The sequence below is a fragment of the Sceloporus occidentalis genome, unplaced genomic scaffold, assembly GCF_023333645.1.
Source record: "Sceloporus occidentalis isolate IW3139 unplaced genomic scaffold, rSceOcc1.0.p SCAF_14, whole genome shotgun sequence".
NCBI lineage: Eukaryota > Metazoa > Chordata > Lepidosauria > Squamata > Phrynosomatidae > Sceloporus > Sceloporus occidentalis.
The window spans coordinates 14,321,010-14,464,055 of record NW_028316994.1 but is presented as its reverse complement, the minus strand read 5'-3'; the positions used below and the strand labels follow the sequence as shown (position 1 = coordinate 14,464,055).

The 143,046-nt window shown below is 40.8% G+C and overlaps 9 protein-coding genes and 1 pseudogene across 9 annotated transcripts in view; all 10 read left to right on the top strand.

Annotated features, from left to right (window-relative positions):
* Window positions 1-13,073, top strand: part of LOC149304169 (vomeronasal type-2 receptor 26-like) — a 13,886-nt gene extending 813 nt beyond the window's left edge. Inside the window, exons 2-5 of the mRNA XM_089479705.1 lie at window positions 980-1,843; window positions 2,277-2,504; window positions 9,455-9,581; window positions 11,898-13,073. Of these exons, the coding sequence (XP_089335831.1) occupies window positions 980-1,843; window positions 2,277-2,504; window positions 9,455-9,581; window positions 11,898-12,811 (2,133 nt within the window). The 3' untranslated portion in view covers window positions 12,812-13,073. The remainder of the gene's footprint in view (window positions 1-979; window positions 1,844-2,276; window positions 2,505-9,454; window positions 9,582-11,897) is intronic.
* A 2,572-nt stretch (window positions 13,074-15,645) lies between these two features.
* Window positions 15,646-23,917, top strand: LOC149304168 (vomeronasal type-2 receptor 26-like). Its single transcript, XM_089479703.1, has 5 exons — window positions 15,646-15,723; window positions 17,370-18,239; window positions 18,828-19,055; window positions 20,427-20,553; window positions 23,004-23,917. The coding sequence occupies exons 1-5, from the start codon at window positions 15,646-15,648 to the stop codon at window positions 23,915-23,917; spliced, it is 2,217 nt and encodes a 738-aa protein (XP_089335829.1).
* Window positions 23,918-31,125: 7,208 nt separating this feature from the next.
* Window positions 31,126-41,318, top strand: LOC149304167 (vomeronasal type-2 receptor 26-like). The gene is made up of 5 exons (XM_089479702.1): window positions 31,126-31,269; window positions 33,941-33,964; window positions 36,179-36,406; window positions 38,555-38,681; window positions 40,405-41,318. Exons 1-5 carry the CDS (start codon window positions 31,126-31,128, stop codon window positions 41,316-41,318), a joined length of 1,437 nt encoding a protein of 478 aa, XP_089335828.1.
* A 12,052-nt stretch (window positions 41,319-53,370) lies between these two features.
* Window positions 53,371-64,196, top strand: LOC149304166 (vomeronasal type-2 receptor 26-like). The gene is made up of 5 exons (XM_089479701.1): window positions 53,371-53,514; window positions 57,122-57,985; window positions 59,086-59,313; window positions 61,039-61,165; window positions 63,283-64,196. The coding sequence occupies exons 1-5, from the start codon at window positions 53,371-53,373 to the stop codon at window positions 64,194-64,196; spliced, it is 2,277 nt and encodes a 758-aa protein (XP_089335827.1).
* A 5,459-nt stretch (window positions 64,197-69,655) lies between these two features.
* On the top strand, window positions 69,656-74,587 carry LOC149304165 (vomeronasal type-2 receptor 26-like). Its single transcript, XM_089479700.1, has 5 exons — window positions 69,656-69,799; window positions 70,294-71,157; window positions 71,556-71,783; window positions 72,850-72,973; window positions 73,683-74,587. Exons 1-5 carry the CDS (start codon window positions 69,656-69,658, stop codon window positions 74,585-74,587), a joined length of 2,265 nt encoding a protein of 754 aa, XP_089335826.1.
* A 4,106-nt stretch (window positions 74,588-78,693) lies between these two features.
* On the top strand, window positions 78,694-89,722 carry LOC149304164 (vomeronasal type-2 receptor 26-like). The gene is made up of 7 exons (XM_089479699.1): window positions 78,694-78,711; window positions 79,741-79,916; window positions 81,791-82,082; window positions 83,810-84,679; window positions 85,604-85,831; window positions 86,085-86,211; window positions 88,809-89,722. Exons 1-7 carry the CDS (start codon window positions 78,694-78,696, stop codon window positions 89,720-89,722), a joined length of 2,625 nt encoding a protein of 874 aa, XP_089335825.1.
* A 3,091-nt stretch (window positions 89,723-92,813) lies between these two features.
* LOC149304163 (vomeronasal type-2 receptor 26-like) lies at window positions 92,814-98,951 on the top strand. The gene is made up of 5 exons (XM_089479698.1): window positions 92,814-93,002; window positions 94,282-95,151; window positions 95,402-95,629; window positions 96,602-96,725; window positions 98,041-98,951. Exons 1-5 carry the CDS (start codon window positions 92,814-92,816, stop codon window positions 98,949-98,951), a joined length of 2,322 nt encoding a protein of 773 aa, XP_089335824.1.
* An 18,136-nt stretch (window positions 98,952-117,087) lies between these two features.
* LOC149304162 (vomeronasal type-2 receptor 26-like) lies at window positions 117,088-119,868 on the top strand. The gene is made up of 3 exons (XM_089479697.1): window positions 117,088-117,342; window positions 118,407-118,533; window positions 118,964-119,868. The coding sequence occupies exons 1-3, from the start codon at window positions 117,088-117,090 to the stop codon at window positions 119,866-119,868; spliced, it is 1,287 nt and encodes a 428-aa protein (XP_089335823.1).
* A 7,394-nt stretch (window positions 119,869-127,262) lies between these two features.
* Window positions 127,263-134,427, top strand: LOC149304161 (vomeronasal type-2 receptor 26-like; annotated as a pseudogene).
* A 3,593-nt stretch (window positions 134,428-138,020) lies between these two features.
* The window catches only part of LOC149304160 (vomeronasal type-2 receptor 26-like), a 7,918-nt gene continuing 2,892 nt past the window's right edge, over window positions 138,021-143,046 (top strand). Inside the window, exons 1-5 of the mRNA XM_089479696.1 lie at window positions 138,021-138,229; window positions 138,949-139,240; window positions 139,644-140,513; window positions 140,824-141,051; window positions 141,547-141,670. Coding sequence (XP_089335822.1) covers window positions 138,021-138,229; window positions 138,949-139,240; window positions 139,644-140,513; window positions 140,824-141,051; window positions 141,547-141,670 — 1,723 coding nt within the window. The remainder of the gene's footprint in view (window positions 138,230-138,948; window positions 139,241-139,643; window positions 140,514-140,823; window positions 141,052-141,546; window positions 141,671-143,046) is intronic.

The following is a 143,046-nucleotide window of genomic DNA, read 5'->3' as shown; positions in this document are numbered from 1 at the left end:
CAAAATCATTACCTTCACCTTCAGTCTTCCCAGGTGTGTTATAAGGATACTTTATATGGAACACAAAATGAGAGATGTGTTGTTAGCTCTAAACAGATCACTGACTTTCTCCTTAGCTCAGTTATGGTTCCTTTGAGCCTGCATTTGAAAGGTAAAGCTCAGTTCCCTTCTGTCTACTGAATTATCAAAAATGAAAGTACTCAATACATTGCGATTGTCACACTGTTGAAGCATTTTGGATGGACTTGGATTGGCCTCATCATTTCAGAGGATGACAATGGAGATATTCTATTGAGGACACTTGTTCCTTGGCTACTCCCGAGCAACATTTGTTTTGCCTTTAAAGAAATTATTCCAGTCGTGATAGACAATGAGATAACATCCTTTAATGTCTTAACCTTCTCTTTTCCAGGCTAAACATATCCAGCTCAGTCACCCCAGAAAACATTCCTTTCCACTCTGAAATTGAGAACATCTACTTCTCTGTGGCAATCTGAACCATTTTCAATTGACTTTATAAATGGGGAGGGGTAGTTTGGGATGAGGAAAACTATGGTAGAAAAGTTTTCTTTTTCTTTAAAACCTTTCTCTTCCAGATTGCCTCCCAGAGGGTTGAAGGCAACTGAAGCATGGATAAAATTGCTGGTTTGAGTATTAAGGCCAGGAGAAATCTCTGAGAGAATTAAATGGCATTGAAACTGAAGGTGTTCACACCATGCTCTCTCTGCTTCAAATTTCTGGACCAACAATGTTTTGGAAAACTCACTTGTGGCCTTTTACATGCAGCATATAGATAGTCCCCTGGTATTTCTATCTGTCCCACAACATAGTGTGTGATGTCTGTTACCAACATTTCATTTAGTTCAAAACCATTACCTCCACAATATAGTTTGTCACACATATTTAGAAGAATAATATATACTGAGGAACAATGAGAGATTTCTGTTACCTCTCAAAAGAAAATTGTCTTTCTTTTCAGCTCAGTTTTGGCTCCTTTGACCCTGCATTGAAAGATAAAGCTCAGTTCCCTTCTGTCTACCGAATGATCCCAAATGAAAGGGCTCAGTATGTTGGGATTGTCAAGCTGCTGAAGCATTTTGGATGGACCTGGATTGGCCTCATTGTTTCAGATGATGACAGTGGGGAAGTTTTATTGAGGACACTCATTCCTCAGCTACTCCAGAACAGCATTTGTCTTGCCTTTGAAGAAATCATTCCAATAGTGAAAGAGAATTGGATAGCAGCAGTGATAGAAGGAGGGGACGTTCATGATAAAATGGCAAGCATCCATTTTATTCTTTCATTGACTGATACCAATGTGATTCTTGTTCATGGGGATTCACAGTCGATGTTAGTCTTGCAACTGATTCTGATTTTCAATGAGGTTAAGAGAAATGAGCCAATAGAGAGGGTTTGGATCATCACAGCTCAGTGGGATTTTACCTCCATATTCTACAAGGATTCTTTCACCCCCAAAACTTTCAATGGCACTCTGTCCTTTGCACTACCAGCAAAAACAGTAGAAGGCTATGAACAATATCTTAGCAAAATAAATCCAACTGAAAATTATGTTGCAGCTATCCTTTGGACTACTGCCTTTCGCTGCTCTTTTCCCCAATATGATTTATATGTAACCAATGCAACCTACTGTACTGGGGAGGAAAAATTGAGCAGCCTTCCTGAATCTGTCTTTGAAATGAGGATGTCTGGTCAGAGTTACAGTATCTACAATGCTGTTTATGGCATCGCACATGCTCTTCATGCCATGTTTTCTTTAAGATCGAAACATAAAGGATGGGGAGATGGACGCACATGGAACCTTCAGAACATCCAACCCTGGCAGGTAGGAAGAGTCTCTGGCCCTTCTCTAATGCACTTCTGTCCATACTGTAATGATTCCCATTGATGTGAGTGATCGTGAATAGGAAAAAGACCTCCTTTAAACCACTCTGGTGCCTGAATACACTAACAGAATCTTCACTTGTGATTTATTAAGAGGTCTGGTATTTCCAAAGCACTATGTCCTTTAGCTGAGAATACCAATAGCCTGCAGGCCCCTTTCTCTGTGCCTTTTTCACTTTCCTGGTATAGGTGCAAGATGCTAGGTGTTTTCTTGCATACAATGAAAGTCCATCACATGTGACTAAGAAGGAGAGAATTGTACATGATATTACCAAGTACATAAGACATGAAGTCCACAAATTGCACAGTAATCAAAGTGATCCCTTTCTCTACCCCTGCCTTGATTTTTTGTTAACTTTCCAATTCCCTTTCAGCTTCATTCCTTCCTGAAACACATCCGTTTCAACAATAGTGCTGGAGAGGAAATATTTTTTGATGACAATGGGGAGTTGGGAACTGGATTTGATATCTTCAACACAGTCACCTTCCTGAATCAGTCCCTGCACAGCTCTCATGTTGGACGGAGTGATCCTTGGTCTCCTGAAGGGAAAGACTTCCTTATCCATGAAAATTCTATTTTGTGGAATCACAAGTTTATTCAGGTACGATTAGCTGTGATTTCCCTTTTCTTGCCAGGAATGTGTAAATGCAAAGGATTCCTGTTGAACACATCCTTGAGAATCCGTAATTGGGACCCGGTTTAAACTGTACTTTAATGTTTAAATTATGCTAAAAATGATTTGAAATGAAATTCTAACCGACCTCTAGGTCTTTGTAAAAAAAGAAAAAACAAAGAAAAAAGCTCATCCTCCTGACTGCAAGTGTATGTACTGGAATCTCAAGCTTGTAAATGATTTGTTGTTGTTGTTTTGCTGTTATGTCAGCTTTATCTTATAATAGGACACCTCATAAAATTCTGATTGCTAATTGTCATCAACTGCTCACATCTTGTAAATTTAGGACTCTGGATTCCTTCACCGAATCACTATGATTATACTATGGTCTTGTTTTTCCCCTACTACTGTGCCCTTTACTGACCCCCCTTCCCCGAGTCAATCCATTTTATGAAAACTTTCAAATAGAAGAGTGGTGTAATTTTGGCTTCTCATGAGAGCTGAGGATTAATTTTACTGCCTTTTTGCTCAACCAAAAAAAAAGTAAGAAAAAAAAGTGGAAGTATTAAATACTATGATAATATTAGGTTTGATTGATAGAAGAAGTTCATGAAGGTTTTTGATTTTGCTATCTGGAGAAGTAAGAAATTATAAATCAAGATTTAGAAGGACCATAGAGACAGTTGGAATTTTGTAAATTATTGTTATTTATATAAATTATCTCTACCTAACTTTTCTTTTTCTTTTTCTTTCTTCTTTCATAGTGTTTGCGTTTTAATTTTTTTCCTTTTCCCCTTTTCCTTTTATAAAATCATAGAATGGTAGAGTTGGAAGAGACCGCAAGGGCCATCCAGTCCAACCCCAATCTGCCATGCAGGAAATCTCAATCAAAGCAGCCCCGACAGATGGCCATCCAGCCTCTGTTTAAAGACCTCGAAGGAAGGAGACTCCCTATGGATATTTTTTAAGGGGTTTAGAAATCGTACATATATGTTTTTGTTTACTGTTTTTTGTTAGCATTGACTTATGGCAATTCTATTAAAAGGAGAACTCTGAGAGCCCTGGCCATCAGTTGTATCAACGACTCAAATTTTGCCATGTCAGGGCTCTGGTTTCCTTGATTGTTTTTGTCAGCTGCCTTTGATTCGCTTCCTACTCATGGCGACCCTGTAGATGAGATGTCTCCAAGAACCCCTATCTTCCACTGCCTTGCCCAGGTCCTGCAAGCCCTTGCCCATAACCCCCTCATCGAGACTATCCATCTGTTCTGTGGTCTTCAATTTTTTCTTCTACGCTCTACCTTTCCTAATATTATTCTTTTTTCCAGTGATCTGTGCCTTCTCATGATGTGCCCAAAGTACGATAGTCTCAACTTAATGATCTTAGGCCCAGATCAGACTGCTACTTTGCAGTGGACTGAGTCAAAATTAGGGTTTGGGAGAACAGAGCAACCACATGCTGCCGATCCCTAGTGTGCAGCGGTGGCACCATTATGGCAGGCTCCGGTCCACACGGGGGGCGCCATGATGTCGCAAGCATGGCACCATGTCTGCACGTCGCAGCACTGTGCTTGCATCATCGGCGCACCACAGTGTGCACTCATGGTATCTGCTGCGGAAGGGCATTGCTCAGCAGCAAAAATGGACACCTCCAGCCCCGCCCTTTAGGGGTGGTCTGTCGAGCTCCTTAGCTTCCAAGGAGAGCTGGTCTGATCTATTCATAGAATCATAGAATAGAAACATAGAATCATAGAGTTGGAAGAGACTACAAGGGCCATCCAGTCCAACCCTCTGCCATGCAGGAAATCTCAATCAAAGCATACCCGACAGATGGCCATCCAGCCTCTGCTTAAAAACCTCCAAAAAAGGAGACTCCTCTACACTCCGAGGGAGTTTGTTCCACTGTCGAACAGCCCTTACTGTCAGGAAGTTCCTCCTAAGGCTGAAGTGGAATCTCTTTTCCTGTAGCTTGCATCCATTGCTCTGGGTCCTAATCTCTGGAACAGCAGAAAACAAGCTCGCCCTTTCCCTGTCACCTGTTAGCATTTTGCCATCTTCTCCACGCAGTGGTCCTACCATTACCTTCGTCTTCCTTTTGCTGCAAACATATCCAGAAAGCCCTTTTTGTTGTTCTTAACCTCTCTAGCAAGCTTGAGTTCATTCTGTGCTTTAGCTTTTCTGACTTTACCTCTACACAGGCTAGCTATTTGTTTGAATTCCTCTTTGGTGATTTCCCTATTTTTTCCATTTCTTATACATGTTCCATTTAAAATTTAGCTCAGTTGAAAGTTCCTTAGTCATCCATCCTGGGTTCTTGAGACACCTCCCATTTTTCATTCTCACTGGAACTGCTTTAAATTGTGCCTTCAGTATCTCCCTTTTGAGAAACTCCCATCTGTCCTGAACTCCTTTATCTTTTAGTATTTCTGACCATGGGATCGCCCTCAATACTTCTCTAAGTTTACTGAAATCCACTCTCCTAAAGTCTAGAATGCGTATATGACTATGCCTGGCTTCTCCTTTCCACTGTATAACAAACTCCAGGAGAACATGGTCACTTCCACCTAATGATCCCACCACTTGCACCCCATTAACCAAGTCATCCTTGTTGGTTAGGATCAGATCTAAAATAGCTGACCCCCTTGTTGCTTCTTCCACCTTTTGGACCATGACATAGTTTTCCAGGCAAGTGAGGAATGTTCAAGACCTTGAGGATTTTGCTGAGTTTGACTTCCAGCAAATATCAGGATAGTTGAAGTTGCCCATCACTGCTACATCTCTCTTTTCTGACTGTGTGGTCATCTGTTCTAGAAAGATATAATCCAATTCCTCAGTCTGACTTGGGGGTCTGTAGTAGACTCCCACCATAACATCCTTGTTGTTTCCCTCCCCTTTAATTTTTATCCAGCTGCTCTCCACCTGGCTGACAGTATTGATGTCCTGGATCTCTTCACCGGAGTAAATATTTCTGACATATAGTGCTATTCCTTCTCCTTTCCTGTTTGGCCTGTTTCTCTTAAAAAGGTTATACCCCTCTGTTTCCGCATTCCAGTTATGAGACTCATCCCACCAGGTTTCAGTGATGCCTATTATATCATATTTGCTTTGTTGTACTAGGAGTTCGAGTTCATCTTGCTTATTACCCATGCTCTGTGCATTAGTGTAGAGACATTAAAGGCCATGTGTTCCATTTCTTGCTGCCTGTGCAAACATTTTTGCCTCCCACTGTTGGGTCCTTGCACTGTTTGTCCTGTTCCCTCTATGACAGTTTGACTATTTTCTCCAGCCCTTTTGCATACCAGAATACTGCCTCCCTCCCCTATATAACTCAGTTTAAAGCCCTCCTAATCAAATTTTTAAGACTATTGGCAAAGACATTTTTGCCAACTGGTGTGAGATGCAACCCATCCCTTGCCAGAAGTCCCTCCTCATGGAACAGCCCATGGTACAAGAATCCAAACTGTTCTTGGCAACACCATCTACAGAGCCAGTTGTTCACATCCGCTATTTTCCTCTCCCTTCCTGGACCATGCCCTTCAACTGGGAGAAGAGATGAGATGACAACCTGGGCATCCATCTCTTTCAGCTTCCTACCCAGAGCCTATTCTATTCTAGGACCCATTTGTTTGTCTTCTTGGAAGTTCACAGTATCCTAAGTACTCTTCTCCAGTAACACATTTCAAATGAGTTGATTTTTGTTCTGTCTGCTTCTTTCACTGTCCAGCTTTTACATCCGTACATGGTACTTGGGAATACAATGGCCTGAATAATTCTGACTTTAGTGCTCAGTTGTATGTCTTTGCTCTTCAGTATCTTTTCCAGTTCTTTCATAGCTGCCGTTCCCATTCATAGTCTTCTTATTTCCTGACTGCAGTCTCTATTCTTGTCAATGTTTGATCTTAGATATGGGAATCTTTAACTATTTCAATTTCCTCATTTTCTAGATTGAATTTGTGTATTTCTTCTGTGGTTACTATTTTTGTTTTCTTTATGTTCAGCATCAGACCTGCCTTTGCACTTTCATGTTTGACCTGTCTTATTAACTGTTCCAATTCCTGAATATCTTCTGCTAATAATATTGTGTCGTCCATATATCTTAGGTTGTTAATGTTGCTTCTTTCTATTTTAATCCCTCCTTTTTCTGATTTTAATTTGCTTTTTTATGATGTTTTCAGCATATACATCAAACAAATAGCATGATAGGATGCAGCCTTGCCTGAGCCCTTTTCTGATTGGAAGTACTCTGTTTCCATGAATTCTGTTCTGACAATGGCCTCTTGTCCTCAGTACATATTTCTCATCAGGATTATCAGATGTAGTGGCACCCCCATGTCTTTGAGTGCATTCCAGAGCTTTTTGTGATCTATACAAGCAGATGCTTTCCTTTAGTCTATGAAATACATGCTTTTTTGAAATTCTTTGGTGTGCTCCATTAGTCATTGTATGTTTGTGATGTGGTCCCTAGTACCCCTTCCTTTTCTGAATCCTGCTTACACCTCTGGATTTTCTCTCTCCACGTATGGTTGGTGTCTATGCTGCAGAATTTTGATCATTATTTTGCTTGCATGTGAGATTAGTGCTATTGTTCTATAGTTGCTGCAGTCTTTTCTGTCTCCTTTCTTGTGGATTTGTATGTATATTGAGCATTTCCAGCCTGTTGCCCACCTCTTTGTTTTCCATATTTGTTGGTATATATCAGTTAGCACTAGAGTTGCATCTATCTGTAGGCAGCATAACCTTATTCCTTTACTATTGTTAATGAGTCAGGTCATCTTATGAAAAGTTCAAAGTAAAGAAGCATCAGTTTAATTATTTTGGCTTGTAGTAGTTAATGTGCCCTAGGCATCCTTTATAGGTCTTTTTGGTGGTCCATAATACCTGCAGACCTTTCCTTTAGGAGCACATCTCACATTAGAAAAATGCCTTTACTATTATCCCTGAGATATCTTCCACTACCTCACCCTTTCGACTGTTGTTGCCCAGTAGCTGTTTGTCCCAATAATAATAATAATAATAATAATAATAATAATAATAATAATCTGTTTATTTATAGCCCACTTTTCCTTTGCAGATCAAAGCGGGTTACACAGAAGTACAACAAATGTACAATTTTGCAAACAGTATCCATAAAAAACCCGAACAATACAATAATACAGATTAAAAACAAGATAAAAAGCTTACAGATTAAAATCACAACAATAGCTAGCATAAAGTGCAGGTGCAACGATGCAACGGGGAGAGAGCAGGTATTACATTGTCTGGGGGAAAGCCTGTTGGAAGAGGAAGGTTTTTAACCTCTTCCTAAATAAGTCAAGGGAGGTAACCGAGCGGAGCTCACTGGAAAGAAAGTTCCAGAGCTGCAGGGCTGAGCTGGAAAATGCCCTTTGTGCAGTCGCAGAATATTTCGTATCTGGAACCCTCAACAGTTGCTTTCCGGCCGACCTGAGAATGCGGGGCGGATTATATGGGGAGAGGCGGTCCTCCAAGTACCCTGGGCCCAAGCCATTTAGGGCTTTATAGGTGATAACCAACACCTTGTATTGTGCCCGGAAGCAAATGGGCAGCCAATGTAGATCTTATAGAACAGGTGTTATATGGCTGGTCCTGGGGCATCCAGTGACCAGTCTAGCTGCCATGTTCTGCACTAATTGAAGCTTCCGGGTTTGGTACAAGGGTTGCCCCATGTAGAACGCATAACAGAAATCCAACCGAGAGGTTACCAGAGCATGTTCCACCGTTTCAAGGTCCCCCCGGCCCAGGTAGGGTCGCAGCTGGCGTATCAGCCGAAGCTGATAACAGGTGCTCCTGACCGTCGCATCCACCTGAGATGTAAGGTGGAGCGACGAGTCCAGGAGCACCCCCAGACTGCGAACGGAGTCCTTCAGGGGGAGCATGACCCCATTCAGGATAGGTGGACAAATTTCCATCCCCGGGCCCAGGGAACCTATCACGAGTACTTCCGTTTTCTCTGGATTCAAACTGAGTCTGTTTTCCCTCATCCAGCCCATTACCGACTCCAGACAGGCATCTAGAGGAGAGATGCCATCCCTGGTCACTGCATCAGTTGGAGACACAGAGAAACATATTTGGGTGTCATCAGCATACTGATAACACCTCGCCCCATGTCTCCGGATGATCTCTCCCAGCGGTTTCATGTAAATGTTAAATAGCATGGGGGACAGAATGGCTCCTTGAGGGATGCCAGATGTAAGTGCCCTCTTATCGGAGCACACGTCCCCAAGCTGCACCATCTGGAATCTACCCCAGAGGTAGGAATGGAACCACTGGAGCGCAGTGCCCCCGATACCCAACTCCCTCAGGCGTTCCAGAAGGATACCATGGTCAATGGTATCGAAAGCCGCTGAGATATCTAAGATCACTAACAGGGACATGTTACCCTTGTCCATGCCCAGACAGAGATCATCAACCAAGGCGACCATGGCAGTCTCAACTCCATAGCCCGCCCAGAAGCCGGTTTGAAATGGGTCTAGAAAATCAGTATCATCCAAGACCGATTGAAGCTGAATGGCAACTGCCCTCTCGATCATCTTCCCCAAAAAGGGCAGCAGCGAAACAGGCCGATAATTGCTTCAAATCAGGGGGTCTAGGGAGGGCTTTTTAAACAGCGGTTTTACAATGGCCATTTATTCTGCCATCCCAGGAAAACCCTGTCTGCCTGGGAAATGCCATCAGTAGCAGTGCTAATATCAGCATCACCTCTTCCCTCATGAGAGCAAGCAGACCTAGCACCACAGAGATGCAGTCAAAGTGCAGGAAAATCCTCATCAAACATTTTCTCACCAGAGGTTCACAGCAGCAATTCAACAGTGAATAAGGATTAAGGGAAAATTATTGAGGGGGATAAGTAATTTTATCAAAACAGGGATAACATTAAAATAGGTGGTCTCCCCCAACACATTTTCCTGTGTTTCTTGATAGAAGCCTCCCAAATCCAGATGTGTTGAGGTTTGCCATCCTGGACAGAGCAAGACCATTCATGAGGGCAAAGAGATTTGCTGTTATGACTGTCTGCAGTGTCCTGAAGGAATGATTTCAAATAAGACAGGTAAGTTGAGAGAGTACCCTGATGGGGAAAGACATTTGAAATGTTTGTGAAAGACATAATTTATTTTGCACTTCTGTTGTTGTGTGCCTTCACGTCTTTCTGACTTATGGCAACCCTAAGGCAATCCTCTTGGCATGGTTTGTTCATGAGGAGGCTTGGCATTAACTTCTCCTGAAACTGAGAACCACAGTTTCTTGAGGCTGAGAGCCTCACTTTCTCAACCTCAGAGGAAGGCAATGGCAAACCTCCCCTTCAGAAATCTTGCCAAGAAAACTCAATGGTAGGGTCACCTTAAAGTTGCCAAAAGTCTGAAATGACTTGAAGGCACAACAAAAACAACAACAAGAAGGCTGAGATCATGTGACTTGTCTTAGGTTACCCTTTGGGTTTCACAACTGAGCAGGTAACTGAACCCTGGTCTCTAGAGTCAAAGATGTTTATCACACTATACTCTTATAGTGCTACAATTCCACTTTGACTGCTCTAGCTGCCTCCTGTTGCATTCTGGTATTGGCAGTTTTAAGGAGGGGTATTTAGAATTCTCAGGAAGAGAACTTGCCTCAAGCAGTGTAAAATGTCTAAAGTGCATGCAATGGGTTATAGACGAAATGCTGACTCAGAAGAAGCTGATGCAACTTGAGCATGGAGATGAGCCATAGCAGTTCCAGACTGCATTGTCACTGTGGCTTCATGATAGGAAGCTGATGTAACTCGAGCAGGAGGTTGGATCAGAATCCAACTGCGTTTGTGTATACAAGGATGAATGAATGAATGAATGAATGAATGAATGATAATAATAATAATAATAATAATAATAATAATAATAATAATGATTTATTTATAGCCCGCCCAGTCACAAGGAATCCAGGTGGGTTACAACAGTAAAAATAAAGATAATAAAATAAAATACAATAAATAAATAAAATACAATAAAATTAAAGTGAGAACATTCACAGTTAGGCCTGATGGAAGTTGGGCCTCTCTTTTTCATTCCCTCCCAGGTCTGATGATGATGTCATGGAGGGAGGGCTCTTCTTCTTGAGGCAAGGATTTTATTTTTATTAATTTTAATTTAATTCTTCTCATTAAATTTAAGAGAAGAATTGGTGGACAGAGTGACATAAGTCACAGTAAATGGGGAGTAGAACTAGGTAGGGAAGGCCTGCCGGAAGAGATCCGTCTTAAGAGCCTTCTTAAAGGCTGTAAGAGTAGAAATGTCACGGATCTCCTTCGGCAGGTCATTCCATAGCTTCAGAGCTGCAATGGAAAAGGTCCTCTGGGTGACTGAAGTTAGCCTAGATTTTATTGGCTGAAGTAGATTCTTCCCTGAGAACCTTAGAGTGCGGGACGGACAGTATGGAAGTAGGCGATCTCTTAAGTATTCTGGACCCAAGCCATGTAGGGCTTTGAAGGTAATCACCAACACCTTGTACCTTGCCCGGAAACTAATTGGCAGCCAGTGAAGATATTTCAAAACCGGTGTTATGTGATCAGTACGACGAGTACCTGAAATTAACCCGGCTGCCATATTTTGTACAAGTTGAAGTTTCTGAACTTGGCACAAGGGTAGCCCCATGTACAGCGCTTTACAGAAGTCCAATCGAGAGGTGACCAGCGCATGTACAACTGTTTCAAGGTCTCCCTGCTCCAGGAAGGGGCGCAGCTGGCGTATCAGCCGAAGCTGATAACAAGTGCTCCTGACTGTCGCATCTACCTGAGCTGTCAGGTGAAACGACGAGTCAAGGAGCACCCCTAAGCTGCGGACAGAGTCTTTCAGGGGAAGTGTGACCCCATCCAGAACTGGCTGACATAATTCCATACCTGGGCTTGGGTTTCCTGTAATGAGTACCTCCGTCTTACCTGGATTCAGCTTGAGTCGGTTTTCCCTCATCCAGTCCATTACCGCCCTAAGACAGGCATTCAGAGGAGAGATGCCATCCAGTACACAGTGTGGTGGTGTGGATGTCAGTTGATGGTGGAGCATTATGCAGATTTGTGTAAATATTGCTGTATTGTGATTGTAAATATTTGATGCAACTAAGATTAAAAGCCTTTTTGGAAGACCCTCAGCAGTTGTCAAGTCCTTCCAGACTCAGCAGTGGTATTTGTCTTCCTGGCTGGCAGTGTTTTGCTTGTGGACATAGGTATACCCCAGTGCTAACAATAAATACTCTAAATAAATAATTAGTAAATGAAATAATACTGAATTATATTCAAAATAATAGTGCAGAATATTGGCCACTCTTGGTTATACTAGGAAATGTAGGATTCTCTTTGGTATTAAAAAAATAATAATACTATCTTTGCTTTTTCCAGATGCAGAAATGTGCAGCAAGTGCCCAGATGATCAGCATCCAAACAAGAATCAAGATCAATGCATCCCTAAATATGTAAACTACATGTCCTTTGAAGAGCCTTTGGGAATTGTTTTGGTTTCTTTGGTTCTTTTCTTTGCTCTGATGACCCTTGTGATAATATGGAGCTTCTTTCAGCACAAGAATACTCCCATCATTAAAGCCAATAACTGGGCCATTACTTGTATCCTCCTCTTCTCTTTGCTCCTTTGCTTTCTTTGCTCTTTGCTCTTCATTGGCAAGCCTGGGGTTATCATTTGCATTCTACGACAAACACTATTTGCCATTGTTTTTTCTATTGCTGTTTCTTCAGTTTTGGCCAAAACCCTGACAGTAGTTCTAGCCTTCATGGCCACCAGGCCAGGAAACAGGATGAGGAAATGGTTAAGAAAGCATTTGGCATTCTCAGTCATTATTCATGCATCTCTCATTCAAACTCTTATTTGTGCCTTTTGGCTGGCTATCTCTCCCCCATTCCCAGAATGGGACAAGCACTCTCAGATGGGAGAGATCCTAATGCAATGCAATGAAGGCTCAGATGTGATGTTCTTCATTGCTCTCAGCTACATGGGACTTCTGGCCATCATCAGCTTTAGTGTTGCTTTTTTGGCCAGGAAGTTGCCTGATACTTTTAATGAAGCCAAACTCATCACCTTCAGCATGCTGGTCTTTTGCAGCGTTTGGGTGTCCTTTGTCCCCACTTACCTGAGCACCAAAGGGAAATACATGGTGGCTGTGGAGATCTTCTCCATCTTGGCCTCTAGTTCTGGATTGCTGGCTTTCATTTTTATCCCTAAGGTCTACATTATTTTAATAAGGCCTGAACTGAATACCAAGGACCAATTGGTGAGGAAAAAGAATCCTAGTACTACTTGATTTCTGCCTTCTTTCTCTCCTTTTCTCTAATGGGTCTCTTTCCGTTATATACCTATGTTCATGGATGGCAACTATGCATTTACCAGCGTGTGTGGCTCCCAAATAATATGAGATGCTTTTACTGAATTTTCAGAATTGTCCAAGATTTCTCCAAGCCACATTAAAGGGATCCTCACAGTTTCTTAAGAAGTGCAAAAAGAAAAAAAAAATCTCTGAAGAAGACCATGGAAATGGTTACTAAATTGCTTTAGTATGGATTTTGTAATAGGTGTTATTTAGTGTTTGTTGTACCAAATATCTTTTACCTGTGATTTGTCATAATTTCTTTTAAGTCACCTTGGACCTTGTACCATGATAAAGATGAGGTATAATTAAAATAAAACAAATAATAAAGAAATGCACATTTTTGGTTATTCTGGATCATGCAAATGACACTTTCAACTTTATACATAACAAAGGATTCCTTCAATTTGCCTTGTGTTCTAATTTTCCTTCCATTATATTTTAAAAGCTTTATTTGGAATAGAGAATATTGATATAAAAGCTTGTAGGTAATGGCCTGAAGTAACACAAAAAGAAGAACAACAACTAGATCTCTTCCAGAATCATTGTGCTAATGGCCTACTGAACTGAGGTCATTAACAGGGAGGTTTAAATTAGAGGTGTGTTTTAAAAGTAAAGGAAAGCAAACAGAATAAATAGAACAAATAATTTTTAAAAGGCCAGTGCTCCTTAAATAGTTTACCAGGTTAAAGATGATTAAAGCACCTCTGGTCAATTTCTTGAGAGCTTTAAGGAATAAGAACTTGAGATTGGAAAGATCTATTACTTGATAGTTAAACAATATAGAATACACATACATACACGCACCACGATTTAATTGCAGGGACTGAACTTCTGTTTTAGTTGGCATCTCAGAGGGAAATTTACTTAAATCCATGTTATCTAGTATATTGTAACTGAGCATGTAATTCCTTGCTGGTCATTTTCAGTTGAGAATTCTGGCAAGGCAATTATCTTCCCTGTAATGATCATAATCATTGATTCAAGCAATTGTAGCTCGTGGCTAACAGAAAGTAAGCAATACAAATGAGTCAACCGGCCAAATGTACTGAATCACACTGCTGCATGTATAAAGTCTCATTTCAAAACAATTGGTTAGACACAGTGACAGGAGTTTATTGAATCTGAGGGCAGTGTAAAATTTATTTCAACCATACAGCTTTTCAGGCTAATTGAAAGCTTAGACTGGTAACTGTGGGTCTTGGTAGTACCACCACTATTCTATACATCTGATTGTCCAAATGATTGCATGCAGGTGTGGCTGGGGCCACGATTTACCTTTAGTTGGGTGGATGCCTCTGCTGCTGATCATTTTGTTGCTCCAATTCCCATATCACGCAGGCAGGAAGATGAAATCTGTGTGTGACTGGAAGACAAAGGTGGAAAGTATCTCAGCTGTAACTCATGAGGATGTTGTCATTGGTGAATTTGTCTCTTTTTTTGCTCCTGATCATAAAGAGATTTCTTTTAACATACTCCCTGTTAAGGGAGGAAGAGCCTTGTAAGTAATATTGAAGGGTCTTTGGTCTAAAATTGATATTGAAAGATCATTGGTCTAAAAGATATCTGTGACTGAATGTACTCATGCAAATCTAGAAAAATGGCTTCATTCATTTAGGTCTCTGGTAACTATGCTTCTGATGAACATTTACTTTTCCAAATCTTGTTGATTTGTAATTTCTATCCTGCCCAGCATGTAAAAAGACCAGGGATGATGGACGTTGTGATTCCTCATCATATAGAGAGCAATACATTCAACAACAGGTGGAGGTTGATGGCATCATGGTAGTTTAAAACACTGGATTTCATCTTTCAGTCTGGCAATATGGTGCCAAACGATACTGTTCAAGAGACAAAATTCCTGAACCTTTATATCTTGTTTACAGCTAAGGCTTGGTGTGTTTTGCCTGTAATGTGATAGCTAAATATAAATATAAATAAATAAAAATAAAAATGATTAGTATTAGTATTAGTATTACACTGCAGATTTGCTTATAAATTTCTGCACACTCAAAGACATGTGTTCAAGGCAGATTGCATAGATTCTAAACAAGGAAGGATTGATTGTTGCCAGAATTCTCATACATTTCTGAGGAAATTGTCGAAGTCAACAACAACAACAAAAAATGGTGGGGTAATATAAAATGTCACATTAATAGGGAAGCATATTTCTTTTAAAGGAAGAATTATATTGCTGGGTTCATAGTGATAGGAAAAAAAAAAGAGTGCATGTTTCTTAATCAAATGTGTTCAGTTTGGAATTAATATATTGTCCAAACTGCAAGGAGAGAAAGAAGGAAGGAAGAAAAGAGAGAAAAAAGAGAGAAAAGTCACCAGACATGACAGAAGTGTTTAGAGTTATCAACCAGAAGGAAAAAATGTAATATAGAATAAAGTATATTAAAGAGGAAATGCAACCAATTTAAGGAAGTCTCTATTAAATATGACTGTGTTTGAATACAAGTCAAACTCAGATTTTATGTACTTCTTTCCAAAAGATGTAAAGGTGCATTGAGGTATGTGGCAATATTCAGATTGTGTGAACATCTCATTGCAGCACTTTGCCAAAATTTTGCCACCAGTATTTTGTCTTTCAATTTGCCATGAAGGAGATCAACCAAAATGCCCACCTCTTACCTAATCGCACATTAGGCCAACACTGGATACACAAAGCTCTCAATGAAATGGGAACATGTTTTGGGACCATAAGTCTCCTTTTCACAGGAGATGGGAATCCCCTTAACTATATCTGCAAAAGAAAGTACAAGCTAATGGCGGTCATTGGTGGTCTCTCCTCTCACAATTCCAAGCACATGCCTCATATCTTGAACATCTATAAGATGGCCCAGGTATGTTTCTTCAGCTGTATAAATAAAGCAGTGATTTGGAGGGTTAAAGATAGTATCTCATTTTAGGTCACAATCTGCCCAGTTCCTCCAAACTGATGAGAGTGAAAAGTTCCACTCAGTGCTCTGAGCAAACAAACTTTTCGTTTTTGAGTCTGAAAATGTGTGCAAAAATATGTACATGTTCCTGGCAAAACACATTTGAACCATGTCATTTATTTTACAGATGGGGAAGGGCAGTTTGAGATGAGAAAAACTGGTAGAAAATGTTTTTTCCCCTTTTTCTCCCTAACATCCACCATCCAAATTGCCTTTCAGAGAGTTGGCTGGAATTCCTAGACCAACAATGTTTTGGAAAATTCAACTGTGCCTTTTTGCATATATCATATAGTTAGCTCTTTGCTATCCCTGTCTGTCCCAGAATTTACTGCAAGGTGGCTGTTTCCTTCAACAATGTATCTTCCAGATTAAAATTATTACCTTCAATCTTCCCAGACATGTCAGAATAATAATTTATGTTGAAGAATTAGAGTTGTTTTGTTAGCTCTAAAAGACAATTGATTTTCTCCTTAGCTCACTTATGGCTCCTTTGACCCTCCATTGGAAGGCAAAGCTCATTCCCTTCTGTCTGCCAACTGATCCCAAATGAAAGTGCTCAATACATTGTGGTTGTCACACTGTTGAAGCAATTTGGATGGACATGGATGGGCCTCATTATTTCAGATGATGACAATGGAGATATTTTATTGAGGACACTTGTTCCTCTACTCCTGAGCAGCACTTGTTTTGCCTTTAAAAAAATTATTCCAATAGTGAAAGAAAATGGGATAACATCAAGAGAGAAGACACAGGGAAATCATAGAATCATGGCATCATAGTACCATTAAGCCATGCAGGAACTCACAATCAATGCACCCTTGACAGATAGCCATCCAGTCTCTGTTTGAAAACCTTTTTTAAAAAGGACCTAAACCACATTCCAAGGGAGTATGTTCAACTGTTGAACAGCTCTTACTATCAAAAGCTCCCCCTAATGTTTAGCTGGAATCTTTTCTAGTGTAGTTTGAATGGATTGCTCTGTGTCCTAGCCTCTGGAGCAGCAGAAACCAAGCTTTTTCCAGCCTTAATATAGCATCCTTTAAAATATTTAAACAGGGCTAACATAACATCTCTTCTCCAGGCTAAACATACCCAGCTCAGACATCCCAGAAAACACTCCTTTCCACTCTGAATTTGAGAACATGTTCTTCTATGGGGCAATCTGAACCATCTTCAATTGACTTTACAAATGGAGAGGGGCAGTTTGGGATGAGGTAAACGATGCTTTTTCTTTGTAACCTTTTCTTCCAGTTTGCCTCTCAGAAGGTTGAAGGGAACTGAAGTGTGGATAAAATTAAAATTACTGCTTTGTTAATTATGGCCAGGAGAAATCTCCGAGAGAGTTAAATAGGAGTGAAAAAGAAGGTGTTCACACCACTTTCTCTCTGCTTCAGATTTCTGGACCAACAATGTTTTGGAAAACTCACCTGTGGCTTTTTGTTTACATCATATAGTAAACTCTGGTATTTCTATCTGTCCCACAACATAGTGTGAGATGTCTGTTACCCTTACCAAAATTTCTCTCAAAAGAAAATTGTCTTTTTCTTCAGCTCAGTTTTGGCTCCTTTGACCCTGCATTGAAAGATAAAGCTCAGTTCCCTTCTGTCTACCGAATGATCCCAAATGAAAGGGTTCAGTATGTTGGGATTGTCAAGCTGCTGAAGCATTTTGGATGGACCTGGATTGGCCTCATTGTTTCAGATGATGACAGTGGGGAAGCATTATTGAGGACACTTGTTCCTTGGCTGCTCCAGAACAGCATTTGTTTTGCCTTTAAGGAAATTATCCCAATAGTGAAAGAGAACTGGATAACATCAGAAGGAGAAACAGGGGAGGTTCATGATAAAATGGCAAGAATCCATTTTATTCTTTCATTGACTGATACCAATGTGATTCTTGTTCATGGGGATGCACAATCTATGGAAGTTTTGCGACTGATTCTGATTGTCAATGAGGTTGACAGAAAGAAGCCAATAGAGAAGGTTTGGCTAATCACCGCTCAATGGGACTTTACTTCCATATTCTTCAGTGATAGTTTCACTCCCAAATCCTTCAATGGCACTCTGTCCTTTGCATTGCCCACAAAAGAGGTAGAAGGCTATGAAAAATCCCTTAGCAAAATAAATCCAAGGGAAAATCGTCATTATGTTGCAGCTGTCCTTTGGACCAGTGCCTTTCGATGCTCTTTTCCCCAATATGATTTATATGTATTAAATGCAACCAACTGTACTGGGGAGGAGAAATTGAGCAGCCTCCCTAAATCTGTCTTTGAAATGAGGATGTCTGGTCAGAGTTACAGTATCTACAATGCTGTTTATGCCATCGCCCATGCTCTTCATGCCATGCTTTCTTCAAGATCGAAACATAAAGGATGGGGAGATGGAGCCACCTGGAACCTTTGGAACATCCAACCCTGGCAGGTAGAAAGAGTCTCTTGCCCTTCTCTAACACCCTTCTGTTCACTGTAATGATTCCCACTCATGTGAGCCATCACGAATAGGAAAAAGACCCCCTTTAACCCACTCTGGTGCCTGAATACTCTAACAGAATCTTCACTTGTGAATTATTAAGAGCTCTGGTACTTTCAGTGCACTATGTCCTCTATGAAGCATCTCTTGCCCTTCTCTAAGGCCCTTCTGCTCATACTGTAACGAACCCCACTGATATGTGTGGTCACAAATAGGAAAAAGACCCCTCTGGTGCCTCAATATCCTAACAGAATCTTCACTTAACAGCTCTTTACTTACAATGGACTATGTACTCTTGCTAAGAATGCCAATGCAGGCACCTTTCTCTGTGCCTTTTTCACTTTCTGGGTATAGGTGCAAAATGCTAGGTGTTTTCTTGTATACAATGAAAGTCCATCACATGTGACTAAGAAGGAGGGAATTATGCATGATATTACCAAGTACATAAGACATGAAGACCACAAATTTCACAGAAATCAAAACAATCTCTTTCTCTACCACTGCCTTGATTTTTTAAAAATCTTTCCAACTCCCTTTCAGCTTCATTCCTTCCTGAAACATGTTCGTTTCAACAATAGTGCTGGAGAGGAAATATTTTTTGATGAGAATGGGGAGTTGGGAACTGGATATGATATCCTCAACACAGTCACCTTCCCCAATCGGTCCCTGCACAGCTCTCATGTTGGACGGAGTGACCTCCGGGCTCCTGAAGGGAAAGACTTCCTTATCCATGAAAATTCTATTTTGTGGAATCACAAGTTTATTCAGGTACGATTAGCTGTGATTTCTCTTTTCTTGCAAGGAATGTGTAAGTGCAAAAGATTCCTGTTGAATGGATCCATGAGAATCCTTATTTGAGACCATGTTTACATTGTTCTTTACTGGTAAAATTATGCTAAAAATGATTTGAAATGAAATTCTAACCTATTCCTAGGTGTTGTAAAAGAAGCACATCCTGCTGAATGAAGCCCATGTAGTGGAAGACCAAGCTGAGAAATCATTTGTTGTTGTAGTTTTGCTGTTAAGTCAACTTTGTCTCATCCCTACACTGTTAATAGTAGACCTTTAAAAATCCTGACAATCATTTGTCATCAGCTGTTCATTTTGGCTTCTCATGGTAGTTGAGGATTAATTTGACTGCATTTTTGCTGAACAAAAAATGGTGGGATGGGGTGGGGATATGATAACAGTACGTTTAATAATTTATAGAAGAAGTGTATGAAGGTTTTTACTTTTGTTTTTGCTGGTTGGAAAAGTAAGAAATTATAGGTCAACATTTAGAAGCACCATAGAGAAAGTTGGAACTCTGGAACTTTTTGTCATTGTAACTTTTCTTTTTTAACTCATGGTGTTTTCCTTTCTAATTTCTCTTCTTTTTCATTTTTCCCTTTTTCCTTTTCCATTGATTCTTTTGATTGGTTTTAGAAATGATACATATATGTTTTTGTTTGCTGTTAAGTCAGTTTTGACTTATAGTGACCCCATCAATAGGAGAACTCAGAGAACCCTGGCCATCAACTGAGTCAACTGCTCAAATCTTGCCTGTGCAGGGCTCTGGCTTCTTTGATTGAATCAATCCAACAACAGTATAGCCTTACTCATTCACTACTGTTAATCAATTAGATTGTCTTATGAAAAATTCAAAGTAAAGAAGCCCCAGTTTAACTATTTTGGCTTGTAGATGTAGTTCAGTGTTAATTTACCCTAGACATCCTTTATTTGTCTTTTTGGTGGCCCATAATCCCTGCTAAACTATCCCCTAGGACAACATCTCACAGTAGCAAAATGCCACTACCATTGTAACTGAGAAGTCCTCCGCTACCTCACCCTTTCTACTGTTGTTGCCCAGTAGCTGTTTGGCTCATTTATTTTACCATCTCAGTAAGAACCTTGTCTGCCCTGGGAAATGCCATCAGTAGCAATGCTACCATCAACATCACTTCTTCCCTCATGCGAGCAAGCAGTCCCACCAACACAGAGATGCAGCCAAAGTGCAGGAAAATCCTTATCAAACAATTTATTCTGCAATGAATAAGGCTTAAGGGGAAATTCTTGAGGGGGATAAGCAATTTTACCAAAACAGGGATAACATTAAAATAGGTGATCTCACTCAACACATTTTCCTATGTTTTTTGATAGAAGCCTCCAAAATCCAGATGCGTTGAGGTTTGCCATCCTGGACAGAGCAAGATCATGCATGAGGGCAAAGAGATTTGCTGTTATGACTGTCCACAGTGTCCTGAAGGAACGATTTCAAATCAGACAGGTAAGTTGAGAGTTTCCTGATGGAGAAAGATGTTTGTGAAAGACATAATTTTGTTTTGAACTTCTGTTGTTGTGTGCCTTCAAATCTTCCTGACTTCTGGCAACCATAAGGCAATCCTCTTGGCAAGGTTTGTTCATGAGGAGGCTTGGCATTACCTTCCCCTGAGACTGAGAACTTCAGTCTCCTGAGGCTGGGAGCCTCACTTTCTCAACTTCAGAAGAAGGCAATGTCAAACCTCCCCTTCAGAAATCTTGCCAAAAAAACCCCAAAGTTAGGATCACCTTAAGGTTGCCATAAGTTTGAAATGACTTGAAGGCACACAACAACACCAAGAACAACAGCAAGAACAAGAATACTGAGAGCATGTGACTTGTTTAAGGTCACTCAGTGGGGTTCATAGCTGAGCAGGGAATCGAACCCTGGTCTCCAGAGTCATAGTCCAACACTCAAACTATGATGCCACACCGGCTCTCGGAAATATTAATATATTTTTAAAATTTATTTATTTTCTTCAAAGTTTTATACATAACATAGCCGGTATCATATCCCTTCCACAAAACTTATACATTCACATTACATACAATTCCACCTTTTCCCTCCCACCTCCCCTTTAGACGACACACACACACACAAAAAAAACATACATACATACATGTCCCTCTGACAATTTGTAAAATACATTTAACATATAGTTCACTTCCAACTGCTTGCAGTTTTATACATAGTTTATATTTCACTCCCTCCCCTTATTTTGTTTTATCTTTTCTTTCCTTATCATGTCTTCTTCACCCTTCTGGGGAAGAACTCTAGATATAGTTCTTTTACTTTCTTCTAATAACTAAGTCTCAAATAGTCCAGTACTACCCCTTTTTCTCCTTTATAGCCTACCAATTATCTTCGTCAGAAAATTTTCTCGCTTCACTTATCGGCATTCATTTATTATACCCAAATTACTGTTATTTCCACCATATGCTTACCCCAAAATTATATTTACACAAAAATTACATTTTTCCATTTATTTTTTAAAATTAATATTAATATTGAAGTATTAATCTTAGGGGCTGGACATTCTCCTTCCGGAGGGAGCCCACAGCAACCAAACCATGGGGGCTTGCTCCTCTCCGAAAAGAACCCATTAAAAGTGGGTTTCTTCAGTCCACAGGGAGGATGTCATCAGTTTGCCATTGGCGCACTGTAACATGCTCACGATGCAAGCGTCGTACCCAGAGGTGTGGATGCGGCGCTGCGCATGCATCATGCATGCACATCATGTATGGTCGGTGACACATAAAGATGGTGCCATCCATAAATATTAGGGTTGCAGAGCATGCGGCTGCCACATGCTCTGCAATTCTAATTTTGGTGCTGACATGGTGCTTTTGGCCCGTTTGTACTGGGCCTTTGTTATATCTACTAATACAACATATGGAGCTGAAGATAATACAGACAAACACCCAAACACATATAGGAATGATATGGCCATAGTTATTAGGTTTGAAGAGAGAAGGAGATGAGAAAGTATAGCACCATGGAACATGATGGGACTTGCTTTTGAACACAAACTATTTGAAGTGGGTCATGTGTGACATAATCTGCTTATATATGTTTAGTATATGTTCATATATTTTTTGCTCTCTCCCATATATCTAATAAGAAGAAGGCCCTCTCTCCATCTTAACTGCTACCATCCTGGCCTTGGAGGGAGAGAGGAACTCCATTATCTGGTGGACTTGATCCCTTTCCCCGCTGCCATTCCTTTCACCTTCTGTGTCATGTCTTTTTAGACTGTCAACCTGAGGGCATGGAACTGTGAAATTAGCAATCTGTAACACTCCCTGAGAGGATTTGTGCCTGAAGGGCAGATTACAAATGACTGTATATTTTTGCCCCAGGTAGTGTAAAATGTCTCAGGCACTAAAGAGGATATGCTGACTTGGAGGAAGCTGATGCAACTTGAGCATGGAGATGTGTCCTAGAAGTTGCAAACTGCATTGTCCCCATGGCTTCATGACATGAAGCTTATGAAACTCGAGCAGGAGGTTGGATTAGAAACCCAGCTGTATTTGTGTATATAAGGATGAATGCTTCAATTCACAGTGTGGATGTTGGCTGATGGCACAGCATTATGCTGATTTATGTAAATATTGCTGTATTGTGATTGTAAATATTTGCTGCAACTAAGATTAAAAGCCTCTTTGGAAGACCCTCAGCAGTTGTCAAGTTCTTCCAGACTCAGCAGTGGTGTTTGTCTTCCTGGCTGGCAGTGTTCTGCTTGTGGACACAGGTGTACCCCAGGGCTAACAATAAATATTATAAATAAATGATTAGTAAATAATATAATACTGTATCATATTCAAAATAATAGTGCAGAATATTGGCCACTCTTGGTTAATAGGAAATGTAGGGTTCTTTTTTGTACTAAATTTTTTTAATATGTTTGTTTCTTCCAGATGCAGAAATATGCAACACCTGTCCAAATGATCAGCATCCAAACAGGAATCGAGATCAATGCATCCCCAAATATGTAAACTACATGTCCTTTGAAGAACCTCTGGGGATTGTTTTGGTTTCTTTGGTTCTTTTCTTTGCCCTGATGACCCTTGTGATAATATGGAGCTTCTTTCAGCACAAGAATACTCCCATCATTAAAGCCAATAACTGGACCATTACTTATATCCTCCTCTTCTCTTTGTTCCTTTGCTTTCTCTGCTCTTTGCTTTTCATTGGAAAACCTGGGACTGTTTCTTGCATTCTACGACAAACACTGTTTGCCATAGTTTTTTCTATTTCTGTTTCTTCAGTTTTGGCCAAAACCTTGACAGTAGTTCTAGCCTTTATGGCCACCAAACCAGGAAACAGGATGAGGAAATGGGTAGGAAAGCATTTGGCATTGCAAGTAATCATTTTTGCATCCCTTCTTCAAGCTGCAATTTGTGTTGTGTGGCTGGCCCTCTCTCCGCCTTTCCCCGAATGGGACATGCACTCCCAGATGGGAGAGATCCTAGTGCAATGCAACGAAGGCTCAGATATGATGTTCTACATTGTCCTCGGCTACATGGGGCTTTTGGCCTTCATCAGCTTCACCATTGCTTTCTTTGCCAGGAAGTTGCCTGATACGTTTAATGAAGCCAAACTCATCACCTTCAGCATGTTGGTCTTCTGCAGTGTTTGGGTGTCCTTTGTCCCCACTTACCTGAGCACCAAAGGGAAATACATGGTAGCTGTGGAGATCTTCTCCATTTTGGCCTCTAGTTCTGGATTGCTGGCTTTCATTTTTATCCCTAAGGTCTACATTATTTTAATAAGGCCTGAACTGAACACCAGGGACCAGCTGGTGAGGAAAAAGAATCCTGGTACTTATTGATTTCTGCCTTCTTTCTCTCCTTTTCTCTAATGTGTCTCTTTCAGATATGTACCTATGTTCATGGATGGCAACAATGCATTTAGCAGTGGTGTGTGTGTGTGTGTGTGTGTGTGTGTGTGTCTCTGTGTGTATGTATCTCAGAAATAATATGAGATGCTGTAATGACTGGGCCCTCCAGTCATTTGGGGACTTCTCCTGAACCACAAAGGGTTAATCTGGGGGGAGGTACATGCTAATGAGCTGTGACATCATAGCTGATGTAAGGTATAGCTGACCAATCAGAGAGTAGGACCGCGAGATTCAAGAACATTCCATATAAAACCTTTAAAAGGTCCTTGGGGGCCATGTGGTTCTTTGTCTCTTCCTCCCTCCTCTTGGGAGAAACCAGATGTCTTTTTTGTTCTCTGGGCAGCTGGGGAACCGTCTCAGGAATGGAGGTGGAGTTGGCAAGAAGCCAGCTCCCTGCATCCAAGAACTCAACACGGACTGCAAATCCCATCACTGTGTGAGTAGCTAGGGAATGTGTTAGTGTGCTTAGGTTTTGTTATGTTTATCTAATAGCTTGCCTGAAATGAACATCTTTGTAACTATGCTTTCTATACCTGCAAGGCAAGGGGGCTTTGCATGAATGATACCTTCCTATCCTATGCTATTTCTTTAAAATAAACATCTTTCTTTAAAAAGTGTCTGCTCTCTCTCTCTCTCTGCTCCTGGACACGTGTCTTAGCTCGGGTGCTGATTGCTGATTGCTTAAACTAGATCTCTCCCTAGCAAGTCCCAGTGTGCGCTTAGGGAAAACGTAGTTCATTGAGATTCACTGGGTGGTGGCAGCGAGACTACAGGATCTCAAGGGGTCTCATTCAGCTCAGTGGGGAGTGGGAATGGAGACCTAGGAGATCCTAGAGGGGAAAGTGTGAAAGGGACTCCCTGGGAGTAAGAGCCACGTACAAGGCTCATTGCCCCCAGGGATCACCACAGATGAATTGATTTTTTGTATTTTTTCATAATTGTCCAAGATTTCTCCAAGCCATATTAAAGGGATCTTCCCAGTTTCTTAAAAAATGCAAAAAAAGGGTGGGGAAGTAACTCTCAAGAAGAGCACAGAAATGGTTGCATGCTCAAACAGAGCAGCAGGATTAATTTAACTTGGTTTAGTGTGGTTTTTGTAATCTATTATTTAGTGCTTTTTTTTTTTTAAAAAGAAAAAAATCCCTGTTGTATCAAATGTCTTTTACCCATGATTTGTCATAATTTGTTTTACGTTAACTTGGATCCTGTACCATGAGAAAGATAGGGCATAAATTAAGAAAAACCACAAATAATAAAGAAATGCATTTATTTGGTTATTCTGGATTATGAAAAAGATACTTTCACCTTTTGATATAAGAAAAGATTCCTTCAATTGACCTTATGTTTTACTCTTCCTGCACTTACATTTTAAAATCTTTATTCAAAATGTTACCATAAATGTTTTCAGGCAATAGCTTTTAGTTCATATATAGAATCATAGAAACAGGAAAGATGTGCAGGGCATGCTGGTGAATCAGGGATCCTTATTTAGAGAAAGAAATGCACTTTGAATTCTCATGTTCATTGGGATAGCTGGGAGAGTGGATCCCCTTTGAAACTAACTGATTTCTTGAATTTCTTGATTTCTTGAATTCAGTTAGTTTCAAATGTTTTAGAAGATCTCTTTGAAAATTTTTGGGGCATGTCTTTGGGGATTTCTTCTATTCCATCAAAAGAATAGGTTCCCTTTCTAAAGAAAGCTGGTAGGCAACATAAGTAGATAATAATATGTTAGATTGATCAGAGTCAATGTGGTGCAATGGTTTGAGAACTGGACTACAACTCTGGAGACCATATTTCATTTCCTGACTTGGCCATAGAAACCCACTAAGTGAACTTAGGTGAGTCACACACTCTCAGCCCACAGAACCCCTGTGATAGGCTCACTTTACGGTTACCATAAATTGAAATCTCCCCGAATCAACACAAAAAGAAGAACAATTAGATTTCTTCCAGAATCATTGGAGAAAAATAAGACATGGCTGCAAATGGAATGCAATTGTTAAAATTCCCCATTGCTTCCTTTGAGGAGAAACTTGGTGAAGTATTACACTCTCTATATGCCAATCATAAAACTGCTGTTCCTGGAGGCTTTCAGGAAAAGAGTTCTGATTGTTCTTGTTATTTGGGGTTTTTTTTAATGGGAAGAGAGGCATGACTCCCTCTCTCCAATATCTAGGTGACTACAGGTTTCAGGGGTTAAATTGTCTGTACTGCAGCCACTCACTAACCATAAGATTGTGAGTTCAATACCGGTCAGGAACTCTGGGTTATCTCTGGCTTGCATCCTTCGCTAAAATTAGTACCCAGCTCACACTTTGTAAACCATGTTGTACATCAGAAAGTGGTACAGAAATGTACTTGCTATTCTTTCCCTTTTGCTTTCACATGGCATTCATCCATTTATCCATTCATTCCAAAAGTCACCCTCAGCACCTAGCATGCACATATTCTCATATAACTGGTCAACAGTCTCTAGGTCTGGTCCAGAGTTGTGCACACATCAAACTTTGAAATCAGAGGGAATTTGGTTAATATTGACTATTGGCCCATTGATTTCAGTCAGTCTGCTCTAAATAGGAGCAAGTATGGATCCATTTCACTGGCTGGAACTACCAACCACATTTCCTGAACCACTGCTACATCTATAAAGACTAATTTTAAAAAGACATAGAATTGCAAGACATAGCCATGATAATCCAGAAAATCAATATGCAAAGGGATCTTGTAACACCTCTGAGACTAACAAATGTTAGATACAGTTCTTACAGGTTTGTTCATGCCAGGCAGGTCTCCATTAAAAATGATGCTGGAGAGGAATGACTTTAGTATATACAGTCAGCCCTTCTTATACATGTATTTTTTTATACACAGAATCAAGCATCCACGGTTTGAAAATGTTCTAAAAAAGTATACATTTCCAATATCAAATCTTGATTTTCCATTTTTTATAAGGGACACCATTTTGCTATGTCATTATATTTAATGGGACTTGAGCATCCACGGATTTTGTTATCCACGGGGGATCCTGGAACCAAACCTCAGCGTATAACAAGGGTCCACTGTAACACATGTAGGTTCATTGTGAGTGAACTTCCCTCACCATTTTGGGACTGATATTTGCTAGAGAATAACCTGCTGCACACTCTTCTAGTGCATTTAGTGAAGCCAGACAGGTTTTTATCAAAGTCATTTTTTGTGAGTCCGGCACTGAATCTGTGAACTGGAAATTTTGGCTCACATTTGTAGTTTTCCAACAACTACAGATTAGTAGTACTTCTGCTATTACATGTATGTATCCAAATTATTTCATGAAGGTGCCAATGCAGCCACTATTAGTGCTACTACTCCTTTGCTCCTCCATGCCCTTACTAAGACCTGCACGAATTCAAGCTATGATGACAATGGAAGAGAAAAGGTGAAAAGGCCATGTATGGCCAAGAGGGGAACAGTGTGTGTAAAGAATTTGTCTCTCTTGCTGATACTGTAATAGAAGAAATACTCTTCGACAGCACTCCAGAAGAAAATTGTAAGATTAATAAATTGCCCTTTGATTGCAGAAGAGAATATCGTTTTAATAGATAACTGGGGATTTCTTTGCTCATTGATGACTTTATTTTTGAGACATGGCTGAAGCTAAGCCTTTGAAGTTCCAGATGAGGTGTACTGAAACTCTGATTATCCAAATGATACCAGGTATAGTTTAAGATTATCTGAGGAGCAGCATGTTTAACAACTGTTGGGTTTAAATACATCATGCTGGCTTACATGTTGAATTCCACTTTTTTTGTCTGAAGAAATACCCAACATAACCCCAAGCAATGTAGTCCATGAGTCAATCTTTTATGGGCTTTCCATCTTTTCTGAAAATCAGGCTTAGTGTGTTAAGTGCCTATGTACAGAGATGAAATATGTCTCTAGTTTTTTGTGGGTTTTTCGGGCTATGTGGCCATGTTTTAGAAGAGTTTCTTCCTGACATTTTGCCAGCATCTCTTCTAGAACATGGCCACATAGCCCGAAAAAGCTACAAAAAACTATGGATGCCGGCCATGAAAGCCTTCGACTTCACATTGGAAATATGTCTCAATCATCGTGCATGGAGGAAAATACTGCCAGAGGCTGGCTGCCTCACTTTTGATGATTTCATGGAAATGAGGTCTACCAGTGGCAGCTGCAATTATAACTTTAGTCTTTACCTTTCCTTTTCCTTTTCTCTTCTCTCTTCCTCCTCTTGTGAGTGTGAGGCAGGAGAGGAGCAGCCTGGGAGCAATTGTAAGTGGTGATAGGGATGCTGCCACAGCCCACTTTGGCTTATGGCTAGGACCAGCTATGCAACTGCTGCTGAGTGAAGTGAGATTGGATAGTGCACTCCCTGCTTGCTTCTCCCCCCACATTTCCTTTTCATTCTCTCTTTTTGGAGGTTAACAACTGAAGAGCATAAATGATGGGCAGGGGTCGCTAATGTTGGGGGAACCCAGATGGCAAAAAAGCATCTGGGCTTAACTGAGAATGGATACAAAATGCTGTTCTCTTAGAGGAAACACAACCTCTTTTCATTTGCCATTGGAGTTCAGACCAGCTTCACTTTTATCATTTGAATGGGATAATCTATTTTACACTCTCCACTAGTAACTGCACACACATTGTAGGTTTAGACTGATGCTGAAGACAAGAACCATGGTGTACAATGTTGCACAACTGGCACACTGAGGAAGTACTACTGTGAAATCTGTGACACTGGAATGGCTATAGACAGCTCTCCCACTCTGTGCCAATATACTTTTGTAGCCATTGTGCATTGTACATTGTGGTTTTGTAAACACTAGCATTTGTCTGCATGTGTTGCCATATGTGCTTATTCTCCATGGGTGCTGCATACTGCTGTGATGATTTATGCCCATATGCAGATCTTTATACCGTGCTAATGGCCTATTGAATTGAGGTCCTTAACAGCGAGGTTTAAATTAGGGAAGTGTGTTCTAAAAATAAAGGAAAGCAAATAGAATAAAGATAGCATAATGGTATGGTATAACTTTAATGATATAGCATAATTGCAAATAATTTTTAAAAAGCCAGTGCTCCTTAAGAGGTTTACCAAGTTAAAGATAATTAAAGTATCTTTGGTCATTTTCTTGAGATTTTAGGGAATAAGAATTTGAGATCTGAAAGGTCTAGTTCAACTATTACTTAGTGGTTACACAATGTAGAATACCTCCCCCTCATATATATAGATTTAATTGCAGGGGCTGAATCTCTCTTTTAGTTGGAATCTCAGGGGCAAATTTACTTAAATCCATGATAGCCAGTATATTAGGGTTGTAATTAAGCATGTAATTCCTTGCTGGTCATTTTGAGGTGAGAATACTGACAAGGCACTTATCTTCCCTATAATGATCATAATTATTGACTTCAAGCAATTGTAGCTCGCGGTGAACAGAAAGTAAGGAACACAGATGAGTCAACCGGCCAAATGTACTGAATCACAGTGCTGCATGTATAAAATCTCATTTCAAAACAATTGGTTAGACACAGTGAATGGGATTTATTGAATCAGAGGGCAATGTTAAATTTATTTCAACTATACAGCTTTTTTGCAGTATTTGAAAATTTAATTTGTTGACTGAGGTTCCTGGGAGTACCCCTGGTATTCTATGCACCTGTTGAAATGCTTTTATGCAGGGGTGGCTGGGGCCAAGATTTACTATTGTTTAGCTGGATGTCACTACTGCTGATCCTTCTGTTGCTACAACTCCCTCAAAATGCAGCCAGAAAGTTGAATTCTGGGTGTGATTGGAAGACAAAGGTGGAAAATATGTCAACTGTAATTCAAGAGCCTGTCGTCATTGGTGAATTTGTCTCTTTTTATGTTCCTAATCATAAAGAGTTTTCCTTTAACACACTCCCTGCTAAGGGGGGAGACGCCTTGTAAGTAACTCTTTCATAATACTCGAGGGTCATTGGTCTAAAAGTTATCTCTGACTGAATGTATTCATACAAATCTAGAAAAGTGGCTTCATTCATTTAGCTCTCTGAGGAACATTTCCTTTTCCAAATCTTGTTAGTCTCTGCTTTCAATCCTGCTCAGTAAAGTCAGCATGCACAAAGACCAGAGATGATGGAAATCGTGCTTCATTGTCATATAGGGAGAAATAGGTTCAGCAACAGGTGGAGGTTGATGGTGTCGTGGTAGATTAATGTGGTAATCTGGTAATGTGGCAACATAATTCCTTATAAAATTCTGCACACTCAAAGACATGTGCGCAAGGTAGATTTCATAGTTTCTAAACAAGGGAGGATTAATTGTTGCCAGAGTTCTCATACAAGTCTGAGGAAATTATTCAAGGGGAAAAAAGAAGGAAAAATAAGGAGGAATATAAAATGTCACATTAAAAAGGAAGCAACTTTCTTTCAAAGGAATTATTATTATTATTATTATTATTATTATTATTATTATTATGATCCTTTATTTATAAAGCACTGTAAATATACACAGCGCTGTATAAACAATCTTTTTAATTAGACGGTTACATGGCTCAATACATAATGGTCACAAAAAGAGGGGGAAAAAACAGGGACAGAGTGCATGTTTATGAAATATGTGTTCAGTATGGAATTAATATATTGTCCAGATTCCAAGGAGAGAAAGAAGGAAAGAAAGAATGAATGAAAGAAGAGAGAGGGAGAGAGAGAGAGATCACAGAAGTGTTTAGAGATATCAATCAGGAGGAAAAAAGTAATATAGAATAAAGTATATTAAATGAGAAATGCAACCAATTTAAGGAAGACTTCAAAATATTTACTTAAGCCCATTCACTGAATGAAATTTGTATGAGTCTTGACTTGCTAAGGACAAATGTTTCAGTCTGTCTCCACTAAATATGGCTGTGTTTAAATCCAAGTCAAACTCAGATTTGTGTACTTCTTTCCAAGAGACATAAAGATCCCTTAAAGAATGTGGCAGCACTCAGATCGTGTGAAAATCTCATTGCAGCACTTTGCCTAAATTTTGCCATCAGTATTTTGCCTTTCAATTTGCCATAAAAGAGATCAACCAAAATGCCCACCTCTTACCAAATGGCACATTGGGCCAACACTGGAGACACAAAGCTCTCAATGAAATGGGAGCATGTTTCGGGACCATGAATCTCCTTTTCACAGGAGATGGGAATCCCCCTAACTATATCTGCAAAAGAAAGTGGAAGCTAATGGCTATCATTGGTGGGCTCTCCTCTCACAATTCCAAGCAGATGCCTCACATCTTGAACATCTATAAGATGGCCCAGGTATGTTGCTTTAGCTATATAAGTAAAGCAATTTTGTTGAGGGTTAAAGACGATGACTCATTTTAGGTCACAACCTGCCTATTTCCTCCAAACTGGTGAAAGTGAAAAGTTCCCCTCAGTGGCCTCAACAAGCTTTCCTTTCAATTATTTGGTTGAAAATATGTTCATAAATATGTATATGTTCCTGGCATGCAAACACATTTGAACTATTTTTTACTGTATTTACTTTACAAATGGGAAAGGGCAGTTTGAGATGAGAAATACTGTTCCCTTTTTGTCTATAACACCTGCCATCCAAATTGCGTCTCAGGGCGTTGGTGGGAATTGAAGTGTGGACAAAATTGCTTGTGAATTAAGGCCAGAAGACAACTCTGAGAGAGTTAAATGACATTGTAACTGAAGGTGTCCACATCATGTCCAATCTGCTTCAAAGTTCTGTACAGACCGTGTTTTGGAAAATTCACCTGTATCCTCTTGCATATGTTACAGCGGGACCTCCCCTTACATGGGGGATCTGTTCCGGATCCCCCTGCATATGAGGAAATCTGTGTATGCTCGCATCCCATTGAAAACAATAGAGTGCATGCTCGCAGCTTGGGGTGCACCATTAGTTTTATTGCAGCATGGTTTCCGTTTAAGCTGGAAGCCATGTATAGTGCACCCGCGTTTGGTGCAGACACACTGTATATAGTTAGCGCTATGCTATCCCTGTCTGTCCCAGAGTTTAGTGGAAGGCGGCTGTTGGCCTTAGCGACATATCTTCCAGACCAAAACCATTACCTCACCTTCAATCTTCCCAGACATGTTATAAGGATACTTTATACTGAAGAGGAAAAAATGAGACATGTGTTGTTCACTCTAAAAAAATAACTGACTTTCTCCTTAGCTCAGATATGGCTCCTTTGAATCTGCATTGAAAGATAAAGCTCAGTTCCTGTCTACTGAATGATCCCAAATGGAAGTGCTCAATACATTGCAACTTCACACTGTTGAAGCAATTTGGATGGGTCTGGATTGGCCTCATTGTTTCAGATGATGACAATGGAAATGTTTTATTGAGGACACTTGTTCCTTGGCTACTCCTGACCAGCATTTGTTTTGCCTTTAAAGAAATTATTCCAATAGAACCATTCAGCCTTGCAAGAACTCACAAACAAAGCACTGCTGACAGATGGCCATCCAGCCTCTCTTTAAAAACCTCCAAAGAAGAAAGTAGGGATGTAGTAGTTATAGGGGAATTCAACTACCCTGATATTTGCTGTAAGTCAAACTCAGCCAAAACCTAAAGGTCTAACAAATTCCTCACTTGCCTTGAAGAAAAATTCATTGTCCAAAAGGTGGAAGAGGCAACAAGGGGGTTGGCTATTTTAGATCTGATCCTAACCAGAGATGATGATGATGATGATGATGATGATGATATTTATTTATATCCTGCTCCTCTGAGAACAATCGGGGCGGCTAACAAGTTAAAAATATACAACATATCAAATCCCTGGTACCCTCCCTGTGGTTGATGGAGAAAGGAGTTCAGGATGGTTGGGGGTTTCTCAAAAGAAAGACACTTAGAAACAGTTCCCAGAAATGGCACCTTCTGCAATGCAACGGGAACGTGATGGGAACACCCGGCGGCAAAGGCGGCATTCTGGTATGTGGTAAAATGGCATTCTGGGCCCCATCGCGTTCCCATCACGCTCCGTGTGGGCACCCGCGCGGGCACGTTAGAACACACCGGGGAACGTTTTAACTCCGGTGCGATAAACTTTATGGTCTTTAACTTGGCTTTGAAGCTGGTTAGAGACGTGTTGAGCCATGCTTGTAAGGGGAGGAGGTTCCAGGAGTGAGGGGCAGCAAGCGAGAAGGGACGAATCTGGGACGGGGCCATGGAAATCCTGGGTTGGGACAGGAGACCTTGGCTACCAGAACGGAGGGCATGAGTGGGGATGTAGGGAGAAAGAAGTTCAGAGAGGTATAGAGGGGCCAGCCCATGCAGGGCTTTAAAGGTGAGCAGGAGAAGCTTGTACCGAATGTGGAAGGGAAAGGGGAGCCAGTGAAGTGATGACAACAGGGGGGAGACCTGGTCATACCGGCGAGCAAGTGAGATAATACGAGCAGCTGAGTGCTGAACAGAAATCAGTGGGTAGAGGTGTGAGAGAGGAAGCCCTGCCAAGAGAAGGTTGCAGTAGTCAAGTCGAGAGACCACTAGGGCATGGACCAAAGTCTTTGCAGTAGAAGCAGAGAGATATGGATGGATTTTGGAAACATTATAGACGAAAAATCTACAGACCTTGGCTGTGGCCTGAATCTGAGGGATAAATGACAGAGAGGAGTCAAAAATGAAACCAAGACTGCGGGCTTCCTGGACTGGCTGAATAGAGATGTTGCTGACAGAGACAGAAAAGGAATATTGAAGGGTGGGCTTAGGACGGAAGACAAGAAGCTCTGTTTTGGACATGTTGAGCTTCAAGCGCCGATGGCGCATCCAGTGGGAGACAGCTGTCAGACAAGATGAAACTTGCTGCTCAAGCCCTGGCGAAAGGTCAGGGGTGGAAAGATACTAAACTAAACTAACTAACTAAAAAAAACCAACAGTGCCATTCTAGGCAGCATCAATAGAAGTATAATGTCTAGCTCAAGGGAAGTAATAGTGCCACTATATTCTGCCTTGTGACAGTGGAACAAACTCCCTCGGAGTGTAGTGGAGTCTCCTTCCTTGGAGGTCTTTAAGCAGAGTTTGGATGGCCATCTGTCAAGGGCACCTTGAGATACTGCATGGAAGGGGGTTGGACTGGATAGCCCTTGTGACCCGTTCCAACTCTATGATTCTATGAAGACTCCATCAATGAGGGAGTGTGTTTCTTTGTCGAATAGCTCTTACTGTCTGGAAGTTCCTCCTAACTCTTTCCCTTTAGTTTGAATCCATTGCTCTGTGTCCCAGCCTCTGGAGCAGCAGAAAACAAGCTTGCTCAAGCCTCAATCTAGCATCCTTGTAAATGTGTAAACAGGGCTAACATATCATCTCTTAACCTTCTGTTCTCCAGGCTAAGCATTCCCAGCTCAATTGTCCCAGAAAACATTCCTTTCCACTCTGAAGATGAGAACATGTACATCTCCCTGGGAATCAGAATCATTTTCAATTGACTTTAAAAATGGGGAGGGGCAGTTTAAGATAGGGGAAACTGTGGTAGGAAAGTTTTCATTTCTCTATAACCTTTCCCTTCTAGATTGCTTCTCAGAGGGTTGAAGGGAACTGAAACATCGATAAAATGACTGGTTTGGGAATTAAGGCCAGGGAAAAGCTCTGAGAGAGGTAAATGGCGTTGAAACTGAAGGTGTTCACACCATTTTCGCTCTGCTTTAAATTTTTGGACCAACCATGTTTTGGAAAACTCACTTGTGGCCTTTTACATGCAGCATATAGATAATCCCCTGGTATTTCTATCTGTCCCACAACATAGTGTGTGATGTCTGTTACCCTCCCCAACATTTCTTTTAGTTCAAAACCATTACCTCCACAATCTATTTTAGAAGAATAATAGATTTTATTTTACAAGAATAATATATATTGAGGAACAATGAGAGATTTTTGTTACCTCTCAAAAGAAAATTGTCTTTCTCTTCAGCTCAGTTTTGGCTCCTTTGACCCTGCATTGAAAGATAAAGCTCAGTTCCCTTCTGTCTACCGAATCATCCCAAATGAATTGGCTCAGTATGTTGGGATTGTCAAGCTGCTGAAGCATTTTGGATGGACCTGGATTGGCCTCATTGTTTCAGATGATGACAGTGGGGAAGCATTATTGAGGACACTTGTTCCTTGGCTGCTCCAGAGCAGCATTTGTTTTGCCTTTAAGGAAATTATCCCAATAGTGAAAGAGAATTGGATAACATCAGAAGGAGAAACAGGGGAGGTTCATGATAAAATGGCAAGAATCCATTTTATTCTTTCATTGACTGATACCAATGTGATTCTTGTTCATGGGGACGCACAATCTATGGAAATCTTGCGACAGATTCTGCTTTTCAATGAGGTTAACAGAAAGGAGCCAATAGAGAAGGTTTGGATCATCACAGCTCAGTGGGATTTTACCTCCACATTCTACACGGATTCTTTCACCCCCAAAACTTTCAATGGCACTCTGTCCTTTGCATTACCAGCAAAAACAGTAGAAGGCTATGAACACTATCTTAGCAAAATAAACCCAACTGAAAATTATGTTGCAGGTGTCCTTTGGACTAGCGTCTTTAAATGCTCTTTTCCCAAATATGATTTTTATGTAATCAATGCAACCAACTGTACTGGGGAGGAAAAATTGAGCAGCATCTCTGAATCTGCCTTTGAAATGAGGATGTCTGGTCAGAGTTACAGTATCTACAATGCTGTTTATGCCATTGCGCATGCTCTTCATGCCATGCTTTCTTCAAGATCAAAGCATAAAGGATGGGGAGATGGAGCCATATGGAACCATAAGAACATCCAACCCTGGCAGGTAGGAAGTGTCTCTTGCCACTCTGTAATGGCCTTCTGCCCATTCTGCAATGATCCCCAAGTGTGTGGTCACAAATAGGAAAAATACCCCTTTTAAACCACTCTGGTGCCTCAATATTCTAACAGAATCTTCAGTTGTGAATCATTAACATCTCTTTACTTTCAATGCACTATGTACTCTGGCTGAGAATGCCAAGAGCCTGCAGGCCCCTTTCTGTGACTTTTTCTTTTTCCTTGCATAGGTACAAGATAGTAGGTGTTTTCTTGTATACAATGAAAGCCCATCACACATGATTAAGAAGGAAAGAACAGTGCATGGTATTACCAAGTACATAAGACATGAATTCCAGAAATTGCAAAGAATTCAAAGCAATGCTTTACTCCACCTGTGCCTTGATTCTTTTTAACCTTCCAACTCCCTTCTAGATTCATTCTTTCTTGAGACACATCCGTTTCAACAATAGTGCTGGAGAGGAAATATTTTTTGATGAGAATGGGGAGTTGGGAACTGGATATGATATCATCAACACAGTCACCTTCCTGAATCAGTCCATGCACAACTCTCATATTGGATGGAGTGATCCTCGATCTCCTGAAGGGAAGGACTTCCTTATCCATCAAAATTCAATTTTGTGGAATCACAAGTTTATTCAGGTATGATTAGCTATTATTTTCCTTTTCTTGTCAGGCATGTGTAAAAGCAAAGGATTCCTATTGAGCAGATCCTTGAGAATCCTTAACTAAGACCATGTTAAATTGTACTTTACTGGTAAAATTATGCTAAAAAATGATTTGAAATGAAATACTAACCCATCCCTTTGTAAAAGATGCTCATTGTATTGTATGCAAGCCCATGTACTGGATGCCCAAGCTGAGAAATCCTCTGTTGTTGATTGTTGTTAAGTCAACTTTGTCTTATGCCTACACTGTTAATAGCAGACCTTGAAAAACCCTGATCGTCAATTGCCATCAACTGCTCACATCTTGCAAACCTAGGGCTCCGGCTTCCTTGGCTGGATCAGTTTGACTATACTAATGTCCTGCTTTTTCCCCTGCTTCTGTGCATTTTTACTGAGCCCCCCCCCCCCCCCTTGAGTCAATTCATCTTATGAAAAGTTCCAAATAAAAAGAGTTGTGTCATTTTGGCTTCTCTTGGGAGTTTAGGATTAATTTGACTACCTTTTTGCTTAACAAAAAAGGGGAGAAACGTAATAATATGTAAAAAGTATGTTTTTTTGGATCTGGGAGTCCAAGTAGACCACAAGCTGAACATGAGTGAACAGTTTGATGCGGCAGCTAAAAAGGCCAATGAAATTTTAGGTGGCATCAGTAAAAGTATTGTATCTAGATCAAGGGAAGTAATAGTGCCATTCTATTCTGCTTTGGTCAGGCCCCACCTGGAATATTGTGTCCAGTTCTGGGCGCCACAATTCAAAAAGGATGTTGAAAAATTGGAACGTGTCCCAAGGAGGGCAAGTAAAATGGTGAAAGGTCTAGAAACCATGTCCTATGAGGAATGACTTAAGTAGCTGGGGATGTTTAGCCTGGAGAAGAGAAGGTTAAGAGGTGATATGATAGCCCTGTTTAAATACTTGAAGAGTTGCTATACTGAGGAAGGAGCTGACTTGTTTTCACTTGCTCCAGAGACTAGGACCCGGAGCAATGGATGCAAGATACAAGAAAAGAGATTCCATCTCAACAGTAAGGGCTGTCCAACAGTGGAACAAACTCCCTCGGAGTGTAGTGGAGTCTCCTTCCTTGGAGGTCTTTAAACAGAGGCTAGATGGCCATCTGTCGGGGATGATTTGATTTGTATTTCCTGCAGGGGGTTGGACTAGATGGCCCTTGCGGTCTCTTCCAACTCTATTATTCTATGATTCTATGATAATTTATAGAAGAAGTGTATGAAGGTTTTTCCTTTTGTTTTTGCTAACTAGAGAATTAAGAAATTATAGCTCAATATTTAGAAGTACCATAGAGAAAGTTGGACTCTGAACTCTTTGTCATTGTAACATTTCTTTTTTCATTCATTGTGTTTTCCTTTCTAACTTCTCTTCTTTTTCATTTTTCCCCTTTCCCTTTTCTATGGATACTTTTGATTGTGTTTAGAAATCATACATATTTGTTTTTTGTTTGCTGTTAAGTCAGCTTTGATTTATGGTGACCCTATCAATAGGAGAACTCTGAGAGCCCTGGCCATCCTTGCTTGAATCAATCCAACTATAGTATAGCCTTACTCTTTTACTATGGTTAATGAATCAGGCCATTTTATGAAAAGCTCTAAGTAAAGAAGCCTCAGTTTAACTATTTTGGCTTGTAGATGTAGTTCAGGATTAATTTGCCCTAGACTTCCTTTATTTGTCTTTTTTGGTGGCCCATAATACCTGCTGAAATATCCTCTAGGAGAGCAGCTCATATTAGCAAAATGCCACTGCCACTGTCCCTGAGATGTCTTCCATTACCTCACCCTTTCTACTGTTGTTGCCCAGTAGCTGTTTGGCCCATGTATTCTGCCATCTCTTCAAAAACCCTGTCTGCCCCGGGAAATGCCACCAGTAGCAATGCTAACATCAGCATCACCTCTTCCCTCATGAGAGCAGGCTGTCCCACCAACACAGAGATGCAGTCAAAGTGCAGGAAAATCCTCATCAAACATTTTCTCACTGGAGGTTCACAGCAGCAATTGTACAGTGAATAAGGATTAAGGGAAAATTCATGAGGGGATAAGTGATTTTAACAGAACAGGAACAAGAGAAAACTAGGTAGTCTCCCCCCAACATGTTTTCCTGTGTTTCTTGATAGAAGCCTCCCCAATCCAGATGCGTTGAGTTTTGCCATCCTGGACAGAGCAAGACCATGCATGAGGGCAAAGAGATTTGCTGTTATGACTGTCCACAGTGTCCTGAAGGAATGATTTCAAACCAGACAGGTAGGTTGAGAGAGTAACCTGATGGAGAATGACATTTGATATGGTTGTCAAATAAATAGTTTTGTGGTCTGTTGTTTTGTGCCTTCAAGTCTTTCTGACTTATGGGGTACCTAAGGCAGTCCTATATTGGTGTTTTCTCCATGAGGAGGTTTGGAACCAGGTTTGCTCATGAGGAGGTTTGCCAGTACCTTCCCCTGAGGCTGACAACCTCATTTTGTCAGTCTCACGGGAAGGCAATGGCAATCCCACCGCCACCGGCAGAAATCGTACCAAGAAAGCCACATAAGTTGGAAATGACTAGAAGGCACACAACAACAACAAAAACGAGGCTGAGAGCATGTGACTTTACGTGCTAAATTACACTAATTGGGTTTCATGGTTGAATGGGGAATTAAACCCTGGTCTCTAGAGTGATAGTGCTCTGCTCTGTGATTGCTATTTGGGGTCAGACTAGAAAACACACAAAACTCAAACCTATAATAATAATAAGTTCCCTTTCTGACTCTTTTTCATCAGTGGTGTTCTGCAATGTACTCTAATACCTCATGCTCTATAAACATTATCCTATGTTCCATAACAATTCCTGTACTGTAAGCAATAATTGCCCAAACATGTATTGCTGAAATGGACTTTGTGAAACTAACCACCTGATTCCTGCAACAAAACCATTATGCCTTACTGGCTCTCGGAAATATTAGTATTGAAGTATTAATGTTAGCTATACCTTCTACTAGAAGGGATGGAGCTGAAGATAATATAGATGCAAACGTACATACAGAAATCTTATGGTCAAAGCCATTTGGTTTGAAGAGGAAAAGAGATGTGAAAGTGTAGCACCCATTAATGTAGAAAATATTGGTATTTAGATTAAGCAGAGCACAGCATATGGAAAGGCCTCATGGATGATTCCTTCTCAGACAAAGCGTTGTAAAACTCTAACACTTTTGGGGAGAAAGGGGAGGGAAGTATCCTCTGTAGGCAGGAATCGGAAAATGCTTGAATTACATAGATCAGGGAGCATAGGGAGAAAACAAGACATGGCATCGAAGTTACCCAAAACTACAAAAAAAAAAAAAAAAAAAAAAAAAAAAAGCATTGATGCCCCTTTACCTCCAACATTAACTTCATCTGCAACTGAGTCTTTCTTGAATGTAACAATATATATGTGTGGTTGATTTTGAAGATTATAGGAACTAAAAATATTGATGGCAATTATGTAAAATGCGTGTTCACACCAGAAAGGAATCAAGAGATTCAAGAAATGTTTGGGTGAGCATAACATTGTGAGCCAAAGTGAGCTGGCAACACACACACAGCATTTTGCATCTCCTAGATTTTGGTTCCAAGACCCTCACATTGATACCAATATCCGTGGATGTTTGAGTCCCATTAAATACAATGGATAGTAAAATGGTGTCCAATACATAAAATGAGAAGAGCAAGGTTTGTTTCCTGTAATTTACATTTTGGGGGTATATTTTCAAATGCTTGAATTCATGGACAAAATATCTATGGATGTGGGCAGCGATATAGTTTTTAGCATATAGACACAAATATATAACAAGTGCTTGTGCATTTTAGTTGGTCCTATAAAGGTATCATTGGTTGGATGGTATTGGATCCAAACTAATGGTGCTGAATATTGGCTATTCTTGGTTACTAGGAAATGTATTATTATTATTATTATTATTATTATTATTATACATATCTTTGCTTCTTCCAGATGCAGAAAAGTGCAACAAGTGCCCAGATGACCAACATCCAAACAAGAATCGAGATCAATGCATCCCCAAATATGTAAACTACATGTCCTTTGAAGAGCCCTTGGGAATGGTTTTGGTTTCTTTGGTTATTCTCTTTTCCTTGCTGACCCTTCTGACGATGTGTATCTTCTTTCAGTACAAGAATACTCCCATCATTAAAGCCAATAACTGGGCCATTACTTGTATCCTCCTCTTCTCTTTACTCCTTTGCTTTCTCTGCTCTTTGCTCTTCATTGGCAAACCTGGGATTGTGTCTTGCATTCTACGACAAACACTGTTTGCCATAGTTTTTTCTATTGCTGTTTCTTCAGTTTTGGCCAAAACCTTGACAGTAGTTCTAGCCTTTATGGCCACCAAACCAGGAAACAGGATGAGAAAATGGTTAGGAAAGCATTTGGCATTGCAAGTCATCATTTTAGCATCCCTTCTTCAAGCTGCAATTTGTGTTGCATGGCTGGACCTCTCTCCGCCTTTCCCTGAAAGGGACATGCACTCCCAGATTGGAGAGATCCTAGTGCAATGCAATGAAGGCTCAGATGTCATGTTTTACATTGCCCTGAGCTACATGGGACTTCTGGCCTTCATCACCTTCACTGTTGCTTTCTTTGCCAGGAAGTTGCCTGACACTTTCAATGAAGCCAAACTCATCACCTTCAGCATGCTGGTCTTTTGCAGTGTTTGGATGTCCTTTGTCCCCACTTACCTGAGCACCAAAGGGAAATACATGGTGGCTGTGGAGATCTTCTCCATCTTGGCCTCTAGTTCTGGATTGCTTGGTTTTATTTTTATCCCTAAGGTCTACATTATTTTAATAAGGCCTGAACTGAACACCAGGGACCAGTTGGTGAGGAAAAAGAATCCTAGTACTTCTTGATTTCTGCCTTCTTTCTCTCCTTTTCGCTAATGGGTCTCTTTCAGTTGTTCATGGATGGCAACAATGCATTTAGCAGTGTGTTCGTGTGTGTGTGTGTGTCTCAGAAATAATATGAGATACTTTTATTGAATTTTCGTATTCTTTCATAATTGTCTAAGATTTCTCCAAGCCATATTAAAGGGATCTTCCCAGTTTCTTAAAAAATGCAAAAAAAGGGTGGGGAAGTAACTCTCAAGAAGACCACAGAAATGGTTGCATGCTCAAACAGAGCAGCAGGATTAATTTAACTTGGTTTAGTGTGGTTTTTGTAATAGATCTATTATTTAGTGCTTTAAAAAAAAGAAAAAAAGAAAACTTGTTGTACCAAATGTCTTTTACCTGTGATTTGCCATCATTTCTTGTAAGTCAACTTGGATCCTGTACCATGAGAAAGATAGGGTATAAATAAAATAAAACAAATAATAAAGAAATGCATTTATTTGGTTATTCTGGATTATGAAAAAGATACTTTCACCTTTTGATATAAGAAAAGATTCCTTCAATTGACTTTATGTTTTAGTCTTCCTGCAGTTACATTTTAAAATCTTTATTTGTTATTATTATTATTATTATTATTATTATGTTATGTAATAACAATGACAGTGTAATAACAGGATTTTGCTTATCTTAAAATTAATTTAGATGTATCCCTACCTCCTCCCCCAATGAACCCAACGTATCCAATTGTGTCCAATTGTATTTAACCATACTCAATTGTACTCAATTGTTTCTAATTGTAGATAATTTTACTTGCTAATTTCCAAAGGTATCTGAACTTTAACATCTTTATGTGATTTGAAATTGTTCATTAAAATTAAATACGTGTTAAACAAATTAAACTTGTAACTAGACCTTACGATTAGTGGATGCTAATATAGACTTTCTCTTTTGTATTCTTAATCTAAGTTGCTTTTCTTTTCTTTTTTAATGGAATATTAAAATCTATTCCTTATATAACAGTGTTGGATACTTTATTAAATCCCGGTATCTAACTGATAATAACTAACAATGAAGATCATATCCTGGAATGTGAAAGGCCTCAACTCACCCCAAAAAAGAAAAAGAGTTTTTCTCTTCCTGGAACACAATCAGACAGACATAATTTGCCTTCAAGAATCTCATATTAAAACTAAAGATGTAAGATTAATTAGAAATAAAAAACTTGGTAAAGAATATATTACATCTATTGATAAGAGTAAAAGAAGGGTCATTATTTACGTTAAAGATCATATTGAGTCAAAAGAGATATTTAAAGATAAAGACTTTACCTAGGAGTGGAAATTTGTTGGAAGGGAAAAAGGTGTTTATTATTAGGCACTTATGGCCCCCAAGAGAATAAAAATAGTTTTTATAGGAAACTACAAAAGAAAGTAATGGAATTTAATTACGAGAATGTGGTGATATTAGGAGATTTCAACGGGGTAATACAACCCAAATTAGACAGGTCTTCGGACAAATATATTAAAGAAAAACAGGGGAAACTTCCAAAAAGTTTTTTTGAATTAATGGACAATCTCGGTATGACAGAGGTATGGAGGCACCTATATCCTATAGAGAAATGTTACACCTTTTTCTCTGAAAGACACCATTCTCTATCGAGAATAGACATGTTCTTTGTTTCCCAAAATTTAGTTAAAGAAGTTAAAAAAATGGAGGTGTATAATAGGGACATCTAGGATCATAATCCAATAACCCTAATTTTGAATGATAAAAATAGAACTAAGAATTGGTACTTAAATGAAGATTTATTGAAAGATGGGAAAATCCTAGATGAATTTAAAGCAGAATTTCAACATTTTATAAATGTAAACAAGGATAAAGATGTTCAGTTACCAACAGTGTGGGACACTGGGATAGCGGTAATAAGAGGCTTTTTTACCAAATGGAATATAAGACTTCAAAAGCAAAAGAAACAAAAAGTCATGGAGCTAAACAACTTGCTAAAAAGTAAAGAGAAAGAATTACAAAAATCCCCAAGAGATAAGAAACTACAGAGAGAAATCAAATCTATACAAAAACAATTGGAACTAGAAAGAACAGACGAATTAAATAAGAAATTAAGATTAGCTAAACAAAAACACTTCGAACAGGCAAATAAAACAGGAAAATGGTTGGCTTATAAATTAAAAAAAGAGAAAGAAAAGAAAGTGATTAACAAAATTAAATCTGATAAAGGAATAGTTACGCAGCAAGAAGAAATCAACCAGGTGTTTGTGAATTTTTATCAAATTTTGTATAAGGAACAATTAGAAAATCGTGAAGAAATCAAAAAATACGTAGCCTCATTGAACATTGGAACCCTGTCAGAGACTCAACAATTACGATTAAACAAACCAATATCTATACAAGAAATATGGGAGGCAATCGATTCAAGTAAGCTGGGAAAATCACTGGGTAATGACGGCTTAACAGCAAAATTTTACAAAACATTTAAATTAGAATTAGGAGGCATATTACAGGAAATCATGAATAAGGCTCTAGAAGGTAATATCCCAAATTCCTGGAAAGAAGCCGAAATAATATTATTGCCAAAGGAAGGGAAAGACATCCTAGAACCCGCAAATTATCGCCCAATTTCATTATTAAATAATGACTATAAAATATTCTCTACAATACTGGCAAACCAGTTGAAACACTGTTTATTTATTTTTTAATAATCTTTATTAAATTTTAATGTATAAAAAGGAGAAAGTCAAGCACATTTCTATTCAATATGATCATACATTGTTCCTTTACTCTTCTCTCCCCCTCCCCCTCCCCCTCCCCCCTTTATTGTTCTTTGTGTTGCTGAACTCTTAGCTACAATTTTTAATTCCTCATAAAATCAATCAAGTATTAACTCTTTATCTCTTATTTATCCTTACTCTTATGCTTAATTACTAAGACTATATTTTTCATACATCCTCTTTTTTCTTGTTTTAACAAACCAAGATGTAGATGGGAATGAGGTTCAAATCTTTAAGGACATAGCTGGTGACATTTTGAGGAGGAGAAGAGATTACTCAAACCTAACAAGAGCGCTACAAATAAAGAACATAAGATATAAATGGGAGCCATTGGAGGGAATTTCCTTCATGTGGAGGCAGAGACACTATAAAATAGACACAGTGGAAAAGGCGAAAATATTCTACAACAGATGGTTCAAGGAAGAAGAAAAACTGGACAAAGACTTAGAGGCTGAAAGAAGAAGAGAAGAACAGGAGCAGAATCAAATGCAAAAGGAAAAAGAAGAGAAAGAAAAGAAAAAGAAAGAAGAAAAGGAAGACGGAGAGAAAGATGGAGTAGAAGATGAGGATCTCCCTGCAGGAGCAACAGGGGGAGCAGATCTGGAATGGGAAGAGGAATTAAGGATTCTAGGAGACAACACAGAAATTACAATTGAAGAAAGGAAGGAGTGGGAAGAAGGGAAGGAGTAAGAAGGAGTAAGAAGTCCGAAAGAAGGAGCAAGAAGAAAATAACAACAACAAGAAGAAAGTCAAATAATAACGAAAATGAAGTTCCTTTCATGGAACATAAAAGGAATGAACTCGAGTTACAAAAGGAAAAAATATTTCATGAATTAGAAAAACAGAAATGGGATATTTGCAGCATCCAAGAGACAAGAATAAAGAAAAAAGATGAAAAATATTTAAGAAATCCAAAATTGGGGGAGGTGGTTATATCAGCAGGCACAAGGAAAAGAAATGGAGTAGCTATATATATCAAAAATAAAATCCCGATAAAAAAAGTGCTAAATGATGAGGAGGGCAGATATGTCGGAATAGAAGCAATGGTTAATGGGAAACAGACGTTGATAGTGGGAATATATGGCCCAAAGGAAAAAAAAGCAAAATTTTATAAAAGTCTATTAAAGAGAATAACAAATTTGGAATATGAATACCATATTTTTATGGGAGATTGGAATGGGGTAGTAAATCCAAAATTAGATAGAATGTCAAATAAAAAGATAGCAGAGAACCAAGGGAAACTACCAGAGAACTTTTTCGATATGTTAGATATACTATCCCTATTGGACCCTTGGAGAACCAAAAACAAGGAACTTAAAGACCATACCTTTTTTTCAATTCCGCACAGCTCTGCGTCTAGGATAGATATGTTTTTTATATCAGCAGAAATGATGAGAGAAGTAACAGAGGTTAAAATAAAAATAAACAAGAATTCAGATCACAACCAAATATGGTTAGAATTAGAACAAAAAGGAAAAGAATATAATTGGAAATTGGATAATACACTATTAAAAAATAAAGAACTTATAAAAGAATTAAAAGAGCAAATGAAATACTTTTTTTTAGAAAACATTGAAAAAGATACCAGTATGAAAATTATATGGGACACACATAAGGCTGTAATTAGAGGACTTTTAATAAAGAAAAAAAGCGAGAGAGACAGGAGAAATAAAGAGGAGGTTAAAAAAATTTCAGATGAGATACAAGGTATAGAAAAAAGAATAATAGAGAAGCCAGGAAATGCGAAATTAGGGAAAAAATTAAAAGTATTAAAGAAACAATTAGAGGTAAATATGGTAGATGAGGTAAGTAAAAAAATGAAATTTATAAAACAAAGGCAATTTGAACAAGGGAATAAAGTAGGCAAATTTTTAGCTTATAAAGTTAAAAAAATGAAAGAGGCTAGGCAAATTGTTGAAATATTAGGAGATCAAGGAATCACAACAGAACAAACAAAAGTAAGAGATATATTTTATGAATACTATAAAGAACTGTACGGGGAAAGGGAGTATGGCCAAGGGAAACTCAGGAAATTAGAGAAATATATAGAGAAAATAGAGAGAATAGAAATAGATGAAGGAATAAAGAAAAGTATAAATCAAGAGATCACGAAAAAAGAGATTAGGGAAGAGATAAAAAAAGGGAAAAAAGGGAAGGCACCCGGTCCTGATGGGTACACTTTAGAATATTATAAGATATTTGAAGAGGAATTGTTAGAACCAATGGAAAGAGTTTTTAATAAAATACTGGTAGAGGGAATACCAAACACTTGGAAAGAGGCAAACATAACTTTGATCCCTAAAGAAGGGAAAGATTTGAGATATCCCCAAAACTATAGGCCTATTTCGTTACTGAATGTTGATTATAAAATATTTACAATTATAATGGCAGAAAGAATTAAAAAAGTATTAAAGGATTGGATAAAGGAAGATCAATGTGGCTTTTTACCAAATAGACAGGCAAAGGTTGAAACACTGTTTAAATGATTTAATTGATAGCGATCAAAGGGGATTCCTATCAAATAGATTTATGAGGGATAATTCCAGAATCTTACTAAATATTATAGAATATTATGAACGACATAACGAGAAACAATTAGGATTACTGTTTATAGACTTAGAAAAGGCATTTGATTCAGTTAATTGGTATACCCTGATTGAAGTGCTAAAGAAAATTCAGGCAGGTCCAAATTTTATTGATTGGATAGGGAAAATCTATAAAAACCAAAGAGCTCAAATCAAAATAAACGGTGAGAAATCTAAATTTATTAATATTGAAAGAGGCACTAGGCAAGGATGCCCCTTATCTCCGTTGTTATTCTTGTTAATAATAGAGTTACTTATAAGAGAAATAAAAGTAAATGACCAAATAAAAGGTACAAAAGTTAAGAACCAACAATATAAGATGAGAGCCTTTGCCAATGATATAATTATCTTTTTGGATAATCCTCTTGAAAGCTTTGATTTGATTATTGAAACTTTGGAAAAATTTGGTTTAATGACGGGTTGTAAAATTAACAAATCGAAATCGGCTATTTTAATAAAAAACATGACAGGGAAGGACCAAAAATTACTAGAAATGAAATCCGGCATTAAGATTGAAAAAAAGGTAAAATATTTAGGAATTCAAATCTCGAGTAAAATAAATAACTTATACGAAGATAATTATAAGAAAGCCTGGGCCAAAATTAAACAAGACTTGATAAAATGGAATAAACTAGGTCTCTCACTAACGGGCAGGATTGCTACTATAAAAATGATGGTGTTACCAAAACTACTGTTTTTGTTTCAAATGATCCCTATCATTACAATGGATAAACCCTTTAAAGACTGGGATAAAGATCTAACACAATTCATTTCGAAAGGGAGGAAACACAGGATTAAATACAAAATAATGCAAGATTCTAAGGAAAGAGGGGGCCTAAGTCTACCAAATTTTAAATTATATTTTGAGGCTTGTAGCTTAATTTGGCTCAAAGATTGGATAAGCTTAGAGAATTCAAACTTACTTGAAATCGAAAGCGACGGAACTACTTTTGGGTGGTATGCCTATTTAACGTACGGGAAAGACAAGTCAAATAGATCATTTAGAATACATTCCATTAGAAATGCCCTCATTAGAATTTGGAACAAATACAAATCAAGATTATTTCAAAGTATAGAAGGATGGGTATCTCCACATGAGGCATTCTATAGGAAAGAAATGATTGCTGATACTAAATGGTATACATATAGGGATTTATTAGAAATAAACAGAGGGAAAATTAATCTAAAATCAAGGGAAAAACTAAAAGAGGAAGGTTTGAAAATCAACTGGTTCGCTTATAATCAAATCTCGTCAAGATATAGAGAGGATCTTAAAGACCAAAAAATAGAATTAACACAAGGGAACTCAGAATTAGGGAAACTATTATTGGATGATAACCCAAAATTAATCGGAAAGATTTATAAAATTCTATTGACATACGAGATGGAACAAGAGGTAGTGAAAGAACATATGATCAAGTGGGCTAAAGAAATAGGTCACTCAATAGGAATACATCAATGGGAGAAAACTTGGAAAAACAATTGTGAATTCACTGTTTCCCAGAACTTAAGAGAGAACTTCTATAAAATGTTTTATCATTGGTATATGACACCAGCTAAAATGGCAAAAATTTACAAATACAGCAACAATTTTTGTTGGAAATGTAAAAAAGAAATTGGAACATTCTACCACTGTTGGTGGTCATACAAAGAAGCCAAAAAATATTGGAAAATGATCAGTAACCAAATTGAAATTATCATGGGGAAGAAAATACAAATGAAACCTGAGATCTTTCTGTTGGGTATCTTTGATGATGACATAAGAGGGAACGAAAGGAAAATCCTGTATTATTTGGTCACACTTGCTCGACTGTGTTTTGCTCAAAAATGGAAGAATAATAATTGTACGGGGATAGAGGAATGGATACTAAAGCTTTATGAGGCTATCATGATGGATAGACTAACTCAAGCACTAAGGAATGATGAAAAGAAACAAACGGAGGATGAATGGAGGAATGTAATTAAATTCATAGAAATAAGATGGGGAGAAGTAGCGGTATTGATATTTAAGTAAGAAATAATGGGTACTCGGTAATTTTCAAGATTTGTATATGTTGGATGTAACATTAAAATCAGAAGGAAAATGGGATCCAATTAGAAAAAAAGAGAAAAATGGAAAGTCAAATAGTATGGGGAATGTAGAAGATGGTAGGAGGAAGTCAATATAAGTGTGTGTGTATGAAAGGGAGAGAGAGAAGATTTCTAGCAAGTTGAAAGATGTAAGAGGGTATAGAGGGATAAGGAAGATAGTCTGAGAAGTACTAGGAGGTCATTTGTAAGTGAGAAGGTATGAGTAGGTAGGTAGGTAGAGTAGGTAGATGGATGTGATGTTAGGTAGAAAGTTGCAAAGAATATAAGGGAAAATAGGGAAGAAGTAGGAAGATAAGAAAGGCTAAGAAGGAGAAGATTTTTCTAGGAAAGAATTAGGAAGATTTATTAGAAGAAGAATGGGATCTTAGGATAGTGGTTAGGAAAAAGAAGAAGAAGAAGAAGAAGAAGAAGAAGAAGAAGAAGAAGAAGAAGAAGAAGAAGAAGACGACGACTGAGAGGGGGTAGTGAAAGATTAAGTATTAAGTAATGGATTTATATTTATATACTTATATACACCCACCTCTGTTCCATCTGGTTTAGTGGGATGCAAATATATATGCATGGCTAGGTTGTGTATGTAGTTTGTATGTAAATGTGTGGGAATGTAAATGTATGAGAATGTATTGTTATATAATTTTTGTATTTGTATTATTGTATATATATTTTAATAATAAATTTTTTTAAAAAAATCTTTATTTGAAATGTTACTATAAATGCTTTCAGACAATAGCTTTTAGTTTGTGTATAGAATCATAGAAACAGGGTGAGGTACTGAGTTGGAATTACTACTTCCAGGCTCACCAGAAAAGATTTGCAGGGCATGCTGGTGAATCGGGGATCCTTATTTAGAGAAAGAAATGCACTTTGAATTCTCATGTTCATTGGGATAGCTGGGAGAGTGGATCTCCTTTGAAACTCACTGATTTCTTAAATTCAGTTTTTCAAAAGTTCTAGAAGATCTCTTTGAACACAATTGGGGCATGTCTTTGGGGATTTCTTCTATTCCATCAAAAGTATAGGTTCCCTTTCTAAAGAAAGCTGGTAGGCAACCTTTGAATTAAGTAGATAATAATATGCTAGATTGATCAGAGTCAATGTGGCGCAATGGTTTGAGAATTGGACAACAACTCTGGAGACCACATTTCATTTCCTGACTTGGCCATGGAAACCCACTAAGGCGGGTTACAGACGGTCCATTTGGGGCGGGCTGTACCCGCCCCTTTCTTCGGTGTATCGGGGCCTCAGCCGCCAGAACGGCAGCCGCTGAGGCCCCGATCCGCCGCTTTTCAGGCTGCGGGAAAGTGGCAAAACGCTGCTTCCCCGCAGCCTGAAAAGGGGTGTCCTTGGGGCTTCAAGCCCCAAGGACACCCCGCGGCGGCGGGGAAGAGGAGAAAGGGTCCACTTGGCCCCTTTCTCCCTTGCGTCAATGGGCGCAGCCATCTGAAGGCTGCGCCCAGCGACGCAAAGCAGGAAGGAGCTCCGAAACGGAGCTCCTTCCGGGGTCACGCAAAGGGCGCCGTAGGCGCCCTGGCACAGCCCCAATACGTCACAACCGCGCCACCTCGTTTGGAGGCAGCGCGGTTGTGATGTAATGATGGCGGCGGCTGTGTGGCATGGCCGCCGCCATTTTCTACGCGCGGAGCATGTACTAGGGTTAGGGGGGTGCGGAAGCACCGCCCCTTCCTAACCCTAGTACGCGTTCTGCGCGTACTATATGGCCCATCTGTAATGGGCCCCTGATTATCCAAATGATACCAGGTATAGTTTAAGATTATTTGAGGAGCAGCATGTTTAACAACTGTTGGGTTTAAATACATCATGCTGGCTTACATGTTGAATTCCACTTCTTTTTGCCTGAAGAAATACCCAATATAACCCCAAGCAATGTAGACCATGAGTCAATCTTTTATGGGCTTTCCATATTTTCTGAAAATCAGGCTTAGTGTGTTGAGTGCCTATGTACAGAGATGAAATATGTCTCAATCATTGTGCATGGGGGAAAATACTGCCAGAGGCTGGCTGCCTCACCATTGATGATTTCATGGAAATGAGGTCTACCAGTGGCAGCTGCAATTATAACTGTAGTCTTTAACTTTCCTTTTTCTTTTCCCTTCTTTTCTCCTCCTCTTGTGGAGTGTGAGGCAGTACAGGAGCAGCCTGGGACCAATTGTTAGTGGTGATAGGAATGCTGCAACTGCCCACTTTGGCTTATGGCTAGGATCAGCTATGTAACTACTGTTGAGTCGGGTGGGATTGGGTAGTGCCTCTCCCCTCACACTTTCTTTTCACTCTCTCTTTTTGAAGGTTAACAACTGAAGAGCATGAATGATGGGCAGGGGCCACTAATGTTGGGGGCAACTCAGATGGCAAAAATGCATCTGGGGTTGGCTAAAAATGGATACAAAATACTGTACTCTTAGAGGAAATGCAACCTCTTTTCATTTGCCATTGGAGTTCAGACCAGCTTCACTTTTATCATTTGAATGGGATAATCTACCCTACGCTCTCCACTAGTAACTGCACATGCAGATAGGTTTGGACTGATGCTGAAGTCAAGACACATGGTGTACAATGTTGCACAAATGGCACACTGAGGAAGTGTTACTGTGAAATCTGTAACATATAAGAATTTGAGATCTGAAAGGTCTAGTTCAACTATTACTTAGTGGTTACACAATGTAGAATACCTCCCCCTCATATATATAGATTTAATTGCAGGGGCTGAATCTCTTTTTTAGTTGGAATCTCAGGGGCAAATTTACTTAAATCCATGATAGCCAGTATATTAGGGTTGTAATTAAGCATGTAATTCCTTGCTGGTCATTTTGAGGTGAGAATACTGACAAGGCACTTATCTTCCCTATAATGATCATAATTATTGACTTCAAGCAATTGTAGCTCGTGGTGAACAGAAAGTAAGGAACACAGATGAGTCAACCGGCCAAATGTACTGAATCACAGTGCTGCATGTATAAAATCTCATTTCAAAACAATTGGTTAGACACAGTGAATGGGATTTATTGAATCAGAGGGCAATGTTAAATTTATTTCAACTATGCAGCTTTTTTGCAGTATTTGAAAATTTAATTTGTTGACTGAGGTTCCTGGGAGTACCCCTGGTATTCTGTGCACCTGTTGAAATGCTTTTATGCAGGGGTGGCTGGGGCCAAGATTCACTATTGTTTAGCTGGATGTCACTACTGCTGATCCTTCTGTTGCTACAACTCCCTCAAAATGCAGCCAGAAAGTTGAATTCTGGATGTGATTGGAAGACAAAGGTGGAAAATATGTCAACTGTAATTCAAGAGCCTGTCGTCATTGGTGAATTTGTCTCTTTTTATGTTCCTAATCATATAGAGTTTTCCTTTAACACACTCCCTGCTAAGGGGGGAGACGCCTTGTAAGTAACTCTTTCATAATACTCGAGGGTCATTGGTCTAAAAGTTATCTCAGACTGAATGTATTCATACAAATCTAGAAAAGTGGCTTCATTCATTTAGCTCTCTGAGGAACATTTCCTTTTCCAAATCTTGTTAGTCTCTGCTTTCAATCCTGCTCAGTAAAGTCAGCATGCACAAAGACCAGAGATGATGGAAATCGTGCTTCATTGTCATATAGGGAGAAATAGGTTCAGCAACAGGTGGAGGTTGATGGTGTCGTGGTAGATTAATGTGGTAATCTGGTAATGTGGCAACATAATTCCTTATAAAATTCTGCACACTCAAAGACATGTGCGCAAGGTAGATTTCATAGTTTCTAAACAAGGGAGGATTAATTGTTGCCAGAGTTCTCATACAAGTCTGAGGAAATTATTCAAGGGGAAAAAAGAAGGAAAAATAAGGAGGAATATAAAATGTCACATTAAAAAGGAAGCAACTTTCTTTCAAAGGAATTATTATTATTATTATTATTATTATTATTATTATTATGATCCTTTATTTATAAAGCGCTGTAAATATACACAGCGCTGTACAAACAATCTTTTTAATTAGATGGTTACATGGCTCAATACATAATGGTCACAAAAAGAGGGGAAAAAAACAGGGACAGAGTGCATGTTTATGAAATATGTGTTCAGTATGGAATTAATATATTGTCCAGATTCCAAGGAGAGAAAGAAGGAAAGAAAGAATGAATGAAAGAAGAGAGAGGGAGAGAGAGAGAGATCACAGAAGTGTTTAGAGATATCAATCAGGAGGAAAAAAGTAATATAGAATAAAGTATATTAAATGAGAAATGCAACCAATTTAAGGAAGACTTCAAAATATTTACTTAAGCCCATTCACTGAATGAAATTTGTATGAGTCTTGACTTGCTAAGGACAAATGTTTCAGTCTGTCTCCACTAAATATGACTGTGTTTAAATCCAAGTCAAACTCAGATTTGTGTACTTCTTTCCAAGAGACATAAAGATCCCTTAAAGAATGTGGCAGCACTCAGATCGTGTGAAAATCTCATTGCAGCACTTTGCCTAAATTTTGCCATCAGTATTTTGCCTTTCAATTTGCCATGAAAGAGATCAACCAAAATGCCCACCTCTTACCAAATGGCACATTGGGCCAACACTGGAGACACAAAGCTCTCAATGAAATGGGAGCATGTTTCGGGACCATGAATCTCCTTTTCACAGGAGATGGGAATCCCCCTAACTATATCTGCAAAAGAAAGTGGAAGCTAATGGCTATCATTGGTGGGCTCTCCTCTCACAATTCCAAGCAGATGCCTCACATCTTGAACATCTATAAGATGGCCCAGGTATGTTGCTTTAGCTATATAAGTAAAGCAATTTTGTTGAGGGTTAAAGACGATGACTCATTTTAGGTCACAACCTGCCTATTTCCTCCAAACTGGTGAAAGTGAAAAGTTCCCCTCAGTGGCCTCAACAAGCTTTCCTTTCAATTATTAGGTTGAAAATATGTTCATAAATATGTATATGTTCCTGGCATGCAAACACATTTGAACTATTTTTTACTGTATTTACTTTACAAATGGGAAAGGGCAGTTTGAGATGAGAAATACTGTTCCCTTTTTGTCTATAACACCTGCCATCCAAATTGCGTCTCAGGGCGTTGGTGGGAATTGAAGTGTGGACAAAATTGCTTGTGAATTAAGGCCAGAAGACAACTCTGAGAGAGTTAAATGACATTGTAACTGAAGGTGTCCACATCATGTCCAATCTGCTTCAAAGTTCTGTACAGACAGTGTTTTGGAAAATTCACCTGTATCCTCTTGCATATGTTACAGCGGGACCTCCCCTTACATGGGGGATCTGTTCCGGATCCCCCTGCATATGAGGAAATCTGTGTATGCTCGCATCCCATTGCAAACAATGGAGTGCATGCTCGCAGCTCTGGGCGGCGTGCATGCCATGGGTGCACGCACCATTAGTTTTATTGCAGCATGGTTTCTGTTTAAGCTGGAAGCCATGTATAGTGCACCCACATTTGGTGCGGGCACACTGTCTGTCCCAGAGTTTAGTGGAAGGTGGCTGTTGGCCTTAGTGACATATCTTCCAGACCAAAACCATTACCTCACCTTCAATCACCTCAGACATGTTATAAAGATACTTTATACTGAAGAGGAAAAAATGAGAGATGTGTTGTTCTCTCTTAAAAAATAACTGACTTTCTCCTTAGTTCAGTTATGGCTCCTTTGAACATGCATTGAAAGATAAAGCTCAGTTCCTGTCTACTGAATGATCCCAAATGGAAGTGCTCAATACATTGCAACTTCACACTGTTGAAGCAATTTGGATGGGTCTGGATTGGCCTCATTGTTTCAGATGATGACAATGGAAATGTTTTATTGAGGACACTTGTTCCTTGGCTACTCCTGACCAGCATTTGTTTTGCCTTTAACGAAATTATTCCAATACAACCATTCACCCTTGCAAGAACTCACAAACAAAGCACTGCTGACAAATGGCCATCCAGCCTCTCTTTAAAAACCTCCAAATAAGAAAGTAGGGATGTAGTAGTTATAGGGGAATTCAACAACCTTGATATTTGCTGTAAGTCAAACTCAGCCAAAACCTAAAGGTCTAACAAATTCCTCACTTGCCTCGAAGAAAAATTCATTGTCCAAAAGGTGGAAGAGGCAACAAGGGGGTTGGCTATTTTAGATCTGATCCTAACCAGAGATGATGATGATGATGATGATAATAATAATAAAATTTCTTTGTATCCCGCCCCTCTGAGAACAATCGGGGCAGCTAACAAGTTAAAAATATACAACATATCAAATCCCTGGTACCCTCCCCGTGGTTGATGGAGAAAAGAGTTCAGGATGGCTGGGGGTTTCTCAAAAGAAAGACACTTAGAAACAGTTCCCAGAAATGGCACCCTCTGCAATGCAACGGGAACGTGATGGGAACACCCGGCGGCAAAGGCGGCATTCTGGTGTGTGGTAAAATGGCATTCTGGGCCCCATCGCGTTCCCATCACGCTCCGTGTGGGCATCCACGCGGGCACGTTAGAACACACCGGGGAACGTTTTAACTCCGGTGCGATAAACTTTATGGTCTTTAACTTGGCTTTGAAGCTGGTTAGAGACGTGTTGAGCCATGTTTGTAAGGGGAGGAGGTTCCAGGAGTGAGGGGCAGCAAGCGAGAAGGGACGAATCTGGGACGGGGCCATGGAAATCCTGGGTTGGGACAGGAGACCTTGGCTACCAGAACGGAGGGCATGAGTGGGGATGTAGGGAGAAAGAAGTTCAGAGAGGTATAGAGGGGCCAGCCCATGCAGGGCTTTAAAGGTGAGCAGGAGAAGCTTGTACCGAATGTGGAAGGGAAAGGGGAGCCAGTGAAGGGATGACAACAGGGGGAGACCTGGTCATACCGGCGAGCAAGTGAGATAATACGAGCAGCTGAGTGCTGAACAGAAATCAGTGGGTAGAGGTGTGAGAGAGGAAGCCCTGCCAAGAGAAGGTTGCAGTAGTCAAGTCAAGAGACCACTAGGGCATGGACCAAAGTCTTTGCAGTAGAAGCAGAGAGATATGGATGGATTTTGGAAACATTATAGAGGAAAAATCTACAGACCTTGGCTGTGGCCTGAATCTGAGGGATAAATGACAGAGAGGAGTCAAAAATGAAACCAAGACTGCGGGCTTCCTGGACTGGCTGAATAGAGATGTTGCTGACAGAGACAGAAAAGGAATATTGAAGGGTGGGCTTAGGACGGAAGACAAGAAGCTCTGTTTTGGACATGTTGAGCTTCAAGCGCTGATGGCGCATCCAGTGGGAGACAGCTGTCAGACAAGATGAAACTTGCTGCTCAAGCCCTGGCGAAAGGTCAGGGGTGGAAAGATACTAAACTAAACTAACTAAAAAAAACCAACAGTGCCATTCTAGGCAGCATCAATAGAAGTATAATGTCTAGCTCAAGGGAAGTAATAGTGCCACTATATTCTGCCTTGTGACAGTGGAACAAACTCACTCGGAGTGTAGTGGAGTCTCCTTCCTTGGAGGTCTTTAAGCAGAGTTTGGATGGCCATCTGTCAAGGGCACCTTGAGATACTGCATGGAAGGGGGTTGGACTGGATAGCCCTTGTGACCCGTTCCATCTCTATGATTCTATGAAGACTCCATCAATGAGGGAGTGTGTTTCTTTGTCGAATAGCTCTTACTGTCTGGAAGTTAACTCTTTCCCTTTAGTTTGAATCCATTGCTCTGTGTCCCAGCCTCTGGAGCAGCAGAAAACAAGCTTGCTCAAGCCTCAATCTAGCATCCTTTTAAATGTGTAAACAGGGCTAACATACCATCTCTTAACCTTCTCTTCTCCAGGCTAAGCATTCCCAGCTCAATTGTCCCAGAAAACATTCCTTTCCACTCTGAAGATGAGAACATGTACATCTCCCTGGGAATCAGAATCATTTTCAATTGACTTTAAAAATGGGGAGGGGCAGTTTAAGATAGGGGAAACTGTGGTAGGAAAGTTTTCATTTCTCTATAACCTTTCCCTTCTAGATTGCTTCTCAGAGGGTTGAAGGGAACTGAAACATCTATAAAATGACTGGTTTGGGAATTAAGGCCAGGGAAAAGCTCTGAGAGAGGTAAATGGCGTTGAAACTGAAGGTGTTCACACCATTTTCGCTCTGCTTTAAATTTTTGGACCAACCATGTTTTGGAAAACTCACTTGTGGCCTTTTACATGCAGCATATAGATAATCCCCTGGTATTTCTATCTGTCCCACAACATAGTGTGTGATGTCTGTTACCCTCCCCAACATTTCTTTTAGTTCAAAACCATTACCTCCACAATCTATTTTAGAAGAATAATAGATTTTATTTTACAAGAATAATATATATTGAGGAACAATGAGAGATTTTTGTTACCTCTCAAAAGAAAATTGTCTTTCTCTTCAGCTCAGTTTTGGCTCCTTTGACCCTGCATTGAAAGATAAAGCTCAGTTCCCTTCTGTCTACCGAATCATCCCAAATGAATTGGCTCAGTATGTTGGGATTGTCAAGCTGCTGAAGCATTTTGGATGGACCTGGATTGGCCTCATTGTTTCAGATGATGACAGTGGGGAAGCATTATTGAGGACACTTGTTCCTTGGCTGCTCCAGAGCAGCATTTGTTTTGCCTTTAAGGAAATTATCCCAATAGTGAAAGAGAATTGGATAACATCAGAAGAAGAAATAGAGGAGGTTCATGATAAAATGGCAAGCATCCATTTTATTATTTCATTGACTGATACCAATGTGATTCTTGTTCATGGGGATTCACAGTCAATGTTAGTCTTGCAACTGATTCTGCTTTTCAATGAGGTTAACAGAAAGGAGCCAATAGAGAAGGTTTGGATCATCACAGCTCAGTGGGATTTTACCTCCACATTCTACACGGATTCTTTCACCCCCAAAACTTTCAATGGCACTCTGTCCTTTGCATTACCAGCAAAAACAGTAGAAGGCTATGAACACTATCTTAGCAAAATAAACCCAACTGAAAATTATGTTGCAGGTGTCCTTTGGACTAGCGTCTTTGAATGCTCTTTTCCCAAATATGATTTTTATGTAATCAATGCAACCAACTGTACTGGGGAGGAAACATTGAGCAGCCTCCCTGAATCTGTCTTTGAAATGAGGATGTCTGGTCAGAGTTACAGTATCTACAATGCTGTTTATGCCATTGCGCATGCTCTTCATGCCATGCTTTCTTCAAGATCAAAGCATAAAGGATGGGGAGATGGAGCCATATGGAACCATAAGAACATCCAACCCTGGCAGGTAGGAAGTGTCTCTTGCCACTCTGCAATGGCCTTCTGCCCATTCTGCAATGATCCCCATGTGTGTGGTCACAAATAGGAAAAATACCCCCTTTAAACCACTCTGGTGCCTCAATACAGAATCTTCACTTGTAAACCCTTTGTTATGCCCAAGTTTGTAAGGGCAACCTGTTTAACCTGAGAGCGTGTAATGAAAACCTCTCCCTCTGTGGACTTATTCAGAACAGGGCTGACACAGACATTGAGACATCAAATTTGGTTTTAAACACCATGCATGTAACATTTATTAAATCACAAAAGTAATATAAACATCAAGAGCTCTTTCACTCACACATTCATACAATACTCACACACACTTTCCTTCCGCCGAACATTGATCAGGTGTTCTTGAAAGTTGCGGATGACACCATTGCCGCGCGGTTGATGCCAACAAACTGGAGATGAAAGTCAAAGGTCTTTATACTTTTTCTTCTCTCTGGCTTTTGGCTGCTTAAGTCTTGCAATATTGTAGCCCATAACTCAATTTCCTCTTTTGGGAGGAGAGACAGGCTGTTCTGATCAGTCCGTGTTCAAAGCAGCTCGTTCTGTTCAAAGCACTCCATTGTCCTGTCACTTCCTCTTCATTGCGACTCAGGAGATAAAGCACCTTCCCGGTCATAGGTCATCACACCTCAGACTTTACTCGTCTCGGTTGCCAAATCCCTTCGTCACATCAATGCTCTGCAGCGGAACCATCTTGTTTGGCTCTTTAGCTTGGTTTAAAACACCATTCCTTGGTTCTTTGGCTCTTCAGCTCTGGGTTTAAGTAAGAACTCACACATTCTTCTTACACCTTAACAGCTCTTTACTTTCAATGTACTATGTACTCTGGCTGAGAATGCCAAGAGCCTGCAGGCCCTTTCTGTGACTTTTTCATTTTCCTTGTATAGGTGCAAGATAGTAGGTGTTTTCTTGTATACAATGAAAGTCTATCACACATGATTAAGAAGGAAAGATATTACTAAGTACATAAGACATGAATTCCAGAAATTGCAGAGAAATCAAAGCAACGCTTTACTCCACTGTGCCTTGATTTTTTTTAATCTTCCAACTCCCTTCTAGATTCATTCTTTCTTGAAACACATCCGTTTCAACAATAGTGCTGGAGAGGAAATATTTTTTGATGAGAATGGGGAGTTGGGAACTGGATATGATATCATCAACACAGTCACCTTCCTGAATCAGTCCATGCACAACTCTCATATTGGATGGAGTGATCCTCGATCTCCTGAAGGGAAGGACTTCCTTATCCATCAAAATTCAATTTTATGGAATCACAAGTTCATTCAGGTATGATTAGCTATTATTTTCCTTTTCTTGCCAGGCATGTGTAAATGCAAAGGATTCCTGTTGAGCAGATCCTTGAGAATCCTTAACTAAGACCATATTAAATTGTACTTTACTGGTAAAATTATGCTAAAGAATGATTTGAAATGAAATACTAACCCATCCCTTTGTAAAAGATGCTCATTGTGTTGAATGCAAGCCCATGTACTGGACGCCCAAGCTGAGAAATCCTCTGTTGTTGATTGCTGTTAAATCAACTTTGTCTTATGCCTACACTGTTAATAGTAGACCTCAAAAAACCCTGATCGTTAATTGCCATCAACTGCTCACATCTTGCAAACTTAGGGCTTCGGCTTCCTTAGCTGAATCAGTTTGACTATACTACGGTCCTGCATTTTTCTCTACTTCTGTGCACTTTTACTGAGTCCCCCCCCCTCCCTTGAGTCAATTCATCTTATGAAAAGTTCCAAATAAAAAGAGTTGTGTCATTTTGGCTTCTCTTGGGAGTTTAGGATTAATTTGACTACCTTTTTGCTTAACAAAAAGGGGAGAAATGTAATAATATGTAAAAAGTATCTTTGATAATTTATAGAAGAAGTGTATGAAGGTTTTTGCTTTTGTTTTTGCTAACTAGAGAATTAGGAAATTATTGCTCATTATTTAGAAGCACCATAGGGAAAGTTGGACTCTTTGAACTCTTTGTCATTGTGTTTTCCTTTCTAATTTCTCTTCTTTTTCATTTTTTCCCTTTCCCTTTTCTATGGATACTTTTGATTGTGTTTAGAAATCATACATATTTTTGTTTGCTGTTAAGTCAGCTTTGATTTATGGTGACCCTATCAATAGGAGAACTCCGAGAGCCCTGGCCATCCTTGCTTGAATCAGTCCAACTATAGTATAGCCTTACTCTTTTACTATGGTTAATGAGTCAGGCCATTTTATTAAAAGGTCTAAATAATGAAGCCTCAGGCAGGTTACACACCGCCAGAAAGTACACGCGGAGCGTATACTAGGGTTAGGAAGGGGCGGTGCTTCCGCACCCCCTAACCCTAGTATGCACTTCGTGTGCACAAAATGGCGACGGCTGTTCCACACAGCCGCCGTCATTTTGACGTCTTGGACGCATAGCGTCCAGACGTGTCACGGCGGAAGTGACACCGCAAAAGCATGCCTTGCGCTTTGCAGCGCCACTTCCGGGGCCCAGGAAGGAGCGCAATTTCCGCGCTCCTTCCTCGGAGTGTCTGGGAGCCCCGCGGTTTGGCCACTGCCCTAGACTTCCTTTATTTGTCTTTTTTGGTGGCCCATAATACCTGCTGAACTATCCTCTAGGAGAGCAGCTCATATTAGCAAAATGCCACTGCCACTGTCCCTGAGATGTCTTCCATTACCTCACCCTTTCTACTGTTGTTGCCCAGTAGCTGTTTGGCCCATGTATTCTGCCATCTCATCAAAAACCCTGTCTGCCCTGGGAAATGCCACCAGTAGCAATGCTAACATCAGCATCACCTCTTCCCTCATGAGAGCAGGCTGTCCCACCAACACAGAGATGCAGTCAAAGTGCAGGAAAATCCTCATCAAACATTTTCTCACTGGAGGTTCACAGCAGCAATTGTACAGTGAATAAGGATTAAGGGAAAATTCATGAGGGGATAAGTGATTTTATCAGAACAGGAACAAGAGAAAACTAGGTAGTCTCCCCCCAATATGTTTTCCTGTCTTTCTTGATAGAAGCCTCCCCAATCCAGATGTGTTGAGGTTTGCCATCCTGGACAGAGCAAGACCATGCATGAGGGCAAAGAGATTTGCTGTTATTACTGTCCACAGTGTCCTGAAGGAATGATTTCAAACCAGACAGGTAGGTTGAGAGAGTAACCTGATGAAGAATGACATTTGATATGGTTGTCAAATAAATAGTTTTGTGTTGAACTTCTGTTGTTTTGTGCCTTCAAGTCTTTCTGACTATAAGGCAGTCCTATATTGGCGTTTTCTCCATGAGGAGGTTTGGAACCAGGTTTGCTCATGAGGACATTTGCCAGTGCCTTCCCCTGAGGCTGAGAGCAGGAAGGCAGTGGCAACCCCCACCGCCACCTGCAGAAACCTTGTCAAGAAAACCATATAAGTTGGAAATGACTTGAAGGCACACACCACCACCACCAACAGCAACAAAAACTAGGCTGAGAGCATGTGACCTGTCTAAGGTCACTCACTGGGTTCATGGTTGAGTGGGGAATTGAACCCTAGTCTCTAGAGTCATAGCCCAACAGTGCTCTGCTCTATGATTGCTATTTGAGGTCAGACTAGAAAACACACAAGACCCAAAACTATAATAATAATAAGTTCCCTTTCTGACTATCTTTTGTCAGTGGTGTTCTGCAATGTACTCTAATACCTCATTCTCTATAAGCATTATCCTATGTTCCATAACAATTCATGTACTGTAAACAATAATTGCCCAAACATGTATTGCTGAAATGGACTTTGTGAAACTAACCAAGGGGAGGGGGAGAATAGCTTCCTGTCTTTGTGTGATTCTGTATAAAAATCTTCATTAGCATAGATTTTTTTGGCCCAGCTCCTTTAGAAAGTGATTTCTCTGCTGGGACCATGCGTAATTAAAATCCATTTTTCTACTCTAAGTGGCCTCTGTGGTCCTGATTCCTGAAACAAAACCATTATGCCTTACTGGCTCTTGGAAATATTAGTACTGAAGTATTAATGTTAGCTATACCTCCTACTAGAAGGGATGGAACTGAAGATAATATAGATGCAAACACACAAACACATATAGAAATAATATGGTCAAAGCCATTTGGTATTTAGATTAAGCAGCGTGCAGCATGCGGAAAGGCCTCATGGATGATTCCTTCTCAGACAAAGCATTGTAAAACTCTTACACTTTTGGGGAGAAAGGGGAGGGAAGTATCCTCTGTCGGCAGGAATCAGAAAATGCTTTAATTACATAGATCAGGAAGCATAGGGAGAAAACAAGACTAGACATCAAAGTTACCTTTTTTACCCAAAATACTAAAAAAAAAAAAAAGCATTGATGCCCCTTTACCTACAACATTAACCTTATCTGCATCTGAGTCTATCTTGAATTTAACTATGGCCCTGTACAGATGGGCCTTTAAGTACGTCCTGGCGATGTACTAGGGTTGCCTCGGAGCGTTGCTTATATATGCCCCGCAACCTTAGTATGTCACCAGGACGTCAAAATGGCGGTGCCCTGTCTACATGGGCGCCGCCATTTTGATGTAATGGCTGTGTCAAGTCCAAACGGCGCAGCGCGGCCATTACATCTTAATGCCACTGCAGGGTGCTTGTGGCGCCCTATCAGTGGTGCCAGAAGGAGCTCCGTTTTGGAGCTCCTTCTGCCATGCATATTGCTGGCACAGCCTTTAAATGGCCATGCCAGCGATAGAGAGAGATACACTTCTTTCTCCCTTTCCCCGCCACTGTCGGGGTGTCCTTGGGGCATGAAGCACCAAGGACACCCCTTTCCAGGCCGTGGGGAAGCAGCATTTTGCCGCTTCCCCGAGGCCAGGAAAAGCGGAGGATCGGGGCCTCTGGGGTTGCTGCTGTGGCGCCTAAGGCCCCGATCCGTTGGGGAAACGGGCAGTCTGTATCCCGCCAATGTTACAATGGCTAGTAAAATGGTGTCCATTATAGAAAATGGGAAGAGCAAAGTTTCTTTTGTGTAATTTACATTTTGGGGGTATATTTTCAAGGTGTGAATGCTTGAATTCATGGATAAATTTCCATAGATGTGGGCAGCTATATAATGTTTAGTACATAGACACACATATATAACCAGAAATTGTGCATTTCAGTTGGCCCAGTAAAAGTATCATTGTTTGGATGGCACTGGCTCCAAAATAATGGTACTGAATATTCTCGGTTACTAGGAAATGTAACATTCTTTATTATTATTATTATTATTATTTTAAAAAATTCCATCTTTGCTTCTTCCAGATGCAGAAAAGTGCAGCAAATGCCCAGATGATCAGCATCCAAACAAGAATCAAGATCAATGCATCCCCAAATATGTAAACTACATGTCTTTTGAAGAGCCTCTGGGAATGATTTTGGTTTCTTTGGTTCTTTTCTTTGCCCTGATGACCCTTGTGATAATATGGAGCTTCTTTCAGCACAAGAATACTCCCATCATTAAAGCCAATAACTGGGCCATTACTTGTATCCTCCTCTTCTCTTTGCTCCTTTGCTTTCTTTGCTCTTTGCTCTTCATTGGCAAACCTGGGGTTGTGTCTTGCATTCTGCGGCAAACACTATTTGCCATTGTTTTTTCTATTGCTGTTTCTTCAGTTTTGGCCAAAACCTTGACAGTAGTTCTAGCCTTCATGGCCACCAGGCCAGGAAACAGGATGAGAAAATGGGTAGGAAAGCATTTGGCATTGCAAGTCATCATTTTTGCATCCGTTCTTCAAACTGTAATTTGTGTTGTGTGGCTGGCCCTCTCTCCACCTTTCCCTGAATGGGACATGCACTCCCAGATGGGAGAGATCCTAGTGCAATGCAATGAAGGCTCAGATGTCATGTTCTACATTGTCCTTGGTTACATGGGGCTTTTGGCTTTCATCAGCTTCACTGTTGCTTTCTTTGCCAGGAAGTTGCCTGATACATTTAATGAAGCCAAGCTGATCACTTTCAGCATGCTGGTCTTTTGCAGTGTTTGGGTGTCTTTTGTCCCCACTTACCTGAGCACCAAAGGGAAATATATGGTGGCTGTGGAGATCTTCTCCATCTTGGCCTCTAGCTCAGGATTGCTTGGCTTTATTTTTCTCCCGAAGGTCTACATTATTTTAATAAGGCCTGAACTGAACACCAGGGACCAGTTGGTGAGGAAAAAGAATCCTAGTATTTATTGATTTCTGTCTTCTTTTTCTCCCTTTCTCTAATGTGTCTCTTTCACACATTTAGCCGTGTCTGTGTGTGTCTGCACCGCAGAAATAATATGAGATGCTTTTATTGAATTTTCAGGATTGTCCAAGATTTCTCCAAGAAATATCAAAGGGATCTTTGCAGTTTCTTAAGCAGTGCAAAAAGAGAAGAAAAAGAGTATCTTTTAAGAAGACCATGGAAATGTTTACATGCTTAAAGAGAGCAGCAGGATTAATTTAAGTTGCTTTAGTGTGGATTTTGTAAAATATCTTTTATTTAGTGCTTTTTAAAAAAGACTGTTGTGCCAAATATCTGTGATTTACCTGTGATTTGTCATAATTTGTTTGATGTTACCTTGGATCCTGAACCATGAGAAAGATTGGGAATAAATAAAATATAATAAAATAAATAATAAAGTAATACTTTTTTTGGTTATTCTGGATTATGCAAGTGACACTTTCAGTTTTACATATAACAAAGGATTCCTTCCATAGACCTTATGTTCTACTTTTCCTGCAATTATATTTTAAAATCTTTATTTTGAAAAGAGATTGTTGACATAAATATTTGTAGGCAATGGGGTTTAGTTCATATATAGAATCATAAGAAACAGGATGAGTTACTGAAATTGAATTACTTCTTCCAGGTTCATCAGGAAAGATTAGTAGGCTGGTGAAAGATTAGCTGGTGAATCAGAGATCCACCTGTATTTAGAGAAAGAAATGCACTTTGTGTTTTTCATATTCGTGGAGATAGTGGGGAGAGTGGACCCCCTTTGAGACTAAGGTGCTGTACATATTTGGCTGTTCTTAGCCAGATAGGGGCCATGGCAACTGAATGCCGTGGCCCTGATCCAGCCATTCCAGGGTGTGAAAAGGAGCCACAGAAATAGAAAGCATTTGGAAAGGAATACATCAGGAAATCTGGGTGTGAATAACAACCAAAAAGGAAAAGTAGCAACCAAGTAAGATAAACATCAATATGCATATTTTGGGCATATTGACATGACATGATATTAGCCTTTATTCAGGAAATGACTTATACATTCAGAGTAGAACTGGTGCATGTGGTGCACAGTGGATTGATTCAGAAGGTAATGGCTGAAGTGAAGAACTACGGAATACAATGTTGCACAACTGCCAAACCAAGGAAGTATTGTGAAATCCAATGGGAATGACCATAGAATGACCATAGACAGCTCTTCTGTTCTGTGCTGCTGTACCTTTACAGGCATTTTGCATTTTGCATTGTGGTTTTGTCAACGCTAGCATTTGTCTGCATGTCTTGCCTAAGGTGCCTATTTTCCATGGGCCCTGCTTAATGCTTTAATGGCATAAGCCCACATACAGCATTTGAGATTTGAAAGGTCTAGCATCAGTTCAACTAAATGGTTTCACAATTTAGAATATACACACACACACGCACACACACATATTGCAAGATTTAATTGCAGGGACTGAATCTCTGTTTCAGTTGTAATCTCATGGGCAAATATACTTAAATTCATGTTAGCCAGTATATTAAGGTTGTAATTTAGTACGTAAATCCTTCCTGGTCATTTTCAGTTGAGAGTACTGACAAGGCAATTATCTTCCCTGTAATGATCATAATTATTGACTTGGAGCAATTATAGTCCATGGGTAACAGAAGGCAAGGAACACAAATGATTCAACCAGCCAAATTTATTGTATCACACTCCTGCATGTATAAAGACTAATTTCAAGACAATTGGTTAGACACAATTATTGGGGTGCACTGAAGTCAGAGGGCAGTGTTAAATTTTTTTCTACTATACAGCTTTTTTGAGGTATTTGTAAATTTAGTTTACTGACTATCTTACTTAATGAGGGTCTTGGGAGTACCACTGCTTTTCTATGCACCTTTCCCAATGGTTTTATGCAGGAGTGGCTGGGGCCAAGATTTACTATTAGATAGGCAGATGTCTCTGTTGCTGATCCTTTTGTTGCTGCAACTCCCTCATCATGTAAGTGGGAAGATGAATTCTGGGTGTGATTGGAAGACAAAAGTGGAAGATACCTCAGCTATAATTCTAGAGGATATTGTCATTGGTGAATTTGTCTCCTTTTTCATTCCTAATCGTGGAGAGATTTTTTTTACCAGGCTTCCTGCTAAAGTGACAAGTGCCTTGTAAGTCAGTCTGTAATTACACAGAATGGTTATTGGTCTAAAAGATATATCTGACTGAGTGTGTTCAAGTAAATGTAGAAAATGTATTTGTTTGTTTGTCAGAACTTCTTTCCCAGACATTTCCTTTTCCAAATCTTGTTGCTGTCTAATGCCAATCACTCTGCCCAGGTCAGCATGCAAAAAGGGTAGGAATGATGGGTACTATGGTTCGTCATTATCTAGAGGGCAACAGGTTCAACAATCGCTGGAGGTCAATGATATCATGGTAGTATGAAACACTGTATTTCATCTTTCTGTTTGAGGAGCGAACCAATGTGGTAATATGGTGCCAACCAATGCAATTTGTGAGCTAAATCCCTGAGCCATTGTTTCTTGCTTGGCATGTCTTGCCTATATGAAACACTTCGGAGTTTATCATACTATAAATAATGGGATACAGTCATTTTTTGAATTAAGAGCTGGTAAAACTGCTGCCGCTGCTGCCAGGCCACTGCAACACAGGTCCCAGCCATGCCCAGCCGTTTTTACAAAGCAGCCAGCTGAGAGACACTGGGACCTGGGTTTCATGAGGGTTCCAGTTGTCCAGTGGCATCTGTGGCAATTTTTATGAGATAAAGCCACTGTTAACGCAAAAACTGACTTTATCCCATCGGGGATAAATTGACTTACTTAGAGTGTGATAATCTCCTTAGTCTCGTTTGATTAAAATATTTTTTAAAAAGTGTGTGGTGTGGAAGGAAACAGCATAGCCAGGATATAAGCAGATCAAAACTCTTCTTCCTGGCATGCTAGAATAATAAGTTTTTAAAGCTATCTTTGGTGGGATCCAGACTGCCCTAAAGTGTGCCCTCGTCATGTGCTAGGGGTTGGTCGAGGGTGCACTGCCCACATTAGCACGTGATAAGGATGTAATCATGGCGGTCTCTCGTCCACACGGGGGCCACCATGATTACGTCACACGTGTGCTGCCTCCAAACGGAGCAGAGTGCATGTGACGCCCTTGCGCCACTGCAGGGCACTTGTGGTGCCCTTTCAGCGGCGACGGTAGGAGCTCCGAAGCGGAGCTCCTTTTGCTGCGGGTATCGCTGGCTCAGCCTTTACACGGCTGCACCAGCGATACAGAAGAGAAAGGGGCCGAGCAGCCCCTATCTCTCTTTTCCAGCCGCTGTTGGGGTGTCCTTGGGGTATGAAGCCCCAAGAATACCCCTTTCCAGGCCCCGGGGAACCGGCTTTTTGCCGCTTCCCCAAGGCCTGGAAAAGCGGTGGACCAGGGCTTCAGGGGTTGCTGCTGTGGCTGCTCAGGCCCTGATCCGTCAGAGAATGGGGAGGGTGCAGGGCACCCCAAAGGGGCAGTCTGTATCCCGCAATTGATATCTCAGTCATGACAAACTGTATTTGCATTCCACAGAGTATAACCCAGTTGCAGGCTTATTCGCTCACTACTGACCAGATTCTTTTAAGGGAAGTGAGCTCCAGATGTTAAAGTTTTTTAATATGATAGCTAAAAGGAAGAAAGATGTATTGGGGCACATTATATATTTCTTTATAATCTTCTGCACTTTCAAAGCTCAAGGTACTCTGCCTAGATTGTAAACATGGAAAGTATGATTGTTGCCAGAGTTGTCATATAAATCTGAGGAAATTACTCAAGGCAAAAAAGTGTAATATGAAATGTCACACTTAAAAGGGGAATATTTTCCTTTTAAAGGAAGTCTTAAATGGCTAGATACAGACTGGCTGAACCAACCCTTTTAAGGTGACAGATGTCACAGCCAGATCACCCTCACAGTAAATTACTACATAACTTTTTCTGGCCATACTTTGATTGTAGATAGTCAAATATCTTTGTTATAGTTTTTTGTGAGTTTTTCGGGCTATGTGGCCATGTTCTAGCCGAGTTACTTCCTGATGTTTCGCCAGCATCTGTGGCTGGCATCTTCAGAGAATGCTTGCCTGGAAATATATATATTGGGTATATATATTGTGGAGATTATTGCACTAGGGTAAAACTGTTCCCCAATGCGTTCTCACGGGCGCGAGCCTGGAACGTGATGAGAACCAGAACGCTAGTTTACCACACAGCGGAACGCCGCCGTCACCGCCGGGCATTCCAAATGTGTTCCAAATGTGTTCCAGGGATACCATTTCTGGGAACGGTTCAAAACCGTTCCCAGAAATGGCGTCCCTGGAACACATTGGGAACACATTTGGAACACATTTGGAACGCCCGGCGGCGACAGCGGCGTTCCGCTGTGCGGTAAACTAGCGTTCTGGTTCTCATCACGTTCCAGGCTCGTGCCCGTGAGAACGCATTGGGGAACGCTTTTACTCTAGTGCGGTAATCTCCCAAGTGACCTGGAAATGTCAGGAAGAAACTCTTCTAGAACATGGCCACATAGCCTGAAAACCCCACAAAAAACTATGGATGCCGGCCATGAAAGCCTTCGACTTCATATCTTTGTTATACCCATATATTTAGTATACTGTTAAGTCCATTTAGATGCACATATCTGGATTTTATCTCTGACTTTTATATGTATATATATGTATTCATATGATGCTAGAATACGATGCTCTCAGTGGATGCAATACAATGTAATTTCTGTAAACATTTTATTATTATGTGCTGGTCAAGTGTCGTAATAAATTATTATTATTATGTTATTATTATGAAACAGACTGGCTGCTAAAAAAGAAAAAGATTTAGAGGCAGAGTGTATGTTTCTTTATGAAATATGTGTTCATTGTGAATTTAATATATTGTCCAAAATACAAGAAGAGGAAGGAAGGAAGGAAGGAAGGAAGGAAGGAAGGAAGGAAGGAAGGAAGGAAGGTCATCAGAGATTTTGAAAGAGTTTAAGGATATCAATTAGGAGGGAAAATGAACTATAGAATAAAGTGTATAATAAAGGGGAAATGCAACCGATTTAAGGAACACTTCAATATCTGGATCTGGATGAATACTTAAGGCCATTGACGTAAAAAAAAATTATGTGAATCACTACTTGCTAAGTCCACTTATTTCAGTCTCCACTAAGTATGACTGTTTGAATCCATGTCAAACTCAGATTTCTGTACTTTAATCCAAGCGATGTAAACATGCTTTCAAGAATGTGGCAGCGCTCAGTTTCTGTGAATCTCTCATTGCAGCACTTTGCCTAAATTTTTCCAGCAATATTTTGCCTTTCAATTTGGTGTGAAAGAAATCAACAAAAATGACTACATCTTACCTAATGGCACATTAGGCCAACACTGGATACACAAAGCTCTCAATGAAATGGGAACATGTTTCGGGACCATGAGTCTCCTTTTTACAGGAGATGGGAATCCCCCTAACTATATCTGCAAAGGAAAGTGGAAGTTAATGGCAGTCATTGGTGGTCTCTCCGCTCACAATTCCAAGCAGATGCCTCACATTTTGAATATCTATAAGATGGCCCAGGTATGTTTCTTTAGCTATATAAATAAGGTCAGTGATCTGGGTGGTTAAAGGTGATGACTCAGTTTGAGAGGAGGAAAACTGTGGTAGAAAAGCTTTCTTTTCTTTTTCTTTATAACATTTCCCTTTCTCATTGCCTCTCAGAGGGTTCATGGCAATTGCTGGTTTGCGATTTAAGGCCAAGAGAAAGCTCTAGGAGAAATAATAGTTCATTGCAACTGAAGGTGTCCTCATCATGGTTTTTATGCTTCAAATTCCTGGATCAACAATGTTTAGCAAAACTCTACTGCAGTCTGTTGCATATATCATATAGTTAGTCCTATGGTAATCTTGCCTGCCCCAAAATATAGTGCAAAGTGGTGTTTACCCTTAGCAACATTTCTTCCAGATCAAAACCATTAACCTGACCTTAATTCTTCCCAAAAATGTTAGAAGAATAATTTATACTGAGGAAAATGAGAGAGTTATTGTAAGGTCTAAATTGTCTTTCTCCTTAGCTCAGTTACGGCTCCTTTGACCCTGCATTGAAAGATAAAGCTCAGTTCCCTTCTGTCTACCGAATGATCCCAAATGAAAGGGTTCAGTATGTTGGGATTGTCAAGTTGCTGAAGCATTTTGGATGGACCTGGATTGGCCTCATTGTTTCAGATGATGACAGTGGGGAAGCATTATTGAGGACACTTGTTCCTTGGCTACTCCAGAGCAGCATTTGTTTTGACTTTAAAGAAATTATTCCAATAGTGAAAGAGAATTGGATAACATCAGAAGGAGAAACAGAGGAGGTTCATGATAAAATGACAAGAATCCATTTTATTATTTCATTGACTGATACCAATGTGATTCTTGTTCATGGGGATTCACAGTCGATGTTAGTCTTGCAACTGATTCTGCTTTTCAATGAGGTTAACAGAAAGGAGCCAATAGAGAAGGTTTGGATCATCACAGCTCAGTGGGATTTTACCTCCACATTCTACACGGATTCTTTCACCCCCAAAACTTTCAATGGCACTCTGTCCTTTGCATTACCAGCAAAAACAGTAGAAGGCTATGAACAATATCTTAGCAAAATAAACCCAACTGAAAATTATGTTGTGGGTGTCCTTTGGACTAATGCCTTTCAATGCTCTCTTCCCCAATATGATTTATATGAACCCAATAGAATCAACTGTACCGGGGAAGAGAAATTGAGCAGCCTTCCTAAATCTGTCTTTGAAATGAGGATGTCTGGTCAGAGTTACAGCATCTACAATGCTGTTTATGCCATTGCCCATGCTCTTCATGCCATGCTTTCTTCAAGATCAAAGCATAAAGGATGGGGAGATGGAGCTACATGGAACCTTCAGAACATCCAACCCTGGCAGGTAGGAAGAGTCTCTCGCCCTTCTCTAATACCCTTCTGCTCATTCTGTAATAGTCACCACTGATGTGTGTGGTCACAAATAGAAAAGGTCCTCTTTTATCCCACTTTACAATTCCCTTCTAGTTTCAGTCTTTCTTTAAAAACATCCATTTCAACAATAGTGCTGGAGAAGAAATATTTTTTGATGAGAATGGGGAGTTGGGAACTGGATATGATATCATCAGCACAGTCACCTTCCTGAATCAGTCCATCAAACATGACTAAGAAATAGGGTATAGTGCATGATACTGTATTACCAAGTACATAAGACATGAATTCCACAGATTTCACAGAAATCAAAGTGATCCCTTTCTCTGACCCTACCTTGATATTTGTTTTAACTTTCCAACTTCCTTCCAGCTTCATTCCTTCCTGAAACACATCCATTTCAACAATAGTGCTGGAGAGGAAATATTTTTTGATGAGAATGGGGAGTTGGGAACTGGATATGATATCCTCAACACAGTCACCTTCCCCAATCGGTCCATACACAGCTCTCATATTGGATGGAGTGACCCCCGGGCTCCTGAAGGGAAAGACTTCCTTATCCATCAAAATTTCCTTATGTGGAATCACAAGTTTATGCAGGTATGATTAGCTAGTATTTTTCTGATCTTGCCAGGGATATGTAAGTGCAAAGGATTCCCATTGAACAGATCCACGAGAATCCTTTGAAATCCATAAACACCTGGACAATTTCAACAGTAAAGAAGAAACCTTAAAATAAACAAAGGGGCTGTACAGCCTTGCCCAAAAGGGATGAGTCTGTGCTGCCCCTGGAAGCACAGGATTGGGGCCACAGTAACCGCACGTGCAGCCCTGTGGCCCCAATCTGGCATTTTTCCAGGCCAAAGAGAAGCGGCAAAATGCCACTTGTCTTTGGCCCAGAAAAGGGGTGCCCTTGCTGCTTCATGCCCACCAGCACTCCGTTGGTGCAGGCATGTCATTGCCATGCCAGCGATGCATGTGCAGAAAGGAGCTGTGAAACACAGCTCCTTTCCGCACTGCTGATAAGGCTTCATATGCGCCCTCCAGCAGTGCGGTGACATGTTCTGTGCAACATGTCCTGTGGATGCGCCACACAGGACATGTCATGGATGCGTGCCCTGTGTGGAAGGGGCAGCGCAATCATGGCGGCACCCACAAGTAGTAGGGTTAGGGAGCGTGCGGTAACAGTGCCCTCTCTAACCCTAGTATCGGCACCAGCATGGTGCTTTTGGCCCGTCTGTCTCAGGCTAAAGTTTGGCTACCAAGGGCTCAAACTCGACTCAGGCTTGTATCCTTCTGAAGTCACTAAAATGTGTACCCAGTTTGCTGGTGGCAATTAGCTTACACATTGTAAACTGCTTAGGGAGTGCTTGAGTGCACTGATAAGCAGATTGAAATGTACTTGCTATTGCTATTGCTACCAGTCTTGCAAAACACCAAAATCAAGACCTAGAAAATGCAAGTGAAAACCACCCTGGGTGAGGGGAATTCCCAACAGAGAATGGATTATTAAGTAAATAGACACCCTGTAGACCTTGCTATTCAATAACAGAACAATACACAAATTGGCCTTCGACTTCACTGATAAGAGATTTTCCCAGAACCGGGATAAGAGAAAAATAGGTGGTCTCCCCCAATACATTTCCCTGTGTTTTTTACACAGAAGCCTCCCCAATCCAGATGTGTTGAGGTTTGCCATCCTGGACAGAGCAAGACCATGCATGAGGGCAAAGAGATTTGTTGTTATGACTGTCCACAGTGTCCTGAAGGAATGATTTCAAACCAGATAGGTAAGCTGAGAGAGTACCCTGTATATTTTCAAGCAGTGGATGCTTGAATTCATGGACAAAATATCCATGGATGTGAGCAACGATATAACATTTAGTATACACACACATACATATAACTACATGAAGACCCTTCCTACATCTTAACTGCTATTACCCTGGCTTTGGATCAAGAGAAGAACTGGCGGTACCTGGTGAACTTGATCCCCTTCCCCACTGTCATTCTCTTCACTTTTTGTTTCATGTCTTTTTAGAGTGTCATCTTGAAGGCATGGAACTGTGAAATTAGCAATCTGTAAATCACTCTGAGAGCATTTGTGGCTAAACAGCAGGGTATAAATACTCTACATGAATAATTAATAAACTAAGTAGTAGAGTGGACCTTTGTTATATGCTGGGGTTTGGTTCCAAGATCCCCCATGGATAACAAAATATGTAGACGCTGAAGTCCCTTTAAATATAATGACATAGCAAAATTATGTCCCTTATAAAAAAATGGAAAATCAAAGTTTGATATTTGAAATGTATACATTCTTTGAACATTTTCAAACCAGGAATGCTTGAATCAGTGTATAAAATATCCATGTATAAGAAGGGCCGACTGTACTCCATTACATTAAAAAAATAGTGGAGAATATTGGGCACTCTCAGTTACTTGGAAATGTAGGGTTTTTTTTTTATTATCAAAAAATACTATCTTTGCTTCTTCCAGATGCAGAAAAGTGCAACAAGTGCCCGGATGATCAGCATCCAAACAAGAATCGAGATCAGTGCATTCCCAAATATGTAAACTACATGTCTTTTGAAGAGCCTTTGGGAATTGTTTTGGTTTCTATGGTTCTTTTCTTTGCTCTGATGACCCTTGTGATAACATGGAGCTTCTTTCAGCACAAGAATACTCCCATCATTAAAGCCAATAACTGGGCCATTACTTGTATCCTCCTCTTCTCTTTGCTCCTTTGCTTTCTTTGCTCTTTGCTCTTCATTGGCAAGCCTGGGGTTATCATTTGCATTCTACGACAAACATTGTTTGCCATTGTTTTTTCTATTGCTGTTTCTTCAGTTTTGGCCAAAACTCTGACAGTAGTTCTAGCCTTCATGGCTACTAGGCCAGGAAACAGGATGAGAAAATGGTTAGGAAAGCATTTGACAGTCTCAGTCATTCTTCTTGCATCTCTCATTCAAACTTTCATTTGTGCCTTTGGGCTGGCCACCTCTCCCCCATTCCCAGAATGGGACATGCACTCCCAGATGGGAGAGATCCTAATGCAATGCAATGAAGGCTCAGATGTCATGTTCTATATTGTCCTTGGTTACATGGGACTTCTGGCCATCATCAGCTTCACTATTGCTTTCTTTGCCAGGAAGTTGCCTGATACTTTTAATGAAGCCAAGCTGATCACCTTCAGCATGTTGGTCTTTTGCAGTGTTTGGGTGTCTTTTGTCCCCACTTACCTGAGCACCAAAGGGAAATACATGGTGGCTGTGGAGATCTTCTCCATCTTGGCCTCTAGCTCTGCATTGCTTGGTTTCATTTTTATCCCTAAGTTCTACATTGTTTTACTGAGACCTGAGCTCAATTCCAGGGATCAGCTGAAAAGGAGAAAAAAATCCTAAGACTAACTGCTTTCTTCCTTCTTTCCCTTTCCTTCTTTAGTGCATGTATTTCAGTTAAGCACCTAAGTCCATAGATGGTCCATGTTCCCAATTCATTTGGCTAAGTCTCTCTCTCTCTCTTCTATACTTAGAGAAATAATATGAAATGATGCTATTGAATTTTCATATCACTTCATAATTGACCCATTTTTCTTTTGGAAATATAACAGTCATTTTTGAAGTTTGTTAAGAAGTGTAAAAAAAGAAAAGAAAAATTTACCACTTTAAAAAATGACAGACATTATTAAATACTAAAAAAAAAAAAACCAGTTGCAGGATTACTTAGAATTGTTTTAGTGTAGGTTTTTTTTTAACAACTGTTATTTATTGTGTTTTTAAACTCTTGTGTCAAATATCTTTTAGCTTTGCTTTTTTGCAATCTCTGTTTAAACCACCTTGAGTTATGTGCCATCCCAAATGTGGGGTATGAATAAAATAAAATAAAATAAAAAGTTATAAATATTTTTTCTTCAACTACTCTTGTTGTTGCAATATTTATTTGTATTCCATTTCTCCCCAAAAACAGGCTCAGAGCAGCTTACAATTTAAAAGAACAGCACAATTAAAATAGTGAAAGTCTCAGAAGCTGACAGCAACTCACCACAAGAGAGATATCATGCAGCATCTGAGAAAGTTGATGCACTGTGAAACATTTCTCCTGCCATGAACTTTGACTGTCAATAAACTGGAAGATAAGCCTATGTACGAGTTTTGATGAAGGCAAAGCATTTGCTTCATCCAAGAGTGATTCAAAGTTCACATTAACAATCCTTTTGCTGTAGACAGCACAATCTAAAGGACTCTCAAGGCCAACATCAAGCCTGCATCACCAGTAGCTTTTGCCATGCAAAAATACACAGGCTATCTTGGCCAAGAAGAAATGTCTGTGGTTTTGTCTAGTATTCCAGTAGGAACCAACTACTTGAGGCAAATAATCGAACAGATCAGTCATCATCTGCTCTATTGTTCTCCTTCGATGATCCACTGACAGCAAAGAGTACCTGTTCGATAGTACACTCTACGTCTGGAACATGGGAAAAATCTTGCATCACCTGCTGAGCATCACTAACTCAATGGCCCAATCTTTTACTTACAGATATAGGCAGCATTAATATTTAGCTGTTTGAGAAAAATTAGTGAAAAAAGAATTCCACATGGTTCCTTTAAAATGTTCTTATCTTAAGCGGCTAACCATGGCCCTCTTCAGATGGGCCTAAAAGGCACCCCCATCATGTGCTAGGGGTTGGCTGAGGGCACACCGCCCATAATGGCCTCACCCCTAGCACGTGACGGGGGCATCAAAATGGCAGCGCCTTTTACATATGGGTGCCGCCTTTTTGACACGATGGACGCCTAGTGTCCGCACATCCCGGCATCATTGTGATGCCACAAGTGCACCATTGGCACATTGTGGCATCACAATCATGCCGCAGAAAGAATCCACTTTTTGCAGATTCTTTTTGCTGCATGAGGGAGCCGCTCAGTTTGTCTGCTACGGCTCCCTCGCGCAGCAAAACAAGGCATGGATAGACTGCCCTTTTTGGGTGGTCTGTATCCTGCCCATGGTTGCCTTTAATTTGTACAGTTTTCAAAGTTCAAATTCTACAGTAAAGGGGTGTCTTCTAAGTTCCCAGATTGGAGAACTTGACTTTCTGATAGTCAAGTATTAATTTTGCTATACATGTAAAAATTTTATTTTCTCAGTGTGGCTCACAATATCAAACTAACTGGAAGTACAAAAATTAAGAGTGCATTGGGAGAAATGAATGGACCTTCCAGTGATGTTTCAGATTTATGAATTTTTGATTCTGAGATAGACTCAAAGTTAGATTGCATTCATGCTTCTCTTGGCTCAATCCAGCTTCAGAGAAGATGGTCATAATCACTAGAATGCCCAAGTACAACATTCTGAAGTTTATTCAGGCTGATGGAATTGCTTTTTGGCTCTGTAAAATTTGTTTTACTACAGTGACACATCCAGAATGTCTCCATTTTCTGGTCTATAGTTACTAAAAATTGCTGTATGTATGTAAAGTATATCATTTTAAACCTTTTCCCCCCAATTTTGCATGTCAGATTTTTTTTTAAGGTGTTGGTTCCTCTTGTAGAAGAGGAGAGGTGTAATAAACATGTCTAAAATAATAAAAATAAAATAATAAAAAGTTAATAGGACATTTTAAAACAATACACCACCCCAGCCCATTCTTTAGTTTCTGTTTTAAAATAAAATAAAAAGGTATTATCCTGCCAAAAGAAGGTCAAAGAGAAAGCCATTCACGCCTCCTTGGGAAGGGAGTTCCAGAGTCTAGGGGAAGCCACTGAGAAGGTCCTCTCTCACATCCTCACCAACCATGCTTGTGATGGTGGTGGGGCTGAGAGAAGGGACTCTCCTGATGATCCCAGAGCCCAGGCCAGTACATACAAGGTGATACAGTCTGCCAAATAGCCTAGACCACATATAGAGCTTGATAGACCTATCAATTGGCCCTTTGAATTGTGTCTAGAAACAAACTGGAAGCCAGTAAAGCTGTTTCAAAAGGAGCCTTGTGTGGTCTCTGTAACCTGCCCCAGTTAACAGTTTGGCAACAACTCTTTGGACCAGCTGAAGTTTCTGACCAGTCTTCAAAGGCAGCCCCAAGCAGAGCATGTTACAGTAGTCGAAGGCATGTACCACTATGGCTACATCCAGGATGTCAAGGAATGGGTGCAGTTGGAGAACAAGTTTCGGAGCACAAGCTTTTGAGAACTTTTTCTGGTTGTTTCTAGACAGAAATTCCTTAATAAAGCAGAAAGCCATCCTGGAATCCAGCAATTATTTATGAAATTCTCCCCCCTTTGTTGTTTGTAGCAACTTACTTGCTTTAGGTTTGCTTCAGACTTTATTCAAAGCTGCTGAAATGGTGTTTTCTTGAATTGATTGAAATTGCTTTGGACCAGCCTGATCTGAAAAAGCCCAAGTGAGGCAAGATTGACTGGGGGGCCATTTAGACTACCTTTTGTACTGAATTGTAACCTGGATTAAAAGTGGGAAGTTCCCATGGGCACCAGTTTAAACACATCAGAATTAGGGTCTTACACACTCGATTCTGGGCAAATCCCCCTTAGAGCGATTTCCCCCAAAGTGGATTATTTACCGTTTCTTTTTGGAAAATCTGTTTCTTCCCTGCTGCTGGCAAATGTTAACTTGGTCCCGGTCATGATCGGGTCAAGTTCAGGGGAGGGATTTAGATCAGTGGGTGGGCAGTGGGAGGAACATGCCTTCCCTCTCACACCGGTCTCTTGACGTGTGGCATTTTTTAAAATTTCTGTATGTGTGACAGAATGTGCAAATGCTTGTGGAAGATAATTCACAGGGAAGGATAGATGGCATTTTGGGGTGGAAAATGGAGGCAGGGCAAGGAGATCCAAAGAGGAGGGAAGGATAGATGGCATTTTGGGGTGGAAAACGGAGGCAGGGCAAGGAGATCCAAAGAGGAGGGAAGGATAGATGGCATTTTGGGGTGGAAAACAGAGGCACAGCAAGAGGACTGGGAGTCACGCTCTCTCAGCCTCAGGGGAAGGAAATGGCAAATCTCCTCGGGACCAATCTTGCCAAGAGAACCCCAGGATAGGGTTGCCATAATATGAAATGACCCAAAGGCACACAACACACACACACACTCCTGGAGGTTTTTAAATTTGACAAGTTGACAGAATATGGAAACATTGCTGCTACATTTTTTTTAAAAAGGAGGGGGGAAAACACTCATGCCTTTGGCAAATGGCTGCATGACATGTCATGGAAGTGAATTTGACTGACAACAAGGAGGCTCCATCTTGAAGTGCTCCTTCTGTCAATGTGAACATCAGCGGGGTAAATTGCACCTGAGACATTAGATTGGGGCAAAGGTTAGTAAGAACTTCTTCTCGGGGAGATTCGGTACCAGCTTAGCGAATCTGGACCAGATCTACCCAGGGCAAATGTGACAGTGAGAATGGGGCCTGGAGTTGCTTACAAAAAATAGGGAGAAAATCTCAGATCACACACCCTGCTTCTATGTAGTGTCATGTCCCAGAATAGGGTGGGCATGTCAAAACAGCACAAGGTAAGGTTTAGCTCAGAGTAGGGAAGTTTGCAATGTGACATGACAGCCACTTTTTTAATCTGAAATATGGCATGCCACATGGCTATTATCTGCTGCTACAAATCTTGTCCATGAATGGAAAGGTGCAAATTGTGAGAAGAGATTCCACCTATGCCTTAGGAAGAATTTCCTGATAGTAAGAGCTTTTTAATATTGGAATGAATTGTGTTGGAAGTGGAAGCCTGTAAAATTAAAGTCTGGATAGATATCTCTTAGGAGTTCCTTACTTATATACTCTTGCATGGCTGGAGTGGGATGTGGCATTAGATGGCCCTTGGGATCCACTTTGACTCTTTTTTTTAATGAAATGAAAAACTACTACACATATTATTTTATTTTGCCCAACATGAAAATGTTCTCAGCATCTATGGGATCTTTTTCCTCTTATTCTTTCTCCATAACATGAACCTATTCTGAAAGTCACTCTCAGTACTCAGCACATGTACATTCACAGGACCACTGGTCAGGAGTTCTTGGGTTGGATCCAGATGCAATGAAAGAATGTCCCAACAATTTCATTGGCCTAGTTGCAATCTGACTAAGTCTGGATCCATCCTACAGATGGGATACAATTGTATATGTTTTCTTTAATCTGGCTGCTAGCTGAGAAGACTAGCAAGGTAATTATCATAATCATTGATTTGGAGTAATTGTAGCCCAAGGTGATCAAGAAGCCAATAACACAAATGACTCTACCACCAAGGATTCTTGACTCATCATGCTTACCTATAAAGAGTCACTTCAAAACAGGTGGGTTGATAGAATTATTGTCGATTCCCTGAAGTCATTTATGCGAAGAATGTTGAGAAGCATGACTGGAGTCTGGGCCAGTGTTAAATTCATTTGACCATTAGAGCTTTACCAGGTGATTGAAAACACAGACAGTTATTCCATGCACCTGTCATAATGATTGCATACAGGTGTGTCTGTGGCTCAGGTTTGCTTTTAGTCAGGCAGCTGTCATGGCTTCTGCTCCTTTTACTGCTGCAGCTGCTTCCTAATACCAGCAAAAGTATAAACCCTGAGTGTGATTGGAAGACAAAGGTTGAAGATATCTTACCTGTAATTCACGAAGATATTGCAATTGGTGACTTTGTGTCTTTTGTTATTTTGGCATTGCAAGAAATTTTATTTAACAAATTTCCAGATGAGGAAATAAGTGCCTAGTAAGTAACTGTTTCATTATACAGAAAAGTCATTGGTGTAATTAACAACTTTGATTGAATGTTGTGTTGTGTCCCTGTGACAGAGTTGCTAGTCAGATCTGTTTCCTGGCAGCCAATCACAGTTCACTCAGACTATGAAAGGGGGCTGTAGAGGGAAATGGAATGTATAAAAAAGCCAGTGTATGTAAGTTAGTTGCGGGAGAGAGAAAGAGGTAAGGGGTTTCAGTATAGATCAGATAAAAATTCTGATGGGAATGGGAGTTTATTTCAGTTAATCCAGAGCAGGTGATGATTCAATTAATTTAGTCAGGTCTGTGTGGTCTTCCTAATGAGAGCGAGAGACCAGAATTGTTGTTAACTGCCCTCAAGTTGATCCTGTCCCATGGTGACCCTTTGGATGAGACATCTCCAAGACTCCCTGTCTTCCACTTAGATCCTTAAATTCATTCCCATGAATTCCTTTATAGAGTCTATCTATCTAGCATGTGGTCTTCCTCTCTTTTTACAACCCTCCACCTTTCCTAGCACTATTGTCTTTTCCAATGGCCTTCAAGGATATTTCTGGCTTGATCTGCTCTATGACCCATTTATTTGCATTTTTTGTTGTCCATGGGATCTTCAGTACTCTTTGCCAACACCACATCTTGAATGACATGATTTTCCTCCTATCTGCTTTCCTCACTGTCCAGCTCTCACATTCATACATGTTAAGAGAGAAAATAATGGTTTTTGTGATTCTAATTTTTGTGCTCAGTTGTATAACTTTACATTTTAGAGATTAGAGTACAGAGAATCAAAATGGCTGCAATTGTTATGATAATTTAACCACACTAAGTTGGAAGTAGTCTACCATCATTGAACTGATTTGGGGAAGACACTTGGTACCCAGGCTCCTATATACTTAGGAAGAATGTTAAAAGGATAAAAGCAGGGTAAGTGTTAGCGACAAGGGGCCTTATGTGGATAAGACATAAAACTAACCCCGGGCCTATGAGGAAAGTCCCATCACAATGCCTTCCAGTTATTTCTGCCCTCTAGTGACCCTGTGTGTATTGTGTGCTGTCACATCATTTCCAACTTGTGGTGATCCTATGGTTTATCATGGGATTTTCTCGGCAAGATTTGTTCAGAGGCATTTTGCCATTGTCTTCCTCTGAGGCTGAGAGAGTGTGATTTGTCCAAGACAAACCAGGGAGTTTCATGGCTTAGCTGGGATTTGAACCCTGGGTCGAGTCGTAGTCCAACATTCAAACCAGTACACTATACTGATTCTCAAGGTGACCCTAAGATGATCCTATCACAGCCTTTTCTAGGCAAGATTTCTTCAGAGGAGGCTTGCCTTTTGCCTAAAGGTGAGACTGTGACTTGCCCAAGGTCACCCAATAGACTTCCATGTCTGAATGGAGATTCAAATCTGGGTCCCAAGAATTCTAGTCCAGTGCTTAAACCACTACAACATTCTGGCTGTCATGTATGCTTCTGTAAACAGAGAGGAGTTTCTTCACCTTTTTAAAACACCTGTAACTAAGCTTCTGGTGGATAGTTTGATTTTTGAAACTTGTTGGTGTCTGCATACAATCCATCCCAAGCAGTATGTGGAAAGGTCAGATATGGTGAGCATTGTAGTTCATCAGAATTGGTAACTTAAGTAAGTTAAAGAGAAAACTTCAAGGGTTGGATATTTGTGTGTACATAAAGACATTGAAAGGGATGACAATTATGTCAGTCATAACTTGCTAAGTCTACTAATGTCATTCAGTCTCCACTAAGTATGACTATCTTTGAATCCAGTTGAAAGTCATATATGTGCACATTAATCCAGGTGGTGCAAGTCTGTTCCCAAACATTCAGACTGTGTGAACATCTCATTGCAGCATTGTGCCTAAATTTATCCAGCAGTATTTTGCATTTGAATTTGCTCTTAATGAAATAAACAAAAATATGTATCTATTATCCAATGCCACATTGGGTGGACTGACAGCTCAAAAGGCTTACAATGAAATGGGAACATGTTCTGGGACTATGGGCCTCCTTTTCATGGGAGATGGGAATCCTCCCAACTATCTCTGCAACAGGAAGTACAAGCTGATGGCCATCATTGGTGGGCTCTCCTCCCACAATTCCAAGCAAATGCCTCACATCTTGAATATCTATAAGATGGCACAGGTATGTTTCTTCAACTCCAACCTCTGTTATTGGTCAGAGTGAAAACCTTCACTCACTTGTCTCAGAAAAAATATCTTGGATTGGATGAGGGAAAACAAATTGAAGTTGAATCCTGACAAAACAGAGGTACTTACGGTATCGTCTCTGAACCCAGGCATCGGGATACAACCTCCAGTCCTAGAAGGGGTCACACTCTCCTCAAAGTACTGTGTTCGCAGTCTGAGGGTGTTCCTAGATTTGTCGCTTCACATGGCAAGTCAGGTGAATGCGACGGTCAGGAGTGCCTGTTATCAGCTCTGGCTGATACGCCAGCTGCGCCCTTTCCTGGAAGTCAGGGACCATGAGACTGTAGTACATGCACTAGTAACATCACGCCTTGATTTTTGCAATGCACTCTACATGGGGCTACCCTTGTGCTTGGTCTGGAAACTTCAATTAGTTCAGAACATGCCAGCCAGACTGGTCTCTGGTACATCCAGAAGAGACCATATAACACTGATCCTAAGATCACTTCACTGGCTGCCCATCAGTTTCCGGGCCCAGTACAAGGTGTTGGTTATTACCTTTAAAGCCCTAAATGGCTTGGGTCCCACCTATCTTCAGGACTGTCTCCTTCCATATAATCCTCCCTGCATACTTAGATCCTTCAGGGAAAAATCTGTTACAGCCTTGTAAAACAAGGCTGTCTGCGACCTCCCAGAGGACCTTCTCAGCTGTTGCTCCCAGACTGTGGAATGACCTGCCGGATGAGATCCGTCATATTACCACTCTAAACAGCTTTAAAAAAGCTATAAAGACAGATCTCTTTTGGCAGGCCTTTCCTGAATAGTCCCCTGGCCATCAGGAGGAAAATCAAATGCCGACCTCTGACTTCACCACAGATTATTGAATTGTTTTTAAAAGTATGTTTTAAATTTCACATTGTTTAATTGTATTTTAAGGGGGGTGGGTGGGTTGGGGCTTGGGGTTGTATATTTTAACCTTGTAAGCCGGCCCGATTGCATTGTGTAGAGAGGCAGGATATAAATAAATTTTATTATTATTATTATTATTATTATTATTATTATATTTTAACACAGATTGAAAATAAATTTCCCTACCAGGCAGACAGGTTTGAGCCATTTTTGACTTGCATTACAAATGAGACAGGGGAAATGAGAGACATTGTTGTAGAAAAGTTTTCTTTTCCTTTTAGTTGTGGCATCTTTATACCAAGTTGATTCCACAGGGTTGATGAGAACTAAAGTGAGGACAAAACTTTTATTTGGTAAATTAAAGCCTGCAAACAACCCAGAGACAGTGAAATGTTATTGCAATTGAAACTCTTCATGCCATGATATCTCTACTTAATTTCTGGAGCCAAAATGTTGTAGAATACTGTACTATGGTCTCTTACACAAATCATATAGTTAGCCCTAAGCAATTTCTGTCTCTCCTAGAATATAGTGCTGGATGGCTAATCTTATCAGTAACATTTCTTGCACATCAAAGCCATTACATCCACTTCTGCTTTGACAGATATTTTAGGAGAGCAGAGTCATTAAACCATAGAATCATACATTTTGAAGGTATCTCATGGGCCACTGAGCCCAACCATATGCTCAGTGTAGAAACTCCAGCTTAAACATCCCCAGATATTAGCAGTCTAGACTCTTTACAAATAATTTATATTGCAGAAAAATAAGGTTTTATGTTGACCCTAAAAAGAAAATTGTCTTTCTCCTTAGTTCAGTTATGACTCATTTGACCCTGCATTAAAAGATAAAGCTCAGTTTCCTTCTGTCTACCGAATGATTCCAAATGAAAGTATTCAACATTTTGCGATTCTAAAACTGCTGAAGCATTTTGGATGGACCTGGATTGGCCTCATTGTTTCAGATGATGACAATGGAGAAATGTTATTGAGGACTTTGATTCCTCAGCTACTCCAGAGTAGCATTTGTTTAGCTTTCAAGGAAATTATTCCAACAATGAAACAGCACTGGGCAGGATATATAGAAGACAAAATACCTTACAATTATAAATTATCAAGAATGCATTTGATACTTTCATCAGCTGATACAGATGTGATTCTTGTTCATGGGGATTCTCGATCTATGGAGGGCTTGCGGGTGATTCTATATTTCAATGAGTTTGTTGAAACGAAGCCAACAGAGAAGATTTGGATCATCACAGCTCAGTGGGATTTTGCATCCACAATCTTAAACAAATTTTTCACCCCCAGATCCTTCAATGGCACCCTGTCCTTTGCACTGCCCACAAAAGAGGTAGAAGGCTATCTAGAATATCTAAACACAATAAATCCAAGGGAAAATTATGTTGCAACTATCCTTTGGGCCAATGCCTTTCTATGCTCATTTCCCCAATATAGCACTAATATCCACAGTCTCAATGCAACCAACTGTACTGGGGAGGAGAAACTGAGCAGCCTACCTGAATCTGTCTTTGAAATGAGAATGACTGGTCAGAGTTACAGTATCTACAATGCTGTTTATGCCATCGCACATGCTCTTCATGCCATGCTTTCTTCAAGATCAAAGCATGAAGCATGGGGAGATAGAAGGACACAGGATTGTCAGAAAATCCAGCCCTGGCAGGTAGGAAGAGTCTCTTGACCTTCATTAATTCTCTTTTGCCTACTGTTGTAACAATCCCACCTATTTGCAATGGCATCACTAAGTGGAGGGTGCAGCCCTAGGAGCACTAGTGTCACCTAAGGAAAGGGTGACACACTACTCCTCTAACATCTGCCTTGGGGCAGAAACAGGCTTTGGTATTATCCTAAGTCCCTTTAAAATGATAAAGAGATGATGGAAGTGGGGCTCCTGTTCTTAAGTTTAACATTTTAACATTTTGGAAAACAAATTCAAAAATTTCTTTAAAGACATCACATTTTACCAAATTTTCCCTTCAACCACATGAAGCTATGTACATATATATGTAAATGCATTTATGCTGTGCATATGCTATTGTAGTTTAAAAGTATAATTTTAATTCTGCTGGTTGTTTATCTCATAGCTATTATAATCACATTTGGTAATATACAGGAATTATGGTTAATGAGTAACATTAGTACAAAAAGCATTACTAAGGATTCTGTACTAAGGAAGAGATCAATGGGGATGTGTGACACCAAACCTAGTGATGCCATTGCCTTTCTGTATGGTTACAAAAAAGCCCACCTGGCTCTGATGCCTGAGTGCTGGAACAAGATCTTCCTTGGCAACTAGGAGACTGGAGAATCAACCTTCCTACAGATCTTCACAGCTCAAGTATTTCCAATGGACTGTTTTCTCTAGATGGGGATACCTAGAGCTTTCAGACCCCTTTCTCTGCTCTATTCACCTTCCTGGTATTTGTGCAAGATGTTAGGAATTTTCTTATATACAAGGAAACTTCACCATTGTGTGCATGACATTGCCAGGTAGATAAGACACATGGTACACAAATTGTACAGAAATTAAAGCGACCCCTTTCTCTACCTTTGCTCTGAATTGGCTTTTCATTTAACTCCCTTCTAGCTTCATCCCTTTCTGAAACACATTCGTTTCAACAATAGTGCTGGAGAGGAAATATTTTTTGATGAGAATGGGGAGCTGGGAACTGGATATGATATCATCAACACTGTCACCTTCCCCAATCGATCCATGCATAGAGTTCATATTGGAAGATCTGACCCACAGGCTCCTTATGGGAAAGACTTCATTATCTATCAAAACTCAATTTTGTGGAACCACAATTTTATTCAGGTATGATTAGCTACTGTTTTCCTGATTTGTCAGGGACATTCCTATTGTTGGACAGATTAATGAGAATCCACAGATGGAGTCATTTAAAAAATTCATGAGGTAGGAAAGATGTTTCAGCAGATGAGATGCAAAGTGAAAAATCCTAAAAGTTAAGTATGTTATCGTTTGCAATATTATCAAATTCAGCAGAATAGAGGTAAGAGAAAAATAGGTGGCCTCCCCCTAAACACATGTTTCCTCCATTTATTTATAGAAGCCTCCCAGATCCAGATGTGTTGAGGCTTGCCAACCTGGGCAGAGCAAGACCATGCATGAGGGGAGAGAGATCTGTTGTTATAACTGTCCACAGTGTCCTGAAGGAATGGTTTCAAATCAGACAGGTAAGTTTTAGAAAGCCTCCTGAAAAGGAGAGAACATTTGACATACTTGTGAAAGAAATCATTTTGTTTTAAACAAAACAAACAAGCTTCGTTTATATACCACTTCATACCACCCAAGCAGTGTCTAAGCGGTTTACAACTGTAACCTAATTTGCCCTCAACAATCTGGGTACTCATTTTAGCAACATTGGAAGGATGCAAGCCTGAGTCAAGCTTGGGCCCCTTTTCTGGTCTTGAACTCTCAACCTTATGGTTTTGAGTGAGTGGTTGCAGTACAGGCATTTAACCACTGTGCCACCAGGGGTCTTCTTTTGAACTTTTTTCTTTGATGAGGAGGGCTGGAAGCATTAAATTTGATGTACTGATATTAGTTGAAGCTTTTACTGGAAACACTGAAGATAATAATAAATAAGAATAAAAGCTTTATTTTTGCTCTGCTTCTCTGTCAGAGACAATTGAGGTGGCTTACAATTAAAACAAGAACATACATACCCCATATCCTCAACATTCCCTCCCTGTATAATGGTTTGAGTGTTGGACTGTGACCAGGATTCACTTCCCAGTTTGGTCGTGGAAACCCACTGGGTGACCTTGGTAAAGTCACGTGCTCTCATTAGCAAGCACATTTCTATACCACTTATCAGTGAACTAGCACTCCCTAAGTCAGGGGTAGGCAACCTTTTTGAGCCGGGGGCCGGGTTGCTGTCCCTCAGACAACTGGGGGGCTGAAGCTGGGGGATGGAGCTTCCACCCTCCGGGGGTGGGGCCACGTGCTTGGGGTGGAGCTTCCACTGTCCAGGGGCGGGGCCGCATGCTCTGCCCCCAGAGTGGTGGTGGTGGTGGTGGTGGTGATGATGATGATGATGATGATGATAATAATAATAATAATAATAATAATAATAATAGTTCCCAGCATGGAAACTACTACAAAGCAATTTTTTAAAAAAGGGAGAAAGCATGCACTGTCTCAACCCAGAAAGGCACAAGGTGCTGAGAGGGGATTTTGCACAAAGAACACCAAGGGCAAGTTAATAATAATAATAATAATAATAATAATAATAGTTACAAGCATGGAAACTACTAAAATGCAATTCAAAATAAAAGGCAGAAAGCATGCACACTGTCTCAACCCAGGAAGGCACAAGGTGCCGAGAGGGGATTTTGCACAAAGAACACCAAGGGCAAGTAAATAATAATAATAATAATAATAATAATAATAATAATAATAGTTACAAGCATGGAAACTACTAAAATGCAATTCAAAATAAAAGGCAGAAAGCATGCACACTGTCTCAACCCAGGAAGGCACAAGGTGCTGAGAGGGGATTTTGCACAAAGAACACCAAGGGCTCCTTCCCGGCTTCTGAGGACCCCGGGGGCCCTAAGAGGCCGGGAAGGAGGAGGGGGACACCCGCGCGGGCGTCCTAGCCTGCTCCTTCCAGGCTTCTGAGGGCCCCGGGGGCCCTGAGAGGCCGGGAAGGAGGAGGGGGACACCCGCGCGGGCGTCCTAGCCTGCTCCTTCCAGGCTTCTGAGGGCCCCGGGGGCCCTGAGAGGCCGGGAAGGAGGAGGGGGACACCCATGCGGGCGTCCTAGCCTGCTTCTGAGGGGCCCCAGCGATCGCAACAGGCCTCTCAGAGGCCCGCTGCTGCTGTCGGAGCCCTGTTTGAGGCCTCTGGTGGCCGCAGCGGGCCTCCTGGAGGCCGAAGTCTCGCACAACCTTTTCTGAGGTCGCGCGAGACTTTGCCTCTGGGCGCTGCCATTTTTCACCCAAAATGGTGGTGAAGTCTCGCGTGACCTCAGGGAATGTCGCATGAGACATCGCCGCCATTTGGGGTGAAAAAATGGCGGCGCCCAGAGCGGCAAAAAGCCACAATCGGCGGCGGCAGGAACAGCAGCCAGGGGCCGGCTAGAAGGCCTCCGCAGGCCGCATCCGGCCCGCGGGCCAGAGGTTGCCAACCCCTGCCCTAAGTAATTTACAGTGGGTAAGCCAATTGCCCCCAACAAGCTGCGCACTCATTTTAGCAACCTACGCAAGGATGAAAGGATGAGTCGACCTTGGAGCACTCCAGGATTGAATTTACAATGTTGTGGCTGCAGTACTGGCATTTAACCACTGTGCCACCAGGGTTCTCAGCCTCAGGCAACCTCCTCTGACCAGTCATGCCAAGAAAATCCAATGATAGGTTCTCCTTAGGGTCACTATAAGTCAGAGGCGACTTGAAGTCACACAACAACAACAATAACAAACAGCAGAACGTCATCCCATCCACCAAGGCTTTTAGCAGAAAGAAAAATTGGGAGAAGCCAGAACTTGCCTGGGTCACCTTCCAGATCTATGCTTGATGTCATGCTAATAAAAGAATCATCATGTCCTGCTCCACAATTGTGACGCCCACCACAACATCAATGAATATGATTGGATTCACTTTGGAACACAAACAATTTGAAGTGCACTTCAAGAATCGTGTGTATAAATGATTTTCTTGAATGTTTGATGCATCATTCCATGCCAGAATATTGCCAATTCCTGACTCATATTAATGCAGGGTGATGTTTTTTTTTATTATTTAAATAATGCTATGATTGCTTCTTCCAGATGCAGAAAAGTGCAACATGTGCCCAGATGATCAGCATCCAAACAAGAATCGAGATCACTGCATCCCCAAATATGTAAATTACCTGTCAATTGAAGAACCTTTGGGAATGGTTTTGGTTTCGCTGGTTCTTTCCTTTTCCTTGATGACACTTGTGATGATGTGGATCTTCTTTCAGCACAAGAACACTCCTATCATTAAAGCCAATAACTGGACTATTACCTGTATCCTCCTCTTTTCTTTGCTTCTTTGCTTTCTTTGCTCTTTCCTCTTCATTGGCAAGCCTGGGGTTATGTCTTGCATTCTACGACAAACATTGTTTGCCATTGTTTTTTCTATTGCTGTTTCTTCAGTTTTGGCCAAAACCCTCACAGTGGTTCTGGCCTTCATGGCTACCAAACCAGGAAACAGGATGAGAAAATGGTTAGGAAATCATTTGGCAGTCTCAGTCATTATTCTTGCAACTCTGACTCAAACTCTCATTTGTGTCATATGGCTGGTCATCTCTCCTCCATTCCCAGAATGGGACATGCAATCTCATGTGAATCATATCATAGTGCAATGCAATGAAGGCTCAGATGTGATGTTCTACATTGTCCTCAGCTACATGGGACTTCTGGCCTTTATCAGCTTCACTGTTGCTTTCGTTGCCAGGAAGTTGCCTGATACTTTCAATGAAGCCAAGCTGATCACCTTCAGCATGTTGGTCTTTTGCAGTGTTTGGGTGTCTTTTGTCCCCACTTACCTGAGCACCAAAGGGAAATACATGGTGGCTGTGGAGATCTTCTCCATCGTGGCCTCTAGTTCTGGATTGCTGGGTTTCATTTTTCTGCCTAAGCTCTATATTATTTTACTGAGACCTGAGCTCAATACCAGGGACCAGCTGGTGAGGAAAAAGAATCCTGCTACTTACTGATTTCCTCCTTCTTTCACTTCCCTTCTCTAGTGTCTCTCTTTCTGTTAAATATTATGCCCATGTAGGGCAAGATATTTACAATGGATTCAAACTATATTTGGAATGAAAAATGCTGACATAAAAGCACCGAGATTAGGCCTTTAGGAGATTTGGGGGGCAAGCAAATGGCTGTTTTACGCCACCACCTGGGTGGCTTTGGGGTGCAGTATTTTGATGCCGCACACCTGGAAGCCGCCCTGGCTGTTTACACATGGGCAGCTTCATGGTGCTCCAGCAGTGTGGCATTTACATGCCTCATACCACCAAAGCATCGTGAAGCTGGCTTTGGGCTTCAATTGGGATGGAAAAGCCGGCTTTTTGCCACTCCTTTTTTTTGGATCCAGGCACAATCATAGGCCTGTTACAGACAGCCAAAATAAAGCTGCTTCGAGTCACAGTGGAGGTATGGTGTTTCAATGATGCATGAGTCCTAAGAGTCCAGAAGTCTCACCAAAGCCATGCTCCAGCCCTAAGGACTGGAGCGTGGCTTTGGTGTGGCTTCTGGACTCTTAGGATGCATGCATCATTGAAACACCATACCTCCACTGTGACTCGAAGCAGCTTTATTTTGGCTGTCTGTAACAGGCCATAATCAGAAGAGCAAATCAAATGGAAAGCAAAGAGTACTCAATTGGTCATAACTAATTTCCTGTTAATTTCAATGGGTCTGCTCTAAGAAGTTTATCACACTGGAGGCCTCCCATGCAAAAATGGGATTTAAAGTGAAAAAGACCTAGAAAAGTGGATTTATTATCAGATGACATCTGGGTTAACTCAACATTAACCTGGACAGAAAGTTGAAAAGACATGCAAAATCACGATTGATTTTCAGGTGATGTCACTGTTCAGGTACATTAACGTGATATGAACCCGGCTATAAAGTTGACAAAATGTGATTATTTTTACTTCTGGAAAATCCCCAAAGTAAAAAGAATTGAATTTTCTAGCTGGTTTAATGTTGCGTTAAGCCTGATGTGTCTGAAAAGCAATCACACTTTTATGTGTCGTCTTAGGGTTCATTTGGGGAGGGGGATTAAATCCTATTTCTGCATGGGATGCCTGTCATGTGATAAACTCCTAGGTCTGATTGAGTCTAGATCCAAGCCAATGATGTGATATTATTGTACATGTTTTCTTTAATGTGGCTGTTAGCTGAGAAGACTGGCAAGGTAATTATCATAATCATGGACTTGGAGTAATTGTAGCCCAAGCCTATCAAGAAGTCAAGGAACAGATGTGTCAGCCACCAAGGATCCTGTTGTCAACATGCTTATCTATAAAGAGTAATTCCAAAATAATGGGTTCCAGAGAGTTCTTGGAGGTTTATTGGAACTAGGGAGGACATTATGAAACTGGTGTCTGAGAGGCATGACTAGAATCTGGGCAAGTGTTAAATTTACTTGACCGTTACAGCTTCTCCAGGTAACTGAAAACTTAGACTGCTGGTATTCCATGCACCTGTCCTAATGATTGTATACAGGCGTGTCTGGGTCCCAGTTTTGCTCTTAAGTCAGGGAGATGTCACTACTTCTGGTCCTTTTCCTGCTGCAACTGCCTCCAAATGCCAGCAAGAATGTCAACTCTGGGTGTGACTGGAAGACCAAGGTTGAAAATATCTTTCCTGTAATTCAAAAGGATATCGTCATTGGTGACTTTGTCTCTTTTGTTATGTCTGCATTACAAGAGATTTCCTTTGACAGACTTCCACATAAGGCGATAAGTGCCTTGTAAGTAATTATTTCATTATCCAGAAGGGCCCTTGGTCTAATTCATAACTGTGATTGAATGTTGTGTTGGTGTGTGCTTTCAAATAATTTCCAAACTGTGTTGGCACCAATAGTGGCAGCAAAATTATCATGGGGTTTTCTTGGCAAGATTTCTTCCAAAGTCATTTTTCTATTAAAAGAAGAGATAAATGACTAGATTCAGGGTGGGAGGAGAAAGGAAAAAAAAAATGTTTTGAAGCAAAGTCAATAAGCTTTATTAGATATGGGTTCAGAGTGGCTTTCAGAGAGAGTGAGAGTGAGAATAAGTATGGGCATTTCAATTAAGAGGAAAATCTAATCTAATATATATTAGACACACACTTTAAAGGGACAATACACCCTATTTAAGGAAGACTTTAAAGGTTGGTTCGACATAGAATCATAGAATCGTAGAGTTGGAAGAGACCACAAGGGCCATCCAGTCCAACCCCCTGCCATGCAGGAAATCACAATCAAAGCATCCCCGACAGATGGCCATCTAGCCACTCCTTAAAGACCACCAAAGAAGGAGACTCCACTACACTCTGAAGGAGTGTGTTCCACTGTCGAACAGCCCTTACTGTCAGGAAGTTCTTCCTAATGTTGAGGTGGAATCTCTTTTCCTGTAGCTTGCATCTATTGCTCTGTGTCCTGTTCTCTGGAGCAGCAGAAAACAAGTCAGCTCCCTCCTCAGAATGAGATCCCTTCAAGTATTTAAACAGGGCTGTCATATCACCTGTTAACCTTCTCTTCTCCAGGCGAAACATCCCCAGCTCCCTGAGTCTTTCCTCATAGGGCATGGTTTCCAGACACTTCACCATTTCAGTCGCCCTTCTTTGGACACGCTCCAGTTTCTCAATGTCCTTTTTGAATTGTGGTGCCCAGAACTGGACACAATATTCCAGGTGGGGCCTGACCAGAGCAGAATAGAGTGGCACTATTACTTCTCTTGATCTAGATGCTATACTTTTATTGATGCAGCCTAAAATTGCATTGGCCTTTTTAGCTACTGCATCACACTGTTGACTAATGTTCAACTTGTGGTCTACTTGGACATATATAAAGGCCCTTGAAAACAGTGACATTTCTATGATTTATGACATGCTAAGTCCACTAATTTCAGTCAGTCTCTTTTAACTATGATTGTGTGAATCCAATTCAGTGTCAAATAGGTACATTAGACTGTTTGAACATCTCATTCCAGCATTGTGCCGAAAAAAGTCCAGCAGTATTTTGCATTTGAATTTGCCCTTAAGGAGATAAACGAAAACACTCACCTATTATCCAATGCCACATTGGGTCAACGGATGGTTCAAGAGACTTACAATGAAATGGGAACATGTTCTGGGACTATGACTCTCCTTTTCACAGGAGATGGGAATCCTCCGAACTATCTCTGCAAGAGGAAGTACAAGCTAATGGCCATCATTGGAGGGCTCTCCTCTCACAATTCTAGGCAGATGCCTCACATCTTGAATATCTATAAGATGGCCCAGGTATGTTTCCTCAGCAGAATATTGTAACATAATTTAATGTTATTCCAGGCACACAGGAAGTGACAAAATCCTTCAAATTAATTTTTTTTACAATCAAAGATATAATGCTGGAGTCTTCAATTTGGGGTTGTATCTTTAATCTTCTCTGCTAACCTGGATTTTGCCACATGAAGAGTTAGCCTTTCTTGCCACAATGACTCCTCTGATTCTATACAACAAAGACACAGCACAGGGATTAGTCTCTCAGGTTCCGCTGGCTGTTTTCAGTGAAGAACTAATTTAATCAGAATAATTCAGATTGAACAACTGAAAATAGTTGTCCCTGTCAAGCAGACAGATCTGAACCATTTCCAGCTTACATTACAAATGGAAAGGGGGAAATCGTGATGGCAAAATTGTGGAAGAAAAGCTTTCTTTTCTTTTTATTTGCCTCATCTCCATCCCTGCCTCTCACAGATGTGATGGGAACAGAAATGAGGACAAAATTGCTTGTTGGTAAATTAAGGCCAACAAACAACCCTGAGAGAGATATATGTCTTTGTAAGTAAATCAGTTCACACTATGACCGCTCTTCTTCAAATTCCTGGACCCATAATGTTTCAGAGAATTCTCCTGTGGTATCTTGGATATAAATTATGATCATACAGGGTTATAAAACCAGAAAAAACCAAAATGCTCCCATCATTATTATGTGATCACACAAAGATTTGCACACAACATTGCACTCATACAGTACTTCTCCCGTGAAAAATCATTAATCATCCTGTAATATCTTACTAAGCCATGAAAGGCCTGCCAATAATGCTTTGTTCATGCTACTGTGAATGTGTGGAAGCTAATAATGATATAATTGCACTATTGTGTAAAATCTCATCATTGGTTTTGATATGAGCTAAAGTTGTGGAATGTGGAAGCTCTATTGTATCATTATTGGTCCCTCATTATAGCATGATTGCAAAACTGTGTGGGAAAATATGTTCTCATAGTGCATCTGTCCCATTCATTGCCAATAATGGGATAATTGTGGGAAGGTTCTGGAATTGACCCTAGTGTGATAATTTCCTATATTTAGGCCCATCAGTCCCAAAAACGAAGTGCTAGATGACTGTTACTCCCAATTGTTACGGAGTCCAGCCCCCTGTTCATGGCAGAATCTCTAGGTAAAACATCCACAGAAGGTATCAGTCCAGCATCTATTTGAATAATTTATACTGAGGAAGGTTTAGAGATTGTTGTTGTTGTTATAAGCTCTAAAAAGAAAAAATGTCTTTCTCCTTAGCTCACTTATGGCTCCTTTGAACTTGCATTGAAAGATAAAGTTCAGTTCCCTTCTGTCTACCGAATGCTCCCAAATGAAAATGTTCAATACATTGCAATTGTTAAGCTGCTGAAGCACTTTGCATGGACCTGGATTGGCCTCATTGTTTCCGATGATGACAATGGGGAGGTTCTGCTGAGGACACTCATTCCTCAGCTACTCAAAAGCAGCATTTGTTTTGCCTTCAAAGAAATTATTCCAAAAGTGAAAGAGAACTGGATAAGATTAATGGAAGAAACAGGGAAAATCCACAATAAAGTGTCAAGAATACATTTGGTTCTTTCATCTATTGATACCAATGTGATTCTTGTTCATGGAGACTCATCATCTATGGAAGTCTTGCAACTGATCCTAGATTTCAAAGAATTTGATGAAATGAAGCCAACAGAGAAGGTTTGGATCATGACAACTCAGTGGGATTTTACCTCTACATTATTCAGTGAATCTTTCACCCCCAAAACCTTTAACGGCACTCTGTCCTTTGCATTGCCTACAAAAGAGATCGAAGGCTATGTACAGTATCTGACCACAATAAATCCAACTGAAAGTCATGATTATGTTGCAGGTATCCTTTGGGCCAGTGTTTTTGAGTGTTCATTCCCCCAATATAATTTGTATAAACACTATACAACCAACTGTACTGGGGAAGAGAGCTTGAGCAGCCTGCCTAAATCTGTCTTTGAAATGAGAATGTCTGATCAGAGTTACAGTATCTACAATGCTGTTTATGTTATAGTACATGCACTTCATGCCATGTTTTCTTCAAGTTCAAAGCATAAAGCATGGAGAGATGGCAGGACATGGAACTTTAAGAAAGTCCACCCCTGGCAGGTAGGAAGAGTCTCTTGTCCCTTTCAAATGTCATTTCACATTGTAATGATTTCCACTGATATGTTTGGTTACAAATAGGGGGGGAAAGGTAGACATTTTCATCTGTACAACAAAGGTGCATCTTACACAATTAAGCAGCAGGGAATTCTGCATGATGTTCCCAAGTAAACAAGGCATGAAGCCCACTAACCGCATGGAGCACTTTCACAACCCTTGCTTTAAAATGGTTTTCTTTCCAATTCTCTTCTAGCTTCATTCTTTCCTGAAACGCATCCGTTTCAACAATAGTGCTGGAGAGGAAATATTTTTTGATGAGAATGGGGAACTGGCAATTGGATATGATATAATCAACACAGTCACCTTCCCCAATCGGTCCATGCAGAGAGTCCGCATTGGATGGACTGACCCTCAAGCTCCGGAAGGGAGAGACTTCATTATTCAGCAAAACTCCATTTTATGGAACCAGAATTTTATTGAGGTATGAGTAGCTACTATTTCCCTGATATTGCCAGAGAATGTTTAAGTGCAAGGGATTCCTGTTGAACAGAGTCTTGAGAATTCATCACTGAGACTACATTAAAATTGTTCTTTAAGGCAAAACTATGCTCAAAATGATTGGAAACGAAATTCCCACCTATCCCTTTTGCTGCTGTTAGCTGCCCTTGAGTCAGTTCCAACTCAGGGCGACCCCATGGATGAAATATCTCCAGGAATCCCTATCTTTCACTGCCTTGCCCAGCTCCTGCAAGCCCTTGCCCATAACCCCCTGATTGAGTCTATCCATCTGGTTTGTGGTCTTACCCTCTTTTTTCTACCTTCTACCTTTCCTAGCATTATTGTTTTTTCTAGTGATCCGTGCCTTCTCGCGATGTGGCCAAAGTATCATAGTCTCAACTTGATCATCTTTTCTTCCAATGTAGTTAGTAGTAAAATAAACTTATCCCCATGAATGCAGGGATATATACAGGAAGCCCAAAATGGGAATCCTTTTTTTGTTGTTGACCATCTGTGTCTTATGGTGATCTTATCTCCCCCCCCCCCCCAAGAACCCTGATTGTCATTTATTGTTGACTACTCAAGCCTTTCAAACTCAGGGTTCCTTGACTGAGTCCATCTACATGTATTTTATTGGGGTTGTTTTGAAGTTGTGTTATGAAAAGTTCTAAATGGGCCTTTAAGATTAATTTACTCCTCTGTCAATGTGGAGGAAAGTCCTTATGGGAACTATTTCTCATCCGGAGCAGCATATTCTCAGAGGAACGGATGAGTGAAAAATTCATGAGGTAGATAAGATGTTTCACCAAACAAGGTGGAAAATGAAGGATTCTCAGAGTTTGTTGTTTGTTGTTAATATGCAGTTTTGCAATGTGATGCAATTCAATAGAACAGGGATAGGAGAAAAATAGGTGGCCTCCTGTACTTACATTTGTTTCTGTTATTTTTCTAGAAGCCTCCCAAATCCAGATGTGTTGATGGCTGCCATCCTGGACAGAGCAAGGCAATGAGTGAGGGGAAAGAGATTTGTTGTTATGACTGTCCACAGTGTCCTGAAGGAATGGTTTCAAAGCAGACAGGTAAGTTGAGAAAGCACCCTGGCAGAGTGAAAACATTCAACATGTTTGTGAAATAAATAATTTTATTTTGAACTTCTGTTCTTGACTATGATTACTGAAATTACTAATGTCTAATATTAAAGTATTAATATTAATTATAAATTGTACTGCAAGTTATTGAACTGAAGATATAGATATATACATAAACATATGGGAATGATATGATTGTTATTACTAGTTTTGGCTAAGGAATGGGATGTGAACGTAGATGATTTATTAACCTCATTTGTAATTGATACTTCCTTGAATGAAACAATAAATGGCTCTGGGGAAAAAAGTAGATTTTTAAAACTCAACAAAATTGTTTGCCTTAAATATTGTTTGGACTAAATGTGTTGTTGGTATTTATTTAAAATGTGTGTTCACATCATGGAGGGATCAAGACATTCAGTAAATGATTGTGACATACCTTTGTTCCAACATGTAAGCCTATAAGAACTTGTCAAGAATAAGACATGCTTAGAGGACCTGTCACCACTCTCATCCTTCAGGTTTTGTTCTTGCCACTGTTCTTATTTGTTGAATAACGTAACACCTCATTGCTTCATGGTGAAATATTTTTTCCATATATTCATAAGATACTAATAATTTTCATCTGTTCTACCCTGAAACTATTGGGTATTTGATTTATATTCGATTGCCAGAATCATGCAGGGTCACAATATGATCTGTCACCAAATATTTAAAGGCTGAAAACACAATGCCAATATAATGGTGAATTTCCTAAAACTCAGATATGGAATGTTGGTCATTAGCTGATAATTATTCAGTCCAGAGAAATTCAGAGAAGTTCCTTTCTTTAATGTAAGCCTCACAGCATCTTCTTTTAGGGATGCTGTAACACTGCTATGTATGTAAAGAGGTACTGGCCATTACCTTAACCCACTTGTCTAATTCCCATTCTGGCCAAGATAATGAGCTCATTAAAGCAATGGCTCTGTTACACATGTGGTGGTTGTCACCTTTCCAAGGATCTTGTCCATATCCTTCAGATGCACAAACGGATCTCCATTTTTACTGGACCAGTAAGCATCCAAATTAAATAGAAATATATTATGAGAAGTGTGCCACCTAACTATACTAGACCAGTCATCATGTCCTGCTCCACAACTGAGACGCCCATCACTACATCAGTGAACTTGGTTGCAATCATTTTTGAATGTGTACAATATTAAGTGTACATTAAGGATTGTGCACATGCAATGATTTTCATACAATATCAGCAATTCTTGCTCAATAGGAAACAATATATTTAATGTTATCTTTGCTTCTTCAGATGCAGAAAAGTGCAACATGTGTGCAGATGATCAGCATCCAAACAAGAATCAAGATCAGTGCATTCCCAAATATGTAAACTATATGTCCTTTGAAGAGCCCTTGGGAATGGTTTTGGTTTCTTTGGTTATTCTCTTTTCCTTGCTGACCCTTCTGATGATGTGTATCATCTTTCAGTACAAGAATACTCCCATCATTAAAGCCAATAACTGGGCCATTACTTGTATCCTCCTCTTCTCTTTGCTCCTTTGCTTTCTCTGCTCTTTGCTTTTTATCGGCAAGCCTGGGATTGTGTCTTGTATTCTACGACAAACATTGTTTGCCATTGTTTTTTCTATAGCTGTTTCTTCAGTTTTAGCCAAAACTCTCACAGTGATTCTAGCCTTCATGGCCACCAAACCAGGAAGCAGGATGAGAACATGCTTAGGAAAGCATTTGGCAGTCTCGGTCATTATTCTTGCATCTCTTACTCAAACTCTCATTTGTGTTATGTGGCTGGCCCTCTCTCCCCCATTCCCAGAATGGGACATGCAGTCCCATGTCGATCAGATCATAGTGCAATGCAACGAAGGCTCAGATGTGATGTTCTCCATTGTCCTCAGCTACATGGGACTTCTGGCCTTCATCAGCTTCACTGTTGCTTTCTTTGCCAGGAAGTTGCCTGATACATTTAATGAAGCCAAACTAATCACCTTCAGCATGTTGGTCTTTTGCAGTGTTTGGGTGTCTTTTGTCCCCAGTTACCTGAGCACCAAAGGGAAATACATGGTGGCTGTGGAGATCTTCTCCATCTTGGCCTCTAGTTCTGGATTGCTGGGTTTCATTTTTCTTCCTAAGATCTACATTGTTTTATTGAGACCTGATCTGAATGCCAGAGACCAGTTGGTGAGGAAAAAAAATCCCAGTACTTAATGATATCTGCCTCCTTTTTTCCTCCCCTTCTCTAGTGTGTCTCTTTCACTTATGTGCCTGAGTACATGGATAGCAACATGCTTATAAAGCATTTAGCAATTTGTTTTTATGTATTAAACTGAGAAATGATACGGTATGTTGTTATTGAATTTTCAAATCAGTTCATAATTGACCCTAGTAATAGAAAAGAGATCCTCTGAGTTTTTCAAGCATGCAAAAAGAAAAAGTTATCTCAGAAGAAAACTATGGAAATTGTTAAATATGAAAGAGTTACAGGTTTAATTTAAATTGGTTTAATTCTGTGTTTTTAATGGAACTGTTATTTTGTGTTTGTAAAATCTTTTGTATCAAATACTTTTTAACTTTGCTTTGTTGTAATTTGTTTTAAACCATCTTGGGTTCTTTGAGAAACATGAGATATAAATAATATAAAACAAATAATAAATAAATAAATAAATAAATTTTTATCCAGTTTATGGTTTATCCAGATTATGCTTACCAGGAATATAACTTTGTTGTGAAAAAGAAATGCACTTCTGTACCCTGACAGACTACAATCTGAAAAAAAAAATGGAATCTGAATCCACAAGTTCTTTCTTTCTAGAATCATAGAATCATAGAATCATAGAGTTGGAAGAGACCACTAGGGCCATCCAGTCCAACCCCCTGCCATGCAGGAAATCCAATTCAAAGCATCCCTGACAGATGGCCATCCAGCCTCTGTTTAAAGACCTCCAAGGAAGGAGACTCTATCACCCTCCGAGGGAGTGCATTCCACTGTCGAACAGCCCTTACTGTCAGGAAGTTCCTCCTAATGTTCAGGTGGAATCTCTTTTCCTGTAGCTTGCATCCATTGTTCCGGGTCCTGTTCTCTGGAGCAGCAGAGAACAAGCTTGCTCCCTCTTCAATATGACATCCTTTCAAATATTTAAACAGGGCTATCATATCACCTCTTAACCTTCTTTTCTCCAGGCTAAACATCCCCAGCTCCCTAAGTCGTTCCTCATAGGGCATGGTTTCCAGACCCTTCACCATTTTTGTCGCCCTCCTTTGGACACGCTCCAGTTTCTCAATGTCCTTTCTGAATTGTGGTGCCCAGAACTGGACACAATATTCTAGGTGGGGCCTGACCACAGCAGAATACAGTGGCACTATTACTTCTCTTGATCTAGACACTATACTTCTATTGATGCAGCCTAAAATAGCATTGGCCTTTTTAGCTGCCGCATCACACTGTTCACTCATGTTCAACTTGTGGTCTACTTGGACTCCTAGATCCCTTTCACACGTAGTTTCATTCAGCCAGGTGTCACCCATCCTATATCTGTGCATTTTATTTTTCCGCCCTAAGTGCAATACCTTACATTTCTCTGTGTTGAATTTCATTTTGTTAGCTTTGGCCCAGCTTTCTAGTCTATTCAGGTCATTTTGAATCTTGATCCTGTCCTCTGGGGTATTAGCTATTCCTCCTAATTTGGTGTCATCTGCAAATTTGATAAGTATGCTCCCAATTCTGTCATCCAGGTCATTGATAAAGATGTTGAATAGCACTGGGCCCAGGACAGAGCCCTGTGGGACCCCACTGGTCACTTCTCTCCAGGATGAAAAGGAGCCATTGTTGAGCACCCTTTGGGTTCGGCCGGTCAACCAATTACAGATCCATTTAACAGTTCCTTTGTCTAGCCCACATTTTACAAGCTTGTTTGCAAGAATGTCATGGGAAACCTTGTCAAAGGCCTTACTGAAATCAAGATATACTATATCCACAGCATTCCCTTCATCTGCCAAGCTGGTAATTTTATCAAAGAAAGAGATTAGGTTTGTCTGGCATGACTTGTTTCTCTGAAACCCATGTTGACTTTTTGTGATTATGGCATTGCCTTCTAGATGTTCACAGACTCTCTGTTTAATGATCTGCTCCAGAATCTTTCCTGGGATTGATGTCAGACTAACTGGACGATAATTGTTGGGATCCTCTTTTTCCCCCTTTTTGAAGATGGGGACAACGTTTGCCCTCCTCCAGTCAGCTGGGATCTCTCCTGTTCTCCAGGAGTTTTCAAAGATTATTGCCAATGGCTCCGATATTACATTTGCCAGTTCTTTTAATACCCTTGGATGGAGTTCATCTGGTCCCGGAGACTTAAATTCATTTAGATTAATAAGGTGTTCCTCTACTATCTCTTTACTTATTCTGTGCTGAAATTCCCCTATTCTGTCCTCTGCTCCATTATCCTCAGGTTGAGCACCCTTTGCCTTTTCTGAGAAGACTGAGGCAAAGAAGGTGTTGAGTAATTCTGCCTTTTCTCTGTCTTCTGTTAGCATTTTGCCATCTTCTCCACGCAGTGACCCTACCGTTTCCTTCTTCTTCCTTTTGCTGCGGACATATCCAAAAAAGCCCTTTTTATTGTTCTTAACCTCTCTAGCAAGCCTGAGTTCATTCTGCACTTTAGCTTTTCTGACTTTACCCCTACACATGCCTGCTGTTTCTTTGAATTCCTTTTTTGTGATTTCCCCCTTTTTCCATTTCTTATACATGTTCCGTTTCAAACTTAGCTCAGTTGAAAGTTCCTTAGTCATCCATCCTGGTTTCTTGAGACACCTCCCGTTTTTCTTTCTCACTGGAACTGTTTGGAATTGTGCCTTCAGTATCTCTCTTTTGAGAAACTCCCATCCATCCTGAACTCCTTTATCTTTTAGTATTTCTGACCATGGAATCGCCCTCAATACTTCTCTAAGTTTACTGAAATTCGCTCTCCTAAAGTCTAGGATGCGTGTCTGACTATGCCTGGCTTCTCCTTTCCACTGTATTACAAACTCCAGGAGAACATGGTCACTTCCACCTAATGATCCCACCACTTGCACCCCATTAACCAAGTCATCCTTGTTGGTTAGGATCAGATCTAAAATAGCTGACCCCCTTGTTGCCTCTTCTACCTTTTGGACCATGAAATTGTCTTCCAGGCAAGTGAGGAATTTGCTGGACCTTGAGGATTTTGCTGAGTTTGACTTCCAGCAAATATCAGGATAGTTGAAGTCGCCCATCACTACTACATCTCTCCTTTCTGAGTGTGTGGTCATCTGTTCTAGAAAGGCATCATCCAATTCCTCAGTCTGACTTGGGGGTCTGTAGTAGACTCCCACTGTAACATCCTTGTTGTTTCCCTCCCCTTTGATTCTTATCCAGATGCTCTCCACCTGGCTTCCATGATTGATGTCCAGGATCTCTTCACTGGTGTAAATATCTCTGACATATAGTGCTATTCCTCCTCCTTTCCTGTTTGGCCTATTTCTCTTAATAAGGTTATACCCCTCTATTTCCACATTCCAATCATGAGACTCGTCCCACCAGGTTTCAGTGATGCCTATTATATCATATTTGCTTTGTTGTACTAGGAGTTCGAGTTCATCTTGCTTATTTCCCATGCTCTGTGCATTAGTGTAGAGACATCGCAGACCATGGTTCCCCTTTACTTGCTGCCTGTGCAAGTTTTTTTGCCTCCCACTGTTGGATCCTTGCACTTTTTTTCTTGTTTCCTCTATGTCAGTTTGACTACTTTCTCCAGCCCTTTCGCCTTCTTTAATATTGTCTCCCTTCCCCTCGGAACTCAGTTTAAAGCCCTCCTGATCAAGTTCTTGAGACTGTTGGCAAAGACATTTCTTCCAACTGGCGTGAGATGCAACCCATCTGTTGCAAGAAGTCCTTCCTCATGGAACCGCAGCCCATGATCGAAGAATCCAAATCCTTCTCGGCGGCACCATCTGCGAAGCCAGTTGTTCACATCTGCTATTTTCCTCTCCCTTCCTGGACCATGCCCTTCAACTGGCAGAAGAGACGAGATGACAACCTGTACATCCATTCCTTTCAGCTTCCTACCAAGCGCCTCGTAATCCCTTTTGATGTTCTGAATGCTGTGTCTTGCAGTATCATTAGTTCCCACGTGGACCAAAAGGAAGGGGTATTGGTCAGTAGGCTTGACGAGTCTTGTCAGCCTCTCTGTCACATCACGGATCTTTGCACCTGGAAGACAACACACCTCTCGAGACATCTTGTCAGGCCTACAAATCACTGCTTCTGTACCCCTCAGCAAGGAGTCCCCCACTACGACCACACGCCTCCTCCGAGGCTTAGCAGCGACTGTTCCCTCGGGTGGGACTCTCAGGCTCCCCTGCTCCGTCCCTGAAGTCTGTCCATGCTGCTCTTCTTCATCCTCCTTGATAAGGGAAAAAGCTTGGAATCGATTCTCTAGCTGCAAGCTCCCCGAACAATTCCTTCTTGGCTTATTTCTCTTTGTGACATTCCTCCAGCTGTCTGCCTCCTCTGTTTGGCAAGTGACCTCTTCCACCCTAGCATCTTCCTCTGCGTGGTACTCATCCAAGATGGTTAGTTCTATTGAGTCCAGGAAATCCTCTTGTTCCCTAATATGCTGAAGTGTAGCTACTCTGGACTCCAGCTGCTGCACTTTCTCCTCCAAGAGTGCTACCAACTTGCACTTGGTGCATGTGAAGTTCTCCACTCCTGTAGGCAAGAAGAGAAACATCCCACAAGAGTTGCAGGTGACTGCAGCAGATCCCTCGTTGTCCATACTGCAAAGTCTTTAGTAATGAGTATAACAGTCAATCTACTGGGAATACTTCTTTAAAGGAATGTACTGGCTGCTATCTTACACTTAAAGGGAAGGTTCTGTTTTAATATCCGATTCTAACCTGATGCCACTTGAGCAGAGTTGTTCAGTTAAAGAAAACTAAAATTTTCTAACGGCGCGCGGCTCTGGAAGTTGGTATATAAAGCTAGTCTGCTAGCTCCGCCCCCTTGTGACTCACAGATGTGACTCACAGAAGCTCCTCCCCTTCAGCAACGAGCACACGGTCTCAAGCACACGGTCTCAAAATGGCTGCCAAGCAGCTCCTCTCCTTCTCCTCTCTCTGGCCGGACTGTTCTGGAAGGCTCTGGAAGTTGGTATATAAAGCTAGTCTGCTAGCTCCGCCCCCTTGTGACTCACAGATGTGACTCACAGAAGCTCCTCCCCTTCAGCAACGAGCACACGGTCTCAAGCACACGGTCTCAAAATGGCTGCCAAGCAGCTCCTCTCCTTCTCCTCTCTCTGGCCGGACTGTTCTGGAAGGCTCTGGAAGTTGGTATATAAAGCTAGTCTGCTAGCTCCGCCCCCTTGTGACTCACAGATGTGACTCACAGAAGCTCCTCCCCTTCAGCAACGAGCACACGGTCTCAAGCACACGGTCTCAAAATGGCTGCCAAGCAGCTCCTCTCCTTCTCCTCTCTCTGGCCGGACTCAAGTATAGTATAGGGCCAGTACAGACTGATGCTGCCACTTTGAGCACCGAATTGGGGCCGCAGCAACCCCATGCCAGGGCCCCAATCTGGCATTTTTCTGCCCTCAAAAGAAGTAATGGTGGGAAAGGGGCTGCTTTTACTCTGTAACGCTGGCTTTTCGGCGCACCTGTAGTGTGTGGTGCATGAATGCCATGCTGCCAGAGCACCACAATGCTGTCTGTTGTCTGGCTTGGGGACGGCAACAGGATGTGTGTCATCTAAATGCCATACTCCAAACCACTCCCAAGCTGGTGTATTGTGCTGGTGCGTTCAGGCTCGTAGTTTATCAAGTTTGCTAAGTCAATACAACAAAGTGCTTGAACTGGGAAAATTCCATTACACAAATGAAATCAATAAGTTTTGTCTTCTTCAGTTGATCATGCACTGTCCTGGAAGTCAAACAACCAATCTCCAATCCTTACTAGAGAACTCATCCCCAATTTTTTTATACTGTAGGAAAGGAAGTATACCAAGTAACCTTCAGTGGGTCAGTTTGTTGTTTAGGAAGTATTTTTGTACCAAGATAAACAAGGAGCAGAGATGCAAACTTTATTTTATTTTTTTCTTAGCAGCTATGAATTCATGTTAGGTTCCTCTTCAGTACATGTTAAGAATTGGTCTTGCTCTTACCATTTATAGTCAATAAAATGCAGTTCACAAAAGGAATGTGTCCTCATTTGTGATATTGGATTATCTTTTGATATTTGATTTTTGTAATCTGTTTTGCCATTTAGATCTCAATTTATCATGTACAGCCTCCTGGAAGATAAACAACTATTCTGCAATCCTTGCTAGAAAACCCATTCCCCATTTTCTTGGTGTCTTAGGAAGCAAAATAGTGTCTATGTGATACTACATACCTGGAGATGCTTGGCAAATGATGCTCTAGGGGAGGGAACACATTGATGGCCTCCATGAATAGAGGCTAGAATTAGGCTTTCTTTGAGCAAGGCTCCAAGCTATGTAATGGGGGCAGAATTGGGAGTTATTTAAGGCTGAGCCACCCCCTTCACAACCCTCTTGGATCTTTGTTCTTCATCCAACCTTCCAACCCTAAAAACGGTGTGAGCTTTGCTGGTTGCCTTGGGGCCAAGTAGGCATTTATTCCCTTTACCTGGAGTTTTTTGCTTACCCAATACAGTATCTCAGGGAATGGATCAATTGGCATGGGGTTATGTTGGTAAATAGGTTGCTATTGGCGGGGTGAATATAATGTTGTGAGGGGAGAATATAAGATGTCAGTTGGCACCGGACTATAAGAAGTCCCTTGGCAACCTCTGGTGTGTGTGTGCAGGGGGTGAGGCCCACACTGGATGACACCACAGAGAGGGGAGATTCCCAGTCAGGCCCTCCACTCACTATGATCGGGTGCGCAGTTCTGTTGCTATGTGGCAATAAGTGTACACCAACACTGGCCTCCCTGGCCTGGCTGCCTACACTGAGGGAGCCAGGGTTGCAGGGGAGGTCAGTGGATGGATGCACACTTGCACACACACACACATCCACACTCCTGCATGCATCCCTTCTGCCCTGACCATCTTTGCTGAGGGAACCAGGGCAGGTGGAAGGAGGCAGTGGTGGAAGATACACATATACCGCTACTGGGCTCCCTGCCGCCCTGGCTGCCTTCATAGTGGAAACCAGGGCAGCGGGGAGGAAGGCAGAGGCAGTAATGCATGCTTGATGCCCAGCTGCAGGGAAGCCCAAACAAGAAGCCTCTCTCTCTGTCCCTAGTTCCCCTTCACTGCCTCGATTGCCTGGCTGTCATTTCCAGGTGTCTCTGGAAGATGGATTGCCATCCAGCCGGGGGACAAGTGAGTGAGGCAGCAGGGGGGAAGGAGGAAGGAGGTGCTTCATCAGGTGGCACTAACCCTACTGACGCCACTGCTTGGCACAGTTTTGGTGAAGGGTTGGTCCCTGGAATCTCCCTTAGAGCTGACCTGAGGGTTTGATCTCTCTCATAAAGTTGTAAGAGTTTAAATGGAGTGGCCTGGGTTTGCTTTGCAGATATTGACCAGTCAGGGAGCAACCCATGGTACTGGATTGCCCTTGGGGTAAGGCGTTTTGCCCAAGGGAAAGTTGAGGAGGTGATTATCAATTATTAATGATAAAGCTTATGTTTATGTTTATTGGTAAAGCTACCAAAATGCTGGAATTTTTAACATGAAAAGGATAAAAAAAACAGACCTTGTTGTTTTATGGGGACAGTGATCATACATCCCCATAAAACAAAGATGCATCCAGGGTGTAGCTGGAGCAAAGAAGGTGTACAAGCTCTGTGATATAAAGAGGAAGTTTCTTTTTGTAAATCTCAACATAAAATAGCAGAAGAGTCATTCCATGAATAGTGTCTTGTGACACGATTGGAAACTAATGATCGGATGGATATCCTCCCTCCTGTCTTTCCAGATAGAGATGGAAATATTTTTTTAAAAAAATAAAAATTGACATGGGTATGACCATTTCAATACTTCTCAAACATCTCTGTGGGGATTTTACTATCAAATGGGATGCACATGTTGCCCTTAGAAAATTACTAGAGTAGACTGCCAGGCACTTCAAAACCCGAACCTCAGATTTCCATTGGAATTCAATATAAGAAACCACACCAGGCATTATTTTACATTGCCCAATCTGAAAATGGTATCAACAATTGTTTTCTCTTTTTTTCTCTATGCTTTTTCCACATTGTCCATCCATTCTGAAAGTGACCCTCAGCACCCAGCATGCATGCATTCATAATACCACAGGTCAAGTGTTCTTCGGCTGGATCTGGGAACAGTCAGAATTAGATGAGACCAATTGGAATGACATAGGTTTAAATTAATCATGACCTTTGACCCATTGATTTCAATGGATCTACTAAAAGTCTGACTGAGTCTGGATCCAAACCACAGATACAATTATACATATTTCCTTTAATTTGGCTGCTGTCCCTTAGCTCATAAAGAAGACTAACAAAGTAATTATCATAATTATTGACTTGGAGTAATAGTAGCCTGTGATGATAGAGAAGGCAAGAACACAGCTCAGTCCCCCACCAAGGATTCTCTGCTCCCATGCTTATCTATAAAGAGTAATTTCAAAGCAATCAGTTTGACAGAATTCTTGGGGTTTTCATTGGAGTTAGGGAGGACTTTGTGAAAATGGTGCTTGAAAGGTATGACTGGAGTGTGTCCAGGTGTTAAATTGATTTCATCCTTACAGCTTTCCCAGGGAACTGAAAACGTAGACTGCTGGTTTTCCATCCATCTGTCCTAATGATTGTATTCCAGTGTGGCTGGGACCCAGGTTTGCTCTTAGTCAGGCGTATATCACTGATTTTGCTCCGTTTGTTGCTGCAACTGACTCATAATGCCAGCAAGAATGTGAACCCTGGATGTGTTTGGGAAGCAAAGGTTGAAAATATCTTGCCAGTAATTCAAGAGGATATCGCCATTGGTGACTTTGTTTCTTTTGGTATTCCTGGATTGCATGAGATTTCCTTTAACAGACTTCCCAATGAGGAGATAAGTGTGTGGTAAGTAACTCTTTCATTAAAAAGAATTGGTCTAATCAATAACCATGATTGAATGTTGTCTCTTAGTGTTCCTTCAAGTCATTTATGACCTATGGTGATCCTAAGGCAACTCTGTAATGGGTTTTACTTTGCCACATTTCTTCAGATTTGCTTGCATTTTGTCTTGGCAAAGGTCTCCCAGTGTGTTTTCATGGCTGAGCAAAGATCTGGATCCTGGTTTCCAGAAATCTAGTTCAAAGCATAAACCGCTACAGCATTCTGGCTCTATTAAACCAGTAGAGAATGATGGTTGTCATGTATGCTCTTGTAAATGTAGAAAAATGTCTTGTTTCTTTTATCCATCTGGTGACTAAACTTATGTTAAACATTTCTGTTTCCAAATCTTACTGATGTCTGACTACAATTTACCCCATTCAGCACATAGAAAGGTCAAGCATGGGGGGGGGCATTGTAGTAATTCATCATTTGGAGGACAACAATCTTAACAGTAGCTGGAAGTCAGTCACTTCATGGTAGCTTAAACAATGAGTTGCATCTTTCTGCCAGTATGAGCTAAATTCCTGACCACATTATCTCAGTTGCAAATTAGGTTTGGTGGGTCTCATGTCTATCAAAAATTTAATACCCCCCATTAAAATGTTAAATAAATAAATAAATAAATAAATAAATAAATAAATAAATAAATTAGAAATAAAAAGTAGATAGGAATGGAAGAAGAAAATCAAGGGGAAAAACAGGACAAAACCCTTCTAAATATGTTAGAATTGCAAGGCCTTTAATTGCATCATTTCTCACTCAGTCATGAGTAAAACATGAGAGAGTCCAGAGTGGTACAACCCAGTTTTAGGTTTACTGTCTCACTTTTGGCCAAAGTCATTGGAGCTTATCAGATGGATTTATCAGAAGGCATGCAACAATAAAAAACTATTATTAATTTTTGCTGTTTTATTGCTCAGCCTAGTACTGGGGAAGTAAAGCCACCCAGAACACTGAATTTCAAATGGAAATTCCTGCCTTCCCTGTGTAAGAGACAAAATATTTCAATTTTTTCATACTTCACCTGTGGGGAGAACAGTAAGTTTATTTCCCATCCTTCTTCAAGGATGAGTAGCTTACACTATTTCCATTCCTAACTCGAAACTCTAACATTCTCTGATGTGGTGGATGAAAGGGAGAGGGAAGCATTGAAGCACATAGCTTATTCCTTTATGAAATTATGCATTTTTTAAAAAGATGGACTCAGTGTATATTGTAAGGAGGCCAAACAAACATGGAATGAGAATCATCAGATATCTTCTAAGAGTCTGAGGCAATCATTCAGGACTAAAAGTGCAAAATAAAGTATACTATTTAAATGGGAATGGCTATTTTCCTATAAAAAAAAAAATCAAAACGGCTGGATACAGATTGGTAGCAGATAGGATATGAAAGTTTTGGGGCAGAGTCAATGTTTCTACATCAGATAAGGGCTCAGAATGTATTGCACATAGGCACAAGTGAAGAGACAAAGGCGGATTATAGACCACCGCTTTGAGGCGGTCTGCCGCCGCCGCCGATTGCTCCGTAAGGGAGCCGTCGCAGCCACACCGCGCGGCTCCCTTGCGGAGCAAAAAAGAAGCTCCAAAATGGAGCTTCTTTCTGCGGCGCCTTAATGACGTCGCGAGGCGCCGCTGGCGCACTCGCGACGTCATTAGCACCGCGACACGTTCGGACGCACAGCGTCCGATACGTAAAGATGGCGCCGGCCGTGTGGAACGGCCGGCGCCATATTGTACGGACAGAGTCTGTATTAGAACCAGGGGCGTCTAGAAGAGACGCCCCGTTTTTAAAATGGGACGTCCTGTGGATGTCCCAAGTGCCGGTCTGTAACCGGCCAAAGAAAGAGAGAGAGAGAGAGAGAGAGAGAGAGAGAGAAGGAGTAAGCAACTTTAGCTTTGGAGTCTGGGTATGTTGTCGTGGAGAAGAGAAGATTAAGGAGCCTTGGTGGTGCAGTGGTTAAATGTCAGTACTGCTCCCATTCACAGCCACAAGGTTGTGGGTTCAATCCCAAACAGGACTTCGCCCCCCTCTGCTTCCACGCCGGACTCCGCAGCCAAGCTGCGTTTCTGCCGGGCGGTTTTCTCCCGGGGTGTCGGAGGTGTGCATCTGCGCACCGCCCCGGGAGAGCCGCCCACGGACTGGAGAGCCACCGCAGCGGGACTCTTTTTTTGGGCTGTTTGGCGTTTGCGGTAGCCGGGAGTGGGCCTTTAAGACTCCTGGGGGGAAGCCAGGGAGAGAGAGCTCGCCAGGTGAGAGCGGCGAGCTCAAAAGCCGGATGCCCCGGACCTTCCTGACACGCCCCCCTCTGCTTCCACGCCGGACTCCGCAGCCAAGCCGCGTTTCTGCCGGGCGGTTTTCTCCCGGGGTGTCGGAGGTGCGCATCTGCGCACCGCCCCGGGAGAGCCGCCCACGGACTGGAGAGCCACCGCAGCGGGACTCTTTTTTTGGGCTGTTTGGCGTTTGCGGTAGCCGGGAGTGGGCCTTTAAGACTCCTGGGGGGAAGCCAGGGAGAGAGAGCTCGCCAGGTGAGAGTGGCGAGCTCAAAAGCCGGATGCCCCGGACCTTCCTGACACGCCCCCCTCTGCTTCCACGCCGGACTCCGCAGCCAAGCCGCGTCTCTGCCGGGCGGTTTTCTCCCGGGGTGTCGGAGGTGCGCATCTGTGCACCGCCCCGGGAGAGCCGCCCACGGACTGGAGAGCCACCGCAGCGGAACTCCGCAATTGCGCAGCTGCGCAGTTTTTACGGGGTTAGGGAGGCTGTGGGTTAGCTTGGGCAGAGGATGCCTGCAGTGGCTAACCTCTGCCCTTTATTTGTCGGTGTAGGGTGGGTGGGGGGAGGTCATGGACGCGGGGGACGCATGGGCTGGGGAGGAAGGGGACGACATCACTCTGAGCGGGGCTCCTATTGAGGTTGTGTGGGGCAGGGGGAGGTATGGCGGTGGGAGGAGGGACTTGCGTTCCAGGGGAAGGCGAGATAGATGCTTCATATCCATCTCTCCTTCCAGTCCCCCTCCCAACCTAAGGGACCTGAGGGTCGCTCCAACCGTGCCACAAACCCTGTCGCTGCTCCTGTGCAATGCCAGGTCGATTAACAACAAGACCCACATCCTCCACGATCTGCTGGAGGACTCTAATTGCGACCTGGCTTGCATTACCGAGACCTGGCTGGGGCCTGAAGGGGATGCTGTGTGGGCTCAGGCCCTGCCTGCCGGGTTCTCGGTGAAGGACCAGCCCAGGTTAGGTGGGCGGGGTGTGTGTGGCCTTGATACATAGGAACACCGTGTCCCTCACTAGGAACCACATCAGACAGACGTCCTATATCGAGTGTATTTACCTGACCCTTAAAGCTAGGGACAGTCTAGGGATTCTGTTGGTGTATCGGCCACCCCGTGCGCTAATGGACTCCCTTAACGAGCTGACACAGCTGGTCGCTGAACTGATGCTGGAGACGCCCAGGCTACTTGTCCTGGGTGACTTCAACATCTCCCTCACGGCCAGCTATGTTCCACCCGGTGCGGCTCGCGAATTCATGGATACCATGGCTGCCATGGGCCTGTCCCAGCTAATTCAGGGTCCTACGCATTGTGCGGGTAATACTCTCGATTTGGTCTTCTGTTCGGATGTGGAAAATCCGTGGGTGGAAATATCTGATATTTCCCCCTTGCCATGGACGGATCATTTCCTGGTTGAGGTGAAAATCAAGGCCTCTACCCAGATCCCTCCCGGGGGTGGTGGACCTACTAGGATGGTCCACCCTCGAAGGCTAATGGAACCTGACCGGTTCCAGGCAGCCCGAGAGGGACACATGGTTGGAAGCGACGGCGATTCTGTTGATGCCCTGACTGGTATCTGGAATACCGGTCTCTCGAGGGCTATACACAGCATCGCTCCCAAGTGCCCTCTCAGACCCGCTTCCAAACGCAAGCCCTGGTATACGGAAGATCTCCGGGCAAGGAAGCGGGAGCTGCGACGGCTAGAGTACCGTTGGCGGAAACACCTTCGCTTAGACGACAAGACTCTCCTAGCCCAACGGTTAGAGGACTATGGAGAGGCGATACGAGCAGCAAAGAATTCGTTCTATGGTGCTCGTATCGTGTCCGCGGAGTCGCGTCCAGCAGAGTTGTTCAGGGTAGTCAGGGAGCTCACTCAGCTCCCTCCTGTCCTGAACCAGATCCTTGAACCTTCTAAGGCCTGCTGTGACTTATTCAACGACTTTTTCGTGGATAAAACTTCTCGGATAAGCAAAGGTCTTAACGCCGACATTCAGGCAGAACCTAGCGTAGAGGCGTCCAGGGCCTCCGTGGACTTAGTTAAGCTGGATCGGTTTGAGTTGGTTAGTACCGAGGATGTGGACAAGATCCTTGGAAGTGTTCGGAAGACAACCTGCTCTCTCGATCCCTGTCCCTCGTGGCTAGCAGCCCAGGGGGGACCGGCTGTAACTTCATTGTTACGCCGGATAATTAATACATCTCTGAGGGAAGGGCAATTTCCATCTGTTCTTAAATTGGCCCTAGTAAGACCTTTATTAAAAAAGCCCTCCCTTGACCCCCTGGTGTATAATAATTATCGGCCAGTTTCACTGCTGCCATTCTTGGGGAAGGTGATCGAGAGGGCGGTTGCAATCCAGCTTCAGGGGGTCTTGGATGAAACGGATTATCTGGACCCATTTCAAACTGGCTTTTGGGCGGGTTATGGGGTTGAGACGGCCATGGTCGCCTTGGTCGATGATCTCCGTCTGGGCATCGACAGGGGAAGCGTGTCCCTGTTGGTGCTCTTGGACATCTCAGCGGCTTTCGATACCATAGACCATGGTATCCTTCTGGGACGCCTGGCAGAGGTGGGAATCGGGGGCACTGCGCTCCAGTGGTTCCGGTCCTACCTCTCCGGGAGGTCCCAGATGGTGCAGCTGGGAGACGTGTGCTCCGATGAGAGGGCCCTTAAAACTGGGGTCCCTCAAGGAGCCATTCTGTCTCCCATGCTATTTAACATTTACATGAAACCGCTGGGAGAGATCATCCGGAGACATGGGGCGCGGGGTTATCAGTACGCTGATGACACCCAAATAATTTTCTCTATGTCTCCGACTGTTGCAGTGACTGAGGATGGCGTCTCTCCTCTCGTGGCCTGTCTGGAGTCAGTAATGGGCTGGATGAGGGAAAACCGACTCAAGCTGAATCCAGAGAAAACGGAGGTACTCGTGATAGGTTCCCCTGGTCCAGGAATGGCGGTGGTTCCACCTGTCCTGAACGGGGTCACGCTCTCTGTGAAGGACTCCGTGCGCAGTCTGGGGGTGCTTCTTGACTCGTCCCTTCGCCTGACTGCTCAGGTGAATGCGACGGTCAAGAGCACCTGCTATCAGCTTCGGCTTATTCGCCAGCTGCGCCCATACCTGGCCCAGAGGGACCTTGAAACTGTGGTACATGCCCTGGTAACCTCGAGACTGGATTTCTGCAATGGACTCTACATGGGACAGCCCTTATACCAAACCCGGAAGCTTCAAATGGTGCAGAATATGGCTGCTAGGCTGGTCACTGGCACGTCCAGGGCCAGCCATATAACACCGGTTTTAAAAAACCTCCATTGGCTGCCCATTCGCTTCCGGGCGCAATATAAGGTGCTGGTTATGACCTATAAAGTCCTAAATGGCTTGGGCCCAGGATACCTGAAGGACCGCCTCTCCCCGTACATTCCGCCTCGCACCCTCAGAACATCTGGGCAGCAACTCCTTAGGCTTCCCGGGGCAAGGTTATCCTCCACCTCTAGGAAGTCTTTTTCCATCGCCGCCCCGGCCCTTTGGAATACGCTGCCCACAGAGCTCCGCTCAGTTACCTCCCTAGCCCAATTCAAACGGGAGTTGAAGACCTTCCTGTTTCTAATTGCATTCCCCGATTAAGTCCCTATAGGCCCCCTCGCCGTAAAGGCCGCACAGGCAATGGTTGGCTAACCCGGGGGCATTTGTTGTTGTTTTTATTTTTGGTTTTGATTTGTGTTGTAGTGTTTTGATGTAATTTTTAATATGGTTTTTATTGGAATTTCTGTATATTTTTAAATGCTGTAAACCGCCCTGATCTTATGGAAGGGCGGTATACAAATAAAACGTTTATTATTTATTATTATTTATTATTCAGGGTCCAATCAGCCTTGCATCCTTCTGCAGGTCACTAAAATGGTTACCCAGCTTGTTGGCGGCAATTAGCTTACACATTGTAAACCACTTAGAGAATGCTTATGTGCACTGATATGTGGTATAGAAATATACTTGCTATTACTTGCTATTGCTATAAGGGGGAGGGGGACATGATAGCCAAGTTTAAATATTTGAAAGGCTGTCTTATTGAGTATGGAGCAAGCTTGTTTTCTGCTGCTCCAGAAAATAGGACACAGAGCATGGATTCAAGCTACAGAAAAAGAAATTCCATCTAAACATTAGGAAGAAGTTCCTGATAAGAACTGTTCAGCAGTGGAAATCAGTGCTTTGGAGAGTGCTTTAATCATCATCTCCTTTGGCAGTTTTTAAAGCAGCGGCTGGACGGTCATCTCTAGGGAGTGTTTGACTGATGGCGCATGGCAGCGGGTTGGATTGGGTAGCCCTTGTGGTCTTTTCCAATTCTATGATTTTAGGAAGTTTTAGGGATGTCAATTAAGAGGGAAAATGTAATATAAAATAAGGAGAAACACCCTGCCTTATGAAGACCTCATGAGTTGTATGTAAATATCTATTAAAATCCACTTAAAGAATGAAATTATTGTGCGGCATGACTTGCTAGGTCCAAAAATTTTAGTCAGTGTGTGCTAATTATGACTCTGAATCGAAAACAAAGTCAAATGCATGTACATTAATCCATGTGGTGAAAGCATGATTTCAAGAATGTGGCAATGCTCAGACTGTGTGAACATTTCATTGCAGCACTGTACCTAAATTGGTCCAGCAGTACTTTGCATTTGAATTTGCCCTTAAGGAGATAAACAAAAATACCCAACTATTATTCAATGCCACATTGGGTGAACTGATGGTTCAAAAGGCTTACAATGAAATGGGAACATGTTCTGGGACTATGACTCTCCTGTTCACAGGAGATGGGAATCCTCCGAACTATATCTGCAAAAGAAAGTACAAGCTAATGGCCATCATTGGTGGGCTGTCATCTCACAATTCTAGGCAGATGCCTCACATTTTGAACATCTATAAGATGGCACAGGTATGTTTTTTCATCTGAATTAAGAAGGATAAGTAATGGGAGGATTAAAGGGGGTTAAAGAGGCTTGAACCTACTCAGCTCCTCTGTATTGGTGAGAGTAAAAACCTCCATTCACTTGCCTAAGTATAAATCCCTTTCAGTTTGATTAAGAATATTTGCCCTGGCAAGGAGACATATTTGAAGCATTACAAATGAGAATGTGGGATGAGTGTAATTGTGGTAGAAAAGCTTTCTTTTCTTTTTGTTTGGCCAATCTCCATTCTGAGTTGCCTCTCACAGGTGTGATGGGAACAGAAGTGAGGACAAAATTGCTAGTAGGTAAATTAAGACCAACAAACAATGCAAAGAGAGTTAAGTGTCTTTGTAAGTGAAACTGTTCACACTGTTCAAAATCCTTGACCCAAAATGTATTCTGTGTTCTCTTGCATATATCATATAGTAAGCCCTATGCCTTTCCTATTTGTCCCAGAATGTAGCGCTAGATGGAGGTTGCCCTCAACATCATTTATTGCATATCAAAACCACTACCTCAGTGTTCTATCTTGCCAAATACTTTGGGAGAACAGAAACATAAAGTTACAGAATCATAGGGTTGGAAGGGCCCCCATGGGCAATTGAGTCCAAATCCTTCCTAAATTCAGAATTTCCAGCTGAAAAATAGCCTGAATGTAGATGTCCAGCCTCTTTTGTATAATTTATATTAAGGAAGAATGAGAGAATTTAATTGGTTCTAAAGGATAATTGTCTTTTTTTCTTAGCTCAGTTACAGCTCCTTTGACCCTGCACTGAAAGATAAAGCTCAGTTTCCTTCTGTCTACCAAATGATCCCAAATGAAAGTGCTCAGTATGTTGGGATTGTCAAGCTGCTGAAGCATTTTGGATGGACCTGGATTGGCCTCATTGTTTCAGATGATGACAGTGGGGAAGCATTATTGAGGACACTTGTTCCTTGGCTGCTCCACAGCAGCATTTGTTTTGCCTTTAAGGAAATTATCCCAATAGTGAAAAAATATTGGGTAGAACATGGGGAAGGAATAGTTCAACTTAATAATAAATTCTCGAGAATCCACTTTACTCTTTCATCTACTGATACCAATGTGATTCTTATTCACGGGGACTCACAATCTATGGAGGGCTTGCGCATGATTCTGGTTTTCAATGAGTTTGTTGAAATGAAGCCCACAGAGAAGGTTTGGATCATCACAGGTCAGTGGGATTTTACTTCCCTATTCAAAAACCAATATTTCACCCCCAAATCCTTCAATGGCACACTGAGCTACCCACAAAAGAGGTAGAAGGCTATGTACAATATCTTACCACAATAAATCCAAATGAAAATTACGATAATGTTGCCGCTTTCCTTTGGGCCAATGCTTTTCAATGTTCACTCCCTCAATATGATTTATACATTCACAATGCAACCAACTGTACTGGGAAGGAGAAGCTGAGCAGCCTTCCTGAATCTATCTTTGAAATGAGGATGTCTGGCCAGAGTTACAGTATCTACAATGCTGTTTATGTCATAGTTCATGCTCTCCATGCCATGCTTTCTTCCAGATCAAAGCATAAGTCCTGGGGAGATGGAGGCACATGGAGGCTTCAGCATGTCCACCCCTGGCAGGTAGGAAGAATCTCTTGCCCTTCTCTAATGCCCTTCTGCCCACTGTTGTAATGCACTTTATTGATGTGTATGGTCACAAATAGGAAAAGAAATCCCCCCTCATTTAACAACTCTGAATGCTGTAACAGATCTTCCCTGGTCACCTATGAAAATGGAAACTCAACCCTCCTCTGAGTCCTTGGCCACTCAAATACTTTCAATGGTCTGTGGCTGAGAATGCTAAGAGCCTTCAGATCCCTTTCTCTGTTCCATTGCACCTTTGTGGTATAGGTATAAAAGGGTAGTAGTTAATTCATATCTGATGAAAGTCCATTATGTATGATTCAAAAGCAGGGAGTTGCACATGACATTGCCATGAACCTAAGACATTAATTCCACAAATTGTATGGAAATCAAAGTGACCTCTTTCACCACCACTGCTTTGAAATGGTTTTCTTTCCAACTCCCTTCCAGCTTCATTCCTTCCTGAAACATATTCGTTTCAACAATAGTGCTGGAGAGGAAATCTTTTTTGATGAGAATGGGGAGCTGGGAATTGGATATGATATCATCAACACAGTTACTTTCCCCAATCAGTCCATGCAAAGAGCCCATATTGGATGGACTGATCCCCATGCGCCTGAAGGGAAAGACTTCATTATCCACCAGAATTTCATTTTGTGGAACCACAATTTTACTGAGGTATGATTAGCTACCATTTTCCTGATCTTGCCAGTGATGCTTTAGTGCAAGGGATTACTGTTGAAGAGATCCTTGGGATTCCGTAATGGATATCATGTCTAAAGTGTTCTATACTGGAAAATTATGTTCTAAATAACCTGAAATGAAATTCTCACCAATACCTCGCTCATTGTAAAAGAAACTCATCCCACTGAATACAAGCATATGTACTGGAAGCTCAAGCTGAGAAATCCTTTGGTTTTGTTGTTTGCTGTCATGACAATTTGGTCTTATGATAACCCTATGAACAGGAGACCTCTAAGAATCCCTGGTTGCAGATTACTGAGAATCTGTAAATGGGACCAAATCTAAATTGTTTTATACTGGGAAAATTAAGGCAAGCTAAGAACTCCTTTGTTGTTGTTCTTGTTGTTGGCTCTCTTCTCAACTTTCTGTTATGGTGATCCTCTCAGTAGAAGATATCCAAGAGCCAGCTTCAATGGCTGTCAATGACTGAGATCTTTCAAACTCAGGGCTCAGGCTCCTTCATTGAATTAACCAAGAGGGAAGGCAATAACTATGGTCTTGATATTTTCCTACTGTCTTTCAGGTTATTGAATGTTATTGTTTATGTTTTGAATATGTTATGTTTATTCAGCTCATCTTATGAAAAGTTCCAAGCACATGAGACTGAGTTTAATTGTTTTGACTTGTAGTAGATGTTCAGGCTTCATTTGCTTTAGGCAACCTTTAATTGTCTTTTTGGTGGTCCATAGTATCTGCAGAACTCTCCCCTAGGAACACAGCTCACATTAACAAAATGCCACTACCAATGTCTCCAAGAGATCTTCAACTATCTCACCCATGTGCTGTTCAACAGTAGCTGTTTAGTACATTTATTCTGGAAAAAACACACCAAATGTGAAAAATGACAAATTCAGTTGGGTATAATGATGTGATTTTGCAATATGATAGATTTAAATGGAACAGATATAAGAAAAAAAGGTGATGGAAATAAGAAAAAAAGAGAAGAGAAAAGTAGGTGGTCTCCATCTAAACATATTTTCCCTCTGTTTTTTGGATAGAAGCCTCCCAGATCCACATGTGTTGAGGGTTGCCATCTTGGACAGAGCAAGACTATGCGTGAGGGCAAAGAAATTTGTTGTTATGACTGTACACAGTGTCCTGAAGGGATGTTTTCAGATCAGACAGGTAGGTAGAAAGCACACTGACAGACTGAACTTCTGCCATTGATGATGAGTACTGGCAATACAAATAACTGCTTTTTAATCAGCCAGTGATACCATTGGATTATGATGATAACTGGGATTCTGGGGCATTTCATTCCTAAAAGAAGGTCTGCATAGGTATGTTGAATATGCATTTTGAATAATTCTTCCCAATGAATTTCATTTAATGTATGTAAATACCAACATATACCCAGGTATGTAAACATATTAAAATCTGCATTCTTTTCTGTTGTGACATCTTCCAGCATGCTGTTCTGTTCATAAGATTGCACTCCAAGGATGATGTGTTTGAAATGATTTTCTTGTATGTTTAGTGTCTCATAATATTTGCAATTTTTGATGAATAGGAAGTGCAAGGTGTTTTTTTAAAACTCTGTCTTTTCTTATTCCAGATGCAGAAAAGTGCAACATGTGCCCAGATGATCAGCATCCAAAAAAGAATCAAGATCAGTGCATCCCCAAATATGTAAACTACATGTCCTTTGAAGAGCCTCTGGGAATGGTTTTGGTTTCTTTGGTTCTTTTCTTTGCTCTGATGACCCTTGTGATAACATGGAGCTTCTTTCAGCACAAGAATACTCCCATCATTAAAGCTAATAACTGGGCCATTACTTGTATCCTCCTCTTCTCTTTGCTCCTTTGCTTTCTTTGCTCTTTGCTCTTCATTGGCAAACCTGGGGTTGTGTCTTGTATTCTACGACAAACATTGTTTGCCATTGTTTTTTCTATTGCTGTTTCTTCAGTTTTGGCCAAAACCCTCACAGTGGTCCTGGCCTTCATGGCTACCAAACCAGGAAACAGGATGAGAAAATGGTTAGGAAAGCATTTGGCAGTCTCAGTCATTATTCTTGCAACTCTGATTCAAACTCTCATTTGTGCCTTTTGGCTGGCTTTCTCTCCTCCATTCCCAGAATGGGACATGCACTCCCAGATGGGAGAGATCCTAATGCAATGCAACGAAGGCTCAGATGTGATGTTCTACATTGTGCTCAGCTACATGGGACTTCTGGCTTTCATCAGCTTCACTGTTGCTTTCTTTGCCAGGAAGCTGCCTGATACATTTAATGAAGCCAAGCTGATCACCTTCAGCATGCTGGTCTTTTGCAGTGTTTGGGTGTCTTTTGTCCCCAGTTACCTGAGCACCAAAGGGAAATACATGGTGGCTGTGGAGATCTTCTCCATCTTGGCCTCTAGTTCTGCATTGCTGGGTTTCATTTTTATCCCTAAGTTTTACATTGTTTTACTGAGACCTGAGCTCAATTCCAGGGATCAGCTGAAAAGGAGAAAAAAATCCTAGTACCTACTACTACTACTACTACTACTACTAATAAAAAAACTTTATTTCTAGCCCACCTTTCCAAAGATCAAGGCGGGTTCCAATAAATAAGTTATGCAGTCACATAACAAATAATAAAAGCAGCAAACAAAGTACAGTTATACAGATTAAAAATACACATACTAATTTCTTCTTTCTTTCCCTCCTTTTTTCCCTAATGCATGTCATTCAGTTAAGTACCCAAGACTCTCTCTCTAACATTATTTAGACAAATAATTTGAAATGATGTTATTGAATTTTCATATCAGTTCATAATTGATCCAGTTTTCTACTAGAGATATAAAAGTGATCTTCACAGTTTGTTAAGCTGTGTAAAAAGAAAAAAAAGCATCACTTTAAAAATGGTTGAAATTATTAAATGCTATAACAAAGAGTTGCAGGATTGATTTAAATTATTTTAGTGCATTTTTAAACATCAGAACTGTTATTTAGTATTTAAAAATAATTGTGTCCAATACCTTTTAGCTCTGCTTTTTTGTAATTTGTTTTAAGTCACCTTGGGTTAGGTACCATACCAAAGGCGCAATATAAATGAAATTAAAGAAATAATTGATAAATACATTTTTCTCCCACTACTCTAATTATTATTGTTGTATTGGTGTTGCTGTTATTATTATTATATTCATTCGTTTCCCATTCCCCCACTCAAAAACTGGATTTCCTAGCGACTTACATTTACAAAAGTACAGCAAAAGTAAAAACATACAAAAGTGATGCATTAAAATAGAATTAGATTATTACAATATTAAAACAGACCACTTGTTAAAAACATAAAATACAGTTAACAAAGATAAAAGTGTTTAAAATAGGACACACTTGAACAATCCAACACCCCAGCCCATTCGTTAAAGGGTTTTTGTTTTAAAAGCCTGTCTGAATAAAATGGTTTGAATGATAAATGTTTTTATACACATTTTAAAAGTGAAGAAAAATTAAATAAAAAATGAATAAAAAGGTTTTCTCTTGCCATTGGAAGGTCGAGAGGAAAGCCATTTTGGCCTCATAGAATCACAGAATCATAGAGTTGGATGAGACCACAAGGGCTATCTAGTCCAACCCCATTCTGCCATGCAGGAACTCTCAATCAAAGCATAGCAGACAGATGTCCATCCAGCCTCTGTTTAAAGACCTCCAAGGAGGGAGTTTCCACTGCGCTCTGAGGGAGTGTGTTCCACTGTCAGACAGCTGTTACTGTTAGGAGGTTCTTCCTAATGTTGAGGTGGAATCTCTTTTGCTGTAGCTTGCATCCATTGTTCCGGGTCCTAGTCTCTGGAGCAGCAGAAAACAAGCTAGCTCCCTCCCTGGGAAGTGAGTTCCAGAGTCTAGGGGCAGCCACCAGGAAGACCCTCTCTTGTGTCCCTACCAACCTTGTTTGTGATGGTGGTGGGGCTGAGAGAAGGGCCTCTCCTGAAGATCTCAAAGCCCAGAATGGTTCATACATGGAGATATGGTCTGCCAAATAGCCTGGACCTGAGTCATATAGGTCTTTATAGGTCATAATTAGCATTTTGAATTGTGCCTGGAAACAAACTGGCAGCCAGTGGAGCTGTTTTAACAACAGCATTGTGTGGTCTCTGATCTGCTCTCCGATATACCAGGACCACCTTTGTCTTGTCTAGATTATGTTTTAATTTGTTTGCCCTCATCCAGATCGTTACTGATGACAGACACTGGTTTAGGACCAGGACAGCCTCCTTAGATTGAGGTGGGAAGAAATAATAGCATCCTGTTCAGGGCAGTGTTTCCAGGCATTGCATAATTGTCACTTGCTATTTGATGTTCTTTTGTTGTCTGTTTTATTGAATCATTTCCTGTATTGCTATGTATTTTATATGTATTATCCTACTAGAGAGGCCCCTTCCCCACCACCCCCTTTGTGTCGTGTCTTTTTAGATTGTAAGCCTGAGGGCAGGGAACCGTCCAATTATAAAGATTGTATGTACAGCGCTGTGTAAATTTACAGCGCTTTATAAATAAAGGTTAATAATAATAATAATAATAATAATAATAATAATAATAATAGGTTATCATCTACATATTTATGGCACCACATCCCAAAGCCTGGGACAACCTCTCCCAGGGGTTTCATGTATAAGTTGAATAGTATATGGGACAACACAGAGCTCTGAGGTACCCCACAGGGTAATGGGTAGGAGATTTGGTTGGAGTGCCCCATCACCAACTTCTGGGTTTGCCCCTGCAGGAAGGATGGAGCCACTGTAAAACAGTACCTCCAGGTCCCATACCAGTGTGGCAGCCCAGAAGGATACCATGGTCGATAGTGTTGAAAGCTGCTGAGAGGTCCAGAAGAACTAATAGGGACATTCTCTCCCTGTTCAATTCCCTGTGTATGTCATCCACTAAGGTGAGCAAGGCTGCCTCCATTCAATAGCCAAGCTTAAAACAAGTTTGAAATGGATCTAGATAATCTGCTTCATCCATAAACCTCTGGAGATGGGAAGCTACCACACATTCCAGTCTTTCTTTATTTTCATTCTCACACATCAGAATTTTAAAAAGTCAACATTTTTCTCCATAGCAGACAAAGTTGTGATAGATTTGCACATTTTCCAAATTTTTAATTTTTTTGTTTGTTTGTTGGAGACCTTTTGTAAACTCTTTGAGAACTTTTTCTGCTTGTTTATGGACAGCAATTCCTTAATGAAGTAGAAAACCTGAGAACACACAGTCTGTTTCTATGTAGTGTCATGTCCCAGAACAGGGTGGGCATGTCAAAACAGCACAAGGTAAGGTTTAGCTCAGAGAAGGGAAGATTGCAAGGTGACATGATAGCCATCTTTAACCATCTGAACCATGGTATGGAGCAAACTTATTTTCTGCTGCTACAAAGTCTTGGCCAGGAACTGAAAGATGCAAATTACAAATAGAAATTCCATTTAAACCATAGGAACAACTTCCTGATAGTAAGAACTATTCAACATTGGAATGGATTGCATTGGAAAGTTGTTTCGGTAGGCTTTCTTTCATTTAAGATCATAACCACCCAGCTCCTCAAACCCCCCCCCCCCCACACACACAAATATCCTGAAATTATGAAAGTTACTCTCAGCACCCAGCACATAACCTATTTCCCCGAAAATAAGACATACCCATAAAATAAGCAGTAGAAGGATTTCTAAGCATTTACGCAATATAAGCCATACCCGAAAATCAGACATAGTGATAGGCCCGGTGCGGAACAGAAGGGAGCGGGAAGGGAGAAGAAAGATTGGGGCCAATAGTTCTAAAGGAAATAGAGTTGCAAGAAATTCAGGATAGAATTCCAGATTTTGAGAGTTATGATGATGTTCCAGAAGAAGACGACTTTATATTTGAATAAATGTAGATTGTTGTACCATACTTAATAAAAATAAGATATCCGCTGAAAATAAGCCATAGGCCCTATACAGACAGGCCAAAATAAAGCTGCTCCAAGTCACTCTGGAGGTATGGTGTTTCAATGATACATGCGTCCTAAGAGTCCTGAAGCCGCACCAAAGCCACACTTCAGTCCTAAGGACTGGAGTGCAGCTTTGCTGCAGCTTCCAGACTCTTAGGATGCATGCATCATTGAAACACCATACCTCCAGAGTGACTTGAAGCAGCTTTATTTTGGCCTGTCTGTATCAGGTCTCTTCTTGAGGAAAAATAAATATAAGACAGTGTCTTATTTCTGGGGAAACACGGTATATATTCACAGGACCACTGGTCAGGAGTTCTTAGGTTGGCTCCAGGCACAATCATAATCAGAAGAGAAGTATTGAAAGCAAAGAGTATTCAATTAGTTATGACTTATGTTCATTTAATTTCATTGGGTCTACTTGACATCTTCACTGACATGGTTCCAGCCTACAGACTGGATACAATTGTACATCTTTTCTTTAATTTGGCCTCTTTGTTTCAGGTGATGATACCAGAGAAATGTTACTGAGGACTCTGACTTCTCAGCCACCCAAGAGCAGCATTTGTTTATCCTTCAAGGAAATTATTCCAACAATGAAGCAAAACTATGAAGGAGACACAGAAGGAATAATACATTACAATTATAAATTGTTAAAGAGTATATTTGATTCTTCAGTCAACTGATACAGATGTAATTCTTGTTCATGGGGATTCTTGATCTATAGAGGGCTTGAGAGTGATTCTATATGTTAAAAAGTTTATTGAAATGAAGCCCACAGAAAAGGTTCCAAGAATGGAAGTAGGTGAGGGATTTTTCCTATGTCTTACAAGAGAACACAATCCTACCATGGCTTCCCATGAAGGCACTTCCCAAGTAGTGCCTTCCATGGAACATGAAATCTTTATGGGGACTAAGGCCCGTTACAGACGGGCATGAAAGTACGCGCAGAGCACGTACTAGGGTTAAGACGGGGCGGTGCTTCTGCACCGCCCTAACCCTAGTGCACGCTGCGTGTGCACAAAATGGTGGCGGCCATTCCACAAGGCCGCCGCCATCGATACATGATGATCACGCCGCCTCCAAATGAGGTGGCGCAGTTGTGATGTATTGGGGTCGCGGCCGTTTCGGAGCTCCTTCCTGGTTTGGTCCACTGGGCGCAGCCTTCAGATGGCTGCGCCCAGCGGACCAAAGGAGAAAGGGGCCAAACGGCCCCTTTCTCCTTCTCCCCGCCGCCGCGGGGTGTCCTTGGGGCTTGAAGCCCCAAGGACACCCCTTTCCAGGCTGCGGGGAAGGGGCCTTTTGCCGCTTCCCCGCGGCCCGGAAAGCGGCGGAACGGGACTTCAGCGGCTGCCGCTCTGGCCGCTGAGGCCCTGATCCGGCGGGGAAAGGTGCGCCTACAGGCCGCCCCAAAGGGGCGGTCTGTAACGCGCCTTAAATGGAGCTGTTCTAATTGGAATCTCAGGAGCAAACTTGATTTTATTAATGTTAGCCAGTATATTAAGGCTGTAATTAAAAATGTAAATCTTTCCCTATTTCCATTTTTACAGATCAAAAATTTAAAAAGTCACCACTTTCCTCGACACCGTGCAAAGTTATGATAGATCTTGAATCCTTTGAATTTTCTTTTTAATACATTTAACATTTTTGAATACTTTTGCAGGTTATTTTTTTAATTAATTTTTATTAAGAATAAAGTATAACAATCTATAAAGAATAAAGAATAAAGAAAAGAAAAAAGAATAGAAACCCTAAAACAACATATATCTACACTAAACAATAGAAATACATATCGACATTATAACATACACACATATATTTACATAAGATCATCGATATCACTGTCCTTCTAGTTATATTTCCTTTACATTTGGATATTTACCGCATATTGTAAATTACTTATTTACTCCATATATACAACCTATAGTAATAATGCATTCTCATGGTGATATACAAATTACACAGTTTAGAATCAACCGTAACTATTATTCAATTGTATATTTTACCCTTTTCCTCAAATGTTTTTAGAACACTCCATTCTTTTTCAAAACTTTCTTTAGATTTTCCCTTTAATAAAGCAGACAATATATCCATACTTCTGGCTTCATAAATTCTAATCAGCCATTCTTCGATAGATGGGTTATCTGGTATTTTCCAATATTGTGCAAACAATATTCTTGCGCACTTAACCATATATAGAATGATTCTATTCAATTTTACATTTTTTACATTATGAGTCATATTCAGTAAAAATAAGTGTGGTTCAAAAGGAATACATATTTCAAGAATGCTTTCCATTGCTGCATGAATCATTTGCCAATAGCAGGTTATTTCTTGATAGAATTTCCTTGATGAAGTACAAATCCTTTGACCAGTCCTAAAATTCTACTTCTTCTTTTTTAAATTGCTCTTAAATGTTTTGTTTTAGCCTTTAATTCAAAGCTGTTGAAATGTTGTTTTCTTTAACAGATAGCAGTTGCTTTGGATCAGGCAGATTTGGAACAGACCAAGTGGGGCAAAGTTAGTGAGATGCTTTTAAAAAGTAGGGAGGAAAGCTTTACACCTCCAGCCCTGCTTCTGTGTATTGTTATGTCCCAGAATAGAGTGGACATTTGCGTTGAATCTTGGCACGTTCCTAATAAGAGGCTAGCCATAGAGTGTTCAATTAGTCATGACTCATGTCCCATTGACATCAACGTATGTGATCAAGGTCTGACTAAGTCTGGACCCATCGTAAAGACTGTATGCAATTGTGCATATTTTCTTTAATTTCCCTGCTGGCTAAGGAGACTGACAGGGTCATTAGCTTAATCACCGACTTGGAGTAATTGTAGCCCAGGGTGATCAAGAAGCCAAAAACACAAATGAGTCAGCCACCAAGGATTGCTGATTTACCATGCTTATCTATAAAGAATAAGATAAGATCAAAACAATCAGTTTGACAGAGGTCTTGGAGGTTCCTTGAAACCAGGGAGGACTTTATGAAAATGGTGCTTCAGAGGCAGGACTAGAGTCTGCGCAATTGTTACATTTATTTCACCATTAGAGCTGTCCCAGGGAATTGGAAACTAAGACTGGGCTCCCATACACCTGTCCTAATGATTGTATACAGGTGTGTCTGTTACATAGGTTTGCTCTTAGTCAGGCAGATGCCACTGCTTCTGGTCTTTTTGCTGCTGCACATGCCCCCTAATACCAGCAAGAGTTTGAACGCTGCTTGCAATTGGAAGACAAAGGTTGACCATTTATTTTGTGTTATTAAAGAGGACATTGTCATTGGTGACTTTGTCTCCTTTTTGATGAGTACATTTCAAGAGATTTCATTTAAAAGACATCCAGATGAGGAGAAAAGTTCCTAGTAAGTAACTGTTTCATTATACAGAAAAGTCATTGGTCTAGGTAATAACTATGGTAGAATGTTGTGGCTGTCATCAATTCTCTTGTAAATTTAGAGTGATTTCTTCTTTCTTTTGCCTCTGGTAACTAAATGTCTGGTGAATATTTTGATTTTCAAATCTTATGTCTGTATACAAACAATCCCAACCAGTATGTAGGAAGGTCAAGTATGGAGAACATTCTAATTTATCATCATTCATATCTTAAGAAATTAAAATAAAATATACTCTATTTAAGAAATGAAATTTCTGTGAGTCATGACTTGCTAAGTCCACTAATGTCAGTCAGTCTCCCTTAAGTGACTATGTCTGAATTCAATTGAAAGTCAAATATATATGCATTTATACAAGTGGTGCTGGCCTGTTTTCTGGAATGTGGGAAAATTCAGACTGTGTGAACATCTTATTGCAGCATTGTGCCCAAATCCCTTGAGCAGTATCTTGCATTTCAATTTACCCTTAAGGAGATAGACAAAAATACTAATCTATTGTCCAATGTTACATTGGGTGAACTGTCGGTTCAGAAAGTTTTCAATGAAATGGGAACATGTTCTGGGACTATGACTCTCCTGTTCACAGGAGATGGGAATCCTCCTAACTATCTCTGCAAGAGGAAGTATAAGCTGATGGCTGTCATTGGTGGGCTCTCCTCTCACAATTCCAAGCAGATGCCTCACATCTTGAACATCTATAAGATGGCACAGGTAGGCTTCTTCAGATGAACAAATGAGGACAACTATTTGGAGGATTAAAGGGGATGAGTCATTTAAGATCATAACCACCCAGCTCCTCCATATTGGTGAAAGTGAAAAAATCCATTCACTTTTGTCTCGGCAAAAATGCCTTTCCTCTTAGATGGCAAAAGTTGTCCCTCTCAGGCAGACAGATTTGAACTATTTTTGACTTACATCACAAATGGGAGGGGGGAATGAGACAAATTGTGGTAGCTTTATTTTAAACATCTCTGTTCCAAATTGCTTCCTGCATGGATGTTGGGAACTGAAGTGAGGACAAAAGTGCTGGTTGGTGAATTAAGGCCAGCAAAAAAAATCCAAGGCAGTACAACGTCATTGTAAAAGAAACTGCTCACACCATTGTCTCTCTACTTCAAATTCCTGGACATAAACTGTGTGAGAAATCTCTCCCGAGTTTTCTTACATATATCATATAGTTAGGCCTATGCTGTTCCTTTCTGTCTTGAGAATGTAAATCTTGATGACTGTTCCTTGGTGACATTTGTTGCACATCAAACCTGTTACAGCCGGCCCTCCTCATAGGTGGGCTTGCCTTCTGCAGCTTTGAGCTTACATGGAAAGTAAGCCCCATTAGAAGTAATGAGGTGTGTACCTGTGCCGTGCACCCCATGTGCCACTGTGAGCACATGCCTCATTATTTCCTATGGGGCTTGAGTATACACTTATTTCCCCATATGCGGGGAGTCCAGAACAGATCCCCCGCATATAGGGAGGGCGGACTGTATTTCCACCTCTGTCTTGCCAGATATTTTTGTAGCATAGAATCATAACACCGTAAGATCATATAGTTGGGAGGTACCTCAGGGGCCATTGAGCCCAATTGCATGCTCAGTGCAGGTTTGGTTTAAACATTTCAAGCAGGTAGCTGTCCAGTCTCTTTTCAAATAATTTATAATGAGGAAAATGCAAGATTCTTTTTTCATTGGTTCTAAAAACATCATTGTCTTTCTCTTTAGCTCAGTTATGGCTTCTTTGATCCTGCACTGAAAGATAAAATTCAGTTCCCTGCTGTCTACCGAATGATCCCAAATGTAAGCATTCAGTATGTTGCAATTGTCAAGCTGTTGAAGCATTTTGGATGGTCCTGGATTGGTCTCTTTGTTACCGCTGATGATAGTGGAGAAATAATACTGAGGAATCTGATTCCTCAGCTATTGCAAAGTAGCATTTGTTTAGCTTTCAAGGAAATTATTCCAATAGTGAATGAGCACTGGAGAGAAGACAGTGAAGATATCCCTTATGAAGTATCTAGACTATATTTGTTTCTTTCATCTACTGATACAGATGTGATTCTTGTTCATGGAGATTCCGGATCTATGGAGGGCTTCCGGATCATTCTATATTTCTATGAATTTGGCAAAATGAAGCCAACAGAGAAAGTTTGGATCATCACAGCTCAGTGGGACTTTACATCAACCTTAAGCAAAATTTTCACCCCCAGATCTCTCAATGGCACTCTGTCCTTTGCCCTGCCCACAAAAGAGGTAGAAGGCTATGTACAATATCTTAACAAAATGAATCCAAGGGAAAATTATGGTGCAGCTTTCATTTGGCCCCATGCCTTTCAATGTTCACTCCCGCAATATGATATATACAAAGACAATGCAACCAACTGTACTGGGGAGGAGAAACTGAGCAGCCTACCTGAATCTGTCTTTGAAATGAGGATGTCTGGTCAGAGTTACAGCATCTACAATTCTGTTTATGCCATTGCACATGCTCTTCATGCCATGTTTTCTTCAAGATCAAAGCCCAAAGCATGGGGACATGGAGAAAGGTAGAACCCTCGAAATATCCACCCCTGGCAGGTAGGAAAAATCTCTTGCCCTTCTCTAATGTCCTTGTTCCCATGCTTTTGTTGAGCTCCACCAAGATGTTTGGTCATGAATAGGAAACAAGGGAACTTTTTAACCACTCTGTGACTGAATGCTGTAACAGGAACTTCCTTGGCAAATAGGAAAGTGTAGGATCAACTTTCCTCCAAATCCTTGACAGTTCAGATACTTGCAACGGACTGTGTATTCTAGTGGGAATGCCAATAGTTTTTAAGTCCCTTTCTCTTGTCTATGGCCTGTTACAGACTGCCAAAATAAAGCCGCTTCAGGTCTCTTTGGAGGTATGCTATTTAAATGATGCATGGGTCCTAAGAGTCCGGAGGTTGCGCCAAAGCCACACTCCATTCCTAAGCACTGGAATGCAGCTTTGGTGCAGCTTCCGGATTCTTAGGATGCATGCATCATTTAAATAGCATACCTCCAAAGAGACCCAAAGCAGCTTTATTTTGGCAGTCTGTAACAGGCCTATATCATCTTCCTGGTATTTGGGCAAGATGGTAAGAATTTTCTTCAGTATGAGGAAAGTGCAGCATACATGATTATAGATGCAAGACATTGTGCATGATGTTCCCAAGGCATGATTTCAACAAACTGGACACAAATTAAAGTGTCCCCTTTCACCTCCCCTACCCTGATTTTTTTTCTTGCATACTCCTTTCTAGCTTCATTCATTCTTGAAAAAAATTCATTTCAACAATAGTGCAGGAGAGGAAATATTTTTTGATGAGAATGGGGAGCTGGTGACGGGATACGATATCATCAACACAGTCACCTTCCCAAATCATTCCTTGCGAAGAATCCGCATTGGATGGACTGACCCTCGGGCTCCTGAAATGAAAAACTTCATTATCCAGCAAAACTCCATTTTGTGGAACCCCAGTTTTATTCAGGTATGATTAGTTATTATTTCCCTGATACTGCTGGAGATTTTTTTAAGAGTAAGGGATTCATGTGGCACAGATTATTGAGAATCCATAATCAGGACCTAATTTAAATTGTTCTATGCTGGCATTTTTAGCCCAGGCTGAGAAATCCTTTGTTGTTGTTCTTATTCTTGGCTCTCTCGCCAGTTTTGTTTTATGATGGCCCTATCAGTAGCAAACCTCCAAGAGTTCTGATCATCCTTTGTCTTCAGGTGCTCAAGTATTGCAATCTCAGGCATCTAGTATTCTTCACTGAGTTAATCCAACTATAGTATGGTCTTGTTTTTTCCTACTTCCTTTCATTTTATCCCCTCACACCCCAGCAAAGGGTGACATTGTCTTAGGAAAAGTTCAAAGTACAGAAGCCTCTGTTTAATAATTTTGACTTGTAGTGGGTCTACCAAATAAAGTTGCTCTATTGCCAAGATGAAGGAAAGTCCTTATGGAAACAGATTTTATCTGGGTTTCAGAACAGTAAAATCTGAGTGGAAATAATTAGTTAAAAGATATTTCTCTGGATGAGGTGGAAAATGAAGGATTTCTAAGAGTATTGTATCATTATGTGATTTTCAGTTATGTGAAATTCAACATAATAGAGCGAAGAGGGGAAAAAGTTTGTTTATCCAAATACTAATGCCCACTTTTTTTTCTAGTCACCTCCCAGATCCAAATGTGTTGAGAGTTGCCATCCTGGACAGAGCAAGACCATGCGTGAGGGGAAAGAGATTTGTTGCTATGATTGTCTCCAGTGTTCTGAAAGAATGATTTCAAACCAGACAGGTAATCTGTGAAAGCATCCTGAGATGGGGAATACATTTGACATATTTGCAAAATCAACAATTTTGTTTTGATCTTTTCTCTTTGATGAGGAGGACTGGAAGCATTAATATTGAAGTATTAATGTTAATTAATGTCATGCCATCCCTTGAGAGTTTGGTTTCTGAGGGTGAAACTGACCTACCTGTCAAGCCCCTGCTTATGAAATCCATAATTTTGTTTTGATCTTTTCTATTTAATGAGAAGGACTAGAAGCATTAATACTATAGTATTAATGTTAATTAATTTCACAACCTGCCTTAAGAGTTCAACTTCTGAGGATGAAGCATATCTGCCTGTTAGGCTTGAGAGTTTGACTTTTGAAGATGAAGTAGACTTTTCTCCAGCTCAGTCTGTCAGCCATTCCAAATGCTCCAGAGATGTAGGAGGAGATAGGAGAGGTATCCCCATCTCCTCTAGAAAGGTGAAGGCTGCAGCATCTGGCACAGATTCAGTCCCTGAATCCACTTGCATAGTGGAAAAACACCCTCCTAAAATACGGTCTACAAGTTGGGTGAGGCAAGAGTGCCTTGAACATCAAGGGCTTATCCCATTTCCATTGCTGGAAACAAACTTGATTTCTGTCTCAATCCTGCATTTACAGTGAAATCTGACTTTATGACCATGGACTTTTTCTTGACCTTGTAGTCAGGTACTAGGGAACTTTGTTTAGGATTTGGGGCTCCTGACCATGGATGGTTGGATTATGGATACTGCTTGCTGTTTTGACTTTGTCACTGCTGTACTACTAGTGCAATGTGAGCACAGGTAAATGTAACAATATATGTCTATCCAAAACAGAGTGGATTTCATTAAAGGTTATTATGACTAAAATATCAATGGCATTTCTTTAAAAGATGTGCTCACCTCAGGGAGGCATTAGAAAATTCAGGGACGGATTGAGTGGACATACATTTTTCCAACATGCCTAACAATGTAAAGTGGGCAGGGCTAAGGAATATCCTGAGGGCCTGTGCCCACCCTCACTAGCAGTCCTTCAGAATTTGTCCTTGTCAGTTTTCTTGCACAGCTTGTTGAATATTGTAGTAGCTGGTTTCTTAATGTGTGAGTTTTCTTTTCATTGTTCATAGGATAACTATTATTTTTCATTTGATCTACACTGATATTGTGGGGTATTTGATTTACACTGGATTGCCAGAATCCTGCAGGTCACTATGTCCTAGTTATCACTATAACTGTGGCGATTATTGCACAGCTTTTCCCCCAGTCTGGGCATGGGATGACACCATGTAAAAATGGGTGTTATCACAATTCCCTACCCAGATCGGAGGCATCTTGTACCCAATCGGGACTTCTCCCATCTTTTGCAAAGAATGGAAAAGAGCTTCTTCTTTGAAGCATGGTAAAACCATGCACTGTAAAGTGGCACTAACCATTCTCTTTATTCACTTGGCTAGTCCCCTTTTAGCCAAGACAATGAGCTCATGAAAGCAAGGGGTCTATCACACATGTCGTGGCTCGTGTCTGTATTCTTGGGCTGCACAAATTGAAAGTCATCTATCCTTAATTGAAAATATAGGGCACATTAATTCCACTAGAATCAGATCACATGTAGCATTGGAATCAGAAAGAATATGAGAAATGTTCTATGTAAAATACTACACATGTTGATTTGTCATACAATAGTAGTATTTTCAACCAAGGGAGATTACTATCAAAAAGCCAGCATGGTATAGTGGTTTCAGTCTTAGACTGAAGGCTTTGGAGACCAGTGTCAACTTCCCACTAGGTCACAAACACCACTGAGTGATCTTGGGAAGCACAGATGCACACTCAAAAAGGAGCCACTCTAGGAGGCTCCTTTTTTGCGTTGTCATAAGGGCTGCGATGCAGCCCTATGATGCTGCTTCTACTGACAGGCATCTGTATGCGGTGCCACAGCTGTGCAACTGTGGTGCCCCCTTTGTTGACAGGTGTGCACACCTGTGACGTCACTAGGGCTGAGCGTGTCTGGATGCCCAGCCCTGTGCCCGTCTGTACTGGGCCTTAGTCACACTTTCTCAGCCTCAGGGAAAGGCAATGGCAAACCTCCTCTAAAAGTATATTTGACAAGAAACCCTCATGATAGGTTCCCCTTAGGGTCACTGTAAGTTGGAACTGGTTTGAAGGCACACAATAATGATGAAAACCAACAGAATGTCATCGCAGCCATCCATGCTTTTGAACATAAAGACAAATTGGGGACAACAAGAAGTTTTCTAGTTCAGCTTCTAGATCAATGCTTATTGCCATGCTAATAAGAGGGTCATCATGTCCTGCTCCACAATTGTGATGCCTACCACAGCATCAATTAACATACTGACATTCATTTTTGAACAAAATTTGAAGTGCACTTCATAAATTGTATGTATGAAATGATTTTTTATATGTTTAGTGCGTCATTTCATACCACAATAGTGGCAATTCTTGAGGAACAGCAAATGCAGGGTGTTTTTTAAAAATGCTATCTTTCATGTTCCAGATGCAGAAAACTGCAACATGTGCCCAGATGATCACCATCCAAACAAGAATCAAGATCAATGCATTCCCAAATATATCATCTACATGTCCTTTGAAGAACCCTTGGGAATGGTTTTGGTTTCACTGGTCCTTTCCTTTTCCCTGATGACCCTTGTGATGATGTGGATCTTCTTTCAGCACAAGAATACTCCCATCATTAAAGCCAATAACTGGACTATTACCTGTACCCTCCTCTTCTCTTTGCTTCTTTGCTTTGTCTGCTCTTTGCTCTTTATTGGCAAGCCTGGGGTTGTGTCTTGCATTCTACGACAAACGTTGTTTGCTGTTGTTTTCTCTATTGCTATTTCTTCAGTTTTGGCCAAAACCCTAACAGTAGTTCTAGCCTTTATGGCCACTAAACCAGGAAACAGGATGAGAAAATGGGTAGGAAAACATTTAGCGGTCTCAGTCATTATTCTTGCATCTCTCGTTCAAACTGTCATTTGTGTTGTATGGCTGGCCATCTCTCCCCCATTTCCAGAATGGGACATCCAGTCTCATGTGGATCAGATCATAGTGCAATGCAATGAAGGCTCAGATGCCATGTTCTACATTGTCCTCAGCTACATGGGACTTCTGGCCTTTGTCAGTTTCACTGTTGCTTTCTTTGCCAGGAAGTTGCCTGATACTTTTAATGAGGCCAAGCTGATCACCTTCAGCATGCTGGTCTTCTGCAGTGTTTGGGTGTCCTTTGTCCCCACTTACCTGAGCACCAAAGGGAAATACATGGTGGCTGTGGAGATTTTCTCCATCTTGGCCTCTAGCTCTGGATTGCTGGCTTTCATTTTTCTCCCTAAGTTCTACATTGTTTTAATGAGACCTGAGCTGAATATCAGAGATCAGCTGGTGAGGAAAAAGAATCCTAGAATTTACTGATGTCCCCCTCCTTTTTTCTTACCCGTCTCTTCTGTGTGTTGCCTTTAGGAAGTGTACACATACACACACACTATAGAATACTGTTACTGAATTTTTATAACAGTTCACAAATTACCTAATTTTCTTCTAGCAATATAAAATGTATCTTCCCAGTTTTTAACCAGTGCAAAAAGGTGAAGAAAGTATCTCAAAGAAGACCATAAAAAACTTGGATCTGTGACTGTTGCCCAAAGATGCTGTGGTTCTCTTCACAGGACTATATGCTTAAAACGAGATCCAGGACTAAGTTAAATTGTTTTAGTGTTGGGTTCTTGTAAGAGAACTGTTATTTAGTGTTTTTAAAAGCCTTTGTATCAAATACCTTTTAGATGTCCTTTTTTTAATAACTTGTTTAAGCCACTTTGGGGTCTATGCAACAAGAAAATTGGGATATAAATGAAAGAAATAATAAATAAGTATAATTTATTCCTTTTTATAACAGGGTAAATCATCATTTCAAAAATACATATAACAATTATATATAATAATTTTATATAACAAAGACTCTTTCATTAATTGGCTTCAGGTTCTACTTTCGCAAAAATGCCAGTTAAAAAGCTATATTTGGAATGGAGAATGGAAAAATAGAAGCACAGAGACAAAGCCTTTTAATTGAAGTGTAAAATTATAAGATCAGGATGTGGCACTGAAATAGAATTATGTCTCCCAGTCTGAAGAGGAACAAAGAACAGGCCATGCTAGGAAATCAGGGACCCACCTTCATTCAGAACAAGATAGGAGATTATCACACAGGCTTCTTCCCGGCCCCAGAGTGGACTGAAAATTTGGGGGGAAAATTTCAGATCAGGCATTATTGCACACTGTCATCCTCAGACTGGAGATATTGTGACTCGATCTTAGCCAGATCCGTCTCCGATCTGTCTTAATCCTGTCTTTTGCAAAGAAAGGGTAACTTTCATTCTTTGCGAAGGACAGGATTAGGACAGACTGGGGACAGATCTGCCTAAAATTGGGTTGTGATGCTTCCGGTCTGAGGAAAGAGGTGTGTGGTAACACCCAATCTGAATCCCCCTCAGTCTGCTCTAGGGCCAGGAGGAAGCCCATATGATATTCTCCAAAGTCATGTATGTCTCCTACCCTGACAGACCACCATCTGAAATGAATAGGATTCTGGGCCCAAAGGACCTTACATTCTAATATACTTTGCCAAGGTTTCCAAGTGGCCTCTGCAAAATGCAGGCACTAGGAAAATTCAGTGCAGCTAATGAATTCAATAGAAGTTTTGTCTTTTTAGGCATCAATCATATATAGCTTCCTGGTAGGTTACTGTTCTCTAGTCCTTGCTACTGTTCTCTAGTTTTCCTCCAATTTCATGGCATCTTATGAATCAAAATGTACAATGGTAAGCTTCGTAGTTTGTAGTGCCACTTTATTCATTAGGAAGAATCTTCTTAATATCCAGAAACACAAACAGCAGAGATGAGCACATTTTTGTTGTTGTTGGAAAATGTGAATGCATATTTGGAATCCCTTCAAAACATATTCAGAATCTATTTTACTATGTAGGATGCACTGTCAAGAACCACATCTATGCTTCTTTTTGTTGAGAGAGAGGGAGAATGTGTCTTCAGTACTGATATTGGATTATCTTTTGATATTGGATATTGGATGCTTTGAATTCTGTTCTCATGAAGTGGACTGAGCTCTTTGAACTACCCCTCAAATTTGACTGCAATCACAGAGTGGAATCACATCGAATTTATGATCCATCTTTCTGATTTGAATTAGACTTTCACACTGTTAGAATTTTCTTGAATCATCATATTCCACCTTAATCAGTGTATGGGTTAAAACAGTAATTCTCTCTTCCTTTCCCTCTTTCTAAATAAATCTTTCCTCTTAATATTTCATTGTTGAACTAGTTTGTAGAAATAAAATTATAATTGTGCCAGTGTGGTCCAGTACATAAAGTGAAAAGAATGGGATTATGAATTCCAATCATAGCTGATTTATAAAGCTACCAAGACAAAGGCATTTTTGCTGATACAAGGGTGATGTTCCAAGGAGAGAAAGACAACACAGGATGACAATATGCAAGGGGGAAAAAGGGCCACAACTTTATTGTGTATGGCTGAATGCAGGGTTGGACAAAAGCATGGGTATCCTGGTATCAACCAACCCAACTGTTGATCAGTGAATTCTTTCCCGGTGTCAGAACACAGGAATGACAGGGAAGATGCTGACAGGAGTCTAGGGTGACCCCTGGCACCAGGAATCCTGGCAAGGGATCCACCCCATCTGGTGACCATTCTCTGTGCCACACACCCCTGAGTCCCATAAAGGGAGTCCTTAGAAAATGTGATAATGCTTGGAAAAGTGGAGGGCAATAAGAAAAAAGGAAGACCACATTCCATATGGATAGACTCAAGTAAGGAATTCATGGCCCAGAGTCTGCAACGGCTGCTTAGAATTGTGTGATTTGGAGGTCTCTCGTTCACAGAATATTTGTGTTTCACAAACTGGAAAAGGTTGCAGCCACAGTGTTGGACATTTTATCACATACATATGGGTATAATGTGTGAGTTCATTTTTCATTTTGTGTACTTTCCCCAAGTAAACAGCAAAAATCAATGCAAGAAAGCTTATTTTCTGCTGCTCCAGAGACTTCACCGTGAACTGTTAGATTTCAATTGCAAGAAAAAGGGTACCACCTAAACCTTAGGAAAAACATCCTGACATTAAAAGAGTTATTCATTCTTGGGGTGGACTGCCTTGAAAAGTGACAGGCCCTCTTCCACTGGAATGCTTTATAGTTAAACTTTGAAAGGCCATCTATCAGGAGTACTCCAATAATGTATTTTTGTATAGCCAGAGTGGGATTAGATGATCCTTGGGATACATTTTGACTCCCTTGATTCTATGAAATGAAAAATTACACCAAGCATTATCTTACTTCATTCAACATGGGCCATTTATTTGTTCCCCACAATATCCCTGCATTGCTTAAGAGACCCCCAGCACCCAGGACTCAAACATTCTCGGGATCTCTGGTTAAGAGATTTGGATAGATCTGAGTACTGTTATAATAAGATGAAACCTAACAAAAAGCATATTAAAGTACTCATGACTATCACATTGGTTTCAGTACATCTACTCTGAGTTTCAAGAAGTCTGGATCCAAACCACAGACTAGATACAATTGTACATGCACTTTTTGTTTTTGGCTTTACTTTGGCTGGTAGTGAAGATGACTAGTCAGGTAATTATAATCTTTGACTTTTATTAATTGTAGCCCAAGGCTATCAAGAAGCCAAGAACACAGATGAGGCAGCCTCCAAGGATTCTTGACCTAAAATGTTTATCTATAAAAAGTAAGGTCAAAACAATATGTTTGACAGAGTTCTTGAGGGTTCCTTGAAGTCAGAAAGGACTTTATGAAAATGGTACTTGAGATCCATAAGAGACGTTCAATTTATTTGCCCTTTACAGCTATTCCAGGTAATTAGAAACATAGACTGCTGGTATTCCATGCACTTATCCTCATGATAGAATACATGTGTATCTGGGGCCCAGGTTTGCTTTTAGTCAAGCGGATGTCATTGCTTCTGCTCCTTTTGCTGCTGCAATTGCCTCCTAATGCCAGCAAGAATGTGAACTCTGGATGTGATTGGAAGACAAAGGTTGAAAATATCTTGCCTTCACTTGCAGAAGATATTGCCATTGGTGACTTTGTCTCTTTTGTTATACCTGCATTGCAAGAGATTCTCTTCAAGAGACTTCCAGATGAGGAGATAAGTGGCTAGTAAGTAACTGTTTCATTATACAGAATAGTCATTGGTATAATAAATAGGTTTGATTGAATGGTGTATTGTGTGATTTCAGGTCATTTCTGACCTATGACAACAACAATATGAACGCATCAGTAGCTGTTTCTTGGCAAAATGTATTCAGAGTGGTTTGACTTTTGACTCAGCTTGACTAAAGTTGGAACATTGAGACTAGCCTAAGGGCACTCAATGGGCTTTATGTTGAAACAGGGATTCAGATCCTTGTATCCAGAGTTCTACTCCAACACTTAAACCACTTCAGCAAGCTTGCTGTTATGTATGCTTTTGTAAACATAGAGGGTTTCAGCTTTTTCTTCTTCTTCTGATAACTGAGCTTCTCATAAATCTTTATATTTCAAAATCTTATTGATGTCTGCATACAGTCCATCCCAACAAGCACACAGAAAGCTTGGTATGGTGATGATTGTCGTTCATCACATTTGTACATTTAGAAATTAAAGGTACATACACTCCGATTAAGTAAAACTGTAAGGATTGGATTGACAGGTCACTGAAAAGAATGAAAACTCTGTGAGTCATGACCTGCCAACTCCATTCATTGGAATCATTCTCTGCTACATATGACTGTCTTTGAATCAAACTGAACATCAAATGTGTGTAGATCAGTTCATGTGGTGTAAGCATGCTTTGAAGAATGTGGGAACACTCAGATCATGTGAACATCTCATTGCAGCATTGTACCTAAACTGATCCAGCAGTATTTTGTATTTGAATTTGCCCTTAAAGAGATAAACAGAAATACCCAGCTATTATCTAATACCACATTGGGAGAATGTGTGGTTCAAAAAGCTTACAATGAAATGGGAACATGTTCTGGGACTATGACTCTCCTGTTCACAGGAGATGGGAATCCTCCTAACTATCTCTGCAAGAGGAAATACATGCTAATGGCCATCATTGGTGGGCTCTCATCTCACAATTCTAGGCAGATGCCTCACATCTTGAACATCTATAAGATGGCACAGGTACGTTTCTTCAGCTATATCAATAAGGGTAGCTATCTGGAAAGTGAAAGGGATGACTCATTTTAGACCCCATCTTACTCAATCCCTCTAAATTGGTAAGAGTCAAATATTTCAGTCACTTGTCCAAGGAAAATTCCCTTTCAACTCAGTTTGAAAATAATTGTCCCCATCAGGAAGTCAGATTTAAACCATTTTTGACCGGTTTTCAAACTGGGGGGGGGGTTTGAGGGAAATAGTGCTGGATTACTTTTTAAAAATCCTTTTGTCTGCAACATCTCCATTCCGGCTTGCCACTCGCAGAGGTGATAAGTGTCTGAATTGGGGACAAAACAGCTTCAAATAATTTTTATCAAATCTCCTTTTTTTCTTTTTGCTCTAAAAAGATCATTTTCTTTCTCCTTAGCTCAGTTATGGCTCCTTTGACCCTGCATTGAAAGATAAAGTTCAATTCCCTTCTTTCTACCGAATGATCCCAAATGAAAGTGCTCAATATGTTGCAATTATCAAGCTGCTGAAGCATTTTGGATGGACCTGGATTGGCCTCATTGTTTCAGATGATGACAATGGAGAAATGTTATTGAGGACCCTGATTCCTCAGCTACTCCAAAGTAGCATTTGTTTAGCTTTCAAGGAAATTATTCCAAGAATGAAGCAGCACTGGGCAGGATATACAGAAGGAAAAATACCTTACAATGATAAATTATCAAGAATGCATTTGATTCTTTCATCAACTGATACCGATGTGATTCTTATTCATGGGGATTCCCAATCCATGGAGGGCCTGAGGATGATTTTATATTTCAATGAGTTTGTTGAAATGAAGCCAACAGAGAAAATATGGATCATCACAGCTCAGTGGGATTTCACATCCACAATCTCCAGTGAATTTTTCACTCCAGGATCCTTCAATGGTACTCTGTCTTTTGCACTACCCACAAAAGAGATTGAAGGCTATGTGCAATACCTTACCAAACTAAATCCAAATGAAAATGATGCTGCAGCTCTCCTTTGGGTTAATGCCTTTCAATGCTCGTTTCCCCAACATAGTCATAATTTGCACCAGTTCACTGTAACCAACTGTACTGGGGAGGAGAAACTGAGCAGTTTGCCTGACTCTGTCTTTGAAATGAGAATGTCTGGTCAGAGTTACAGCATCTACAATGCTGTTTATGCCATTGCACATGCTCTTCATGCCATGTTTTCTTCAAGGTTAAAACATAAATCATGGGGAGATGGAGGCACATGGAATCTTCAGTATATTCACCCCTGGCAGGTAGGAAGAGTCTCTTGCCCTTCTCTTAAATCCCTTCTGCCCACTGCTGTAATGCGCTCTGCCAATGTGTCTAGTCACCAGTAGGAAAAGATCACCTCCCTTAACCCACTCTCGTACCTTAATGCTGTAACAGGATATTTGCTGGTAACTAGGAAATGGAGACTCTACCATCGTGCATGATAAAGAAACAGGGAAGTGTGTATAATATTCCAGGTGCATACGGCATGAAGACCACAAATTGTAGAGAAATCAAAATGACCTCTTTCACTAACCCTGTCCTGAAATATTTTTCTTTCCTGCTCCCTTCCAGCTTCATTCCTTCCTGAAACGCATTCATTTCAACAATAGTGCTGGAGAAGAGATATTTTTTGATGAAAATGGGGAGTTGGTGATTGGATTTGATATCATGAATACAGTGGCCTTCCCCAATCGGTCCGTGCGGAGAGTCCATATTGGACGGACTGACTCCCTGGCTCCCGAAGGGAAAGATTTTATTATTCAGAAAAACTCCATGTTGTGGAATCACATTTTTATTCAGGTATTTTGGTTACTATTTTCATGCTCTTTCCAGAAATGTTTAAGTGCAAGGCATTTCTATTAAATTCTCATCCTGACAGGGGGAATACATTTAATATATGTGTGAAATCAACCATTAAATATTAGCACAGTTAAATTGTTCTATACTGGCAAATGTAAGTCAAGTTGAGAAATCTTTTGCTGTTCTTTTTGTTCCTTTTATTGGCTTTCTTTTCAACTTTCTCTTATCTTGAACCTAACAGTAGGAGATCTCCAAGAGCCAATGATCTCAGTGGTGATAAACCACTTAGGTCTTGCAAACTCAGAGCTCTGGATTCCTTGATTAAGTGGATTCAACAGAACGATGCTCTTGCTCTTTTCCTACTTCCAGAAGAGGTACAAAATGAAGGATTCTAACGATTATGTTCTTGACAATAAAATGAAATTCAACAGCATCGGGCTAAGAGAAAAATAGATGGTCTTCCCCTAAACATGTTTCCTATTTTTTTGACAGAAGCCTCCCAGATCCAGATGTGTTGAGAGTTGCCATCCTGGACAGAGCAAGACCATGCATGAGGGCAAAGAGATTTGTTGTTATGACTGTCCACAATGTTCAGAAGGAATGATTTCAAAGCAGACAGGTAATCTGAGAAAGTATCCTGAGAGAGGGAATACATTCAACATATTTCTGAAATCAATAATGTAATGTTTGCCTATCTCCTTGTTGAATGTAGACTATAAACTATTCGCAATGGTTTTGGCAGATAGGCTAAAAAGAGTTTTGAAGGACTGGATATCAGAAGAACAGGGTGGCTTTTTGCCAAATCGTCAACTGAAAGAAAACATAAGACACATACTAAATGTAATAGAATATTATGACTTTCATAATGAAAAAAGCTTAGCACTTGTTTTCATGGATCTGGAAAAAGCTTTCGATAATCTTAGTTGGGAGATGTTGCTATTGATGTTGGAAAAGCAAGGGGCAGGAGCAGTATTTGGCAGCTGGATTAAGGAAATCTATAAAGAGCAAAATGCCAAACTAATTATAAACCAATCTAAACCTGAAAAATTCCAAATTTCTAAGGGTACGAGACAAGGGTGTCCCTTATCTCCCCTTTTGTTTATATTTGTTTTGGAGTCTCTAAATAATAGAATAAGAGAGGAAAAATGCATACAAGGTCTAAAAATTAAGAATCATGAATACAAAATGTGTCTGTATGCAGATGACATAGTGTATATTTTGGAAGACCCAAATGTCAGTATCAAAAGGTTAATTCAAATCTTGGAGGAATTTGAGGAAGCATCAGGGCTAAAGGTAAACAAAGATAAGACAGTTATGTTGACAAAAAATATGAGAAGAGAAGAGCACGAGATACTACAGGAAAAAAGTGGTTACAAGATTGAAGAGAAAACAAAATACTTAGGCATTATAATCATGAATAAAACATTGATATTTTTCATAATAATTATGAAAAAAATGTGGGCAGAAGCCAAGAGAGATCTGGATAGGTGGGGGGCACTGCAACTTTCATTATCAGGTAGAATTTCAGTTATTCAAATGAATATCCTCCCCAGATTTCTTTTTCTATTCCAAACTATCCCGATACTGCATATGTTCAAACCTTTAGATACTTGGCAAAGAAAAATCTTGATGTTTGTTTGGTGTAAGAAAAAAGCCAGAATAAAAGCAAAAATAATGTGGGATGACAAGAGCCGAGGAGGATTAGGTCTTCCAAATCTTAAAATATATTATTTCGCAGCTGTTATGGTCTGGTTAACAGAGTGGTTTTTGCTAGATGATGAGAAATTGTTGGCACTTGAAGGACATAACCTGAGATTTGGCTTTCATGGGTACTTATTCTATGAAAAAAGTAAAGTTCATAAAAATTGTACCAGTTATATAATCTGTAGAGCCTTGTTAAAAGTCTGGGAAAGGCTTAAATCCCGAATGTGCTATGGCATCCCTCAGATATGTTCACCACATGAAGCGTTTTTTGGCAAGGAGAGTATACCTAAG

Bases quoted from the DNA above. Each gene is read 5' to 3' on its own strand.
- LOC149304168 (XM_089479703.1), top strand. From the start codon at position 15,646: ATGGCGGTCATTGGTGGTCTCTCCTCTCACAATTCCAAGCACATGCCT. The intron at 18,240-18,827 runs GTAGAAAGAGTC...ACTCCCTTTCAG, and splicing joins GGAACATCCAACCCTGGCAG to CTTCATTCCTTCCTGAAACA. The intron at 20,554-23,003 runs GTAAGTTGAGAG...TGTTTCTTCCAG, and splicing joins AACGATTTCAAATCAGACAG to ATGCAGAAATATGCAACACC.
- LOC149304163 (XM_089479698.1), top strand. From the start codon at position 92,814: ATGGTTCAAGAGACTTACAATGAAATGGGAACATGTTCTGGGACTATG. The intron at 95,630-96,601 runs GTATGAGTAGCT...TTTTTCTAGAAG, and splicing joins GGAACCAGAATTTTATTGAG to CCTCCCAAATCCAGATGTGT. The intron at 96,726-98,040 runs GTAAGTTGAGAA...TTGCTTCTTCAG, and splicing joins AATGGTTTCAAAGCAGACAG to ATGCAGAAAAGTGCAACATG.
- LOC149304164 (XM_089479699.1), top strand. The intron at 82,083-83,809 runs GTATGTTTCTTC...CTTTCTCCTTAG, and splicing joins ATATCTATAAGATGGCACAG to TTCAGTTATGACTCATTTGA. The intron at 86,212-88,808 runs GTAAGTTTTAGA...TGCTTCTTCCAG, and splicing joins AATGGTTTCAAATCAGACAG to ATGCAGAAAAGTGCAACATG.
- LOC149304167 (XM_089479702.1), top strand. From the start codon at position 31,126: ATGAATCTCCTTTTCACAGGAGATGGGAATCCCCCTAACTATATCTGC. The intron at 36,407-38,554 runs GTATGATTAGCT...GTTTCTTGATAG, and splicing joins GGAATCACAAGTTTATTCAG to AAGCCTCCCCAATCCAGATG. The intron at 38,682-40,404 runs GTAGGTTGAGAG...TGCTTCTTCCAG, and splicing joins AATGATTTCAAACCAGACAG to ATGCAGAAAAGTGCAACAAG.
- LOC149304162 (XM_089479697.1), top strand. From the start codon at position 117,088: ATGGTTTTCTTTCCAACTCCCTTCCAGCTTCATTCCTTCCTGAAACAT. The intron at 117,343-118,406 runs GTATGATTAGCT...TTTTTTGGATAG, and splicing joins GGAACCACAATTTTACTGAG to AAGCCTCCCAGATCCACATG. The intron at 118,534-118,963 runs GTAGGTAGAAAG...TTCTTATTCCAG, and splicing joins GATGTTTTCAGATCAGACAG to ATGCAGAAAAGTGCAACATG.
- LOC149304165 (XM_089479700.1), top strand. From the start codon at position 69,656: ATGAGTCTCCTTTTTACAGGAGATGGGAATCCCCCTAACTATATCTGC. The intron at 69,800-70,293 runs GTATGTTTCTTT...CTTTCTCCTTAG, and splicing joins ATATCTATAAGATGGCCCAG to CTCAGTTACGGCTCCTTTGA. The intron at 71,784-72,849 runs GTATGATTAGCT...TTTACACAGAAG, and splicing joins GGAATCACAAGTTTATGCAG to CCTCCCCAATCCAGATGTGT.
- LOC149304166 (XM_089479701.1), top strand. From the start codon at position 53,371: ATGAATCTCCTTTTCACAGGAGATGGGAATCCCCCTAACTATATCTGC. The intron at 53,515-57,121 runs GTATGTTGCTTT...CTTTCTCTTCAG, and splicing joins ACATCTATAAGATGGCCCAG to CTCAGTTTTGGCTCCTTTGA. The intron at 57,986-59,085 runs GTAGGAAGTGTC...ACTCCCTTCTAG, and splicing joins AGAACATCCAACCCTGGCAG to ATTCATTCTTTCTTGAAACA.